Consider the following 144179-nt stretch of genomic DNA (forward strand, 5'->3'; position numbering starts at 1 on the left):
CTTGGTGACCTCAGAATTAGAACACAAGCAAGGACAGCACGCAACTTATTCAAAGGACAAAGGCTGGTAGATTGGACTGGAACTGGCTAGGAAATTCTCATCCACTTCATCCCACTATTTCAATGTTGACAGTAAAAATGCAGGATTCTGGACTGGCTAGTCTAGAGGAAAGACAGACTAGGGGTGACATGGTAGCAGCATTCCAGTATTTGAGGGGCTGCCACAAAGAAGGAGTCAACTTATTTCCCAAAGCACCTGTATGGATGGAAATTAATCAAGGAGAGAAGCAACCTGGAATTGAGGAGAAACTTCCTAACAGTGAGGACAATTAACCAGTGGAACAGCTTGCCTCCAGAAATTGTGGGTGCTTCATCACTGGAAGTTTTTAAGAAGATACACTTGTCTTAGATAGTATAGTTTCTTCTGCTTGAACAATGGGTTGGACTAGAAGACCTCCAAGGTCCCTTCTAGTTCTATTCTGATTCTGATTGATATTTCAAGTTTATTTTTGAGGGAGAAATAGAATGGCAGAGATGAAAGGTCCCTTGTGCATCGAGGTAGAAGGCATGGAATATTAATTCCTAATCTATTTCTCAAGGCCCCAAAACTATTCCAATAGACCCAGGTGCCTGTTCATAACAATAGGTTTATTTTCTAAATTGAACTATTTTTAATAGATTTTCAAATGATGTTATGAGTTGCCAAGTTCTACTTATTTCTGTACTTCAATAACTAACTTATTACAAAAAGTAATATTGTAAGTTTAATTGTTATGGTGGTACCTATACATTGTGATCTATTTAATTAATACCTCTCTACTCCTATGTCAATTAAGTTTGGGAAATGTTCTCTTTTTTTGTGTGGTAAATCTAATTGCCATCAGGGTTGTTCCAAGATAATTTAGCTGAGATATCAGAAGTCTGTAATAGAAGTTGTTCCAAGATAATTTAGCTGAGATATCAGAAGTCTGTAATTGCAGATGCTGCAATACTTTAACTTTTATTGATTCCCAACATGGCAGCTAAGCTTAGCAAAAATCCTCCATAAGTACCACATAGTAGAATGGTTCTTTGGAGATGGGAAACCTCTTTGTCCGTTTTTAAAGGCATGGTGCCCTAATTTTGTAATTTACAAATGTTACAAACACAAATATTTATTTGTATTTGATGCTCTCTATCATGTTAGGATGGCAACTGTTTTTTGATAGCCTCCCATCTAAATACTAATGTCAGGGTTCCGACGATTGCCCTAATTAAATCATGAGCCTTAAGCCAAGCTTCAAAAGAATCCAAACATTTTATTAGGAGCATGAATGAAGCCAACTCTGAGACATGTGATTTACCTCAGGATCACCTATGATCCTGTTTCCTCCCACTCCCCTGGAGTGTCATAAATCAGATTGTCCAACAAATTCACCGGGCTGAGTGTCATCAATCACACTCTCCAATGAAGGATTTTTGAGGGCAGAAGATCCAGTAGCCTAGGCTACAATCTCCACAAGATAAGTGTGGAATGTGTTTCTGGCCTTTATCTGCTGCACTGCTTCCTCAGGTCTCTCCCCCCCCGCCCTTCTTATGGCAACTCGGAAAGAGGCATAGGAATGATTTACGAGTTGACAACTAACCATTTCTAACCTTCTTAAAGCAAGGTCAATCATATTTCACCTCCTTATATATGTCAAGGTGACCAATAATTCAATAGCTGTAGGTCACTTTTCACAGATTGGGGAGGGGAGGAGGTATCCAGGTCTTCCTGAAAGACCAGCAAGATCAGAACCAATCTGACCTCAGAGGGAAAGATATCCCAAAGGTTATTACAGATCCAGATTTTACCAAGACAAAGCTGTCGTGGCAGGTGGATATTGCTCATATAACAGTGGATCTGAGCCTTAAAGCAACTCTACAAAGCTGATTAATATTACAGCCAGTACCACCATGCTAACTCTGATCCTGAGGGTATACGTAAGCCAGTCGAAAAGAATTTAAAAGCCCTACACAAATGCTCAGGGATGGCATAATCTCGCAACTTCAATTCCATGGGTAGTGGGTACAGTAAATAAAAATTGAATCAGATCTCTTTTCATTGAATCATAATTTTCACTTCCTGCTGCAAGCAGGAATTTTTACATTGCTACTTCTAATCCATTGCTGACTCCACCTGATTGAGGTTATTCTGGAAATTCCACCTCTAATTATGAATTATGTCGCTTAACTCACTTCCAAAAATAAATACAGACAAATGCCACTGTTAAAGGAGACATTCCTTTGCAGTGTACTGGTCAGGTCTAGGCACCTATTTGTGCTCTAAGTTAAATAAAAAGCACCTCTTCAGCCACATTGCTCATTCCTGGATTTATTTATTTTGCAAAAAGGATTCATTGGGGGAAATGAACAGTCCTCTGTAACCATGCAGCCGGGAGTAAACTGCACTGAATTCAAATCAACCTCTGAGAATATAATGTGGCTTTGAAACTGTAATTTAAGCTTCCAACTTTTTCAGGCCACCCAATCTTTTAGTTTTTTTAAAAAAAGAACTCTTGATTAAGAGGAAAGGCTATAGGGATTGAAAATTCAATGTTCAAATGAACATGGCGGGTGTTTTCTTTTTTTTCTTTTCTTTTGATCTTTTGCAATAACCCATCACATTCTAGATTTCCCTGAAATATAGTTTCAGAAGGCCTGGGTTTGTTTTTTTTTTGTTATACCTTAGCTATATGCTTTAGGGCAGGGGTAGGGAACAGTGGGCTTTCAACTTTCAACTCCCAGAATTCCTGAGCCAGCCTCTGCTTTAGGGAGAGGCCAAGGGAAATGGAAGTTGTACAAAAGAAGGTACATGCTCCAGCTATGCTACATGGAATAGTCTTGCTCATAGTATTTAGCAGAATATAACAGAATAACAGAATTGGGAGGGACTTTGGAGGTCTTCTAGTCCAACCCCCTGCTCAAACAGGTGACCCTTCTACCATGCCAGACAAATGGTGTCTAATCTCTTCTTAAAAATCTCCAGTGATGGTGCACCTACAACTTCTGGAGTCAAGCCATTCCACAGCTTAATTGTTCTTACTCTCAGGAAATCTCTCCTTAGTTGGATCTCTCTTTGATAAGCTTCCATCAATTGCTTCTTGCCTTACCTTGACTCCCTCTTTTTTAGTGAATCAATGCATCTTAGGGACAGCAAACAATAGAGTATAGACACTCTTTTGTTCTCTGCACCCTTTCCTAATCCTCTCTATAGATTAGGGAGCCTAATGCCTAATTTTGCAAGGAATGTGTCTACCACTGAAACAATGGCTTTACCACTAATCTTGACAATTGAGAATTGACCAAGAAGAGAAAATATTTGGTTGGTATTGTTTAGAGGGCCTCGTCTGTACAAATTCACTGAAAGTAGCAGATCATGTTTCAAAAACTTTGCTGAAATTCTGAAGAGCTGCTGTCTATATAACAATTGATCATATTTTTTTGCTAAAGAGAACCAGTGGACTCATTCAGTGTAAAGCAGTTTCCTACTTTCTTATTGATACCTAGATTTAATAATGCTTTGGTAATTTGATAATCCAAAATTGGTGATATTTAGAATAGAATCCTTAATTGCCAACTTTGTAGGACAACAAAATCTAGAGGTTATTTGGTATGTATTGATTACAGAATTTCTTTGCTAGTTGTTTTTGTTTTTAAAAGTTGCATGATAAATCATATCTGCAAGATGGTAGGCACAGCATTACTATACTTCAGATTTACACACACACACATCACTGAATCTGTTAATCTCAATATTCTTCTTTACAAATAATCTTAATGGTTTGATTCCAAAAAGTTAAAAGTATTAAAGTAACCAGTTTAAAACAGATTTCAAACTGAAGCAAAAAAAGAAAATGTCTGGTATTTGGTGTTTTGAATATGCTACATATAATACTAATAAATGTCATCTTTCTTCAGATGAAGATGAAGTAGTAAGAATTATTTCCTGTATTAATGAATCCAACACACTCATCAAGGGTTTTTTTTCTTTCTCTCTCTCTTTTTTATTTGATAAAAAATACGAAGAAAAATGAAAACAACAAAGAAACACTGCAAAAGTGAAAAATAATTAGTATGGTGAGTCTATCCATTGGATTGATAAAAGCCCAATTCAAAGTCATACATCAATCCAGTATTCTAACTCCAGGAGGACAGTATCTTCTTAAAAAAACAAATCACCTTTTTAGTTATACGCCTTGCTGAACAAACCTAAAGTTCTTTATAAATCAATACATTAGCAGTCTTTTACATAATTTAATACTATGCAAAAAAAATCTTATCTTGAATTATATATTATATTATATTATATTATATTATATTATATTATATTATATTATATTATATTATATTATATTATATCATATTATTATTGTGACAATATCATGAACATTAAACTGAAATGGAATAAGCATAATACAGACACATAGCTATTGAAATCTGTTTTAATAAAGTTCAAAATAAGAATATCCATCCTGTGGAAGTTTTGGAGAGGTCAAAGTCAAACATGAAAATGATTGGCTTGATGGGCAACCTCCTTTCATTTTCTGCCCCCGTGATGCACATTAAAAGGGGGCAAGGTTGTGATTGTTCTTTGACATCCATTGTCTTGTATTTTGACACCCACCCCTCATGTTCCAGGTCCTTACCAGGGATAGAATTTAAGATTCCTTAGATTAGGATGGATATCAAACCTATGTATTCAGGAAAAAAAAACTCACACGGTGCAGTTTTCTTATGATTTGACAGCATTCATGCAATGTGAAATGAGAGCACTGAAAAAAAAAGTGCTATTCAGCCCTTTTTTCATTTTTTTTAGTTGGAACCACATTGGTCAACAGTACTAGAATCATGTTATTACTGCTGGGAATATTTAAAAGAAAGAGAAGAAGAAGAAGAAAACCACTGAGATTTCTTAGAGTTTACATAGTGGTTAGCTGGATTGAATGGGAAGAAAAATCAGATCTTCCATTTCCCATAATAGAAACCTTCAATAGCAACTTCTACAAACAGTTGACCCCAAAGGCTAAAAAAGGGTACAAAAGATGCTATTTTGGGATTGTGATGTGGTCCATAGAATAGGCCTTTTTTTTTAAAGGATGCATCAAGAATGCAGAGTCCAGCTTTTTCTCTAACAACGTGAGATGCAAACTTATGTGTCCATAAAAAAAGAAAATTTCTGAGTTCAAAATATCTGACTCTGTCTTTCAGATACAATTCAGGATGACTCAAACTGCACTAGGTGTCAACTCTCAGGAGCTTGACCTGCTCCCGTGTTGCCATAGGCAGGGGGATGGGAAATAGGCACTTCACTGCTGCACCAAGGAATTTACTCCTCAGTCATAACAAGATGTAGACTGGCTGAGCAAATCAAGGCCATCTCCATGGATACCAGCAATGGCTGGACGGAGGGACTACAACCCATGAAATTACCTTGTTGTCAGTGTTCTACCACATTCTAGTTCAAGGCTCTTCAAACTTGGCAAGTTTAAGACTTGTGGACTTCAACTCCGAGAAGTCCTGAACTAACATGACCGGGGGAGGAATTAAAGGAATTAAAGCTGTCAAGTTTGAAGACCCCTGTTCTAGTGTCTCATTAGGAAATGTGATGGATGACATACTTTGGGGGGAGGAGGAAACAGGGTCAGAGCCAAGGGTGGGATTCTACCAGTTCGCACCTATTCGCTAGAACCAGTTGTTAACATTCTAAGCAGTTCGGAGAACCGGCTGTTAGAAGAAATTACTGGCCTAATCCTGTAAGGAAGGCAGGAAGGAAACATTCTGGTGTTGCTTACAGAAACTGCCTCTCCGTTAACCCTTATTATATTCTTGGCAGGCCTAGACTTCCTGTCTCAGGAACTTCTCTGAGGTTTTTTCCCCTCCTTTGCTGGTACTTTGCTTGTGTGGAGTGACCATTCAAAGTTACAATGGCACTGAAAAAAGTGACTTATGACCATTTTTCACACTTACGACTGTTGCAGCATCCCCACAGTGATGAGAGGCCAGGTGAGGAGATGCATGCCTTGATGTGAGTGATATTGAGTTGGCCACGCCCAGTCAGCCACATGATCACCAAGCCATGTCCACCCAGTCACATGACCATCAAGCCATGCCTACCACCTAAGCCACGCCCACAGAACCGGTTGTTAAAAAAAATGAATCCCACCCCTGGTCAGAGGCAAGGTGCAAAGCCGGTGAAGTCACAGTTGGCTTCACCTAGGTAATGCTGACTCCTAATAAAAGACTAGATTTTTATTGCCAGATGGTTTGAGACTCTTAATTGCGTTAGGGCACTGGTTGGAACCCTGACACTAGGATTGTTTGAAAAGAGAGGTAATAGTTTTGATCAGAAAAATAAAATCAAATGCCAGTCAGATATGCTGCTTCCTCGGTCACATAGACAAAACATAGTCCTCGCAAGCCAAAAATATGACGTGGCGTCCATTCATTATTTTGCTAGATTGCTCCAATTCTCTGATCAACCTTAATCACTTTACTCCCTGAGGACAGGGATGGTGAAATCTAGTTGACTTGAACAAAACTGGCATTAGTTTATTTTAAGGATAAATTCATATCTTTTTGATTTATTAAAGCAATTTATACAGCTGTCCATCTCACAAACAAGCAATTCTGGGAAGCTGCAGCAAATTTTAAAATGTTGCTGCCTTTTCCCTCACAGGTAGTCCTCAGGTTATGATGCAACTGGGTTCACTAAGTGATGCAGTTATAAACTTGGCATCCGGTGATGGGATTCTATTTTTTTTTTATTATCGATTCTGTGGGTGTGGCTTGGTGGGTGTGGCAGGGGAAGGATACTGTAAAATCTCCAGTTAGAGGTGGTATTTGCTGGTTCTTTGAACTACTCAAAATTTCCACTTCTGGTACTCCAGAACTGGTCAGAACCTGCTGAATACCACCTCTGATGACATCACATGGCCATGTCCCTTAGCAACAGCAATTCTAACAGTCCCTGTTACTGTTATTAAGCAAGGACCATGGGGGTCGTTAAGCAGGGAAATCACATGATTATGATTTCTGACTTCCTGCCAGCTTCCCCATTGACTTTGCTTGTGGGAAATAAGTTGGAAACATCAAAAATCACAATCACATTACTTCAGCCTGCAACAATGTCATAATGGCAAGCTTGGTGCCAAACACCCAGATCACCATGGACAGAACTCCAAGGACTGGTCAGAAGTACCACTCATTCAGCACTGTCATAACTTTGAATGGCCGTTGACTGAATAGTCATAACCTATTGTGTTGACTCCTTTTCTATCACAAAGTATCTCAACTATGTTGGAGAAGAATGATCTTCTGCATTTCATTTACTTGAAATTATAAACAACTAGGAAGCTATTTTAGCATTAGCAGATATTGTAAGATATAAATTTAAAATGCAGAAACAAAACTACAGAATGATTGTTTACTTTCTGAAAAGGTTACATTTAAAGTAAAATTTTCATGTGCTTTATGCTAATGACTTCTCACTAACTTCATAAGAAGCAGGCTGGAAATGTTTTAACAAATGTGTAATTCACTGTTATAAGATAGTGTCCATTAATTGACATATGGGAACCTTAAGTTTCAGCTCTGATTGTATGGATATGCCCAGGAATGCGAAACTTCATTTTCTCATAAAGAAAATGGGGCATAAATGTTTACTTAGCCTAAAGCTTAGTGCGCTTCTCAGCTGTGCTGATCTCTACTTTAAAATTGTACTCATCCTTAAAGTACAATGAGAAAGAAGAGAAAAATGTTGTAAGGTTTAAATTGCTGTGTTTTAACAAGCCCATGTAATTTTAGAAAAGATCAGAAACAGAATTCTCTGTAGTATACAATGATCAACCCTCCATAAGCTTCTCTGAAATAAAACCTCTATTCATAACTCAGAAGACAGAGGCAAAATATATCAAGTGAGCCATGCATGATCAATCCAAAGATCTGTCTAGTCTAGCATTTTGTATTCTTAGTTGCCAACCAACACAAATTAGACCCTTCCATTCATGCAGAAGTACTGTATGCAGTATGATCCTATGGGGATCTCCCTGAGAGAATTCCTCCCCTCTTCATTTATTTGTTCAGGAAAGGCTCTAGTGCTGGAAAAGGTGGGAGCAAGAGGAAGAGGAAGAAGATGGTGACAAGAAGCAAGGTGGGTGGACTCAGGTACAGAAGTGATGGATACTCCATTGGAGGGTTGGAAGATCAGGTTAAGGACATATCAATATGGAAAAAAATCTATCTATGTGGTTGCGTCTACACTGACTTGGTGGCAGATAAACAACTCCTCCTCCTCCTCCTCCTCCTCCTCCTCCTCCTCCTCCTCCTCCTCCTTCTGTCATTTCAGCAACAGAGTGGTCAATGCCTGGAATGCACTACCTGACTCTGTCGTTACATCCTCAAACTCCCACTTCTTTAACCTTAAACGATCTACTATTGAGCTCACCCCACTCCTAAGAGGTCTGTAAGGGGCGTGCAGAAGTGCACAATCGTGCCTACTGTCCCTGTCCTAATGTCCCCATTTATTTGTACCTATTTCCTGTATTCATACTCGTGTTTATTCTTATACCTATTATCTTGTAAGTGATTGACAAATCAAATAATTAAATTAAATATCCATCATCAAACATTGGCAATCATGTTAGTGATTCTATTGGCAATCAATTAATAGAATCTTCAAATTAATATGCACAAATTATTAGAAAGGGATATTTTGCCTCAAGCATATGTCTTGTTTACAAGAATGTTCCTGAACTCCACAGACATCTTAAAAAATGAAAATGGAAGGCATCTATACTCAATGCTTTGTTTGGAAGTAGATCCATCTCCTCAGAAAAACAGGCGAAAAAATATAAGCTTAGCAGTAGCAATGAAGGTATTGGTCATAGAAAACACTTTAAAACTGGGACGGGAACAACCTCTCTGTTTTGGATGGTTTGTATTCTAGCAACCTCAGAAGATTGCCTGACTTAATTGACAAGGATTAATAGCCTTTGCTTAGCCCTCCCAACCATTAGTTGCTTAATGATGACTTGCTTCTCATACTACTAAGTAGCTGATAAATGTTTTAATAATTATGGAACATAAATCTGCAAGATTTCTTAAAATGAAAGGGAATATCCTCTTTTGCATTTGCAGATTTCCTAAGGCTAAAGATTAGCACACGAACTGGCAAGTTAAAAGTAATATTTCCACTGAAGTAGCTTATTTCCCAGAAGTGAAAATAAAAGTGGGAATAGATCCCAGAATTGTCCTTGAAATTGTTACATTTACACAATACTAGATAATTCATTGGGTCATTGCTTCAAAGACCTTTCCTCCACAAACAGAGAACAGAATGACCAAGGATAGACAAAAAGCAACGGGAGTGGGAGCAACTTTCAAATTCCTGCTGGTTTCTGCAATTCATTGTCCTTGTGGGCAGCTGGCAGGAGCATCAGAAATCTTCCTTGCCACCCTATGATGCACAGTTTCACTCAATAAAATGTCACGACAATGAGAATTTTAGTAGTACAGCATATAGATTTACTTGGCACTTTGATTTTAAATATAAGAAAACATTAAGCATTCCAGTGGAATAAATTTTTGGGAAGCTAAATTAAGCACAGTTTAAGAAGAAAGGCTCATGTAACAATAACATTCAAGCCAGATAAAGATGCTATTACATTTACATGATGTACATTTACCTGCATCCAGTTTTGCTCACCACATTATAAAAAAAGATACTGAGACTCTAGAAAAAGTGCAGAGAAGAGCAACCAGGATGATTAGGGGACTGGAGGCTAAAACATGAAGAACAGTTGCAGGAACTGGGCTTGGCTAGTCTAGTGAAGAAAAGGACCAGGGGAGACATGATAGCAGTCTTCCAATATTTGATGGGTTGCCACAGAGAGGAGGAAGGGGTCAAGCTATTTCCTAAGGCACGTGAAGGCCAGGCAAGGAATAATGGATGGAAACTGACCAAGGAGAGATTCAACCTAGAAATAAGGAGAAATTTTCTGACCGTGAAAATTATCAATCAATAGAACAGCTTGCCTTCGGAAGTTATGGGAGCTTCATCATTGGAGGCTTTCAGGAAAAGATTGGACTGCAATTTATCAGAAATGGTATAGGGTCTTCTGCTTGGGTGGGTGGTTGGACTAGATGACATACAAAGTCCCTTCCAACTCTGTTAATCTAATGTAATCTAAACATGTAGACCAATATTGCTTAAAGCTAATACTAAAATTTTAATATCAACTTTAGATAGGTGATTACAAAAATATTTTCATCCATAATTTTCACTACTGTCTGAATTCTCTAAAAAATAGAATGTGACAATATTCACTTGGTGATTTATATCTGAATCTAGTGGCAAACACAGTATGTTAGCTGTTTTAATCTTGTTAGAAGCTGAAAAGGCCTTTAATTTGATTCATATTTTTTGAGATATGCTTTACAAAGAAGTGATTTTCACACCATCTTTTGTCGATTGGATTACATTTGTTGTCTCTACCCTGTTGCCAGGATTATTACAAATAAATGTAATTTATTTACATTCTGTATCTTTTTTGTACCTATTGATCTATATTTTGACCCCCTGCAGTGCCCCAGTATTGATGCTGCCACAGAAAAGAGGGTATCAATTTATTCTCCATGAGGATAGAAAAAAAGCACAGTGGGTAGAAGCTTGTCACAGGGAGTGATGCCTGGAAATAAGAAGGGATTTCCTGACAGTGAGAACAATTAATCAGGTTGCTTTGGGAACAGCTTGCTTCCCAAAATTATAGATGCCCCATCGCTTGGGATTTTCACAAAAAGATTGGACAACTATTTGCCTGAAATGGTACGAGGACTCCTCCCTTGTATAGCGTTGGAAGTTAAAACCCACCCCTCTCCTAGAAAAATGAAATATTTTAGGATATACTAAAAAAGGCAGAACATATCCCCTAAAAGAGAAGTAGAAACTCAGAGAGGCAGAAACTCAACCCCCTTCCACCATCTTTGTTAATGGGCCATTAAGGCCTGGGCCAGTCTATTCTACATTACAAAGATCTACCTCCTTCAGGCAGAGCCGTTTAGTTGCCCTTCATTGCACCACCCACCAAGTTTCAACCAAACTTAGCACACAGACAACCTACAAAGCTAGCTATGACCTCTGACAGCAACCAATCAGGATACTCTTCCTGTGCCCCAGGAAGTTCAAAGCCAGTGAGGGTATAAAACCCAGGGACTCTCAGCATCTCTTCCCTTTTCTTCTCCCAAGAGCTCCAAGGCATGTGATCCTGTCCACCATTAAACCATCTTTCCAAACAGCCTCCGTGTTTCCAGTGTCTTTCTCCCCACTTGGAACTGAACCCAGAAGGATATTTCTTCCAACAATAGGGGGGGTTGGACTAGAAGACCTCCAAAGACAGAATGGACAATGGACCTGGAGAGTAATGAAGATATTTTTCAATGGACTAGGAGAGTAATGAAGATGTTGAGAAGGCACAGTTAGTAAACTGTCACTTCCTTTCCAAATCTCAAAAATTATTTGCAGAATTCTTTTATTTTATTCCCTGTGAAAGATATCAAGATGCTAGAACTAAAAATTGTTTGCAAAGCCAGAATTCTAACAATGTTCTGAACATTACTGTAGAGCTGAGGAGCAATCTATCTGAAAATTTGCTTTGTACAGAAACTTCTAATGCATAGGGAGAGATACAAGACATCATGAAAAGGAGAAGACAGGTATTATACATCACACACATGCTCCCCTAGTGATGATTCCCATGATACCATGAACATAAACTCTGTCCCTTTATAGTGTATTTCAATATCAAACACGAATGTATTAACCACAGAGGTGTTGTAGTTTTGTAGAATGCAATATTTGCAGGCTAACTCTGCCGATTGTTGGCAGTTCAATTCTCACCAGCTCAAGGTTGACTCAGACTTCTATCCTTTCAAGATCGGCAAAATGGGGACCCAAATTGTTGAGGGCAATATGCTGACTCTGTAAACTACTTAGAGAGGGCTGCAAAGCACTGTGAAGCCATATATAGTTAAGTGCTTTTTTTAAATACCAGTACCAGAGAGCATCAAAACAAAAAAAGGATCCTTGATCAGAGAGGGTATTCCACCATGGATGCATCTCTGTCAGAGATATCCCGTTCTAAACTGCCATCTGGAAGATCTGTAGTTAATGTGACATTGTCTTTTCATTTAAAAGTTCCCGGATAGCTTTAGATATGCATAAAAAGACACATCAATTCCCACAAGGAGGGAAGTTGGAGTTGGCAGAGATGGCAAAATGGACCGTCTTCATTAAAGACATAAAGTAAGTGCACCAACGTGCCTACCGTCCCTGTCCTATTGTTTCTTTTATTTTTCTTTTATTTTTCTTATATGTACCCATTTTATGTATTCATAACTATGTATACACTTATACTTATTATCTTGTAAACAATTGACAAATCAAAGAAAGAAAGAAAGAAAGAAAGAAAGAAAGAAAGAAAGAAAGAAAGAAAGAAAGAAAGAAAGAAAGAAAGAAAGAAAGAAAGTTAAATAGTTTTGTTTCCACCCAAAAACAGCTTCTGGGCTTTTAATTCTTTAAATGTTTTATGAACTTTGAAATGGGGGTGGGGGGATGAAATTTTGATTTTAGATTATGACGATTAGATTAACATTGCTGTTATAGAAAGGGTTTGAATGAACTAGAAGCAAAAGGTTTGAATTTGTAACTTTCTTTGTATTCGTCTGAACTGATTAAGTTGGAAGTGGCTACTTTTTACTTTTTCTTTCTTTACCTCTGCACTTTTTCCTCCTTGCTCTTTCCTGATTTTTGTTTCCACTTGTATTTTATCTTATAATAAACTTTAATATTTTTTTTTAATAGAATAAGGTGATAATGCTACCTTAATACTGATAAGAATAACCTGACCCCACCTCACTTATAGGCTTAATGTGGTCTACATGAAGGTAACACCATGGCAAATAGTAGAAAAATATGTGTCCTGGGCATGTTTGTGCCATAGTTTAGTGCAAGACACATACACACACACTTACACAAACATCCAAAAAACTGAAAGAATCTCCTTTTTCCAAGAATGAAACTTCTGAAGCAGCATTGGATCCCAGAGCCTGTTCTTAAAATAATTAAAGGCTGCCACCTGCTGTTAATTATTGTAGTTGTACTTGCGTTTGTTCTCCCATCTCCTTCTTCCTTAAAAAGACTTCTTAAAACTACATTTTATAACAAAACCAATTATTTTTTTATTAAAGAAAAAAATTACATTAAAAGATAAAAAGAAAAAAAATATAAAAGAAAAGGAAGAAAGGAAGAAAGATAAAGGAAAAATGAAAATAACAAAAAGCAAGTTGGGGAGGAAAGAAAAGGAAAAGTATTTAAAGAAGCAACTTTCAACCTTACTTATAGCTGTTACAGACATACTTATTAGCATTTTCCCCCTTCAAAACTATATAGCATAGTTCCGTTCTCTCCATTTACAGCCCTTTTAAATCAGTAACTTCAGAAACGACTAGTTCATTTTTTATCTATCTTCAGCAAAAAGTCCATAAAGGATTTCCAGTGTTTTATAAAAGTGATTGTTATTCCCTTTCAAACCAAACAAGTCAGTTTAGCCTTATCTACAAGCTCTACCATCTTCACAGGCCAGTTGTGTGTGTTTCTACATTTTTCCGTCTTTGTGCCTTTGTGCCTTGCTGCTTTTATTTATACAATATATAAAAACAATTGTCTGCAAGGTGTTTCTATCCATAAATCCTAGTAAGAAAAATTCTGGTTTCATCTGAATGTTGATTTGCAAAATTCTTTGCATCATAATACACATTTGTAACCAAGTATTTATTTATCGTTTGAGGCTTAGGTTTCTTTGGGCTACTTCTCAGCCCAACTTATGCTGTGGTATTCCTCTTTTGAGAAAGAACCAGAGGTGGTATTCAACAGGTTCTGACCAGTTCTGGAGAACCAGTAGTGGAAATTTTGAGTAGTTCGGAGAACTGGCAAATACCACCTCTGACTGGCCCTGCCCCCATCTATTCTCTGCCTCCCGACTCCCAGCTGATCGGCTGGGTCTTCTTTTGTTGCCCTGCACAGGAGAACAGAGCTGGAAAGCAGGTTAGTGGGGTGGGGAGGGAATGGAGGTATTACAGTATCCTTCTCCTCCCATGCATACCAACCATGTCTACAGAACCAGTAGTAAAAGAATTTGAATCCCACCACTGGAAAGAACTAAAGGATATGTACACTGCCATAAACTCCTGAAAGAATAGCATGATCCAACTCTAAATCTAATGAAAGATTAGATTTATTCTAAAGATTAGATTTGTATAAAATGAATCAAATCAGCTCACCATTACAGCTGGAGTTTTTAAATTGATTGACCAGCCAAGGTGGAGAGCAAAATGCCTTTGGTTATCTGCCCATTACAGGGGTGAAGATCTCAGCTGACTCAATGTAAGATGGAAAAACATGGCAGGTTATGTATGTGGAGGCATGAGAATGTCCAAAAAAATAATGTCATAGGAAACCACAACTGCTTGGATGGAGGGTATTGGCATCACCATTACTCCCTATATAGGAACTTGGACTCACTGGGTGAAATATTTGGCATAGTACTGCAATCGTAGGGGCCTATCTAGTGGGATAGCAAAAGAGTTCAGACAGTAGGACCATTGTGTTCCCGAAATGCCTGCCCCACCCACCACTCCTGCATTCTCACAATGTGTTCCTGTTTCAGTTCTGGTTGGTGACACAGTATCCTTGACTCTTTGTGGAGCTCCCACATGAAGAAATAACTGTTCTCAGCTTGAACATTCTTTCAAAACTAGCCCCCATCCCAAATACTTTAGAGGTTTCTTTCACGATGATCACTTCGGGCAAAATTTTCATTGTGAAGGGCAGTCTTATCATGAGCCTGAGAGAGGTGTCCTTCTCACAAGCAAATTAGAGGGGATGAGGTTTTGTTTGAGACTGTTTGACCTGGGAATTAGCATTATTCAAGGATAAGGAACATAATATCTTTGGATACAAAAATGACCTGTCCAACTATCCTGGGCCGTCTGACTTTTATTTAAAAAAATAAAAATTAATAATAATGTTAAAATTCTTCTTTTTCTTTTTCTTCTTCTTTGTCTTCCTCCTCTTCCTCCTTCTCATACAAATTGTTATCATATGTCTATGGAGATGGTGTGATAGTCATAATTCTGAGGATAGGCTGTTAATCATTGTTTCCAAGGCCATTGTAACTTTGAATTAACATTAAATGAACAGTCACAAGCTGAGAGCTACCTGTACTTTCTAGTAAACTGAACAAAGCCTCCTGCCACTTCAAAACCATTTGTTCCTTCACTAAATTCTAGTATGAGCTTATCTACGCACAATTTAAGTTTTCATATCCAGAATCTTAAAATTTGAGTTCTGCTTTAATTGTTCATAATTCACAGTCAACAGTGATTCAGCAATAATCTGCACTGTTAGCAGTCTTCCTTCATTTCCGCTATCCAGGAATATTAATACCATCTGTCAAAAGTAACAGTCCCAAAACTCTTACAGCTATGCCAATAATTCAAAATTAAACATCACAATTCATCTTGAGGGCAAATCCCTTTGTTCCTAGATATCTTCAAGCTGAGGATTTTGTTCTTTAATCCTCCCTAAATAACATCTAATCTTAATCGGGCTTATAAAGTATTGTTCAAGAGGGAAAGGAAATGGGTGAGTTTTTGCAGATCTCAAGCTGTAATAATCCAGATGATCACAAGGTGGCAGAAAATTGTTAATAATTTTGATATCTTTTTGCTCCCATTTTGTAGTGGTTAGGGGTTTTGCAGCTCAGAAACAATAAGCCTATAGCAAATCAGAGAGAAAGAAAGAGGGAGAGAGGGAGAGAAGAGACAGAGCACAACAAAGAATATATTGAACACAAACACACACAGTTCTGTTTCCTGAATCGTTTGCCTAGAAAGCAGCATTTCATAATGAGTGGAAGTTCTTTTTTGTTCTTCAACTCCCAGTATTCAATGAGTTCTCTCTTTTACGTGCTGATGTTATCTTCAAGCAGGCAGAAATTAAGGAAGTATTTATAACTAAAATGTGGAAAATAGGCCAAGATCAAGGCACATCAGGTGACACAATGAAGCTATGGTAGCGCCAAACTCTAGAGGCAGTATAGCACAATAATCCTCTACACAAAGCAAATAAAGAGAATACTGTGTAGAACAAATACCCCAGGGCAGAGCCTGTCTGAAAACATCCTGATAATTGATGATAAATCAAAGATTAGTCCCTCTAAGGATCCAGTTAATTAGCATTAGTGCAGAGAATGCATTAGTTCTGACCGTAAAGCTAGGATCGTGGCACATTTAAATCTCTCTGCAGCAACATTGTGATCTATTTACAACAGTTTGATGGAAACAATACACCAGCTCTTTCTCTGCCCTTAAAATACACAATTACAGAGTTGGAAGGGACTTCGGTGTGGGGGTTCTAATCCAATTCCCTGCCCAATCAGGAAATCCTTTATTATTCCGAACAAATGCCTGGAATGCACTACCTGACTCTGTTGTTACACCCTCTAACCCCCACTCCTTTAACCTCAAACTATCCACTATTGACCTCACCCCATTCCTAAGAGGTCTGTAAGGAGCGTGCATAAGTGCACAATCGTGCCTCCCATCCCTGTCCTATTGTCCCCATTTATTTGTACTTATTTCCTGTATTCTTACTCATGTTTATACTTATATCTATTTTCTTGTAAGCGATCGACAAATCAAATAAATAAATAAATAAAATGGCTTTCCAATCTCTTCTTCAAAACCTCCAGTGTTGGAGCACCCACAACTTCACCCAGTCCATGCTACATAAAAGGAGCCTTGAAGATAAACACTATTCTTTAAAGGTCTCAAGGTGGAGAGAGAAATGGGAGGCATATGTTGTGCCATCCTTAATTTCCTCTGTTTGGCCTCCCTACTCTGTCATTTTTTTTCAGTCAGTGGCAAAATCTGAAAGAAAGAAAGAAAAACCTTGCCTGGGATGATGCTGATTGCAGAAACCAGGAAAAGCATTCTGATGTCACAAGACTTCTAACTATGCTCATGTTGTGAGTGTTATAAAAACAACTGTGTTGGAACCTGAGATGGTAGAATGGGTAAAGATAAGAGAGGAAGGAGATGGAGCTCGAATTCCTACTATTCCCTTTTCCTTATTTTGATTATTCATGCGTTCTTGCTAGGTTGCAGTATGAACCTATCAGGAAATCACAAAATTGGAGCTCCCTGGAAGAAGGCAATGGGAAACTATTTCAACATTGTCAAGAAAACTACATGGATAGGACCATGAAATTAGCAGAAGTAAAACTCAAAACTGCTTTTCACAGTTCACAGAAGTCATAGTTCAACATTTGCAGAATAAATAAAAGAATACATTAATAGCTCACTGATTGGATGAATTAAAGCAACTATCACTTGGCATGCATGAACAATGAAATACATTACAGCACAGAATGTACAATTTATATCCTGAAGTTTTTCTGTTCTGTATAGTATCTTTGATCAAGTGAAATGTGCAGAGACCATAAATAGAAGTAATATTAAATGTTGCCATTGTTTTTAACTGTTTAGTTGTGTCCAACTCTTGGTGACTTTATAGGCAAGTGCTCTTCATGTTACCCTGTCAAGCACAGCTTCTTTTAATTGTTGTATGTTCAGCTTTGCATCAGATTTGATGTTATCAAACCAGCATGTTCTTTGCCTCTTCTTCTTTGTCCACTAACCATTCCTAATATCACTGCCTTCTCCAATGAATTTGTATGCATAATATGACCAAAATAAGTCAGACATAATCTTATGATTTTAGCTTCCAGTGATGGGTCTGGATTTTTATGATTTAACACCTATCTGTTATTTATTCTCAGTGTCCATGGTATATGCAGTAATTTATGCCAATACCACAATTCAAAAGTGTAAATTCTTTGATCAGCCATTCTTAGTGGCTCAAATATTAAAATAGTACAATGGAAAAAGAAGGGGGGGAAAGGGGGAATATCCAGAAGATTTAAACTGACAGAAATTCTTTGGATGAAAAATACTGCATGGCTTTGTTACATTAATTAAATTGGATTAATACTGAATTATCCCTGGAAGAAGCTTTGAACAACAAAGTGTCAGCAATTATTCCAATTATAATATAATGTTAATGTACTTCACCTCTCTTTAGCATCTGATGCTTGTGAGAATATACTTAGAATTGTCAAGGTGATCATTTCTTTATTACTGATTTATAGGATAATTAGTTCAATACCTGTGCTTCACTATGAAATTCTGTGGCTGGGCTTAGTTTTTGAGGAGGAGAATAAGGAGGAAAAAAATTCTGCCTCTGCCTACCAGCATCCTTCAGTATTCATCTGGATAGCGTCCTGTCAGTGTGTGAGAGAGTTGAGGGCTGTTTGGAAACTGAAGTAGTATTTGCTGTGTGAACAAGAAGGAGACAGCAAGGAGCCTGGGCATGACTTAGTTCAACTGTTCTGTACTAAAGCTGTTTGGTGCTGTGAAACTAAAACTAAAACTCCTCTCCTCTGCTTGTATTTTGCATTTGGAACAGATTTCTTTTCAGGTGAGGAGGGGGAGTAGAACTCCTTAGCATCAAAGCGTGTTAATAATAATATAAAAAATAATAATGCTCTGATGGTCATTTCAAAAAATCCTTTATCGGTGAGCACCTAGAAGCCAAGAGGAACGTACATGCCAAATTTCAAGTTTGTAAGCTTTAAAGTTCTGGAGATTTTGTGATGATGCGTGAGTGGTATTTTGTATATATATATATATGTTTTCCTAAGTTTTCGTGGGTACTTACATGTATGGTATTCAGCTTTGTTCGGGTATTTTCCCACATCATTCTGCTGAAACGTTGCTACAACTTTAAGAGCACAACTAATATATATATATTAGTTGGTGATGGCAGATGAGATTCTGCCGAAATGTTGCTACAACTTTAAAAGCACAACTACAATGACGTGGGAAAATACCCAAACAAAGCTGAATGCCATACATGTAAGTACCCGCGAAAACTTAAGAATATACATACATACATACATATATAATATATATATATATATATATATATATATATATATATATATATATATATATATTTGTTTTCTGAGGTTCCTGGTATTTGTATGGATCTTTGTTGTTTTTTCGCGTAAGATTGGTAGAGGTGACTGCGATGAGTCTCATCTCATCATCAGGTCTGTCTTTGGCTCTTGCTTTCAGAGTGATGTGATCACTCTGAAAAGCAGACCAAAGACAGAGGCCTGATGATGATGAATGACTAGCTTCAGTTACTGAGAACCACAACAAAGATCCACATATATATATATATATATATATATATATATATATATATATATATATATATATATATATATATATATATATATATAATCTAGCTTGTTTTCATTATGATCTATCACCCCAGCATTGGGCAGATAATATCATCGAGCATTATAAATCACTATTGTTAGAAAGAGCTTGTGAAAGCAGTCAGATCATGCCAGGATATTTCTAGTTCTTCAGTCATGGAGATCATTCTGTGATTCCTCTGTGGCAGGAAAAGTCAATCTTTAATGATGAAGGCTTGGATTCAACATTTTGTAGGAGGCCAATATGGATGGTGCTGCATTTCACATGTGTATGTAGCTAATGTAAGGAGGTGTTTGGGAGGTTAATTTGTTTTTTACTGTGATGTGCTAGGGTAGAACGCATACTCAAATCTTATCTGTTCCCATTAAAAGATAGCAGGAAGCTGCTGTTTATAACAATCAAATCAATTAAGAGTTGGATTCCAGACTTGAACATTGAGCTCTATCTAACAAAATGAAATTCAATGGTGAAAAAAGTAAGGTTCTACCTTTAGGCAAGAAAATGCACAGGTACAGTATATGTGATGCCTTGCTCAATAGTAGGGATCTCAGAGTCCTTGTGGACAACCATTTAAATATGAGCCAGCAGTGTACAGCAGCTGCCAAAAAAGCCAACACAGTCCTAGGCTGCATAAACAGAGGGATCAAGATCACGTGAAGTGTTAATACCACTTTATGATGCCTTAGTAAGGCCACACTTGGAACAAATGCATTCATGTCACCACAATGTAAAAAAGATGTTGAGACTCTAGAAAGAATGCAGATTGGGGGACTGGAAGCTAAAACATATGAAGAATGGTTGCAGGAACTGGGTACGTCTAGAGTATTGAAAAGAAAGACTAGGGGTGACATGATGGGAGTCTACTAATATCTCAGGAGCTGCCACAAAGAGAGAGTCAAGCTATTATCCAAAGCACCTGAGGGTAGGACAAGAAGCAATGGGTGGAAACTAATCAAGGAGAAAAGCAACTTAGAACTAAGGAGAAATTTCCTGACAGAACAATTAATCGTTGGAAAAATTTGCCTCCAGAAGTTGTGAATGCTCCAACACTGGAAGTTTTTAAAGATGTTGGATAACCATTTGCTTGAAGTGGTGTAGGGTTTCCTGCCTAGGCAGGGGGTTGGACTAGAAGACCACCAAGGTACCTTCCAACTCTGTTACTCTATTCTATTCTATTCTATTCTATTCTATTCTATTCTATTCTATTCTATTCTATTCTATTCTATTCTATACTCTACTCTACTCTACTCTACTCTACTCTACTCTACTCTACTCTACTCTACTCTACTCTACTCTACTCTACTCTATTCTATTCTATTCTATTCTATTCTATTCTATTCCATTCCACTCCAATCTAATCTAATCTAATCTAATCTATTTAGTCTAGATGACAAAGATTGTCTAGTCTTCTCTGGAATTGTGATTTCTATCCAATGGAGAGAACAAATGTCAAAATTCCTTTTTACCATACAGGTCCTGTATGAAGAGGAAAGGATTAAAATATATTTTAAGAATATGGGCATGGAGCAATCTTGCTTACCATGTAATTTGTGTAAATTGGTTTAACAATCCATGACTTTGCAGGTACTTCTGACTCACTTTCAAGTCATAGATTTTCATAATAAAAACAAAACCAGGAATTTCATGTGATGGATTCTTTGATAAATAAACAAGAGAACTACATATGGAAGGTCAACTACCTTTTATTTATTTATCATGGATCCCTTGAGTAACATGTTTTTTTTAAAATATGCTGCGAGCATCATACATTCTTTTAGCCTGATTTTTCCATTAAATATACATGAACATATCATTATTTAAGTTGTCCTATTATAAATTGAATGGGTGGTACTGACTCAAATAGAAAATCTGTGATTTGGATTAAAGGTATTTGGTTTTGGAAAATTCAGTGTCTGAGTGAAAAACGTTACACCGTACTGGTAGTAACACCGGTTAAATCCCACCCCTGTCCAAAACCACTCATGTCCAAAGTAAGAGGGCAGTTTGGGACATGTAAATTTATTTATTTAATTATGCACTTCTTAGGCTTTTGTAATGTTGCTGACAATATTTTTGAAAGAATATAGGAACCGATCTATATAAAAATGCATAAATTAGTTAAAAGAATGCTCACATTAGAGGAAATTGTTTGCAAAATATATTAGTATAAAGTAAGGGAGAACAAAATGCATATTAAGGGAAATAGGCATAGGTTTATGGACAATTGTTTTCTATGAATATTTTAAAATCTCAAAGAAATTTGGAAGTGGAATGGATCAACCTTAAGGTCAAAGGCTTCCCTTAGCAGAATAATAGAATAACAACAGAATAATAGAACAACAAGACAACAGAAGGTTGGAAGGGACCTTGGAGGTCTTCCAGTCCACCCTGCTCAAGCAAGAGACCGTATACCATTTCAGACAAATGGCTGCCCAATCTCTTCTTTTAAAACTTAACTTAAAAACTTAAGCATAGTTGGCAGTAGATGTCCTCTGTTGGGAACTGAGGCATTTTCCACAGTCTGTTTGGTTTAAATACTTTAAACAGCACTTCCATCCTTCTGAACATTTTTCATCTTGTTTTCTCTGATTCACTGATCTCTGATGAAATGATCTCTGATTATTTCCTTGATGATGCCACTATTAAATTTCAACATATAAGGATGTCAGTTGTTCCTTGACTTAGATAAGGAGGAGCAGTAGTGGTGAATGTCATCATTCCACTCCAAAATCTGATTTATTTCTTGCTGTAATTTCATATAGATGGTGACCCATGCAAGATAATTTAGTACCCTGTCAGACAAGAGAGCTGAAATGTAGTTATGTAGTTTCCTCATCACCTAATCAAGGAGAGATGAGCAACCTGAAATTAATTAGAAGCTTCCTAACAGTGAGGACCACGGGTGGGATTCTACAGGTACACACCTATTCTCTAGAACCGGTTGTTAACATTCTAAGCAGTTCAGAGAACCAGCTGTTAGAAGAAATTACTGGCCTAATCCTGCAAAGAAGGCAGGTAGGAAACATTCTGGTGTTGCTCCCAGAAACTGTTTCTCCATTAACTATTATTACATTCTTGGCAGGATTAGACTTCCTGTCTCAGGAACGTCTCTGGAGTTTTTTTTCCCTCCTTTGCTGGTACTTTGCTTGTGTGGAGTGACCATTCAAAGTTACAATGGCACTGAAAAAAGTGACTTATGACCATTTTTCACACTTACGACTGTTGTAGCATCCCCACAGTGATGAGAAGCCAGGTGAGGAGATGCATGCCTCAATGTGAGTGATATTGAGTTGGGCACGCCCAGCCACATTCACCCGGTCACATGACCACCAAACCACACCCACCAATTAAGCCACACCCACAGAACCGGTTGTTAAAATTTTTTGAATCCCACCCCTGGTGAGGACAATTAACCAATGGAACAGCTTGCCTTCAGAAGTTGTGGGTCCTTCATCACTGGAGCTATTTAAGAAAAGACTGGACAGCGACCTATCTGAAATGGTATAGGGTCTCCTGTTTGAGCAGGGGGTTAGACTGGAAGACCTCCAAGGTCCCTTCCAGTTTTCCTCTGATTGATTGATTGTGTTAACTGGACAGTGGACATGGCCTTAAAGGAAGGGCCCGAACTATTGCTAAAAGATGGCTTTATTTGCCAATGTCAGGGTCAATGAAAAATATCTAGCTGGGTTGTACTATTTCCTAGCCAGTCTCTAGATTGGATATAAATCAGGAGTGTCAAACTTGCAGCCCACGGGCCAGATGCATCTTGCACTGGCCATGCCCACCCCCATTTTAGCAAAGGGGGGAAGTTGCAATACATCACATGACAACATGACGATGCGCATTTGACACCCCTGATATAAATCAACGTGCTACTAAAATAGTTATTATACTGTATCTTAGCTGAAACCTGAACTGAAATGGATTCAGATATTCAAAATCATCCAGATATCTCTCAAATTGCAAGATTACTGTTTTACTAACCACTTTTTCCAGAAACAAAATGTAATCTGCCTACAAAACAGATTTCCTAGATCAAGGGATGCTGCATATAGGATGGAATGCATCTTACCTACAAAGAGACATTCTTCACTTCCCTTAAGTGCTATTCCAGCTGATCCAATCATCTATGAAGGGTGAGGATCCAATAAGCAGTCAATAGTCTCCATACTATCCCACAATTTTATAAAGTGAAAATAATTCAAAACAACAGAACAAGCCCTCGTTGAGATTATAGAATCCAAATTAAAGCAGGCTTTTTCTTCAAAAAGCTGTGCAATTTGCTCATAGCAAGCCATCAGCTGCTCCAGTTCCTGTTCATGTGGATATGCCACATTCTTGCAATCCTATATTCCCTAGGTAACTCCCATTAAATGTCTTGAGCATTCTTTCTGCATAAACACACTGGATTGTTTGGGGTTTTTTTGGTCCAAGGAACCAAAGATATACAACTGTCTGTAAGCTTCACGGTCTTCTGTTGTTTGTATGTTGTTGTTGTTGTTGCTTTAAAAAAAAGGTCCTACAAATCCGGCAGGCACTATTAATGGTGGAAAGCATGCTTGTAACAGAGCAGACTAGAATTGCCCCGGAGGCCAGGAAGAAAAATAAATAGCTGACTAAAGCTACTGAGTGTCCAAAGCTCCACCCAATCCATGTAGCTGTACCTAATGTTTACCCACTCTGAATATTGCTCAAGGCAAAGCAAGGTACCTGTTGGAAGAGACTTTTAAACACTGCAGCACCTGTGGCTGAACAGCTCCAGAAGGGATCAACAGCACAACAGAGCCAGACTTCATTCTGCAAACACAGGCAAGGTACAATTTGTTTGTATGTTATGTATGTATATTATTTAATGTTAAAATATCTACCAGTGTTTAAATAGCATTTATTAGCGTCCTGGCCAGTTTATCAAAGAAGTATGTTTTAACGTTACTTTTAAGCTCACTACCAAAACATAAAAACTACACACTGCAAATCAGTTGATTGGTTGGTTGGTTGGCTTGTTTTCCTTCTTTCTTCTCCTTTCCTTTTTTCTTCTGCCTTGTGCAATGGAGGAAGAGTGTTTCTCAGAGATTTTGGCAGCTTTTTACACTGCAGGGTCTTCAAGACTTGGCCATAGGGCTAGCATAACTACTAGTCCTTATCACCCAAAGTTTACAACATGGAGCCAATTCATGGAGGCTGAAGAAATGAGACTGCGTAGTACACTGAGCTGGGGAAAAAAATCAGGGTTCCTCTAGCCAGCTTCCTGTTTACAATCCTCTCTGGGAAGCAGCAGATGAAATTCAGAACTGGGGAGAACCCAATTCCCATCCCTGCTTTCCAAGAAGAAGACCATTCTGGCAAACAAAGTAATGAGACGTTTTATGAGAACAAAATGAACTGTTAGACTAGGCTGCTTTGGAGCCCATAGGAAGTGGATGGATAATATTTAAAAGTAATTTGTTTACTTATTTTTAGTTAGTTTAGTTTGTCAAGCATGAAACAAGTATAAGTATGAGCATAACATACAAACATGTAAGTGTAAACTGGTATAAGTATATACATAATAAATGAGTAGGAATAAATGGGAACAGTAGGGCAGGGATGGTAGGCATGCTGGTGTGCTTATGCACACCCCCTTATAGACCTCTTAGGAATTGAGTGAGGTCCACAGTAAACAGTTTAAGGTTAAAGATTTGGGGGTTTGAGGATGTAACAACAGAGTCAGGCAGTGAGTTCCAGGCATTGACCACTTTGTTGCTGAAGTCCTATTTTCTGCAATCGAGTTTGGAATGGTTTACTTTGAGTTTCTATCTATTGTTTGTTGTAGGGTGGGTTTTTTTTTAGAGTTTTGTTTTCTTACAGGTGAACTGAACAACAGGCGATAACCAGTATGTTTTGCCATTTTTTGAAAGCCAGTTTGATGTAGCGGTTAAGACACTGGGCTAGAAACCAGGGAACTGTGAGTTCTAGTTCCGCCTTAAGCATGAAGACAGCTAAGGTGACCATGGGCCAGTCCCTCTCTCTCAGGCCTAAGAACAAAGGAAGGGGGAAAGTGTGAGAAAATATTGTCAGGAAAAGTGTAGGAACTAATCCAGGCAGTCAGCAAGAGTCAACACTGACTGGAAGGTGCACACACATACATATAAGCCCTTGTCATTTCAAGCTTTAAAGAACAGCAGAAAAACTCAGATCAGAAGAAGCCTGTTCCTTTCTCCTTACTTCTGAAGGTGTTGCCCTAGTGACAGAGAGGCCTCTTGGTCACTATCTCCATTTTCCTTTAAAGCTGCTCACAAATAACAGGTTATGTTTATCTTTGAGTTATACTTCAAAACTCAAATTTCTCATCTTTTAATAAGCCAGCCTATAATGCATGAGTTTTCTACCTAGTTACAACTTATTATTTTTACTACTAATAAAAATATTTGATCCTTGCTAAATTTGGGTGTGTTAAAAAGCTCTGAGTAAAAGTGACATGACTTATAATAATATGGTAGTAGAGGGGATAAGGGGTAGCTGTGCTGTTTCCATGTAATTTCTAGCAACACTTTAGCTCAGGGGTGTTCAACCTTGACAACTTTAAGACGTATGGACTTTTACAGAATTCCCTAACCAGCATGGCTGGCTGAGGTATTCTGGGAATTGAAGTCCACAACTGTTAAAATAGCCAAAATTGGATATCCTACTTTTGCTAATATAAAGTGCTATCTTCCTTCTTTTTGTTGTTGTAGAGGTGTTAGTTGTTAGCTTGTGTAAACAGTGATGGTTCCTTTAAGACATGCTGAACTCCTGGATATGTTAATGCTGTTTTGGGGGGCAGCAATATAGAGCTTGATTACACACACACACACACACACACACACACACACACACACACGAGTTTTGGTTGTATTGATTTCTCAGTCCAGCCTACAACTTGGAGATTTTCTGATGAAGTGCCATCCATACCAAAGATTTCTGACTCCAGAAAAGAGAAGTCAGAAGACATCCTGGAAGAACCAATGATAAATCTGTTCTATCTGCAACCAAAAAAAATACATTGATGTGTCTGTGAAATCACCTGAAGTTGACTTTAACATGAGAGAAACCTGTCTTTTTTTATAGAAAACATAAAAGGGAAAATGGTTATGGAGGAATTCAATGCTCAGAAGTACAAACCACAAACCATTTCAGAAAGAAAGGGAGACAAAAATGTTTGGTTTTTGCAGCCTTCAGGATTCAATAATTTTGCAAGAGTCCACTAATAATGTCTGTTAGGTCTGGTGGAGGGGTGGGATTCTACCAGTTCGGACCAGTTCAAGAGAATGGTAATTCTGGTGATCATTTGGCCCTGCCCTTTTCCTGTGCTTTATTTCCTTGAGTACAGCTGATTTGTGTGGCAGAGCAGTTTGCTGCACCTCAGTTGTTTTACTCACTGGGGCTGCAGCAGAAGGCAAGTATTATAGCTAAAAATTGTCTTTTCTAAATGTTGGGTGCACATGAGAGGTGAACCGGTTGTTAAACTGGTTGAATCACACCACTGGTCTGGTGAGATATGCCAACAAGCAAGCGGTGGCTTTAATTTTCCACACTGCTCTGGGGCAATGTTTTTGGATGACTCCTTTCATGTGTGTGTTTGTGTGTGTGTGTACATATACACATACATACATACATACATACATACATACATACATACATACATACTCAATTATTTAGGAGGGATCACTTTTATCTGAGGAGTAGACAGATGGAGAAGGGGTGTTTTATTCCAACCATTTGCTATGCCAGCTTTCTGCAAATCCAGATTTCTCGTCCTGAAGTCTCAGGTATCTGTAGGGCAGTCATTTGTGCATTAATCTTGTGAGGTGCATAAAAAGTTGGAGGCTTGTCCCTGAGGCTAAGAGAGAGAGGTTATAAGGTCTTGAAATGCAGAGTATGCTATGCTGTAAACTTGTTTGAATTGTTCTTGGGTGGTTCTTATTTACTCTCCAAATGACTAATACCCAGCCCTTCCTTTTGCTGCCTATTTTGACAAAGCAGACTAATGACTTCATGTGAATGGGGATAGATTCAAAGACATTGCCTTCTCAATAGCTGGTCTCCACTGTCACTCTCATGCTTTCCCTTAGATTGCCAAGGTTAGAGCATATGACATTAAAAGCTGTTGCCAGTCTTCTTGCTTGTTCTGTGAGTATGCCAATGGCATCCGCTTAGAAACTATTTAGTTGGCTGTATAACCGGATATTTACTTAGCAGGCAATCACACCCAACATATTTTTCCCCTTCTTGCTCTTTGTCATAGCTAAACTTGGACAGGCATCAATGATTTCTAGTTCCAGACTTATGTTCCGGCCCTTATGGCTCGAATTTAGTGACATCTTACTCCTTAAAATACAAAGAATAAAGAGATACCATAAGGACTAACAGATTTATTGTGGCATAAATTAATGAAGCTGCTGTAGCCTGAAGAAACCAAAGCCATCACAAATATGTTAGGTTTCATAGTACCAAATTTCCTTTGAGATTTCTGTGGTAATACTTCCCAGTCTGAGTTATTATGTCTATGGAGTCCCTTTCAATGTTTTTTTTTTTATTGTTATGGTTTTTTAATCCAGTTCACTACATATTGTTTCACGTTCTTAAGTGTTTTAACTATATATTTCGACATTGCAAGCCAGCCAGCATTTTTGGAATGGGCAGTCATGTTAAATTTAAATAGATTGCATTAGTTTGCCAGATTGCCACATTTCTACAACCCAACTCCCCGTGTGTAGAAGCCATCCTGAAGTTCTCTTTGCTTCATTTGACATTAACGTATTGCAGGAAAGCACAAAGAATAAAGTGTATCACAAAGAAATAAGGGGTGCCAAAGAGGATTGTCAAAACAGTTAAGATGATTGTGATTGTACAATGAAAACTCCCATCTTGACTTTTTAAACATTTACTGATTGATTGATTGATTGATTGATTTGCTCATTTCATTCTGAAATGGGACTCTGGGTGATTTCTTATTCCATAGCCACACCTGCAAAGAAATGTGATTCTATCAAACCTGCCTCAAACTAGTCCAGAACTCAAAAATCCCAAATCCCTTCACTCCCATGTCTTATAAAACAGGCAAGAAATAAATAGCCATTTTCTTTCTTAATATTGAGATATCCAGGCAGTAAAATTAAGATGCCTTCCCCCAGTCTGTAGAGCAAATTTACAGCATCATAATTTTCCCCATAGCTGACCTCTCTTTTGGTACAGTGATGAGTGGGGTTGTCCTAACAATTTACTGAAAGTTAAGTGAAAGTACTGTGATAGATATCTTTCCTTGCATTCATGAGCCATTGTCCTCATCTTGGAGTGGACATAAGGGAGAAACTGGAAAGGAGGTGAATCTGGAAAGATGGACAGCTTGGTGGCTTTCATCCTCTGTCAAGATCTGATTGCAAATTAAGTGAATCCAACTTCCTACATTGACTTTTGCATGTCAACAAGTGCCTGGGAAGGTTGCAAATTGCAATAGCACTTAGATTCACAGTGCTTTATAGCCCTCTAAGCTTCACAGTGCTTTACAGCTCTCTCTTAGCAATTTACAGTGTCAGCATATTGCCCCCAATAATCTGGATTCTCATTTTACCGACCTCAGATGGTCAACCGTGGACCACTGAGACTTGAATTGCCAAATTGCTGGCGGACAACAGTCAGCAGAAGTAGCCTGTAAAACTGCATTCTAACCACTGTTGTCAAGGTCATGACTGACAGATCCAATCAAGCAAGCAGACTTGAAATCTATCTCTTTTCACTAAGCTTTACTGAGTACATGAGGGGTGTCAAACTCAATTTCATTGAGGGCTGCATCAGGGCTGTGGTTGACCTTGGGGGAGGGATGTGAGTGTGGCTGACTGGGTGGGCATGGTTAAGTAAGTGGGTGTGGCCAACTGGGTGGGCATGGCCAGCTTGATGCCATTCCCAAACTGCTGGCATGTTTCCTCTTCGGATTGGGTAGACCGGACCAAAGCAACACTGGCCCTATGTTTCCTCTTGTATTGGGTAGACCAGGCTAAAGTGATGCAGGTAGACCAGGCTGAAACAATGTGAGCCAGCCCGCTACATTTTCCAGGATGGTCCAGATCCAACCACATCACAGGCCAGATCCAGCCTGTGGGCCTTGTTTTTGACACCCCTGGAGTATATCATATCGGTATAGATTGAAGCAAAAAATCAACTCTAGATATTTCCTGCCATTTTCATATACTTAAAGAATCAAATTGCCCTCCCTCCAATTAGTGCAGGTCACATTGTCCAATCAGAAGTTCCAATATTGTTTTAGCAACGGTCTGGGTCTTGCTAACCCATCTGGTCAAATGATTTTGGTTCTCAGGGGAGAACATCTTGTTATCTGGAACTGGCATCCCATAGGTGGTTCTCCCTGCCCCCCACCCCCAATGTCTCTGTGACAACTGAAAAGCAGCAACAGTTGCAATCAGCAAATTTTCACTTTGAAGTTGATAACTGTGCCACCATGGCAAATGGTGGTCATATGACCCCAGGATGCTTCAACCATCAGAAATACATGCCAGTTGCCAAGCACCTGGATTGTGATAATGTGACTGTGGAGTTGTTTTTATAGTCTTAAGTGCAACGACTATTGATAAGTCTTTTTTTTAAAGTATCATTGTAACTTCAAACAATTGCTAAATGACTCGTTCTAAGTGGAGGACTATCTGTATGGCAAGATTTTGTTGGGTGTAGATGGAAAATACCACTTTCACACTAGAACAGAAAACCTCTAAGCCAGGCAACCTTGATTAAGGGCTGAGGGCGAGAGGAAAATTGTGTTATGTAAATAGGACCTTAAACAACAATTGGAATAGCACCTTCAAGTGGAAATTGAAGAATTGTGTCAGTGTACCCTTAAAAAAATCTTATGAAAAAACATGAATGATTATTTTGAAGGACAGCTGCTTAGATGTTAACCCATTTTTTTCCTTTAAAAATCCATGAATATTCCAAAATATTCTAAAGGAATCATACATCTGGAGAAATGCGGTCAAAGACCAAACTGCCCCCAAGTCCTTCAGAAGTAAAATATTGGAAATGCCAATTTTCCTGTGGAGTGCAGTACTGCAGGCTACTTCTGCTGACTGCCGGCTTACAATTTGGCAGTTCAAATCTCATCAGTCTCAAGGTTGACTCAGCCTTCCATCCTTCTGAGGTCGATAAAATGAGGACCCAGATTGTTGGGGGCAATAGGCTGATACTATAAACCACTTAGAGAGGACTGCAAAGCACTGTGAAGCAGTATATAAGTCTAGATGCTATTGCTGTTATACCTGGCAGCATTCTTTGCTACTGGCTATGCTGATTGGTGCTCCTACAAGCTGAGGTTTATCAACCTTATTGTCCATCTGCGATTTTTGACTGAAATATATTCATTCATCTGTACTTAATTGTTTAATTTGTCTCCCACTACAGCCACTGTTATGGGAAATACACAGTTCATTCCAAAAGATCCTGAAGATCAAGATCCTGCTACTAAAGGAACATATTCACAGGTAAATTTTAGAGTAAACATTTGTGTATATTAGCCTTACCCAATGTGCTTTTCTCTAGAGTGTTGTGGATTTCAGCTCCCAAAATTCCCAGACTTAGCCTTTGATTTCCAATATTTCTCAAAAGTACTTGGATAAGTTTGGCTGATACAATATTTAAATAGTATTAAAATATGCACAGTACTCTACATATCTTGACATACAAATAAAATGGATCTAACTCTTCCACTTCATAGCATGTATCTTTGGTGCTTTTATTGGCAGTTATTTGACCTTCATATAACCAGACATTGTCCATTATGTTGATACCTTTGACTCTTTCACACATTTCCCTGCATCTTGTAAGTCTTGGTTTTGGGGAAAACTGAAGGCTTTATATGTTTCCTAGCTTAACAACTGGTTTGGAAACTACAGGTTCATCCAAATTCTTTTTTTTTAACTTGAAAATTCAAAATGGTGACCTTCACTGCCATTCTTTTCAAGATACCATGGCAGATTATAGTGTATTTTTTCCTAGAAAAAAAGTTTCAGATTGATAAGTGGACTGCCTTTCTAGAGTTCACTCTATGTGAAATAGACAATATTCAAAAAGAGAGAGTAAAAGCTGGAACATGTAGATTAGAGTGGATTCATTCATTTTTCCTGAAATAGTCCCACAGAGACTCCATTATATGTAAACATGGCCCAATTTTGTTTCATCAAAACTTTTTGAAGGTTTGCTTCAAAGTTTCAAACACTCCTGAAGAGTATCTATCTATCTGTCTATTGGTCTATCTATGTATGCATAATCGATTGATCAATCGATCATCAGATCAATCATGCGTCATCTACCTATTGTCTGTCTGTTGTCTGTCTGTCTATCATTCCACACAGTCTTATTTTAACACAAAATCATTTTTATATTGCTGACTAGCTGATAACCCAGCATTGTCCGGGTATTTATTTATCCCAATCCTGTATTAGACATGAAAATCCTGAAGTCGAGATTCATGTTGTTGTACTGTCTCTTGCACAGTGTTGCAAGTGTTCTATTCCTCTCCTTGGGAGTTTCTTGTCTACGCTGGTGTTTCATTTTTTTTATTGTACTTGGCCAATCACCTGACATTTCCTTGGAGGGCTGAGAGGGAGCCCCCTTGTGCAATATTGTGAAGCCGTTACCATGGCAAGTCCACTGTACTGTACAGTAGAAGCCATTTTAAGGAAAAAGGGATACACAGTTTTCAAAGAATAAATCATTTACCAGTATAAATGGGGGGGGGGGGGTATTTAATTTATGTGATGATATTTATATCACACATACACCCAAAAAAAAAAATTTTTTTTTTTTTTTTTTTTTTTTTTTTTTTTTTTAAAAAAAATTTAAAAATAGAGGAGAGTCACAGTGTATTCCTATACAAATCTGATCTGAAATCAATCAAGCTGAATTTACTTCCAAAGCAAGAATGCTAAAAACACATTGTTTTGGAAAGATGAATCTAGAGAAGTGATCATTTCATAAATCTATAGTATTTTGCCTCCAATCAAACAAATCTGTTTCACTCAATTTTTTATCACAATTTTTTTTCAGACTTGGTTCAAACTGAACTTCTGTTGATTGCTATAGTGCAGGAATGTCAAACTCAAATTCATCGAGGGCCACATCAGAACCCTTGGGGGAGTGGGTGTTGTCAGGGTGCCTGTGGCTAACTCATTGAGGCTCTGTTTTCAGCTCTGCACGGGCTCCCTGGGCTGTTTTCACTGGCAGAGGATTGCAGGAGGCCATCGTGGCTGAAAACAGAGCCTGGAAGCTCCATTTTCACTGGCAGAGGCACCGTTGGCCAGTCCTTCATGGTTTCCAGGGTGAGCCCACAGGCACTCAACGGCTGGATCAGCCTGTGGGTCTTGAGTTTGACACCTCTGCTGTAGTCCATAAAACACTACAAACATTCAGGACAAATTAGTACCTCTGATGACCAAACTTTAATCTTATGCTGCAGATTTCCTCTGAACCTCCTGAAAGCCCTAGGAATGGATCTGTTATTATCCAACCAGTACAGACAGAGATTTCTGCAAACAGTGACACAGGTATGTCCTGGGTAGCATATCCATGGCTTATATAATTAGGACCAGACTATGGGAACTGAAAAGACAGTCAAATGGCATTTCTTCATTGGGTGAGTAGGAAATAGAGAAAGGCAGAGTGCATCATATAATCAAGGATAAGCTTTCCAATAAACCATAGCACCCATAGAATAACAATAGAGTTTTTCAGAATAGGCAGGGATTAATTTTCAGACCTTTCTTTTACATGTTAGGGTATTCTAAGCAACAAAATGGATGTCTTGGTCTTGAAGTAATTATGCCCCTTAAAATTGTGCCCCTTAAAAACTACCAGTTGTCCTCCAGTTATCAGGGTTCTGATGATTGCCCTAATTAAACATGAACTTTGAGCCAAGCTTCAAAAGAATCCAAAAGATTTATTAGGAGCAACATGTCGGCATTGACCCATATGAAGTCAACTCTGCCACACGTAATTTATGGTCACCTGTGACCTGTTTCCCCCCTCCTTCCTGGGTGTGTCATAAATCAGATTCTCCAATGAAGTATGTTCACAGGCTGTGTGTCATCAATCACATTCTCCAATGAAGGATTTTCCTGGGCAGAAGATCCAGTAGCCTAGACTACAATCTTTGTAAGATAAGCGTGGAATATACTTCTGGTTTTAATTGCTGTACTGCTCCTTCAGGTTTTTCCCTCCTCCTGCTTATGGCAGTTTGAAAATAGGCACAGGAATGCTTTACAAGTTGACACCAATACCAATTCTTTTATCTCTTTGGGTGGAGTTGTATAGAAATAAAACAGGTAATCTAGCTCTTGACCACATTTAAGATATTCCTTATGCCCTGAGAACTTCCAAGGACCTCAAAACACAAAAATATTCTAGGGTGGAATTATTTACCCCTCTCTTCCTTGTGGTGTCCTAATGTCACAAACCATAACCTATATAATCTCTAGGACAGTCCTTGTCTTACAGTCATTCATTTATTGACCATTCAAAGTTACAACAGCACTGAAAAAGTGACTTATGACTATTTTTCACACTTATGACTGTTGCAATATCTCCATTGGTCACATGATCAAAACTTCAGCTGTTGTTAACTGGCATGTATTTGTGATGGTTGCAGTGTCCTGGGATCACACGATCCCCTTTGGTGACTTTCTGACAAGCAAAGTCAATCTAGATTCATTTAATAACCGTGTTATTAACAACTGCAGTGATTCACTTAACTGTGACAAAAAAGGTTGTAAACTGGGGCAAAATTCACTTAACAATTGTCTTGCTGAACAACAGAAATTTTGAGCTCAATTGTGGTCGCAGGGTGAGAACTATTTGTATTACAAATTCAACTCTATGGGCCAAAAAAGAAGAAGCTTGCCCTCTATTTCAAGAAAATAGATTCATCAGGTTGGTACCTCTGAAGCGGGACTACAGCTCTAATCTTCCCTTACCAATATTGCCAACAGATCTGGAAAGCACCAGACAGAGAGCTACTTATGCAGACAAAGAAGTCTGAGTCAGCATTTATTTCTGAAGTATAGAAAGCTTGCAGGTTTGACCCGTAAAATATTATAGGTGATGGTTGTTTTGCCAGGTTGTAAAAATCCATCAGCATGATAAATAATATATATTTTTATAGCTGACCCTTGTTAATGTAGGTGGGGTGAGCTTTTTACAGAATGTGAAGCTTAGGGGAAATCATGGAATCTTTGGAGGGTGTGATGGCTCAGCAGTTAAAAATGCTGAGCCTGTCAGCTGGAAAGCTGACAGTCTGGGTTCAAGACCCAAGGGCCACATGATGAGATGAGCTCCTGTTATTTACTCCAGCTCTTGTCCACCTAGCAGTTCGAAAGCATGCAAATGCAAGCAGATAAATAGGTAGCATTTTGGTGGAAGGGTAACAATGCTCCTTGTGCCTCAGTGTATGTTGGTCACATGACCATGGAAATGTCTTTGAACAATGGTGGCTCCTTTGGCTAAGAAACAGAGATGTACACTGCCCCCTAGTGTCAGAATCGAATGGATAGAGCAGGAGTGTCAAACTCAGGTCATCACAATACCATCATGTGACATATTGTGACTTTTTCCCCCTTCACTAAACCGGGTGTGGGCATGGCCAGCACGTGATGCATCCAGCCCATGGGCCAGCACTTTGACAGTCCTGGGATAGAGGAAACCCTCACCTTTAGCATCTAGATAGCAAAGTGGGGGGAAATTGTGATACATCACATGATGACAATGTGTCATCGCAACTTTGACACCCCTGCCTTAGAGCAATAGGCTGCTCAGAGGGATTTGAGTACACTTCACATGAATGAGCTTCTTCTCTGTAAATTCTGAGCAATGTCTCACATTTGGCTAAGACATAGGGCTGATGAGCTTGGCAGCTGCCAGATCTCTGGTTTCTCAACAAGCTGTATTTTGATCTGTGCTCCCAAGTTGCATATGTCCAATGATCTCCAGGATGACATGGATCTCTTGGGAAATTCCCCATAATGTCCTCAATCTAATATTGTTCCAAATCGCTAAGCATTGTGAATTATTTAAAGAGCAGATGGCATCCTTTGATGTTGTGAAGAATGGAAGGCCAAGAAATCTTTTTCAGGTTGCAAATAAAGTAGTTATGGCCATCTTCACTAGACTCAGGGAAATGATTCTACTCACCAACACAAATTATTGCCACAAATAGCTCTTTCTGGAGTTATTTTACGAAGCCTACCACTGTTATATTGAAAGTGCCCTGTAAGTCTTATAAATTCTTGCTCTTTTGTGTGTGTGTCCTGCATTATCACTTGTCTATTTTCTGTGTACAATAAAGGTGCAGTTTTGAGTACAAAAGGCTGATCAGTCAATAGCAAATTTACATTGTGGGTGTTAGCTTGAATTAATCAATAGTGTTTGACTCATATGGAGTTGGCTCACCTCTTTTCCACATGACATTGCAAGAAAGAGAAAAGATATATACCGTTGCAAAAATAGTTCTCATTCCCATCACCCCAGGGCAAGGTGAATCCTACAAACAAAGAATCATGGCTACTTTACGCCATAGTTTGTTTTAAAAAAAAAAAAAACTTAGACTTTGTGACATTGTATTTTAACTGCTGGAGATGAAAAGAAAGGCTTGTGGGATAACTTACAACATGAGCCAGAACTAAGTTGATTGTCCTTGGTGATGATGATCCCTCACTTGGCTGGAGGTCTCATTTGTTGCTTACCACACATCAAGAGGGAAAACTGAACTGCCCTTCTAATCTTTAATGTTGACTCCCATCTTGATAGATAATGAGCTTTATGCTGGTCTGCTCAACTCTGAATACATCAAGCTGAACCAGGCCTATCATATCTAGGAGATCCCTAATTTGCTGGCTCTTTCTTATCTGTTGGAGCTGTGAGAAAATGGTGAAACATGTCAAGTAATTGACAGACTCTGATAGGTGGCACGGCCTGAAGTTGCTTAACCTGCGTGCAACTGAACAGGCCATCACATGTCCAACAGTTTGCAGCTTCTCCAAAACTGTTAGCATGTTTACTGAACTGACTCCTGATTAAAAAGATAAACAGGAATTATTTTTCACTTCCCAGTGCATATTAAATCCTCAGCATTTTTTTCAGATCTAGACTCTACTAAACAGCTTTTTTTTTTTTTTTAAGGAAAAGGGAAATAGATGGCTAAAAACTTAGACCCAAGAAGAAATTTCCCGACAGGTAGAACAATTAGTCAGTGAAACAACTAGCCTCCTGAAGTTGTGGATGCTCCAACACTGGAAGTTTTTAAGAAGAGGTTGGACAACCATTTGTCTGAAATGGTTTCCTGCCTGAGCAGGGGATTGGACTAGAAGACCTTCAAGGTTCCTTCTAACTCTGTTACTTTATATTCTGTATCATAAATAAAAACTTCAAATTTAGGAGTAAAATCATTTGAACATTTTCCTTCTTGCCCTTCTCTCTAAGTTGCACTAATTTGTTGACAAATTAAACAATCTGCCACAATTATTAATTAGTTTGTTTATCTTTAGTTTTTGATGCTTTAATAAATTGCTAAAATTGGCCCTCAGCCATAGAAAAGAAAGAAGTGTTTGACAGATACTGTAGAACAGGGGTGTCAAACTCACATCATTATGGTGGTATTGGGACTTTTTTCCCCTTCGCTAAATCAGGTGTGGGCATCACTAGTGTGTGACGCATCCAGCTGGTGGGCTAGGAGTTTGATAGCCCTGTTGTAGAAGATAGTCAAAGTCATGAAAGGAGGACTGGGAGTAACATGATAGCAGTATTCCAATATATATGGGGCTGCCACGAAGAAGAGTGGGGTCAACCTGTTCACCAAAGTGCCTGAAGGCAGGACAAGAAACAATGGATGGAAACTAATCAAAGAAAGAACCAATCTAGAACTAAGGAGAAATTTTCTAACAGAATAATTAATCAGTGGAACAACTTTCCTCCAGAATTTGTGAATGCTCCAACCCTAGAGGTTTTTAAGAAAAGATTGGACAATCATTTGTCTGGATTAGTATAGGATTTCCTGCTTGTGCAGGTTGAGAAGACCTCCAACATCTCTTCCAACTCTGTTATTATTGTATTATTCTGTTATTCTGCCCTGTTAATAATTTTATAACTTTCAGACCAAAATATAGCAATCTGATAAGGTCAGACTATATGAATTAGTGTTCCAACTCATCTTCAACCACACAAATCATTAGAAAGGGAGAGTTATTAATAGGTTTTTCAAAAGTTTCACCTGTCCTGGATAGGAATTTTTCACCTTTTATGGTGTGTTCAAGTTAGTCACTTTCTCCTCAAGCCTTTTTCCTGTTACAAGGACATATGTTTAAACCTCCAACAGGTGTACTCTGACATCTCTTCAAGCAGAACAAGCATTGTGCATAATTTGCAGATTACCATAAAGATTCCTTTACTGGCTGTGCTGTGTGGAATCAATTACAATCTCCCTGCCAAACTCCTCCGCACGGAGTTTTGCTCCCCTGTTTATTTGCTTTGAAAATGGAGACATTTTTATTCATCTGTGAAATCAGAAGCTGCTTTTGATCACTTTTGCCTTTGTTCTACGACATAACACATTGCTCGTGCACGCCCAGTGGTATTACAGTCCATGCTCTTTCTCCTGAACATTTCCACTAATGACTTTCAGAGGAGAGAGTTCTTACAGCAACTTGGCACTTCAAATAATTTCATGTTTGTAAAAACTGCCAAAGAAGACAAAGCTGGTTGTTATCAAGAATCTTGTTACTTTGCGAAAGATTTTTTCTCTGGTGGAAATGGTTTGCAGAAACATCTGCTTGAATCATAAAGTGAAAAATGGATTGTAAGGCAAAGGTTAAATTAAAAGTGATAGCAATAGATGTGTGTATCTTAGCCCTGGTTTGTATCAATCCTACAGGTTTTTAGTGAAAGGAACATACAAGCGGTGTGTTTATGTGTTACGTTTCACTCCATAATTACTTCTTTTAGCTGTGTTTTTCTTCGTCCTGTGTTGTGTTCCAATATCAGGCAGCAGTCTAGCTTGGAAAATAAAAGGAATTGTGGAATTGATAATTTGATCTTTAAATCAGACTGACCATTCTACCCCTCCCCCCATCTTGTTTTTTATAGAAGGAATCAGATCCAGATTTTCAATATGTTTAGCTTGGTGAGAATCACATTTTAGCTTGACTTTCATTTTTGTGACACATAAGGTGGCATAGATTTTGCTTTGGGTATCCATACTTTTGGAAGTGGAGTTTTTGATTACATGCCAACAAGTTGTTACCAGCTCTTAGTGACCACATAGTCATGGATGTCAAACTCGATCATGTCATATGATGTATCATGAAGTTTTTTGCCTTTGTGGCCTGCATGTGAGGCATCTGGCCCACAGGCTGTCAGTTTGACAGGCAATAGATGTTCTCCATGATGATCAGGGTCTAACCTGGTTCTTCAAGTCTTCTGATTGTGCATTTGTTGCTACTGTAGCAGTGGTGGTATGCTACCGGTTCGGACTGGTTCAGCCAAACCAGTAGTAAAAAAAAGCCCCCACAATCAGCTAAGACAAGAAAGAAGAGAAAAGCGCAGGATCTGCCCTCCCACCTGCCTCTGTGCTTCTCTTTTCTTTATCCTCTCAGCTGATTGGCGCTACAGACCTCAGCTGGTGTGGGGAAAGCTGTGTGCGCATGTTAGGTGTGTGTGCACGTGTGATCACCAAGCCGGTAGTGGTAGGATCCCACTGCTGTATTGTAACAGAATGTAAGTAGATTATGAACCAACTCTATGTTTTCTTTGGAAGCCTCTTAAGATGCTGTCATGGCTGAATCCACAGGTATGTTTGAAGCCTAATTTGAGATATGACTCTAAAAAGCCAAGGTGAGCAACACTTTCAAATGCTTTCAAACATTCTGCCACTGAGAGGCTGAGTGGTAGATTCTACACTAGCGTTCATATAATATTGTAAGAAAGCTCACATGATTGCAAGCTCGTCTAAAATATCCTGCATCTTGAATTTCAGGAAACACCACATTATGCTATAAAGTTAATTGCATAGTTATAAAGCAAAAATTTGCAACTCTGTGCAGGGGAATGCAGGTGAGAAAGTAAAGTGTCTCTTTGTGGGAAGGTACAGGTAGCCCTCGACATACAACAGTTCCTTTAGTGACCATTCAAAGTTACAACGGCACTGAAAAAAGTGACTTATAACTATTTTTCACACTTATGACCGTTGTAGCCTCCCCATGATCACATGATCAAAATTCAGACATTTGGCAACTGTTTCATACTTAGGACAATTGCAATGTCCCGGGGTCATGTAATCACCTTTTCCAACCTTCTGATGAGCAAAGTCGATGGGGAAGTCCGATTCACTTAACAACTGTGTAACTAATGCAAAAACTGCAGTGATTCACTTAATAACTGTGGCAAGAAAAGTCACAAAATGGGGCAAAACTCACTTAAGTACTACCTCGCTTAGCAACAGAAATGTTGGGCTCAGTTGTGGTCATAATTTGAGGACTACCTGTATAACTAAATCCGTGGACATCGACTTTGGCCTAACCTAGGCTTGCCAACCTGCCTAAAACTTAAAATTTCAAAGATTATTTTTTCTTAATGGAAATACTGCAAAGCACCAGTCTTGGAATTATACATATTTTCAAAACTGTTGCTGCACCCCCCATATTACCAGGATAAGAAAACAAATAAGGTGGATTATTATTGTAGTCTAAAACTTTATTTGGATATATGACCAATTCTCCAGAAAAAAAGACAAAACTAACTCAGAAAAAGTCAGAGCTGGCCCCGGACCTTAAGAAGAAGCAGTTTTACTTTCTGGTTAAATGGTTATTTTTTAACAGGCCACACAAGTTGTTCCCCATTCCCATCCATTTTGTGTCAGGAACTACAACTTGCTGTCAAGCTTCCAATTATGTTGCTCAACTGCAAAAGTTGCTTTTCTGGCTTTTTTTTTTTTTCTCTTTCAGTTCAGTATCAGAATATTTTTCTCTGATTTTCCATTCTGATTGGAAACAGGGAAGCTTATGTGTATTAGCAAGCATATGTCAAGGATGTGGAAATGACAATCTGTTAAAATAACAGCTAATCAAATAGACTTTAAACTCTTGGTTGACCCAGTAAAGTTTCAACCTGCAGAATTGTCATCTTCGTTTGCTTTTTATTACTGGAGTTACACTGATGCCCCTGGCATTCTGCACCGTTACATGTCCTATTTTGTAGCTAAAAGGTTCAATTAATTGCAGAAACCCATGCAGAATTTAAAATCTTTCTTGATTCTTCCAAGCCTTTGGGGCATGCATATGTAGTTTGCAAAACTGTAGTTTCCACTGTAGTTTCAACTTCTGATGTAGCTTGGAATGACTCTTCATCCAAGAACTCATTGAAGTTCATTAAAAAAAAAACCTTTCAGAAACTGTCAAGCACTTTTGGTTTTTTCATCATCTCTCGTAGACTCTAGGATGTCACAATAATCCAAAAGGCTTTTGGGGAATGAATATAATGGGCATAGATATTAGAACTTCATTTCATAGCACGTGTGACTTTGGTTCAAAGATACTTTTTTAAATTAAATTTTTATTTTTAATATTTACAATAATTCCCTCTTTCATTCATACAGTGTGTCGACTGGGTACATATGTCTTGTGCTAACAATTGTAATTAACATTTTTCTTACCAATATAACAATAATCACATTTTCAAGGCTATCCTCAAAGAAAAGTCAAGTGGATAGCCACAACTGTGCAATTTAAACCCAAGCAAGCTCTGATTCAACCCAAGCAAGACTAAGAACCTGTGTGTTTTGAGTTTCTCCAGCTATTGGGGTTCTTCACCTTTGGTTCTAGTCAGGGAATACAATCCAGGGCAGCAGTGGTGGGATTCAAAGGTTTTTGCCATTGGTTCAGTGGCTGTGGCTTGGTGGGCACGCTTTGCGCATGTGCACACTTTGCATGCACATGTGCGCCAAACACACACTTGGCGCAGAGGAATTTGCACAGGTGCAGAGGCATTCTAACTCACCTCCTGCAAGCCTGCACAATCCCAGTCACTTCAGCAGCTGTCGCACAGCAATCTTCTGTGCTGCGCAAAGCAGTTGCGCTTCAAATTCAGCAGATAAAGGTGAGTATGGGAGCCCAGGCGGGTGGGTGGGTCCAATAGCAGTGCGGCGGAGAGAACAGGTTCAGTCTCTGCTACTCATCACTGCTACTGGCTCATCAGAACTGGGCCAAACTGGTAGAATACCACCACTTCAGGGCAGGGGTCTCCAACCTTGGCAACTTTAAGAGTGGGGACGGAATGGGGATTTTGCAGTATCCTTCCTCTGTCACACCCACCAAGCCATGCCCACAGAACCGGTAGTAAAAAAAATTGAATCCCACCACTGACACAAAGTAGTAGAGTCAGTTTGATCTAATCATTAAAGCAGGGGTATCAAACTCAATTTCTTTGAGGGAAGCATCAGGGTTGTGTTTGATCTCAGGGAGGTGGGGTGGGTGTGGCCAGATTGACGTTACTCATGTCAGGGGCACCTGTGGTGGCCCAAGTACTCTGCCAGTGAAAATGGCCTCTGTGAGCTCTGTTTTCCTCTAACCTGCGGCTTTGAGCTTGACATCCCTGCGTTAAGGCATCAGGCTAGAAAGTGGGAGACCATGAGTTCAAATTCTGCCTTAGCTATGTAAACTGGTTGGGAGATTGGTAACTCTTTCAGCCCAATCAACTTCATAGGCTTGTGGTTGTGGGGAAAATAGGAAGAGGAAGGTGTGCGTTCTCTGCCTTGAGATATTTGTAAAAATAATAAAGGTAGGATATAAACAAAGAAATAAAGAAAGAGGAAAGTCATAGTAATTGCCAATTATTTGAGCCAGTTGAAAAATGTATTCTAATGGGTAGACAAGATCAATGAATTAGGGCAGTTTTATATATTTGCTGTAGAACCAGAAATAGAAATAGACTCCAATATGAAGTAAATATGTTCATAACACTCATTGTTTTTCCTGCCCTTTCTTATCCACTGTAAGTTTTGAATACTCACAGATACACATAATTCATTTGTTCTGGGTTTCCACCTATTACTGTACATTCAGTATATCTTTTCATTCCCTTGTTTCACTATGCATGTTTGGCTAATGTTTCTGTACAGTAGATGAGGAACAAGCCTAAAAACATTTTTTAAATTCTTCCTGCAAGTTGTGCAAGTTCTGAAATCAAAGGTTTCTTGCTTCTGATGCAACACACATTTATCTTTGTTTTTGCTTCGCTTAACTGAGTGAACAGATATGACTTGCAAGGCAGAATCTGCTTTGTTATATTGTACTGATTAATGAGTTATCATGGTAAATCTTCTGAAAGCATTGATAAGGTAATTTTTCTACTAACAGTGATAAGATTTTGGGTGCCACTAAGGCCAACAAACTGATATTAAGTGCAACGGTGACAGATGGATTGACTGAGAGTTGTCTGGAATAATTCTTGTTTATTTTGCTAATGCAGTAGAATTCCTAAGGGTTATAGAATAGAATAACAGAGTTGGAAGGGACCTTGGAGGTCTTCTAGTCCAACCCCCTGCTCAGGCAGGAAACCCTATACCATTTCAGATAAATGGTTGTCCAATCTCTTCTTAAAAACTTCCAGTGTTGGAGCACCCACGACTTCTGGAGGCCAGTTGTTCCACTGATTAATTGTTCTAACTGTCAAGAAATTTCTTCTAAGTTCTCAGTTGCTTCTCTCCTTGATTAGTTTCCATCCATTGCTCTTTGTCTTGCCCTCAGGTGCTTTGGAGACTCCCTCTTCTTTGTGACAATCCCTGAGATACTGGAACACTGCTATCATGTCACCCTAGTCCTTGGAAGGTTACCAATGGCAATCCCATGATTCCACTATGCTTCAACCATCGTAAATACATGCTAGTTGCCAAGCACCTGAACTTTGATCATGTGACTGTAGAAATGCTACAATAGTTATAAACGTGAGGACCGGTTATAAGTCCATTTTTTTCTGTACTGTCGTAACTTCGAATGGTCATAAAATGACTGTCCATAAGTTGAGAACTCTGTATACAAGAAACCCTACCAGTTGTCAAACAGAATATTTGTGTTCTCAAATATTAAATAGCATTTGGCATTCAAACCAAGTTCTGCCTTTTTGTGGAGTTTTCCAGATTCCTATTTCTCACGCAATGACAACTTCTAAACCTTCAACAAACGCCTGTAATCACACATCACACATTTACCATTTTGATATATATATATACATACATACATATATATATATACATATATATATATATACATATATATACATATATATATATATATATATATATATATATATATATATATATATATATATATATATATATATATATATATATCTCCTTAAAAAATAGTAACAGCAACCTTACTTTTACAGGACCCAGACAGTTCTGAAATAGAGAAGGCTGCCAATTATTTGCTAATTTAATTTTCATTTTATCCTACAGCTCTATGTCATCAAAAGGGCAGGCCTTATAAATGGACCAGTGACCATATGGTTGATTTGGGTAATTCAAATTCTTTGCTTAGGCCAAACTTAATACTTGGTAAGAGAATTGAAACATGGACACTGTTTGTTTAGACCTTTCAGTTTACAGTCAGTCCATTAAAGATGCAGGCAGCTACAATTAATAGTGCATCTTTCCTGTTGTGATGGAGAATTGCTGTTTTCTTGTTTGCTCTTGTAGTGGATGCAAGAGTGAATGTTGGCCTGGACAATGCAGCTGTTTCTTCCCAGGAAACAATGGAGATAAGCTCCAACTCCGAGGCCAGTGGAAATAATCTCAGGAAAGAAGCCAAACCTATTCCATCAGCTGCCAAATCTCGTTTTGCCTTTGCATTTTCACGGTCTGTACCAGGACGTACTGAAGCGCAGGCGACAAATTCATCCCTTGGATCAGCTCAACTTGATGTCAGCTCAGAAGCAGCTCAAGCAAACAAAGCATCAAGTGAAACCAGGGAGCTTTCAGTCGCAGCTGCCACAGAGAAAGCTTCTGATAAAAACCTAAGTGAAGCATCACATACTGAAATTAAACTCTCTGCACCAGCTAAAGAGGAGGATGTCCCTTTACCGAAGTCCAAAGAGTTAACTTTTTTGGACAGGCTCTTCAAATTGGAAAAAGGGAGTCGTAAGAGCAGACAACAGGAGCAAAATCAACAGGAGGTGACCGTCAGCTGTCCAGGTGTAGGCATCTCCTCGGAGGAACCTGCAGGATTAAACAGCACCTCAGATGATGAATCGCAGAGAAAGGCAAGTATAGAAATTGGAACTGGGTGGGATAATTAATGCTGCGGAAATCAGAAATATCCTAAGAGTTTACATAATTGATCTTAAAATAGCAAAAGAAAAAAGAAAAGTAGAGACCAATGCAAAAATAATATTCAGGTAATAGAAAAATATCTGCCCAAGCCCAAGATGGATCTGGGAGAAAAAGGGTTCCTGGCTTGGTTAAAAAGATGTGAAAAAGATCTTGGGATTGTAATTGATTGCAAACTGAATAGTAATATAGATGCAGTAAAAACAAGGGCAGTTTTAAACTACATCAAATGAAGGGTAATTTGCAAATCCCAGAAAGTAATACTTCAAAATTCTTTTTTTGAGTAGGGAGCCTAGTTCTGTGCATTGCAGTTTAGGGATTCAGAAAAAAAAAAAAAAATTAAGGTTCAAAGAAGAGCAATAAGAATGATCAGGTAATGAGCAATTAAGCCTTAGGAGGAGAGATTGAGAAACCTGGGATTATTCAGCCTTGAGAAAAGAAGGCCAAGAGAGTCACGATCGCATCTTTCAAATACTTGAAAGGATATCTACCTACAGAAGGTCAAAATCTGTTCTGTATTGTCAAATAATGGATTTCTGTTTTGAGAAATTAATTTTCAATTATAATTATAATTATTTTTTAAATCTTCCTGTCAGTAATGCAACAGTTAGAAGCACACACTAAAAAAATGTTTCATTTCTGACTACAATTGTGAAAAGTTCTTAGAGAAAACCCCAAACCCCAAAAACTTTAACCTTAGACTGTCTACTACTGACCTCACCCCTTTCCTAAGAGGTCTATAGGGGGTGTGCATAAGCGCACCAACGTGCCTATTGTCCCTGTCCTATTGTTTCTTTTATTTTTTAATTTTTCTAATATGTATCCATGTATTCATAACTATGTTTTTACTTATACCTATTATCTTGTAAGCAATTGACAAAAATAAATAAGTAAATAAGTAAGTAAATAAGCAAATACATAAATAAATAAAAACAAAGTAGTTTCAGATTAGTGAGAAGGAACAATACTTGAGGCAGAAAAATAAATGCGACCAGCCCTGTCAATAGGCAGAGTCAGTGGTGGGATTCAAATAATTTAACAACCAAATCTCTGCCCTAATGATTTCTTCCAACAACCAGTTCACCAAACTGCTCAGAAAGTTAACAACCAGTTCTCCCAAAGCGGTGTGAACTGGCTTAATCCCACCACTGTGCAGAGTGATTGGTTCAGTAACTTTTAAAAAAATAATATATGGAATCCTAGCTGCTTCAGTAAGATTTAGTGGGTTACAAAGAGGGTTTTTAAAAGAAATATCCTAATTACTCTCCACTTCAGCATAAACAATGTTGTAGAAGAAATGATTATCCTGTGAATTAAATATTCCTCATCTTACATGACTGCATTCATACATCATGGTAAGAAAAAATGTTCAAGCTAATGGTTTATTGCTTTACATCATCCGTTAGACAAAAAAAAAGTGAGCCCAGCCAATTGTGGTTTGTTCAGCAAATTATACTTAGTCCGATGTAGGAACCTAGTTTATGCTCTAGTAGCTTAGTCCATTTTGTTGATTTCAATGGTATGTTCCTAGGATGAGGTGGAGATCCTGGGCTGATCCTGGACATTGCAGGATATTCAGTTCCCTGTCCTTTGTCACTGAGACTATAACTCTCCAGACCTTATTCTCATAATGCTCAATTGTAGTTTTAACATCACTGAATTGTTTCCAAAATAGCTTAGCAAAATCCTAGCAATGTCATCATCAGCTTTATGCTCCTTGACTCTTCTTTTCTCATAACCAGTTCTTCTGACTCTTGCAACTTCATCCTTTTCCTTTCTCTCAATCTGGCTAAATTAATCTGTGACAAAAAAATGTCATTTGTATTCTTAAGGAACTCTCACAGAGAACAAATAAGCCTTCCTTGAAGTTAAGTTTTCATTAGGAGAGGATGGCATCTTAAGATGCAGTGTTTCTCAACCTTGCCAACTGGAAGATGGCAGGCTTCAATTCCCAGAGCAGAGCTGGTTAGGGAATTCTGGGAGTTGAAGTCTGCCCAACTTCAAGTTGGCAAGGTTGAGATACACTATACTGAACATTCTGAAGCACTGAGAATCTTTGTTTGTGCCAAGCTTGGAAAAATATTGTAAACTTTCATGCCTGGAAAGATTGCTATGCAAGCCACAATAACAGGAATGGGATATCAAGCTACTATGCTGCTCTTATTTCAAAGCAGCAGGTTGTAGCATACACATGTTCAGATAGCTGAAGTTGATCTTTGAGGAGGAGGAGGAGGAGGAGGAGGAGGAGGAGGAGGAGGAGGAGGAGGAGGAGGAGGAGGAGGAGGAGGAGAAGAAGAAGAAGAAGAAGAAGAAGAAGAAGAAGAAGAAGAAGAAGAAGAAGAAGAAGAAGAAGAAGAAGAAGAAGAAGAAGAAGAAGAAGAAGAAGAAGAAGAAGAAGAAGAAGAAGAAGAAGAAGAAGAAGAAGAAGAAGAAGAAGAAGAAGAAGAAGAAGAAGAAGAAGCTCTTAGTGTCTTCTCATCTGTGTTTTGTTGGGCTTTATATTTAGATGTAGAAGCCTGATGGAAAAGCCAAACCTCATATAATAAGGACTCCTTTGGCTGGGCTAATGGCAAGAAGCCCAATTTTATAGACTGCATATTTGTACAGAAAGTCAAAATATTAGATAGAATGATAATTGTCTGAATTTTGCTTTGGGTACCAATCACTCTTTAAATAAGTCAAGGTTTCTGAGGAGAAAATTAATTATATTAATCACATCAAAGCTTTTTTTTTCACATACCAACAAACAAGCAGTGCCACTGGAAAGAGGAAAGGAGGGAGGCGTTCCCATTTTAGGGCAGAGTCCCGAAGATAGACAGACATTCTGTGTTTGGTTGAAACACGGCTTTCTTTTCGAGCATCACAAAACTACATTCAGGAAGCTGCACAATTCAAACAAGGGCAGGATTCACAGCCTGGATAGAGCAGTTACTATTCAGGCCAAGGTAAATGGATTGCTTGGACTATTAGCCACAGCCATGAGAATGTGAATGTGGTCTTGGCAGAAGGGATCATTTTTATAAATCCCCTTGTCTATACCTTACGAGGCTAGGATTTGTACCAAGGTGACTGCAGGTGAGAGGAGAGGATAAAACAGTCGGAATGGCAGCTGAAAGTGCATGATCAAAACCTTGTCTTTTTTTTTTTTGCATGCATGCATGCATGCATCAGTGTTCATCAAAACAAAACAAAAAAGGCTGGGTTTAAATTGCAAAGTTGTGGCTATCCACTTGACTTTTCTTTGAGGATAGCCTTGATTTATGCTAACTTTATGATTGTAAAATGAGAGGGGGGGAGAGAGAGAGAGAGAGAGAAGGACATAGACTGACTGAAACACCGACTGACTAACTCTTATAGAAGCATTTAACTCCTTGCATACTAACCTAAAAATAAATCCCCTATCTATCATTTTTTCATGAAATTAAAGGACTTTTGTTACACCATAATTCCATGCATGTAACATTTTATCTATAACAAGAATCTCTGTCCACAGCCCACTTCCATCCCACTGAATTGCATGTTCCCCTTGTAATGGTATGTGACCCATTATTTATGTTAAAGGGAAGTCATGGAGAAAAGGATCTCCATGGAGTAGAATAAGCTACACAATGTAGTTCTGAATAGCTTTTTAAATAAATTCTTATTGCTTTGGTTTTATGAGGTCTCTCCCACCCAGCCAAGTATTGCATAAAGAATTGTATTATATGAGTGAAAAATCCAAATATCGAATAATCCATAGATAATAAGATTTTTAAAAGCCATCATTTAAAAAAAAACAAGTGCTATTGGAAAAGAAAGTTGCACTCTACTACCAAAAAATAGTCACCACATATGACAATGCATTTGCAAAGTGACTCCTAAAGATAAAGGTTCCCTTTACACATACATGCTAGTTGTTACCGGCTCTATAGGATGGTACTCATCTCTGTTACAAAGCTGAAGAGCCAGCACTTTCCGAAGACATCTCCGTCAGAGGTGGTATTCAGCAGGTTCTGACCAGTTCTGGAGAACCAGTAGAGGAAATTTTGAGTAGTTCAGAGAGCTGGTAAATACTTCTGGTTGGCCCCGCCCCCATTTATTCACTGCCTCCCAAGTCCCAGCTGATCAGAGTCCCAGCTGATCGGCTGGGTCTTGTTTTGTTGTCCTGCACAGGAGAACAGAGCTGGAAAGCAGGTTAGTGGGGTGGGGAGGGAATGGAGATTTTGCAGTATCCTTCCCCTGCCATGCCCACCAAGCACCCAGCAAGCCATGCCATGCCCACCAACCATGTCCACAGAACTGGTAGTAAAAAAAATTGAATCCCACCACTAGTCTCTGTGATCATGTGGCCTGCATGACTAAATGCTGAAGGCATACAGATCATTGTTACCTTCCCACCAGAGTGGTCCCTATTTTTCTACTTGCATTTTTACATGCTTTCGAATGGCTAAGTTGGAAGAAGCTGGAACAAGTAACAAGAACTCACTCCGTTATGCAGTGCTAGGGATTCAAATCACCAAACTGCCGACCTTTTTGATTGACAAGCTCAGCATCTTAGCCACTGAACCACAGTGTCCTTCCTAAAATGTGACTCCTAGTGGATTCTAAATAATCCTGCTAAAAAACTTACAAAGGCAAACCCTAATACTATACTGTGCATACTTCAACAAGCACTAACATGAATTATGGCGGGTTTGAAAGTTATATGCTTTATAAGGAAGATCCTACATTTTTTTTCTAGTTTGAAGATATTGCTTCCTAATTGCTTCCAAATTTCCAAAATATAATCCAGGAATTCTAAGTAAGGTTTGCCATTATGAAGCCTTAATGGAGCAGTGGTTAGAATGCAGTATTGTAAGCTAACTCAGCCCACAGCCTGGAGTTCAATCTTGATGTGGGCTCAAGGTTGAGTCAAGCTTCCATCCTTCAAAGGTTGATAAAATAGATCGTTAGGGTCAATATGATGATATTGTAAACCATCCAGAGAGTGCCATAAAGCACCATGGGGCAGTACATACCAGTAAGTCTCAACGTTATTGCTTTGCACTATAACCCGTGAAGTTGTTTGACATGACTTGATTCCCAGATCTTTTTTTTTTTAAATCATTGTTCTCTGCCCTCAAAAAAGAGGCCAATAGCAGTTGGCCTGCTCATAGTCAGTAAATGAAAATTGACTGCAGTAATAAAACCAGCTTCACTGACTGGCCTGTTTTTTGACAGCAAGCAAAATCTGCTTTCAGCAGGCAGAGTGATGTCACTGTGCAAGCATCACTCTGCAGTCAAGTCATGATGCAGGACATGCAAAAGAAAAGGGAGTGGGGCTTATCAAGCCTTTCTGGGAACATTCCTGCCCACAGCCACAGTATGTGGTATAGGCCCTTGGCATGTTTGCCTTTGTGGTCCCCTCCTCTATAAATACATAGCAATAGCACTGAGACTTATGTGCCGCTTCACAGTGCTTTACAGACCTCTCTAAGCTAGATGAGGTGCCTTTTTATCTATTAACCATAGGCAATCCTAATTAGAACTCTTGTTGCAATTGCAATCCCAATCACACCTAGTCTTATATACTGCGTCATAGTGCTTTACTGTGCTCTCTAATCAGTTTACAGCATATTGCCCCCAATAATCTGGGTCCTCATTTTACCCACCTCAGAAGGTTGTAAGGCTGAGTCAATCTTGAGCCTGGTGAGATTCGAACTGCCAAATTGCAGGCAGCTGGCAGGCAGCACAAGTAATCTGCAGTACTGCACTCTAACCACTGCACCACCGCAGCTCTAGAATTAAAAATATAGACGCTATATGATTGTCAATATTTTGTTGATATGTTCACTGTGAAATAAGGAATAATACATAATTCGTGTATCATTTTGTAACACAAGGTTGTTGACAATTACAATGTCTAGCATCTATCACCAAAGTGACTAAATATTGGCCTTTACACTATGCCCATAGATTACAAATAAGATCATCCATTTGATGTTCAAATGGTGCATTTTCTTGCCTAAGTTTTAATTAAAAGGTATGAAGAGAAATAAACATATGTTATAAGGCATGAAATGAAATAATTTCTTCATTTTTGTCTGTTCCAAATTTTTTAAAACAAAATGAAACGTTTTGGTGAACTCTGGACCACTCAATTCCCTAGCTTGACCTGAGGATATTTCCATTTACTCCTTTCACCATCTGTCTACCTTAGGCACGTCAAGCCATGGTTTGACCACATTCTACCTTCCTGTGAAATTAGCTTGAAAGTTTACCAGGGGAATTTTATAGCTCTTTTATAGTACTGTGGCTTTTTTTTAAGAAGGATTTTTGATTGTTAGGAAATGTGAACTTGGGCTGATTAAGTGACTGCCTTTAATTTGTTTTGTTTTGTTTAATTCTCATGGGTGCATCTTTTTAACTTCTATTTTTCCTTCACTTAATGAACATTATTTTAGCAATTAGTTGCACTCTTATGGTGAGAGCCATTTTGGTGTAGTGGCCAAGGCATCAGGCTAGAAACAGGTCAGCTGGGTGATCTTGAGCCAGTCATTCTTCCTCGGTCCTAAGAAGGAGCAATGGTGAACCACTTCTGAAAAAATACAGGTAGTCCTTGACTTATGGCCCCAAATATATGTTGCTATGTAGAATTTTGTTAAGTGAATTTTGCCCCCTTTTATGGTGCTTCTTGCCACAGTTGTTGAGTGAATCACTGCAGTTGTTCAGTTAGTAACACAGTTGTTCGGTCCGTTTGGCCTCCCCCTTACCTTTGCTTGTCAGAGGGTTACAAAAGATCATCACATGACCCTGGGACACTGCAGCCATCATAAACAATGCCAGATGCCTAGCGTCTGAATTTTGATCACGTGACTGTGAGGTACTGCAGCCACCATAAGCGTGAAAAATGGCCCTAAGTCACCTTTTTCAGTGCCATTGTAACTTTGAATGGTCACTAAACAAATAATTGTAGGTTGAAAACTATTTGTACTTCAGGGATACCTCAGGGCAATCTCTGAGAATTGGACATGATTGAATGGAAGAGAAAAAAAAATACCTATAGCTGATTACAAAGCTCCAGATCATCGGAGGCCTTCAGGAAAGCCTTGCAGCTGCAGAAGAAAAAGTTCCTGAAGGCCTTTGACAGTGAAAAGGAGGCCGGAGGCATGCAAGTGAGGTTAGTCAGTGGATGACATCCCCCCAAAATAAGACCTGGTGCCTTTTTTGGTGGCAAAAAATATATAAGACAGGGTTGTATTTTCGGAGACACACGGTACATTCATTGTATTTTTAAACATTATCTCTGCATGTTGTAATTCTTCTTGATTATTTTTAACCCCCCAAAAGTGGGATATGCATTTGTTAAAACTTAAGCATCCTAGGGCCCATCCATCTAAAGAATGTGCTCTGAACTGATCCAGTTTTTTAAACTTTTAGAAACTTTTCTACAAGTAAATTAGTACAGCAGACAAGCAATCTGGGTAATCCTGTGTTTTTCTCTCTTTCTCTGCTTATGTGTATGCACGTGAACACAGAAAGTGTTATAACTAGACAATGGTTCTGCTTTCATCTTATGTAAAATCTGGGCAAGTATGAAATTAATTAGGAATTGTTGAGTTTGTATGCAACAAAAAAGAAGAGAGTAGGTGGGCAGAGAACAGTTGTAAAAATTGAACTTTTGTGAGTGTCCGTTTCTGAGTGTATTTTATTTTGTTTATCTGTGCAAAGAAGAAAAGAAGAAAACATGTTTATTTTCTTCCAACATCAGTATCTCTGGCATTGTTGAAAAGCAAGGTGGAATAAATAAGAAAGATGAGGTAGGCATACACACACAAGTATTCAAATGCACATACTTGCTAACATATAGTTATTGTGCTACATTCAGTTTCCTGAGAGACGAAGATTACCATACAATACAGGAAAATACACTGAGCAATTAGAAACTCATACTCTAATTTTCTTTCTGTAAACCTCTACCGAAGTTGGGGTCTTGACAGAGCTAGAATAGAGTTGAGCACTTTTGCTATATGAAGCTATGCTTTCATTGATATTGCCTAAAATGGCACTTGCTGTAGGAGAAGGAATAGCAGAATTCGGGGATGGAGTTAAAAGGAGGAATGGCCTAGAATCCTTATGACCTTGAATGCTGACCCTTTTCTAACCAGGTGTTGAAAAGATTCCTGTGCATTGGTTTGTAGCAAGAAATCTGCTTAATTGTACTTTACATGTAGATCTGGTCTTTCATGCCTGACACTTATCTTGTTCTCAGCCATGTCATATAACTGACTCATATTCAGCTTGGGTAAAACTGCAATTCCAAGATCTTCAATTCCATGTCCGATTTCAAGCCCAGTATCCTCTCTGCTGAGTCAGTCTGGTGTAGTGGTTAAAGGCAACAGGCTAGAAATTGGGAGACCATGAGTTCTGATTCCACCTTAGACACAAAATCAGCTGGACCAGCCACTCTCCCTCAGCCCTAGGAAAGAGGTAAGGGAAAAGCAATTCTACAAGGATTAGTCCAGGCAGTTGCCTGGAGTCAACGCTGACTTGAAGACATGAAAAGAAAAAGGAAAACCTCTCTTCTATATTCTATTTATGTTATTTTCTCTATTCTGGTATTATTTCAGACCATTTTTGACTTATCAAGATTGTTTGGAATTTAGTTTTGCTCCTTAGGTTCTTAGTTATCCCAGAAACTATCATTGGTCTTCACCATATAAGGCATTTTTGTGGTTTTTACTATTTAATTCAAACTCAAAGATTTGAACAATTTTTTTTTCAAAAATCCTTACAGTTGCAGAAATTATTTAAATGTAAACAATCATCAAGAGAACATTTCCATGCTTCATCAGTGTTAAAGTTCTAGCTAGGTTTAAGCAATGCTAAGCAAATCAAATTTTATAAACTGAGCTTTCCAAAAACCTCTGGGTGCTAGTATACAATCCTCAGAATTCAGAGTTCAAAACTGCAATCATATGGAGATTATTATTTAATATTCAGTTGCTTGGAATGAGGATCCGTATTTGGTCATATGCAACCCTGTTTCTTGCATTTGTTGTTCTCTGTGATTCTGAACAATGTCCCTCCAACCAACAGCAAACGTGCATATTTTCGACACTGACTACATAAATGACCAATTGTTCTGGATATGTAGGCTGAAGAAATATGGATGGAACTCTCTTTTGTAGAACAACATGATACAAGTGGCAAACAGATTACTTTTACAAATCTGTTTGGCATTCAATAAGTCAGGATCTGAAAGAAACATGTTTTCTTTTGATGCAGGATTTAGTAGATGAATGCAACCAAACCACTCTGCAACAGGATATAGCAGTTTCCAATTGCTTGGTCTCTGAGGATCTTACCGAAGAAGAGAAAAAAACAGACAATACTAATACAGCAACTAAGACAGATAATAACATCATGAGCTTCTTCAAAACACTGGTAAGATGTCATTGGATTTTCCCTATTTAACTGAGATGATTTGTTACAGAAATTTGATATCAATCTTTTCCTTCCTTCCTTCCTTCCTTCCTTCCTTCCTTCCTTCCTTCCTTCCTTCCTTCCTTCCTTCCTTCCTTCCTTCCTTCCTGGAAAATTTAAATGACAGCAGCAGAAAAGTGACTGTCACAAAGATTGAATGTGAAAGCATGTATGGAAGATGAGAAGAGAATGTGGCCGGCTGTACTTGCTAGAAAATGTGAAAAGCAAGACTTCTGTTTTAGAAGAAGTAATGAATTTGTAGAATAACTTTTCCCAGACTGGCACCCAACAGTTATATGGGACTGGGATCCCCTAGTTTTCAGGAAGAGTAATCTTAACCAGAAATATTTCGACTTAGGTTGTAAAATTGAAGAAGGCTGTTCTAGAAGAACATAAGTTAACTGAGTGTGAAAGGTTGTGTTTTTTATTCATTAATTAGGAAGATCAAGTCAAAATTATCAGATATATTCTGATGAGGGTTTAAGGGTTTTTACATTGTGGAACGTTTATGCTGTAAGCCACCCAGAGTGTGTAAGTTGGGCAGCCATTTAAATGTGTCAAATAAATAAATAAATTTACTTTCTCAAGAGCAGGGTTTTTAATTAGGCACAATGAAAAATTGCTGTATCTATGAAAGAGTAAAAAAATCTGCACTTTTATTCAAAAATAATGCTGATGAAGTTCAATCTGTACAGAACTTCTAAACAGCATAAAGGCTGACACTTAAGATTAATGTTAAAAATCAAATGAATTCAGACAAGCTTCTTTTTGGGAGGAGTATTTCCTTTTGCATATGTATTAAGTAGTTTGAAGGAGAGAATATAAGGAAATAAAATAACTGCGGGAAGAAATCTAAATTTGATCAAGACTGGTAATGTTTTTTTCCAATAGTGGTTAGCCAAAAGATAATAGCTAGAATTACGTATCCTGCTAAGCAAGGCTGTTAAGTATTAATGTGGATTCTTTGTTTTCTCTCTCTTTCACTGAAAGCAGGACAATAGTTAACAAAATATGTATAACTGCACTGATGTGGTGGAATGTAGTCTGGAATCCCAGGAGGGAGGGGTTGTTTCCCAGAGGTCAAAGAGGCAGCACAGCTTGGAGAGTTTTGTAGGCAGAAAGAGAGTTAAGATGGCCACTCCAGCGCAGGTCACAGGGTATATCCATTTTGTACATACAGTTGCTTTAGGTGGTAAAGATGACTACCAATAAAGAAACTACTCAGAAGTAACTCCATATGTCATTCTTGGTTCTTGGGCCTTACAAATGACGTGTGAAACCAAAAACATGAATGAGTTTATTGCTCACAAGCAGCAGTTGTTCTTTCATCTAGTGTTGATGAATTTTTTGTGGAAAAAACCCCCCAATTTATTTTCTGATAGATGTCTGTACAACTTGATTATTTGAGGGGAAAATGTAGCTTTACCAGATCATTACTTTGCTTCACATATAGTTGGAAACTTCTTTATTTTAGTCTATATCTCTGTATTTTAAATCTATGTCCTCCTAATTCCCTTTATTTTTAAAAGCAAAGACAATGACAAGGTTTAAAACAGATCTTAAAAACTGCACATTTCAAGGATGATTTTTTTCTTAAAAGGTTTCACCAAGCAAAGCTGATTCCAAGTGTGACACTGAGGATAAGGTGAGTGTCTTTCTCTTTGCAAATTCAACATTTGTGGGTTTTCTTGGAGGGGTGGAGGGGTTACCTACATGGATATTTCAAGATTGATTCATACACATATCTCATTCTAAGTGGGAAAACGTGGCATCTGATAGGAAGCTGGGTGATTTTAAAGTTTATGTGTGATATAATTTGCATTGTTTTACTTATTTCATTTCACTTATTGGATTTACTCTTATGATGTTCAGAACTGCATATATGATTCTCATTTATTTTATCATCAGAATTGCCTTATTATTCTTGGAGGCCATACTGGACAAGTAGAGGCTGCTAACTTGAGGAAAGCTATTGTAAATTATGTCAGTCAAGAAGCTGAGTTCAATTCTCATTAAGTATGATGCTCATTATGATTAGCGACACTCATCTGTTTCATTTTGGGTTTCCATTGTCATAAGAACTGAGTCTCTTGTGGTTTATTTCTATGCCCAAAGAGGATTTTGGTAAGGCTACTGCCTCATCTACTAAAACTCTTGTGTCTTTCTGATTGTCTGTAATCTCCAATATGACAAAACTCATAGGATAATAATTTTTAATCAATTTAGCTCCAAGGGACTAATTAACGGTATATGTCCAAAATCCAAAACCCACGAGCCTTATGGGACTGAAACTTGGCAAAGTTGTGGCCACTTCAGTGTTATCATGGTCACATGATTGTCATTTCCAGCACTTCTTGCCAGCTTCCTACAAGGAAAGTCAATGGGGAAGATAGCAGGAATCACTCCCACTGTTTTTTGGGCAATTCTTTTTTTTTTTATTTAAATAAGGAAATATCTCTGAAACAGGTCACAAGTTGTCTAGTTCAATACCAGATGTGCATGAAGATGGTAGTTCTACAGATACATCTGGCATCAACCATCAGAACTTTGAGGCTAAGGGTACAGTAGGATGGGGCAATCAGTTTGAAAGTCAGATATGCCCCCAAATTGGAGGCCTTCTTTCCCCATCCATTATCTCAGCCTTTCCTATATCTCAATGTTGTAATAAAAATAAAATGGAAGAACAGGGTAGCGTGTAGGTTGTGAGCTTCTGGGGGAAACATTATTTCATTTAACAACATATTGAACTGATATGCCACCCAAATCTCAACAACTCTGGGCATCTCGCAACAATCAAACAAAGAAATCATAGTCAAATCAATAAAACATAAATAATAAAAAAGATGGTAAGGCTATGAAATGAGGTAGCTCCCTTTCCCTCATAAAAGTCTAATAGATGATAGATAGATAGATAGATAGATAGATAGATAGATAGATAGATAGATAGATAGATAGATAGATAGATAGATAGGAGAGAGGGGGAGAGGGAGAGAGAAATTTCTAGGAACTTGGTTTCTATCCTGTTGGAAATTTGCAGCTGATCATTTTCAGAATATTTTCTTCTGACAAAGCTATGTACTTACAAGAGTAAAGGCAAAAAGTATACAACATATATTTAGCGGTGTTATAAATTTGGGGTGAATACAGTCTCATTGAAAAGCCCCAATGAAGAAAATCTTCAAACCTTATTTCAAGGTTTACAATAGGCCAAACTCAAGTCAAATATTTAGAGCCATAAGCCTGTCTTTTTATTAAGAAATTATCAAAGGTGATCTTATGCTCTATAAGCAGGATTGTATGCATTGAGACAATTTTTCAAATAAGCGTCTCTCTATTTCATTGTTAGGACTACTGTGAATGGTTTGTTAGACCTCCACAGTTAAGTGGAATTGTCCTTGCCTGGGGTTTTGTTGATTTTTGTTGCAATACAGAGTCATTAGAGAATGCCAGGTATCCATATAAGGTTATAATGAGAGTATGGTGCCCCATTAGTTTATATATAATCTACAAATGACAGCATCTAAGGTGTGCCCTGAAGATCAGTGGTAGATATGTGTGGATTCCTTGCTAAATAAATGTATGCTCAAATAATATATTGTTGCAAATACAGGTAGTCAACTTTCAACAATTCCTTCAATGACCATTCAAAGTTACAAAGGCACTGAAAAAAATGACTTATGACTTATTATCATTGATCATATGATCAAAAATTCAGATTCTTGGAAACTGATTCATACTTATGACCACTGCTGTGTCCCAAAGTCATGTTTTCAAACTTTTTGACAAGCAAAATCAATGGGGAAGCCAGATTCACTTAATTACTGTGTTGCTAACTTATCAACTGTGGTGATTCACTTAGCAACTGTGGCAAGAAAAGTCCTAAAATGAGGCAAAACTCACCTAACAAAGTTCTCACTTAACAACAGAAATTTTGGACTCGATTGTGGATGTAAGTCAAGGGCCACCTGTAATTGAAAAAAACTAGGACTGTTTCCTAGTATGATTTGATTGTTTATTGTACCCTATGACTTATCATTAAGTGCTGTACTTTATGATTCTTGCCTCTTGACGACTGTATCTTTTCTTTTATGTATACTGAGAGCATTTGCACCAAGACAAATTCCTTGTGTGTTCAATCACACTTGGCCAATAAAAAAATTATTCTATTCTATTCTATTCTATTCTATTCTATTCTATTCTATTCTATTCTATTCTATTCTATTCTATTCTATTCTATGCAATGCTATATAGTACTTTACAAAATATAAAATTCTCTTTGGGAAAGTGAGATTGGTGGATATGAGTATTGAGCTTTATAAAGACATTGTATGATTGTTGATGCCTGTAATGGGCAAAAGGAAAATAGAGCATGCAATGAAAATTCAACTTTGATTGATGTCACACAAAGGGATCTCAAACAGGCCATGGTGGAACTGAGAAGACGGTGACTGATTCTCTTGTCAAAAGCACCAAGAAAAAGAAGCTAGACAGCCCCCGATTAGGACATAGTACATTTAGCAAACTGTTTAGACATAAGGTTGGTATGGTAACCCGAAAATCTAGAACCCTGAATAACAACAGATAACTTTTAAATCTGCTTATCCTGAATGCAAGCATGCAGCAGCTAGACTTACTGAAAAGCAAAGCTTGAGTTGGACATTGTTTAGAATTGTTGCTGACTTTGACAAAGATATAATTTGGCAGCAGGGAAGTATCATGATAATCCTGAACATTTACCTCTCCATTAATATCTGTGAATTCAGGGTTCAGTGGAAGGAAGTTCCCCCTGACTGCATATTAGTTGCTATTTTTTGTGTCTTGTTATCAAGTCTTTCTCACTAACAAAACCTGTGTCACCCTAACCAGAACTTAGTGCAATTCCATACTGCCATCAGTTTCACTCCACAAAGCAATTTGAAGCTGAACTGTGTGACTATCTTTCCTTCTCTTTGAAATGTTGAAAACAAAGCATGAAATTCAGTGCCCTGCTCCCAATCTACTGTCAATCATGCAATAACTGCCCCCCCTTTTCACCCATCATTACAGAGGAGGGAGGGAGGAAGATAGGAAAAAAGGAAGGAAGGAAGGAATGCTCAAGTACCTTTGTTTTTCAATCTTCTTATTCCTTGGATTGAAGAAAAGGAAACTGAATAAATTCCTTCAATATGAAAAATTTATTACGTCCAGTTAATTCAAGCTCCATATAAAAGGAGCTATGCTAATCATAGAACAAGAGCTGATTTTAGGAAATTTGCCCTATTTAATGTGTTGTAAGCACAATTCCTTCAATTCCAGCATCATAATGGCACCAGGCTATTTATAAGATGAAAACATGATGGATTGTCTTGGCACAGATTCTTATTTCCTGGGAAATAAGTTTTCCATGCTCAGCAATGCTGAGTTTCTCTGGACTCAAAAGCAAGCCCAGTTGGGGCTGTTTGGTCCTTGGATGGGACACCATCACAAAAACCAGGATAACAAAACCCTGCGCATGTAAAACATGTTCTTGGGAGGAAAAAGTTTTCTATGGTTGCCAAGAGGAGTTGCAAAACCAACAAATTCCTATTAGCTTCACAAGACAATATAAAGTAGTTACCATGAGGCTATCTCTACTCAATGGTGTCCTCAACTAATCTTTACAAAGTACCTGAATTGATGCATTCTCTTAATCAAAAGACATTGCATAATCCCAAAATAATGCATACAGATTTGCTTCAGATACTCTCACCTCTTCCTAAGATTTTTTTTCCAGGATTACATCATAAAACTAAATTGAACCCGAAAGCAGTGACATTGCCTAATATCAAATACTAATATTGATATAAGTGTTTCCTTTCAATTGCTGATATGGTGAAATCATTGTAAGTTCAGATCGCACAGATTCAGAAGAACATCAAAACAAAGGCTTAACTGGCTGAGCATAATATCCCATTCAAGATCTCTAGCTGGTCATGAGAATCATACTGACTCTGGAATTGGAGATATTTAACCATCAGGAGGACAAGACACGGATTGCCGTATTGTTCACAGATTCCTCCCTTTTGAAGCTTTCCTATTTGACATTTATCACTCCTCTTTGTGATATCAAATTGCAAAGCTTAACTGTGCTATCCTATATCCCAATTAAACCCATCTGGATATCAGCTACCAAAATTCTCAGCAGTAACCTGTCTAAGCTGGAATTCTGGAGTTGAATTCAATCAGGACTGAAGAAGCTTCTTGGATGAGAAGTGAAACGTCTTCAAAGAAAAACAAGAAAGTCCAGTTGCCTCTTGGGAAAAAAAAACACCTTTGGGACACCCATGACCTGGATGACTGAGGATGTCCATAAATGGTTCTGGAGAGATTGAAGGACATTCATATTTGCAGGCCGCCCATATTGGGAAAAGGTTCATTATATGAAGTCCTTTCAGTTTTCTGACTTGACTTTCCAATCCTTCAGCTTAACGGCTGCATAAGATTACAGAAGAAAAACTCCTTAGGAACTTTCTCCACCCATCATTCTGAGATGATTTTAGTTTAGCTACATCATGTTTTCAGTTTTATGCTCCAGTTCGTCCCCTGTGACATTTCAGGATACACAGAATGTCAGAAAAATGCTGAAAATATACCCAGCAAAATCTTCTTTATAATGGCTTCACCATGTCAAACCCTGTGCAGTGCCTGGATCCCTCCATCCTTAAATAACATTACAGCCACTTCGATTCTTAGAGAATGAAAATGCCCACATGATTTCTCTCTGTGTTTGTGTATTTTACATTCTTTTAGGCAAAAAAAGATGTTCAACAGACAGCAAATACCAAGGTCAGTAATAATACAGACAATTCCGAATTTTCCACTTGTGTACAGTATTTCTACAGTTTTCGATCAGCCATATTGATGTCTACATTATTTTCATAACCTATCTCATGTAATCCTCTAATTGATAAAGATGAATGTGTGGGGGTGCTGGAATGAAAGATGCCAGTATACCATGTTTTTCTGAGCTTCTTTTGTCTTCTCCTGTAGCCAAATGTGTTTTTCCGTTGATGGTCTTTGAAGTTCATCTTCTCTGGAACAATTTTTTAATTTACTTTGTTTCTAGCCAACTGAAGAGCCTGTCCCTGTTGTCCCTGTTACAAAACCGGAAACAAGTGTGCCTCCAACTCAGGAAAGTCCAGCAGTGAAGCCAATTGTGAAACCTCCAGAAGTTCCAGTACCACCACCAGCCCCAACAGTTGTGGTTGTTACCAATGAAGCTCCCAAGGAGATAACCAAGGAAAGATCTTCTTCTACTCCCACACCCCTAAGTAAATTCTTTTGGAAAAAGGTATGTTTGGATTCTAGAGTCACTCACTTGGAAGTTTCAATTATTATTGGTAGTGCATTTATTTGCAACCATAGGTTTTTGGAAAAACCTGTATAAAATTACAACAATCTATATCAATTCAATTCAATCAACCCCACCCCCACCCCTAAAATTAACAGTACTGTCAACATCTACATCTGTATCTTTTTTGTAGCCGCTACAAACACAACTCATTTTGGTGTAGGTTCATCTACCTCAGTCAGCAGAAAATAGCTTTTCTCTTCTACAATATGCTGAACTGATTTAGTTGAGTTAACAAAGGCAGAATAAATGTAACTTTGGATTTCTGATATAATCTACAATGTAATAAGTAATGGATTGGAGATCTTCCACCTATAAATGATCACAAATATATAAACTGTGTGCAATTGGTAATCCCTTATACAGAATATGTCAACCAAATAGGCTGTTGGCATTATCTGAAAACAAAGTTCTGTGATAGAGTTTGTAAATAAGATGATATAAGAAAAATTAAATTGATTAGTAGTAGTAGTAGTAGTAGTAGTAGTAGTAGTTGTATTCCTATTTAATTTCTCAACTGATGTTTGGTTAGTTTCCATGACTTGCTGGGAATATTTTTTTTCCCACTACAGTTTTCTTAAACGAAGATGCATTTTCAAGAAAGATAATACATGTTTTTTATGCAATTCCAGCCAGGTAGCCATCATGTTTCCAGGAGTTACCTAAGCAGGTTGCTCATGTATTATTCCCACTGTGGTTCAGTGTGATGGCAGATTGGATAATGGGGAAACACTGGGTTTGACATAAATTCAGTGTAGCTTGGAGGAGTTGTATCACAAATGCAACACACCCCATTTGCTATTGTTCTCTTAGAGCAGAGGTTCCCAACCGGGGATGCAAGATGATATTCCGGGGGGTGCAAAAACTTGATTTTAGAAATTTCAGAATTATAGTGTATATGTATAATTATATGCTTATAATTATTTATTTTTAGGGGGTGCAAAATTATATCAGAAACGCTCTAGGTTTGCGAGTATAGAAAAGGTTGGGAACCCCTGTCTTAATCCTTATCAACTAATCAATCAGAATAGAGCTGGAAGGGACCTTGTAGTCTTCTACTCCAGTCCCCTGCTCAAGCAGGAGATCCTATCAGAAATGAAGTCACAGAGATCTCTGAGAACAGTCCTGGTCATCTCCTTGCATGATTGATGGAAAAATGAGAACATCTAACGAAGATGCAATCAGCAGCCACATCTAAGAATAAAGTCTAGCAATCATGCTTTTGCTAGTCTAGACATGCCTATAACATGGATACATCATGACTGCCTAGGTGATATCTGGAAATGTGAGGGCTATTTGGCTGGAATCTGCATAAAAAATGGAGCCAAATATCTGGACCTAGAGGCTGAAGTTCAGCAATTGCACTCTAATGTCACAAACCTGCAGCATCTATTCAAGATGCAACTTCTAAGCAGAGGTGGTATTCAGCTGGTTCGGCCCATTTCTGACATACCGGTAGAGGAAAATTTGAGTAGTTTGGAGAACTGGCAAATACCACCTCTGGCTGGCCCCACCCCCTGCCCTTTCCTGTCCTATATTCCCTTGTTTTTTTGCTCAGCTGATTTGTGCAGCAGAGTGGATTGCTGCACCTCAGCTGAGTTAAAAAACAACAACAACACAGCTCACCAGTGCTGACACAGAGGGTGGTTTTTGAGTGTGAAGCATGCTCTCATAGAACCAGTAGGAAAAAAAATGTGGAATTCCACCATTGCTTCTAAGCCATGGACATCATAACACCAATATTTGTGCCCCATCCTGCCAGTGCTACATCTCACCTTGAATGGATTTCAAGTCAAGCATGAACTCAAAGCAAATGATTTCCTGAATATCTCTCGTTTTCTTTTATCAACAAAGGTCCCTCCCAGGATATAGCTGTATCACTGGTAACATTAAACCCGCTGAGTGAACATTACAAGACAGGAAAAAATAAATGCAATATTCTCAAGAGAATCCCATATACTATTTTATTTTTTTAAAATAAATCATGACTGCTGTTCTGACCCAGACTTCGTCAAATATAATTAAACACAAACTTCTGTTAAAAGCAAAACCTATTTTAATGCAGTGCTGGGAATTACTTCCATTCACAGCCAGAACTAGATTGAAACAGTTCCCCCAAGATAAGCACATGCTTATCAGTGCTGTGGAATGCTCCCCAAAACAGAAGTATTCAAATTAATTATAACAGTATCAGAAAAAACCAACCGGAATACACAGGGCTTCAAAAAGGACTTGGAATCTATTGAACTGCTTTGCTTCCTGCAAAGCTTTTGTCATTGAGGTCTGACTTTTATCCCTTATGGGAGGGGCACTCACCTCCAAGCCTTACTCCCGAGTTGCCCCTTCTGCTTCAGCTGCTCTTGCCTTCTAGCAGCTCTGCACACATGCACACTTGGAACAGGCTCCCCTGGGTCCTCTGCTTCGCTGCTGCCAGACGCCGAAGGCTCCGAAGGTGGTCCTGGCCCCATCCCTGCATCAGATGCAGGACCCTTATCCAAGTTCTCTCCAGACTCTCTGACTGGTTCCCTTTCTTCCTCACTGTCCGATACCACTGCCGTCTGCACTGGCTGTCGGCGAACCACAACAGAAGCCTTCTGCTTTACAGAGCATGTGTTCAGTTTTGGGGAAAAAACTTAAAAATTTCTAAATGGTGTACGGATGGAGTTACTGTTGGAAATATTAGAATTATAGCTGCTGAAGTAAAAGTGTGAGAGAGAAGCTGGTTATTTTTTAAAAAAATTAAATGTTTGTTTTTAGTGGGATCATATTTTAATATGATAATATGTTTTTATTATCACCCATGTATAAGCATTTGATATAATCTTGGATTGTAATTGACATTGTGGTTTCTTCTGTCATCAGATGGTATTACAGGATTATTACAGTGCACTGCATATAAAAGAATAAAAACAGACTTTAGCAACAGACACAATAATAACATAATGAGAATTATCATGAGTTAATTATAATGAGCGATAAGTGTTCCAGTTTTCTTTAAAATCACTAATTTAATAAATTATAATTTTAATTAAATTAATTCTGCTTCTATTAACTGCCACTTTTCTCAACCAGTTTAATTAGGACTATTTCTAATGTTTTAATTAACAAAATTACCACCTAAATTTCTGTTGATAACTCTTAAATGAAAAGGTGGAAGAACATCATAGAATCTAGCACTGATGACGTTACTTAGTTTGGGTAATGAAATGTCTGCAAGAAAACAGCCAAGTTCAGAAAACATCAAGGACCCCACATTTCAATTCTGGGCTATAAATATTCTCCTTTATTGGTAACACCATTACCTCATACACACTCACAGGTACTTAAATTAATCCCTAATCTGGAGTGCACAATATAGTATAGCCTCTAGGGTATAACATTGTCAAATTCATGGTAACATTTATAAAACTAATGAAAGCGAAAAGAGAAATCTGATATCAGAGCACTAATTTTGGCAGTAGCCAGCATTTTTCACGATGTTTCCTTTTTCTCCTCCTTCTCTTCTCATCTCCTCCTTCTCTCACTATGGAGTTTTAGTCTACCTTTATACTATTTAATCTTTATTCTTATTAAACATTCTACCTTGCTTCTCAAATTCATTTATCCTTCTCCAGGTGTCTTAAAAATTTTAACATCATATAAAAGTAATGCTAATCAATAAAGCAGAACTTTATTGTAAAGCATAATTTAAAACAGTTTCTGAATCAGAATCTTATTTGCAATAACATTTAATTAATTTATTTTATTTTATTTTTTATTTATTTGATTTGTCAGTTGCTTACAAGATAATAAGTATAAGTATAAACATGAATACAGGAAATAGCTATGAATAAATGGGGACAACAGGACAGGGACGGTAGGCACAATTGTGCACTTATGCACGCCCCTTACAGACCTCTTAGGAATGGGGTAAGGTTAATAGTGGATAGTTTGAGGTTAAAGGAGTGGGGGTTAGAGGGTGTAACAACAGAGTCAGGTAGTGCATTCCAGGCATTGACCATTCTGTTGCTGAAGTTGTACTTTCTGCAATCAAGTTTGGAGCAGTTTACATTGAGTTTGTATCTGTTATGTTATGTTACACTAAATTTCAGTCTGAAGGGGTGTGTATGTGAAGCATGGGGTCCAGTTTTTTTTTTAATGGAAAAAAATCAGTAACTCCTTGAATATAAAAAAATATCCAGAGAAAATAACTTGCTGAATCTTATGATATAATCATAAGGACAAGTGGCTGCCTGCAAAACCCTCTGATTCCATTCTAAGAGTTTTCTCCTAATTAAATTTAAAATATGACTTCTGGATTGCAGACAAAAGAATGTGCTTAATGCTATGCAGTCCTTAGTGCCAAAGAAATGTTTCTGACCACTGTTAATTAGCATAAAGACATTATTATTGGTATATCTATTTTACTTTCTTCACTAAGTCCTAAGTGCCTGATTGGATCAGGGATTCTGAAATTAGTAGCTTTGATTTTTGAGAGGTGTGTGAGCCTTGGGATAAATTAATTTGCTTCCTCTTGAAGCAAATCACCAAGTTTGCTTCTTCAGCCTTTCTTCAGTCTCACTGAGAGAAGTTCTTCTGAATCTCATCTTGACTGATCTAAATGTCTTGGATGAATTCACCCATCCTTGATAGTGCTTCTTTTGAATCATTGCAGACTCCCACAGATGACATAGAGGTGATAAACACTGAGAGAATTGAAGCATCTCCAGAAGTCCCAGTGAAAGATGAAAGAAGGAGCCAGGAAGTTGCAGAAACCAAGTCCAAAGGAGAAGAGAGACCTACCAAAACAAATTTGAGAAAATTCTTTAAACTGGTAAGACTGATGTTCCCGATTTTGTATGTCAGCTGTATTACAATCATTGAGCAGTCAGACAGTTTAAAGTTTAATTAATAGTAAATATGATGGGACAGCTAATTAAAACATTTTTGTAACAGCCCTATGTTGAGTTGAGTTCATCAGGATGGATGGGTGGATGGATGATCATTTTTACCAGACCAACAGTGAACCCATATTTGGGCCTCCATTCCACAAAATATGTGGCTAGTAAGGAATATAAAAGGAATGTTAAAAGTTGCCCATAAGTCCACCTCACATTATATTTATATAGTTCATCTATAACATTTTATGATAGGCAGGATTTTAATGACTCTCCAGCAGCTAAAGATATGCTCCTGAGTAAAGGGCTTTTTCCTATTGAATTCCAACTCTCTTGAGTTCCACCTTCATACTACGAAAGGGTTCAGAGTAGAAAGTGGGAATCAACAGCTCCTCTACTAGCAATGGCTATTATCTAAATATACCACAGCTACTTGAGTAGAAGTCCATCAAGCATCAGACCAAGCAACCATTTATTCAAAAGGAGGAAAGAACACCTCAAATGTAAACCTTTGAGAATATATAAAAGTCCCAGGCATTTTTTTTCACTACATGGATAACCATTTACCACATGAATTCTTTCATATACAGTAAAGATTCTAATCTAACCATGTCACCCCTGAGACTTTCCTACCGTTCAAGTTGAGAAGTCAACTAAGAGTGAAGAGTCTCTAGTTCTGTGATCTACTAACAAGTCCTAGTCTAAACCCTGACACACTGAAACAAATCATTTCTGGAGGAGCAATTGATAGATTGTATAAAAAAGGCATTAAAAGGTATGACAAATGATGTGGTAGACCATATATTTATTCTAAATGGATATTGAGGGGACACTCCCAAGTTTGGCTAGAGGTTCCTTAGAGGACATTCCTATGAGAAAAGAAATCACATGCTTTTTTATTTGCCATTGTGTTCCTAAGTCCTGAAACAGGAAGACTCAGCTAAACCCTTGTGTACAATCATTTATAATCATAGTAGGAAGAAATTCATGACACCCTTTGTTATTTTAGTCAGTCAGGAGTGACACGGGGGTAACTCCTCCTGAAATAAATGGGCCAGCATCTGATCACCAAGTAAGTGGATGGATCATTTAGTTTTCCTTCGGTGATGGTTCAACTGAACTCTTCTCGGGTTTAATGAGAACATACATGATTCTTTTATATATTTGATACACAACTTTATGTATTTCCTCCTGTCTTTGTTTCCCGATACTTTTGGCACTGAAAGTGGCACTGTTGGTTTAAATTCTTTTATAAACCATTCAACTCAGTTCAAAACTGAAGCTAAAATGAAGAAAAATGCCGTTGTTATAATATAGTTCTCAAAGGCTGGATCAACTGGTCAGAATATTTTTGTGTAATACAAAAGTTTAACAGTTTAGGACAGTGTTTTTCTGGTGAAACTGGTCTATCAGGGCAACCTGGTCTACCCAAGCATACAGCAGATGGAGCATACTGCTTCCACTTTCGCCTTTCAGCCCCAATCCAGGAGCCTTTGCAGGCAGTTGCTTTCATGACAAACATTTTTTTTGTATTTAATTTATATTTCACCGACAAAGAAATAAAGGGAGACTAGCATAGATCTATTTCAAGCCAGTCTGGATAGCTGATAAGAGCTAAATAGCTTGAAATAGATGTATACCAATCTCCCTTTATTTCTTTGTCAGTGAAATATAAATTCAACAGTTTAGGGTGGTGTTTCACAATCTTGGCAACTTTGTGTGGATTTCAATTACCAGAATTCCCCAGCCAACATGCATAATGCTGGTTGAGCAATAGCCTTGTCATTATTATGGAAAAGATGAAGCATTTCCATCCTCCTCTACCTCATATTCCTCAGAAGTGTTGGGTTGTGACTCCTAGTATTTTCAGCCCAGTTAAGGAAGGTTAAATTAAGCCTGGTTGTTCAGGCTAGAGAACATGTTTCAGCCTTATAAAATTTAAGAATATTCATTGATATGCCTATGAACTATTTATATAAACTTCAGAGACCACTTTGGTGAAACAGCTGACTGTCAGTAGAATACGTGGTTGCAGCATTTAAAGACACAGACATGGGAAAACTGGCTTTTCAGATAAAACATACAATAGGATAATTTTAGGCCAATTTATTTCAGATTGATTTAATACTTCTTTTATCTTCAGAAACTGCAACTGTTTTGAAAGTAAAGACTACAGACCAGAGCATGGAACCTAAGTTAATTAAATGTAGAATCTTTAAAAACAACGCTGTCATTTGATGCCTTTGCATCATTTTTGTTTTGCAGTCTTTAGCACATGTTTGGTTACTACTTTACTTTCACTCAATGAGCCAGTTTAAAAGAATGTGTTGTTTTGTGTGTTTAGTTAGTTCCTTATTCCAGACTTCCAACTACAAAAGGCGATGGATGAATATTAAATTCTTTGTACTTTGTAATTTGAAACTGCAGCCATATCAACAGTGCCATTTTGTACATTACTCTTTATCTGTACTGTATCCTGCTCTTTTTTCCTTCCTTTGTCTGAAACACACTCTCTTGTACTTGTGATGTCTTTGCAAAAACAATAAAGTAAATGAAACATCAATTTTTCTCAATTTGTGGTTCCATGCAGAATTTTACAGGCTCATTTGACTAAAATTAGGAAAGTTCCATCTAACTCCCTATACAATTTAGGTATAATGTTTCTAGCTTTACCTCTTAAGTTCTCCCAGAGGGGCAGTTCTTAGCTCTTCCAATCAAAAATTTTTATTTATTTATTTATTTATCAAATTTAGGTACCACTCTCAGAGTGACTCTGTGCAGTGTGTAAACAGTAATTTTTTCCCTGCCTGAATATTGTGAATCCCTTCCCCCAACAAAGAAAATAATAAATTCTGGGGTGGGAAAATACAGGAATATATATTTCTTCTTACATAATAATAATAATTATAAAATCAAGGCAGGATTATTTTGACTTTTTTCTTTTTCACATTTCTTTCCATCTTTGGACTGTGTGGTCTCTTTTCCAGATCCCACCTAAATGGCTAACTCTTCCTTCCTTCCTTCTGTGTCTCTTTCCAAAGATCAGCTCTGAATTCCTTTATGTCTAATGATCTTGATGGATTATATTCTATCAAACCTTGTGTTGAGTTTTGAAATCACAGAGACAAATACCAACCCTACCATATTAGAGATAATATGCTTTGATTACTCTGGATACCTTCCTTGCCACTGGCTTTATTGGTTGGAGCATGTGTATGTTAAAATCCTATCATCTGGAGGCCATGAAATTGCCTGCCTACCCTTGTTGTAAAGGGTGATACAAGTTGGCAAGGAGGAATGCTGACATTGCATATGCCAGTGCCAGGAGTGTCATCTGCTCCTAGCTCTTTGCAAAACAAATGTCCACTTTTTCATCCTTAAATATATATAAATCTAGAAATAGGGAAAGGGAGAGATATTATAGAAACCCTGTGATGACATTTTATTCACATAAACACAGGATGAAGAAAATCAGATTATGTGGCAGATTATGCTTGCTGTACAGTTTTTGCCCTGTGCCATGGATCTCATCAGGGTATGGTTTAAAAAAAATGTCAAGAAACTTATTCTGATAGCATAGTTGTTTTTTATGATATGAAAAATCGTATAAATATTTGGAGCTGCTGCCAAAATCACCACTACCTTTAGGAAAGGAGGAAAGAAGAAAAGGAGGGAGGGAGCAAGCGAGCGAGCGAGCAAGGGACGGAGGACCAAAATAATATAAATAGGTATTTGGTTTCTGATTTCTCCATTCTTTATGTTCCAACTGATTTATAGTTTTTATTAATATATACTTGCTTAAATTGTCTGATACCTTGACTTTTTTTAATGTACTGTATGGACAACCATGAATCAACCCTACAACTGGCATTTAGTCCTGCATGTTGGGTGTAAGATTGCATCCAAAGGTCTCCTGAGCAAACAAATCATTCCCCATTTGACTTTTCATTTTGCAAAGCAAGCTGCCCCCCCCCCCCACTTTTTTTTTTCTTTTAAACTCACCGACCAAGTAACCCTGTTTGAAACTGCTCTAGACCCTGGACTTCACGGACAGACCTTTGACCCAGGCTGAGAATCGAGACTCTGCAAGCAAAGGGAGCCGCAAGAATTCAACAGACAACCTGAACAAGTCACAAGAGATCCCCCAGAAAACCAAGGATCCACAAGAGTCAAGACAAGAAGAAGCAGCTGAGATAGACTCCCTTCAGAATGGAGAGGATGCAGCACAACAAAGTCCTCTCAAGCGAATGGAGAAGCGACAAACCTTTGGAGGGTTTTTCAAAGGCCTTGTAGGTTATCTTCATCTTCCCTTAGCAATCCCTGCTTAGGCAGCACTTCTGGAAGAAAACTTTCTTGGGGAGAGAATAGCTCCTGCACCTTCATTCTTTTCCCAAGCATGAACGGGAGACTAATAATCTGAAGGGAAGGAGCACCAGGCTGGAGGGAGATCTGGCCCTTCCAAGATTACCAAAAGCAGAGCTATAAGAGCAAATTCTTTATTCTGGATTGCTTTGGCATTCAGATGAAGTGGAATCCTTGGCCAGCCTGGTGCCCTCTAGTTCTATTGGGACCAGCTCCCAAAATTCCCTACTAGCATATCTGAAAACTGACAGGGATTCTGGGAGTTGAGGTCTAAGTACATCTAGAAAATGCTAGATTGTGAAATAGTTATTCTGCAATTGAAAAATGGATCGATGTGGATTTTTATTCAGTAAGTGATTTTCCATCTGGGCTATGGTTAAGCTATCAGATAAATCAACTTAATTGCCTAATTTTTCTTTTTTAGGCCCAGAAATCTCTTTCCAAAGTCATGCCTTGAATTAAAGAACTATATATCTTTCTTCACAGAGCACATTGGGGTTTAAATTGAAGGCTAAGTTTAGTGCTTTGTATTGAATTAATATATTATTCATCATCATTTCTTTCCTCATTGGATATCTTTGCATTTGAATCTAAATAGCAGGGGAATGTTTTTTAACTTTAACTTTTGTAGGATTCTTATGGTCAGCTACAAAATAGAGAATCTGATAATCAAGATGGACAATACTATAGTGTGGAAATAGACTATCATGATCAACTTCCAGAGTGGTTTTATTTATATATCCCTATGTATGAGGTAACTCCCAAAAAACAGATTGTTAGTAATCAGTTAAATGTGTTGTGTTGTACACATCGACTGAGTCCATTTCTATCACCAGAAGATTTTTTTTTTAATTCCTGGAATTTCTGCTGCAGCAAACAACATTCCTTGAATTGTGACTCAACTGCATATTGTAGAATTTGGGTTCAACACTTTCATCCTATTTTTATCTGCTCCTCTTTTCTTACATATGTCTTTCAGACTGAGTCCTCGAGCCAAGCTCTGTGCATTTATATATTTATTTCAAATAGCAGGCCCAAGAGGACATTAAAAGGAGAATTACACTAAAATCATTCTCAATGAATTTTGTCCAATTTCCTGACAGATGGGAAACTTGCAAATAACATGTAAAGCATCCCAGAACCCTTTGGAAGCTATTAGTAATCCATGTTTTATTTCATTTTTCCTTACAAAAGTTAAGTGAAAATTTATTATTATTTTTAAGTAAGATCAAAATAGTAATGAGTTAGAACCACAGAAGCTCCTCCAAGCCAACCTCTTCCTGTATCTCTGCATACGCAAAGCTATATAGCACATAGGAAAGAGAGAAAAAATAAGGCAGGATAAATTTGTTTTGATGAGTAATGTAATATGATTGAGCAAAGATTCTGAGTTGCTTCCATAATCAAGAAATGTATTACATGTTAGTGTTTTAAATATGATAGAAGAAATTATATACACAAATGCAGAAACAGTGCAGGAAATGTAATTAGTGACAGAATATTCTCTTTTAAAAAGTTCCCAATCCTTATGCATGCTTAATTAAAGCCAACCCTTAAAAATCCAAAGATTTAAAATATTTGGGGGGGGGGGTTATGTTGTGATGCACATTAAAAAAAAACTGCTGGATCTTTGATTGTATTATAATGGCTGCCATCTTGATTTGTTCTGTCTATCACAGAAACCTCAAAAAGGTTCACTGGTCTGAGTGACAAGCTTCATAAATTTTGTTTCTTCTCACTCAGAACAAAATAAATTACAGTAAAATATAATGCAAATGTGTGAATCATGACGGCAATATAGATATGTCATAGGTTGCATCTTTTCCTCACATGGAATTGGCCTCATATTGGCAGTAAGTTTGTTTGTACAGTAAAATGTGCACACAATTCTAGATGCAGACTCCTCCATCATATGGATTAAGAAAACAGCCCACTAAAGAGAGAAATAAATAAAAAACATAATTTCTTGAGCATCTTCAGCAATGTTTACACTTTTCTCTCCCTTTTCTCCAGAGTCCCAAACGGATGTCAGATGCTGGGGTACAAACAGATCCGGTGTCTATTGTGTCTATCGTGAAACCTAAATAATTAACAACTGGAAGTCTCTGAAGAATCACTGAATCACCTTTACTTTTCTTCCTTTCAGGACAAAAAGAAAAAAAGAAATGATTGGTATTGTTTATTTCCCCCATCCCTCCTTCCCTTCTTTTCATGGCAGACTAAGCAAACTAATTTGCTGATATACAAATCCAAGGTTATTCCAAGTAAGATGTTTTGTGGACTGTCTGTTTCCACTATCATTCACCCACATTTTCTCCCGCTGCCTTGCCCACTCTCACTGCAGTTCAGTCTGTTGAATCACCACGTATATCTTCTCTCCTGCTGCCATGATGCCTTCTATGGGATGACCATAAGGTAGATTTATCTACTCCATTGGTCATTGGCTCCATTGGTGTTCTCATTGGTCATGCACTCAAAAAGCCTGCCATCTGATTGGTTTAGCTGCCTGGCATTCCTTTTTCTAACACATAGCAGTAAAATGGACTGTTAGGAGCTGCAGCTAAGATCCAAATTAAACACTATCAAACTTTCTTGTTGCCCTGAATGCACCCACTGGGCTAATATATGCTTTGAGAGACTACCAATTGCAGAACATATTCTCTTAAAAGTTTAAAAATAATAATAAAAAAAGCTTACAGAGGCACTAAGATTTAAAGGGAATTCAGCATCCAGGATATCTGATATAGATTCATCAAAACCCAAAAGCAGATAGACATTACCAGTATAAGGGAATGGATTAAGATTTGTTTCCTTCTTTTTTCTGAATCTGCCCCCCTCCCCAAAAAAAACCCAAATTAAAAAAAGAACTGGAGAAAGCCTGCCTACAAATTTATATGCATTACGCATTTCTAATATATGTGCATTTGTGTACTAAGTTCATAATGGGCTCCATTTAGACACTGATATTTCCTAGACTTTGCTGCATTTTATGCAATTATCTAGGCATCTTTTTAAGCTACAAATCATGTCACAGAACTGTGCAAAGTGTGTGGTGTGATGTAAAAGAAACATCTTTAAATCCACAAAAAATGCATACAGTACGTTTGTATTTTTAAAATTGAAGAAAACGTATTTCCCCTCCATGTGTAACCCAAACTCCATGAAATCTAATTTCTATCCCAATTTTCTTCAAATGTCCTTATTTTAAGAGAGGATCATCTCAAGACATCTGATCGCAGGTCCATTGAGCACTTCAGAGCCAGATAACAGATAAACAGAGCCCTGTTAGATGAGAACAGCAGACAAAGTCTGACTGAACTTTTTGAAAGTAACAGAATTTTATTAAAATACGTAAACTTTCAGGAGTGCAAATGTAGCTTGTGAAAGCTTATATCTTTCCACAAAACTGGTTATTCAGAAAAGATGCTATTAGAAACCTCTGGATTGGGGTTTTTTGTTTTTGTTTTTTTGTTACCAGAGACTAGCCCAGCTCTCTTTCTATAATTAGAGTAGCATATAAGCCCCAGTAAATAAATAAATGTAGTTTCATGATCTCAGGTTATCAAAAATTATTTGCAATTACTCTTGGCTGCAACTGAGTCAATCATTTCAGAACTGATTTGGAGTATGAATGAATTCTGACAATGTCCTCTTACTCAAATTAGAATATCAATCTTGGATCATTTGTCTTAGTTTGCCCAGTTATGCAAAGGACACCATTTGTATTAATATGTTTGCAATTCGTTTCTTTTGCAGTAATTTACAAAACATAAATTCAGTTTCCCTGCTTTGTGAGAACATGGATAACCTGGGGTTAATTTTAATCTTAGATAGGAATATTGTTGGTTATTGTAAAACAGTGGTGCTAATGCGGAGATAAATATTCTTATGAGCCTCTCTCAAAGTGTAGAAAGTGCGAATGTACTTTCTCAGCGATAGCTTTGGAGAAACTATATACAAAGATGGCTACAACATGTCAACATACATGTTTTAAACCCCAAAAAAGTGGAATATAGTAGAAAGAATCTTAGTTTGGCTTCTTAATTCACTAAAGTCTAACAAAGAGAGAGGAGAAAACTCAGTCAGGCATACAAAATTCTCTGGCTTTGCCCTAGGTCAGTAAATAAAGTTTCAGTAAACCTTGTGGAGTTGGCTTCCTCTTCTAACCTGTCTTCAAAGAGCTGACAGTAAACCAACTTCAATCAAACCATGTTAAAGGGAATTAACTGGGTAACATGTACCAGCATTAAAACCTAAAGATACTTAAAGAGAACAAAATGAGATGTTAATTGGCAAGCTAAGAATAGCTTTCATGGTTGAGTTAATACAGACAAAAGAGTGTTGTTTACATTGGTCTGACAGCAGCATGGATCACACCACAGACTTAAGGCAAATGATGGCTTGAAAGCATATTTCAAGCCACACTTTCATATCTCCTTTTCTAGGCCACCCTTATTGGTAGTTTTATCAGATAACAATCCACACTCAGGATAGTCGATAATGAGACGAGCCATTGTTCAGTGTTATGTGGTGTTTGCAAATGCAAGTATGGAGAGCAATTGATCAGAGTATGAAAGCTTTCTAAGGCTGCAGTTATAAAGATAATATAATGTAAGATTCAGTGGACAGTGGGGGTTTATATCTGAGTAGGCTTGTTTAGGGTTGCAGTAGACAATAAGAAAAGGATGAGATTAAAATGCTTATGGTTAGATGTACATTATAGGTAGTCCTCGACTTTCAACCACAACTGAGACCTACATTTCCATTGTTAAGTGAGACATTTGTTAAGTGAGTTTTGCCCCATTTTACAACCTTTCTTGCCATCGTTGTTAAGTGAATCACTGTAGTAGATAAGTTACTAAACTGGTTGTTAAGCAAATCTGGCTTCCCCATTGACTTTGCTTGTCAGAAGGTTGCAAAAGGTGACCACATGACCTTGGGACAATGGTTATAAGTATGAACCAGTTGTCAGGCATCTGAATTTTGATCGTGTGACCATGAGGATGCTGCAAAGGCCGTAACTGTGAAAAACGGTCATACAGTAAGTCCAGTGGTGGTATGCTACCGGTTAGGCCCGGTTCAGCTGATCCAGTAACAAAAATTCCTACTGGTTCAGCTGAACCGGTAGTAAAAAAAAGCCTCTGATGATCAACTGGGAAGAGAAAAAAGCCGCCACCAATCAGCTGAGAAGAGAAAAAAAGCCGCCAATGATCAGCTGAGACGATAAAGAAGAGAAAAGCACAGGATCAGCCCTCCGAACCACCCCTGAGCTTTTCTCTTCTTTATCCTCTCAGCTGATCGACGCTAGTCAGGCCTCAGCTGGTGTGGGGAAAGCTGGGTGCACATGCGCGATCACCAAACTGGTAGTAGAACAGGTAGGATCCCACTGCTGAGTGACATATTTTTTCAATGCCATTGTAACTTTGAACAGTCACTAAATGAACTGTTGTAAGTCTAGGACTACCTGTATAGAATCAGGGGGAATCCTCTTTAAATGGTACCATTTTCCAGAGAAAAGGATAAAACAAAAAAAACCCAAAACCTCCATTGCAAGTTGTAAACTAAACTATTTTCAAAACACACCAACGTACAACAGTGGGTTAAAACCAATGGCCCACTGTTGATCCTGAATACCAGGGCTGCATTCATTATTTTTTAAAGGCATTTTTGAAATTGGCTTTCAAGTGATTTCAGGTAGTTCTCAAGTTACAACTACAACTGAGACAGAATTCCCATCATTAAGTGATCTGCTTGTTAAGTGAGTTTCATGCCCGATTTTATGAACTTTTCTGCCATAGTTGTTAAGCCAATCTGGCTTTCCCCATTTGATTTTGCCGGAAGGTTGCAAATGGTGATCATGTGACACTGAGACACTGCAGCCATTGTGATTATATACCAGTTGCTAAGTGTCTGGATTTTGATCATGTGACTGCATTGTCACATGATGGTCATAAGTGCAAGAACTGCTTAAAAGTCGCTTTTTTCAGCATCATTGTAACTGCAAATGGTTGTCAAACAATGGTTGTGAGTCTACCTGTAATTCCATTGAAAAAGCTGAACTTTACAGAATTTCTCACTAATTCTCATCTATTTCTATCTTCGTGTAATGAAATGCAAGAAGTTTGCTTCTCAAAAGTACGTAATTAAAGTATTAACCAGAATCCAACACAAGAGGGCAATATGGAGGCCCTTTTATTACTAACCTAAAGGACATATTTACTTCTGTGTTATTAATATAATTTGTGTATTGTTATTCAGGGGAAGATGAGATTGTTAGGTTTACAATGACATGATTTTTAAAAAAAAATAGATTAAAAGAACAAATGCAAATTATAACTGATTTACAAACATTCTGTGGTAGGAACTTTTTATAGCACATCTGTGCTACACATACAAATACATTCTATTCATTATTGTAAAAGTAAGGAACAGTAAGACTAATGTTATAATTTAAACTAGCACCTGAATTTTAAATACTTGTATATTTTGATTTCCTTCTGATTCAATAAACATTATTTAAGAAAACCTATTTGCTCTTAATTGCTTAATTAAAGATTTTAATTAATTCTCTATGACTGGTGATCCCAATTTTGCAAAACTTGGGTACTATATATTGGCACTTTTTTACTGTTTTCTGAAATGTATTTAAGACCACACATGATGTTTGACACCCAAGGACTCTTTGACATTCACTGGATTTTTGATGACAAAATGACAAACATGAACACAGAAAAGTGAAACCTACATTTCTCCAGCCAAATGATCGGTGTATGTGTATGTGTGTGTGCGCGCACATGCATCTTTCTTTTTCTCCCTCTTGGGTGGCCACCCGACTGGGGCAGATTGCTGTAAATCCATTTCATGAATACATAGCACATATTAGGTTTAAATTAGTACAGTAAATCATATTTTATATATTTGAACATCATTGGAAATTGAATATTCAGCAATATACTGAAGCTCATGTTACGACTATCAATTTTGACTAGTTCAGATTTCTGAACCTTGCATTAAAGAGAAGGGAAGTTTTTGGTTGCCAACATTCAGAGGAAAAGGTAAAAGCTCCCCTTGGATATACATGCTAGACATTTCTGGCTCTAGGGGGCAGTGCTCATCTCCGTTACAAAGCCAAAGACCCAGCGCTGTCCAAAGACGTCTCTGTGGTCATGTGGCCAACATGACTAAACGCCGAAGGCACCTGGAACGCTGAAGATATACTATTTTATTGTACCCTAGCTCTCCGGCTACAGGTTTATGTAGTTTTTGAAACTATTCTAGATTGCTTCAGTTTATGTCTTTTAGTAAGCTGCTTCAGTCTACATTGTGGCTGGGTCATTTCTAGGGACTTCTACAATCAAATCCTTTGAGTATATGGGCACATTTGTGTGCTTGAATATATAATTAGGAAAGAAAAAGAAAAGCAGGTTAAGTGAAGGCCTGACTTGGAAATCTCTCTCTTCACACTTTTCACTAAAATGAGAAGTGCTTGTTTTACCTTATCATGTAGCATGAACCTAACTCCTCTGGTTTTTAAATCATGGCTTAGAAGTACATGACCTTGGCTATCCCTAACACACCCCTCCACACCCACTTTTTTTTTAGAAAATGCATTGCATATAGTTTATTTTCTCATCTATACATTTGCAAAGAAAACATTTAAACAGAGGATTTGGGAAAACTACAACTCCTCCCTTTCCATGGTATCTCCTTTAGTGACTACTTGCTCTTTACAGACTACTCAATTTCAGTGCAAAAACAGGAAATCCTGCACCATCTCTTTGGAAGGTGTGTTTTCCCCCTGTAATGAGTACTTGAAATAAGTGCCAGATCTGAGAGACAAAATCCACAAATTAGCAACAAAGAGAATCAGAAAAGTCTTGTATAGATCTAAGCACCCTGCAGCCCTGATCCAGCCCGTGGGCCTTGACACTCCTGGTATACAGAGTCAGCAAATTGCCCCCAACAATCTGAGTCATTTTACTGAAGGATGAAAGGATGGAAGACTGAGTCAACCTTGAGTCAGTCAGGATCAAGCTCCTGGCAGTGGGCAGAGTTAGCCTGTAATACTGCATTCTAACCACTGCGCCATCACAGCTTTTATGACACTCTCCAGATAAGGGGTGTCTAATGTTGGAAATTTTAAGACATGACTGGCAGGGGAATTCTGAGAGTTAAAGTCTTAAAGTTGCCAAGGCTGAGTCTAGATATATGGTGATCACCACATCCAAAATTTTGGAAATTATGGTCCCATACATTTGAAGTATACCATGTTGAGGAACTAGAAACCAAAAGAACAAGCATGCTGAAATTACTAAATTAGATAAACCTATTTCTCCAAAACTGATTTTCCAGTGAATCATTAAAATATATATTTCTGGCTCACCCACGTTTTGATTCACAAGGAAGTGGTGCTCCAGTTACATGCAGCTTAGTCAAAACAGCTGTTCATCCCTATCTTTCTTCATTGCATTTGAAAGATCTCCAAGTCTTCTTCCTTAAAACAAATCTGAAGATATTGTCAGTTTGGTGCCAAGCACTACCAAACATTTACACTAAAAGTGACATATGCAGAAACTCCATGTATTGTCATGTGATTTTCCCAGATATTTATTATTTCATCAATACCCAGTGTTTAAAAGTAAGCACTCTTTTTTAACAGAAAAAAATATTTTAAAAAAACCAGCTTCCAATGTATTTGGATAACTCATTAGGATAATGCCTCAAATTCATTTATTGTCAGATGAAGAATTTTCACCCAGTTCTCTAATATAGCTCTATGTAAATTATGTACCCGTATACCCAAACTATTCATTTACGTTAACATCCATAAATCCTATGGATTTTTCCCCTTCATTCTTTAGGATAAAAGTTTGAATAATCGCTCTTATTACTTGATAATAAACAAATGTTAAACTCCAAGTACATTTTGGGAGTCTATGACATACACTGCTGTTTAAGCAATATCTAATATCATGTATATGCTAGAATAAGCTTGCCCCAAGCATAGGTGGAGTTGCCTTCTTCTGCAAAAACTCAGAATATCTGGTTTGGTTTTTGTTTCTTCTACTGGTATATTCTTTTTACCGCTTAAGCAATTATGCATTGATGTTTTTTTCCCCCCAGTGTTGACAGATCAAAAATGTAGGTATTTTCAGGATCTTCCTGTTTTTGTCACTAATTCTATTTTGCCACTAGTTCTATTCTTCATACATATGTGTGGTGTCACACTTGTAAAGAAATGGCTCGGCTGCCATCACAACACTGGTTTTGGGGTGGAAACTTTACAGGATTGTTAAGTCTTGTGATTTGGTCTTGTGGTTTATTGGCATCTTTAGATAACTAACGAGATTTATAGGGAATATTTTAAGGTTTTTTTCATGTTTTATTTATTTTAGAAATATTTTAATGTTAAAGATGTTAGTATTATGTTAAATTACATTCCAAAATTTTAGATTATGACCATTTTTGAGGAAGAACAGTTTTAGGACCTTGGATATGGCTAAGGTAATTATTTTGAAAAATTGGAAAAGTAGTACTATTCCTGATGTTAAGGATTTAATTCCAGAGATAAGTAACATCCATTTTTGAAAAGGCCATTCTATCCACTAATCAAATCACTCAGTATAATTTTGTGCCACTTTTTATAATATTTTGTAATGTTAGAGAATCATTCACTTTAAAAAATTTTCCTTAAAATAAATTTAAAAAATTCTTTGCAATTTCATTAATCTGCGAGATATATAGCTTTCCCCTTTTCTGATAATTGTGTGTTTGTGTGAGTGTGGAAGTTCTTTTGTTAAGTTGAATGTTTTTTTTCCCTTTCCCTTTTCTTTTTCTTTTTCTTTCTTTCTAGTTTTATAGAAAGAAAACAAAAAAAAACACAGATTAAAATAGGGAAAGGAACAATTATATTAAAAAATACAGCCACTCAACCTAACAAAAGCACCACTCTCACATACCTACAAAATAAAGTTTTATTTTAAAAAAATAAAACACCACACTGCATTTGGTAGACATAACTCTACCTACTCATTCTCTCTCACACATACACACAGGAAACGGCTGGATTAGTCTGTTCAGGCACATCTTTTGTCAATCTTCAGTTGAGAAAGCATTGCAGATGCACTAACTTTAATGAGTCAACTGTTTGTAGCTGGCATAGAAGCTTGGAAAAAGATGATGTACTTTAATCAGTAGGTTGTGCAAACTCCAAATTCTTCCTTTCCGATCATTTTAAAAGTGTGCTCAGCACAACCCTAACAATTATGCCTTTGCATCCCCTTATTATCGAAGCTTTCGAAGCAGCTGAGCCATGATCAGCCAAAAATATAAGTGGGCAGCACGGTCCATGGTGTCCTCTTCTCAAATACTTCTTTCTGTCCCTCTGTCTTTCTCCCCCCCTCTCTGTGAATTTCAGAATGTTCAGTATCAAAATAATAAAACTTTTGGGACATGGTACATTTCCCTTTCTTCTCTTTAGTTGTCATGAAACATAGAGAGGGACGGCCTATGCAAATCTACTACAAACCCCTTTTTTTCCTTGTGGTGAGGAAATCAAACAACTTGGAAAAGTCTCAGTTCCTGGTTCCCCTCCCCCGCCCTCCCGACAGCTTTTGTTTCATCATCTTGAACTAGTTACACGTACAGGCTGACAGTTAGTGCAAGGTCTGCTAAGAATGAGATAGTCCTCCCTGGTATGCAATTGCAATTTTCAAGCCTTGCCCAGTTTTATTGACAAAGTTCCTTGACTGTTGCTTAATTTCACTTCCTTGCTCTGTTTTCTGCTTTGTACGCTCTCAACCCCTCCGCTGCTAAACTCCCTGGCTGAGGTTATAATCTCCTATAACCAGCAGAGGGCACCATAATGTACTTTCTGAAGTCGTTCCATTCATTCAAGAATAGCTTCTTCCTTTTTCACCTGGACGTGCAAAAAGTAACATTAGTTCCATAAAGATCTTGGAGGGGGGGTTCTATGCACAGCTGGGACTTCAATTAGGGGAATGGCTTTGAAGAATAACCAGGAACAAGTAGACACAAGAACAGTTTTTCCCCGAATGCCATCACTCTGCTAAACAAATAATTCCCTCAACATTGTCAAACTATTTACTAAGTCTACATTACTATTACTCTTAATCCTCCCATCCTTCCTTTCACCCATCTCTTCCCACTTGTGACTATATGACTGTAACCTTGTTGCTTGTATCCTTACGATTTATATTGACTGTTTCCTAGTATGATTTGATTGCTTATTGTACCCTATGACTATTATTAAGTGCTGTACTTTATGATTCTTGACTCTTGACAAATATATATTTTCTTTTCTGTACACTGAAAGCATTTGCACCAAGACAAATTCCTTATGTGTCCAATCACACTTGGCCAATAAAGTATTCTATTCTATTCTATTCTATTCTATTCTATTCTGTTCTGTTCTGTTCTGTTCTGTTCTGTTCTATTCTATTCTATTCTGTTCTGTTCTGTTCTATTCTGTTCCATTCCATTCCGTTCTATTCTACAAAGCAAAGATATCTCCTTGTCAGAACAGCTTCACAATCGCCTTTGTGGCAGGGGAAATAGGTGATCTGTTTTGGCTGTTCAAGGCAGATCAGCTCTCCCTCCAGGTATCATCAAGGCAACCTGCTTTGTTAGAGAGAATTGCGATAATTAGATTGCTCTGAAAGGGAAAGAGGGGTTGACTTTACGAGATGGTTCCTTTCCAAAATCAAACTCAATAAACACTGTCCATTTCTTATAAGCTCCAGTTAAAGATACTCTTACGTCTTAGATTTAGCACTGCCATTCTTGTAATCAAATGTTTCATTTACAATGTATTTATACAATATTTAAGCCTTGTCTCAGTCCTAATAAATTTTGGGTGAAGAATAAAACTATCCGTGATAGATCTTCTGTTTCATCCTAGTATTATGGAAAGTATTATGGAGATTTATATAGGTATTTGTTTTCTGCCTTGTGGTCAGAGGGAGCAGAGGTGAACATGGGGACTGAGTGAAAATAATCAGGATGGTAGCTGTTTACAGGTATTGGATGTGTAACACATGTAAGCAAGGTACAGGATCAGATTGTAGGTTTGTGACTACCAGCTGACTTATTTTAAGTTCCTGGGAATGAGCACCAAAGGTTACAAAGCAGAGATACTTCATCCCCTGGATTTAATTAAGTAAATATGATGTCTTTTATCCAGAGACAAACAATTTGAGTAAACCATGGTAAAGCCTGCTGAATAAACTACAGTTAGATTTTTTTTGTCTTTATTTATTTGTTTTTAAAAGCAGTTGGCCATGGGGAGCTTAGTCTTCAGAGTGAAAAAAATACCCAGAACATGGGAAGAAAAATCCAATTATTGACTAACAATTTGCTTACTGCCCTATCTAGAAATGACCAAGACCTTTTACACCAGGAATGGGCAATTAATTTTGCCAAGGGGTTACTTGAAAAACTGGGACTGTTGTGGAGGGCTGGGGAATTCTGGGAGTTGAAGTCCACCTATTTTAAAGCCACCAAGATTGAGAAAGACTGATGTAGAGACATAGAAAAAGTCACTTTGGTCAGTTAAGGTGCTAGATCAGAGCAGAAACATTCTTAGCAGAAGGAAATCAGCTAGCCACTCTGGACCAATCTCTCTCTGCCAGTGGCAAACTACTTCCAAACATTTGCCAAGCAAACTGAAAGGGCTTGTCAATAGCCTCACCCATTGGCAACCTGAATCTTATCCCCAGGAGCATCTCAAAGTTTAAGTACCTGAAGTATTGGAATAAGCCACTGTTACTCACTGTTACTCACTGTTACTCATTGTTACTGAATAGTCAAGACCTTGTTGATGATCCAAACTCTGTCAAGGACCCTGGAGTACTCATCTCTAATGATCTAAGTGCTAGAGCCCACTGTAACTACATAGCCAAAAAGGCATTAAGAGTTGTTAACCTAAGCTTCTTCTCTGGTTATATCACACTACTAACTAGAGCATACAAAACATTTGCTAGACCAATATTTGAATACAGCTCATCAGTCTGGAACCCACATTACGTATCTGATATTAACACAGTTGAGAAAGTCCAGAAATATTTCACAAGAAGAGTTCTCCACTCCTCTACTTGATGCAGAATACCTTATGCCACCAGACTTGAAATTCTAGACCTAGAAAACCTAGAACTACACCTCCTTCAATCCGATCTAAGTATAGTACATAAAATTATATATTGCAATGTCCTACCTGTCAATGAATACTTCAGCTTCAACCATAACAATACAAGAACACACAATAGATACAAACTCAAGGTAAACCACACCAAACTTGATTGCAGGAAATACAACTTCAGCAACAGAGTGGTCAATGTCTGAAATACTCTACCAGTCTACCTGACTCTGTCGTTTCTTCCCCAAACCTCTAAAACTTTAACCTTAGACTGTCTACTATTGACCTCACCCCTTTCCTAAGAGATCTGTAGGGGGTGTGCATAAGCGCACCAATGTGCCTACCATCCCTGTCCTATTGTTTTTTTTTGTTTTTCTTATATGTATCCATTTCATGTATTCATAACTATGTTTATACTTATACCTGTTATCTTATAATCGCTTGACAAAATAAAATAAATAAAATAAAAATAAAATGTTGCAATTTGGGGGAATATATCTCAATCCCAGAAGTGCTAGAATTCTGACTCATTTCCATTTATCTTGACAGACACATGAAAGTCTCCATCATCATAAATAATGGAGGGAATGGGACAAGTAGCATCACATATCATTGCACCAATGATGTCATGCCACCAGTGATGTCACAGTTACTCTGTGGTAAGATGGACAGCTAATAAATTTTATAAATTATAAATAAATTATGGCTTCTATTGCATCCTAAACCTCTTCAGTTGTTTGCCATTCTCTCCATTTCCATCCTTAATGCAAAGAATTAACCCAGTCTTCCTCAATATCTTTTTTACATTGTGGTGACCAAAACTGGCTGTAGTATTCCAAGTGTGGCCTTACCAAGGCATTATAAAGTGATATTAACACTTCATGTGATCTTGATTCTACCCCCTCTGTTTATGCAGCCTAGAAATGTGTTGGCTTTTTTGGCAGCTGCAGCACACTGCTGCTTCATATTTAAATGATTGTCCACTAGGACTCCAAGATCCTTTTCACAGTTACTACTATTGAGCAAGGTACCACCTATACTGTATCTGTGCATTTTGTTTTTCTTGCCTCAGTGTAAAACCTTACTTTTTTCACCATTGAATTTCATTTTGTTAGATAGCGCCCAATGTTCAAGTCTGTCAAGATCCTCCTGTATTTTAAGCCTATCTTTTGGAGTGTTGGCTATTCCTACTAACTTGGTGTCATCTGAAAATCTGATGAGTTCCTCATCTATCCCCTCATCCAAATCATTGATGGAGATATTGAAGAGTACGGGGCCTAAAATAGAGCCTTCGGGTACCCCACTACATACTTCCCTCCATGTAGATGCAGTTCCATTGAGGACTACACATTGAGTGCAGTTGGTCAGCCAGTTACAAATCCATCTGGTGGTGATGCTGTCTAACCCACATTTTTCTATTTTATCAAGTAGTAAGCTATGGTCTACTTTATTATATGCCTTACTGAAGTCCAAGTAAGTTATATTGACAGCATTCCTCTAGTCCACTAATTTTGTCACTTTGTCAAAGAATGCAATAAGATTAGTCTGACTTGATCTGTTTTTGACAAAGCTGAAAAATGAGCAAGCAGTAAGCAATTTAATTCCCATTTTAAATCTCTGTAAATTAGTGGTTCTTACTGAATGCTGCTGTTGTTAGGAAGTAAAAACCTGTAGGCTGGAAAATTACATCAGATGTACAAGAGGGTGCCAAGAGAAGGAATGGGAAAGAGAAGCAATTGCAATTAATCTGAAGCATTTATATGCACAGTATTTATTTGGGAATTAAAAACAGTACACTTACCTCCAAGACGTGTCATAAAGTAACAGCTGAGGAATTGTTTTGGGAACAGAAACAATGACAATATCGTCTGTAGAAGTCTGAAGGATGGGAAACAAATGAGTTGGTAATGAGGCTTTCAGGATTGGGAGAAATTAGAAAACTAGGAAGACCGAGAAAGAAGGGAACAATGAGATAGACCTGGAAAGTAGAGACTTGTTTCCTTTTCTTTGAAGGTGTTCCAACTTCTTCTAGCAATTTGAATGGAGTCTATAATTTGAAAACTTGTCTGGAGATCTAATGCAAATGAGTTAGGTTAGGGATAGAACCGGGGTGGACTTCAAAAAATTTAGCAACTGGTTCTGTGCCCAGTTGCTGGGTGGGCATGGCCATGGTGGGCATAGCCTAGTCAACCTCCTGCAACACAGCAGGGTGGGTCGGGGCATTTTCAGCCTCCCCAGGCTTTGGAGGCTTTCCTCGAGCCTCTACAAGGGTGAAAATGGCCTCCTGGGCCCTGGAAGCCCTCTGGAGGCCAGAAATGGGCCTGTTTCTGGCCTCCTGGAACTTCCAGGAGGCCTATTTTTCACCCTCCTCAAGCCTCCACATGTGCCCTGCACATACCTGGGCTCCAAAACAAGCTGCGTGGAGACTCCTGGGAGGGGAGGAGCCAGGTGGGTGGGGCCAGCCAGTCATTGCAACTACCAGTTTGGCCAACCAGATGTAAAATCAGCATCTGGTTTTCCCGAACCAATCCGAACCGGTAGCAGCACACCTCTGGATTGAACAATACAGAAGAAAATTTGTTACATGGTAGCTAGGAGTCAAAACTTGATGACTTGACTTGATGGCAGATAATCAATCCATCTCCAAATAAAATACTGGTAATAATTATTTCATCAGTTTAGTAATGTTCAGGAACTCTTCATTTAAGTAGGTATGGCACTGTCCCTTTTAGAGCTATCAGGCTGTCTGTCCTTGCATCTTGTTATATATTGAAAAATAAAAATAAAAAGGCTGACACATGGCCAAATAAAACATTCCCTTCCAGGTTTTTATTCCCAAGTATACATACAGGTTACAAAAACTCCTTCAGTATAAAAACAATGGTCAGTTGCAACTCAGGGCTTCTCCAAAAATGTGTCCATCTGCTCCAAAAAAGGACAGAGACAATAACTTTAGGAGGTGTCCTACGGGAGGGATCTGCTTGTCAGTTTAGTGTAGTAATTAAGGTGCTGGCTAGAAACCAGGAGACTGTGAGTTCCCAGTTCTGCCTTAGCATGAAAGCTGGGCCCAATCCACCTCACAGGGTTGTTGTGAGGAAAATAGGAGGAAGGGTTATTAAGTATTTTTGCCACCTTGTGTTATTTTTAAAGCGAAAAAGGCAGGATGAAAATCCAATCCATCAGTTGGTCAATAAATAATAGAGAGGACTGCATTCTGGGAGATGGGTGGTTTATAACTGATTATGAACCACCATTTTGTGAGCGGGCAAGACTGCTGAACTGAAAAATTGAGAAATAGATACCAATAACTTAAGTGCTGCCTTGTCAAGCAGGCAGGAGGAGGCCAGCAAAAATAGAGGCAACCTTATGTAAATATATTCCTTAAAATCCTTCAGAAGCTTATGTTGAATTGCAATGTTTGGAAAGCTGATTTGCAAAGCAAGCAAGTCCTTTGAATCTGGAGAACAGAAAAAGGGGAAAGAAGCAAAAGAGAAGGGGAAAGAGAAAGAAACTTCCTTTTGAACCTGTAGAGGCAGGAAATACCTCCATTTCCTTACTTGTGGCTCTACCACATTGTTCTTATTTTTTAAAAAATGTGCAACAGAAAAACATTAAGATTATACTGAAAAAGCTGTTTGTACCTTCATAGAATCTTAGAATTAGAAGGAATATAAGAGGCCATCGAGTCCAACACCGTGCACATGGCAGGGTTTGCTATACCACCCCAATAGATAAGTAGCTGCTGTAAAATTGCACAGGTACATATTAGGAGAAAATTTTCAATGAATGTTATCTAATCAATATTAAATTAATTGAATTAAATTATTTAATTATTTAAATTAAAATAATTAAATAAATTAAAGTTAGCTAATTAATGAATGGTTAAAGAATAAAAAGAAATTTAAATGGCAATTAGGTAAAGAATAAGAGACTATGTAAATACTTCTACCTATATTCATATCTATATTTATTTATATATTAAGTTGAAATTGTATAATGGAACAAATGTGTATATAGAAAGATGATAAGGAAATGTAAAAGATGTCTTGACGTTGATATAATGATGTGTAAAGTTTTATTTTATGTTTTTAACTTTTGAAAACTAAATAAAATTTACTAAATTAAAAAAAGAAAGTTATCTAATTAATAATATTGCTGCCTTTTGGTACTTTCTCTAACTATTTAAAATTTTAGCAGATTAATTGCAAAAAATGTACATGGCTATGTGTCTGGAATCCAAAGTGTTTATCACCTTGGTTGTCTATAGCAAGGGCTTCCAAATTTAGCAACTTTATGACTTGTGGACTTCAATTTCCAGAATTCCCCAACCCGCCATACTGGCTGGGGAATTCTGGGAATTGAAGTCCACAAGTCTTAAAGTTGCCAGGTTTGGAGATCCTGGCCTATGGTATACAAGTGTTTGTCCTCCAGTTTTCACAAAGTAAGGAAAAGGAAGGGCTGAATTCCAGAGGGGTTGAGAGCAGTCAAAGAAGTTATTTGATCATGGGAATACCCAGACACTCAGAATCTAAAACGATCAATCTAAGAAAACAGTGGTGATGGGTACACAATTGGGAGTCTTGACAAAACAGATTAGGGATAGATAGTTTCGAAAAAAATCTATGTGTGTGGTCACTAAGAGTGGAAAACAACCTTATGATACATAATCAATTTCAAGCCATCAGTAAAATATATCACTTTTGCAAGGCTTTTGATTATAACAGAATTTCATAAAAGCACCAGCACAATCTTCAGATACACAGTGACACACACAAACAAGAGCTGAAGCTTGCCTTCAAGCATATCATTTAAAATTAAAATGATTCCAGAAAAATAATTGATATGCACTTTTTAAAAAAAGACATGTATTCATTTAAAATTGACTTAACTTTTGGATAAATGGAAGCTACATTTGGAACAGACTTCATGAGAAAAAGTAGATTCAACAATTCCACCAACATTATATGTCAGAAACAAAGTTGTGACTTGTGTGCCCTTGTGCTACACTAATTGATGAAATATAAAATAAAGTTCCATTTGTGCCTCTAAAATTCAGGGAGAAACACATAGAAGAAGAAAGACTGCACCATTTGTATGATATCTCTATCAGTAGTCCCAGTAGATGTCAGAGGAGCTTATCTAGTTCATATATAAGTATATCCTTAAGCAGTTAACAGTAATAATTGCGCCATGATTTCCTGCCCCTCGTAGCAACTTCAGAAAGCCGGTATGCAAGAAGTGGAAATGGTAATATTGCCTTTCAGAGTGGTTGAGCCAAAATGCCACAGGATCTGTTAAGTTTGGGAAAAGAGAGGCTGAACCAGAGCATGAGTGCAACAATACTTTATTATAACAATAAAGGGCTGACCGTGCTTGCCACGCCTGGAACTGGCTCGCAGCGATCAGCAACTGGTTGGACCCCGCAGCCTGCTTTTATAGCTGGCTGCTGGGAGCACCAACCAATGAGTGAAGGGGAGAACGCCCCGCAAAGTGAATGGACCTGAGTGAGAACTCCTAGAGTCCTCAGGACATAACACCCTTCCCCCAGATGCGAACACGCATAGTCTTTGAGGTAGGCAGGAGGTTTATGTTGGCGCCCGGAACGGCGCGGCTCTGGAACGCTGACTGTCTGTTCAGAGTCTGTCCGGGAAGGCAGAGCCGGGTAAGCGCCACCAACGTGCCCTCGGTTCGGGCAGGCCCGGGACTCGTAGGGTTGGTCACTGGGGACGTGCTCCGTGAGACTGGATCGGGCTGGTCCGCCGTCAGGGCGCCGCTGTCCGTGTTCGGGCTTTCTGGAACGACTGTTGGTGTGCACTGGTCGCGGGAAGGATGTGGATGTGGGGTTGATGCTGAGACCTCCGTTGCTTTGTGATTCTGGGTCCCTGCTAGAGTGGGTGTTGAGACGCCTACGCAGCTGGTCCAGGTGCCTCTTCCAGACCCGGCCATCCTCCAGTCTGACCCGGTACGACCTTGGTCCGGTGATGGCCACGATCTTGCCCGGGATCCACAGGGGGTCTCCAGCGAAGTTCCTCGCGAATACTGGCTCCTGTAAGATAAAATGTCTAACCCCCGATGTGGAAGCGAGGGAGAGTCAGGGCAGTATTGTGGGTGAAGTCTGTCCAATACAGTCCTCAGACGCCTGCCCATCAGGAGCTCAGCTGGGGACTTGTTGGTGACTGAACATGGAGTTGAATGCTGGCTCATCAGGAAGCGAGAGTTTGTGGTGCCAGTCATCCTTGCTGAACCTAGCCAGGGCTTTTTTAGTAGTCCTGACGGCCCTTTCAGCCAATCCGTTACTGGCAGGATGAAATGGGGCTGTGAAAATGTGGCGGATACCCAGGTTGGCAGCGAAACGGCTGAACTCGGTTGATGCGAACTGTGGGCCATTGTCGGAGACAATGGAGTCAGGTAGCCCGTGTGTAACAAACAGGCGTGTTAATACGTTGGTGATTGCTTGTGTGGTGGTTGTGGATAGCTGTGCTACGTCAATCCATTTAGAATAGGCGTCCACGACCACTAGGAACATCTTCCCATGCAAAGGGCCAGCCAGGTCGATGTGAATTCTGGACCACGGAGCGCTGGCGCTCTCCCATTTAGTAGGGGTGGCAATAGGAGGAGCAGGACGGGATTCCTGGCAAATGTTGCAGGAACTTACCCATCTGACGACGTCCTCGTCGAGGCCCGGCCACCATACGTAGCTGTGTGCTAATGCCTTCATTCTCACGATGCCAGGGTGTCCCTCATGCAACGCCTCCAGAACTCGGGTGCGCAGTAAGGTCGGGATGACCACTCAGTGCCCCACAGTAGACAGCCCTGCAAACTGGACAATTCCTGCATGCGGGTCTTGAAAGGTGAGAATTTGTTTTCAACATTGCCACCCGGCCACCTCGTCCTCACCCAGTCGAGCACCTGGGCGGCGTTTTGTCTGCCTTGGTTTTAGCAGCAATGTCAAGGGCAGTGATGGGGAGGTCCAATTGGGTGACCTCGAAAATAGCGTGGACAGGAGCAGGGTCTTCAGCCGGAGTCGGCAAGGGACAGCGGCTGAGAGCGTCAGCGTGGGACAATGTTTTACCTGGGCGGTGTATGAGTCTGTAGGAGTAGGCTGCTAGGAAGAGGGTCCATCTCGTCATCCTAGGAGAAAGGACTTGAGGGGTCTGTTTGTCCCAGCTAGTAGACCCAGGAGGGGCTTGTGGTCTGTGACCAGCTCGAAAAATGGCCAAAAAGAAATTCGTGAAATTTTTCACTGCTGCAACAGCTGCTAGAGCTTCCTTATCGATCTGGCTGTAATTACGCTCTGTTGCAGAGAGCATCCTGGAGAAAAGGCAATGGGAGCCTCGGTGCCATTGGGAAGCCTGTGGCTTAATACTGCCCCAATTCCAAAGGGGATGCGTCTGCTGCCAGCACTAAAGGAAGGTTGGGGTCGAATTGAATAAGTACTGCCTCTGACGTGAGTAGTGATTTGACGGCGTGAAAAGCATGGTCTTCTTTGTGCCCCCAGTGCCAAGGTGACTTTTTATCCAGTAATCTGTGTAGGGGTTCAGCTACTGATGCTTTATGGGGCAAGAAGGACGCGTAAAAGTTCAACAGCCCCAAGAAAGCCTGTAGTTCAGTTTTGGAGGTTGGAGTGGGTGCCTCGTGAATTGCCTTAACCTTGGACTCCAGGGGGTGAATGCCTGAGGCGTCAATTTTATAACCCAGAAAGTCCACCTGTCTAGTGGCAATGGCGCATTTTTCTTTTTTAACTTGAGGCCATGCTGTCTGAACCTCTCTAACACTGCTCGAACTCTCTGGAAGAGTTGGGGTCTGTCCCTGGCCAAGACTAAGATGTCGTCAGTAGGGTACTACTCCAGGAGGCCCTGTAAAATCCGCTCCATGAGGGATTGAAAAATACCAGGGCAACACTTATGCCAAATTGGAGACGCCTGCATCGGAAAGCACCCTGTGAGTGACAATGGTCTGGAGTTCCGCTGTTTGATTGTCAAAAGGGAACTGTTGATACGCTTGAGACATGTCCAATTTGGCAAAAATACTGCCAGGTTCAAAAGTGTGTAATAAATGCTGAATGACGGGCACCGGGTAAGCGCTAACTTGTAGAAAATTATTGATTGTGGTCTTGTAGTCCGAGCAAATTCTCAGGCTACTGTCTTTTTTGAGGGTGTGACAATGGGCGTCTCCCATTTGGCGAAATCTGTTGGCTCAATGACCCCTTGTTTTAATAGTTTATCCAATTCAGCATCTAGTTTTGGCGAATAGCGAATGGAACCCTACTGCGGTTTTAGCCTGATTGGAACTGCCTGGGGGTCGACTGAGAATGATATAGGGTACCGTTATAACACCCCAGCTCATCGCTGAATACATCTGAGTAATCAGCGAATAGGGAGTCAGTGTCAGAGGTTGAGACAGCATGGACTCCTGTTAGCCCTAGGCCGAGATGGGGAAACCAATCGAGCCCCAATAAGGTAGGGAGATTGCCGTTAACTACCACTAGAGGTAGGTGACCTTTAAAAGCTCTAAAATTGACAAGGAACTTGCCTCTGCCGATTACAGGAATCGTCTTCCCCTGGTAGTCCTTCAGGCTAAACTGGCACTTCTGGAGCCGGCTAGTGGACAGGCTGGGCTGGAGCCTCTTGAGGGTGTTCCACGAGATAATTGAGAGCGCTGACCCAGTGTCAACCTCCATGCGGCACGGTTTACCTTCTAAGGAAACGGAGAGAGAGATTTTACTAACAGTGTGGCAAGTCTGCTTGGCATGGTGGTGCGTGCGACAGTTCAATACTTGCCTCTGCGGCCCGCGTGAGAGAAGGGGGTGCCTTTGCGTTGAGCTTTGAGGGGCTTGGCAGACTCTCGCGATGTGCCCCTTTATGGCAGTTATTGCAGGTGGCTCCTTTGAACTTGCAGGTGGCCCTCAGATGAGATCCCCACAGGCTAGGCACAGGGTGATGTGCTTGGGTGGACCGATGTTTTCTTGTTTGGCTCCTACCTGCGGCCGTCTGTTGTTGGAGAGGCGGTGGACGTCGTTTTCATCACTAAGGGATTCCCCTGCTACCACCTCCTCGGAGTGGATTGGAATTGTCGTCAGCTTGGCAGTCGGGCCATGGATTTCAGTGGCTGAGTGCGCTGCCAGTTCTGCTGCCAAGGCCTCCTCGACTGCTTGTGCGAGATTGAGGTCTTTTTTCACGAGAAGGCGCCTTGAAGGTGTAGGTCCTTGACCCCGCAGACTAGTTGATCGAGGAGCATGTCCTCTAGGTAGGTTCCAAACCCACAATGCAGTGCTGCTGTTCTGAGGGCGCCATATACTGATTGATGGTCTCCTTGTCCGCTTGCTTCCTCATACGGAAGGTGAATCTCCTGGCAATCTGTGAGGGCCTGGGAGAATAGTGGTTAGTGAGGATTTCAAGTAACTCTGACCAAGAACGTTTTTCAACTCACGTGGAGCCACGAGGGCTGTGGCCGTATCAAAGACGATGGCTCCACAATAGATCAGGAAATACGATTTTTTCCGATGCTCTCCAGCATCAGCCAGCCCAATTGCATCGATATAATGGTTAAAGCGGTTCTTGTATGATTCCCACTTCTCCTCATCCGGTTTGAACGCTGGGAAGACTGGATTGGAATTCATGGCGATGGGGCCGGTAGAACAACCTGTGGACAAAATCTCTCTGGGGCAGCAGAAAAATGTTCTAGTGCCTGTGGCAGGCAAGTGATTTCAGCTCTGGAGAGGCTTTTCGCAATCCTCTCTCTCTCTCTGGGTTAGCCACGTTTGGCCGTCAGCCATTGGTGGCGTTGAATTCAGCGCCTGTGTGGCGTCAGTGACTTGACTACAGCACCGTGCTGTACCTTTTAGGTTTGAAATTCAAATGACAGCCATTTGAATTTCGCGCTAAAACAATGAGCGCTGCGGCTCGCAGCGCTTCACTTTCCTGTAGCTGGGCTAACAAGCGGCTACAGACGCTTCTAACTTTCGCTCTGACCGCTCTCTCTGGCTGCGGATCAGTGTTCGCTTCTATTGCTTGCTGGCCGCTTTCTCTGTCAGCGGACCAGCGTTTGCTCTTTTGTTTGCTCTTTTTGCTTGCTGACCGCTCTATCTGGCTGCGGATCAGCGTTGCTCTTTATCGCCGGCCGATCGCTCTCTCTGGCTGCGGATCGGCGGCTAGTGACTCAGCGGTTGCATGGTGCTTCTGGTAGCCATCCTGTTATGTCCTGAGGACTCTAGGAGTTCTCACTCAGGTCCACTCACTTGTGTGGGCGTTCTTCCCCCTTTCCTCATTGGTTGGTTCTCTCCAGCAGCCAGCTATAAAAGCAGGCTGCGGGGTCCAACCAGTTGCTGATTGCTGCGAGCCAGTTCCAGGCGTGGCAAGCACGGTCAGCCCTTTATTGTTATAATAAAGTATTGTTGCACTCATGCTCTGGTTCAGCCTCTCATTGCTCAAACTTAACACTGGCGACGAGGATGGGATGGCTACCAGAAGCACCATGCAACCGCTGAGTCACTAGCCACCGATCCGCAGCCCAGAGAGAGCGATCGGCGGCTATAAGAGAAACACTGATCCGCAGCCAGAGAGAGCGGTCAGCCAACAAAACGGCGAACAAAAGAGCGAACGCTGATCCGCAGCCAGAGAAAGCGGTCTGGTTCGAAAGTTAGAAGCGCCTGTAGCCGCTTGTTAGCCCAGCTACAGGGAAAGTGAAGCACTGCAGCCGCAGCCGCTCAGTATTAGGCGCGAAATTCAAACGGGTGTCATTTGAATTTCAAACCAAAGAGAGACACAGCACAGCGCTGTAGTAAGTCACTAACGCCCACGCTGGCGCGAATCTAGACACCTCCAACGGCTAACAGCCAACGTGGTTAACCCAGAGAGAAGAGAGGATAGCAAAAAACCTCTCCAAAGCTGATATCATTAGCAACCCACGAGCGCCCGTTGTCCCAGAGAGATTTTTCCGCAGGTAGCCCAGCCGTTTCCAGCACCATGAGTTCCAACCCAGTATTCCCGGCGTTCAAACCAGACGAAGAGAAGTGGGAATCGATAAGAACCGCTTCAATCATTACATCGATGCGGTCGGCCTGGCGGATGCGGGAGAGCATCGGAAAAATCCTATTTCCTAATCTACTGCGGAGCCACCGTTACTGATACTGCCGCAGCACTTGTAGCTCCAAGAGAGTTGAAAAACGTTCCGTGGTCCGAGTTGCTTGAGATCCTCACTAACCACTACGCTCCCAGGCCTTCACAGATCGCCAGGAGGTTCACTTTCCGTATGAGGAAGCAATCGAGTAAGGAGACCATCAATCAATATATGGCCGCCCTCAGAACAGCAGCTCTGCACTGCGGGTTTGGAACATACCTGGAGGACATGCTCCTCGATCAATTAGTTTGTGGGGTCACAAGGACCTCAACCTACAGAGGCGCCTTCTAGCAAAAAGACCTCAACCTCGCACAAGCGGTCGAGGAGGCCCTGGCAGCCGAGCTGGCAACGAACTCAGCCACCGAAATACAGGGCCCAAGCGCCAAGCTGGCATCGTTCCCAGTCCACTCCGAGGAGGTGGTAGCAGAGGAAACCCTCAACGCATAAACGACGTCCACCGCCGCCTACGACAGACGGCCGCAGGTAGGGGTCAAACAAGAAAACACCGGTCCACCCAAGCACATCACACTGTGCCTAGCCTGTGGGGATCGCATCAAAGGGCCACCTGCAAGTTTAAAGGAGCCACCTGCAACAACTGCCATAAAAGGGGGCACATCGCGAGAGTCTGCCAAACCCCCAAAGCGCTGCACACAGACTCCCTCCCTCGCACTCGGGACCACAGAGGCAAGTATTAAACTGTCACACGCACCGCCTTGCCAAGCGTACTTGCCACACTGTTAGTAAAATTTCTCTCTCCGTTTCCCTAGAAGGTAAACCGTGCCACATGGAGGTTGACACAGGGTCAGCGCTCTCAATAATTTCGTGGAACACCCTCAAGAGACTCCACCCCAGCCTATCTACTACCCGGCTTCAAAGATGCCAGTTCGGCCTGAAGGACTACCAGGGGAAGACCATTCCTGTGATCGGCAGAGGCAAGTTCTTTGTCAGTTTTAGAACTTTTAAAGGTCACCTACCTCTAGTGGTAGTTAACGGCAATCTACCCACCTTATTGGGGCTCGATTGGTTTCCCCACCTCGGCCTAGGGCTAACAGGAGTCCATGCTGTCTCAACCTTAGACACTGACTCCTTATTCGCTGATTACGCAGATGTATTCAGCTAGGAGCTGGGGTGTTATAATGGAACCCCCATCTCATTCGCAGTTGACCCCCAGGCAGTCCCAATCAGACTAAACCGCGTAGAGTCCCATTTGCTATTCGGCCAAAACTAGACGCTGAATTGGATAAACTATTAAAACAAGGGGTCATTGAGCCAACAGATTTCGCCAAGTGGGAGACGCCCATTGTCACACCTCAAAAAGATGGTAGCCTGAGAATTTGCTCGGACTACAAGACAACAATCAATAAATATTTACAAGTTAGCGCCTACCCTGTGCCCGTCATTCAGCACTTATTACACACATTCGAGCCGGGCAATATTTTTGCTAAATTGGACATGTCTCAAGCATATCAGCAGTTCCCTGTTGATAACCAAACAGCGGAACTTCAGACCATCGTCACTCATAGGGGTGCCTTCCGATGCAGGCGTCTCCAATTTGGCGTAAGTGTTGCCCCAGGTATTTTTCAATCCCTCATGGAGCGGATTTTACAGGCGTCCCTGGTGTAGTACCCTACTTGACGACATCTTGGTCTCGGCCAGGGACAGACCCCAACTCTTCCAGAGAGTGCGACAGTGTTAGAGAGGTTCAGACAGCATGGCCTCAAGTTAAAAAAAGAAAAATGCGCCATTGCCACTAGACAGGTGGACTTTCTGGGTTATAAAATTGACGCTCTGGCATTCACCCCTGGAGTCCAAGGTTAGGGCAATCCACGAGGCTCCCACTCCAACCTCCAAAACGGAGCTACAAGCCTTCTTGGGGCTGCTGAACTTTACGCATCCTTCTTGCCCCATAAAGCCTCAGTAGCCGAACCCCTACACAGATTACTGGACAAAAAGTCACCGTGGCACTGGGGGCACAAAGAAGACCAGGCGTTTAACGCCGCCAAATCACTACTCACGTCAGAGGCGGTGCTTATCCAATTCGACCCTAACCTTCCTTTAGTACTGGCAGCAGACGCATCCCCTTTTGGAATTGGGGCGGTCCTTAGTCACAGACTTCCCAATGGCGCCGAGGCTCCCATCGCCTTTTTCTCAAGGACGCTCTCGGCCACGGAGCGCAATTACAGCCAGATCGACAAGGAAGCCCTAGCAGCTGTTGCGGCCGTGAAAAAGTTTCACGAATTCCTTTTGGCCATTTTTCGAACTGGTTACGGACCATAAGCCCTCCTGGGCCTACTGGCCGGGACAAACAGACCCCTCAGGTCCTTTCCCCTAGAATGACAAGGTGGACACTCTTCCTAGCGGCTTACTCCTACAAACTTATTCACCGCCCGGGCAAAACACTGTCCCACGCCGACGCTCTCAGTCGCTGCCCTTACCCGCTCCGGCTGAAGACCCCGCTCCTGTCAACGCCATTTTCGAAATCACCCAGTTGGACCTGCCCATCACCGCCCTTGACATTGCTGCTAAAACCAAGGCAGACAAAACGCCGCCCAGGTGCTCGACTGGGTGAGGAGGGGTGGCCGGTGGCAACGTTGATAACAAATTCACACCCTTTAAGACTCGCATGCAGGAGCTGTCCAGTTTGCAGGGTTGTCTACTATGGGGCACTCGAGTGGTCATTCCGACCTCGCTGCGCACCCGAGTCCTGGAGGCGTTGCACAAGGGACACCCTGGCATCGTGAGAATGAAGGCATTAGCACACAGCTACGTGTGGTGGCCGGGTCTCAGACGAGGACATTGTCAATTGGGTAAGTTCCTGCAACATCTGTCAGGAATCCCGTCCTGCTCCCCCCATTGCCACCCCTACCAGATGGGAGAGCGCCAGCGCCCCTTGGTCTAGAATCCATATCGATCTGGCGGCCCTTGCATGGGAAGATGTTCCTAGTGGTCGTGGACGCTTATTCCAAATGGATTGATGTAGCACAGCTATCCACGACCACCACACTAGCAATCACCAACATGTTAACGCGCCTGTTCAAGATACGCACGGACTACCCGACTCCATTGTCTCCGATAATGGCCCACAGTTCGCATCAATAGAGTTCAGCCGTTTTGCTGCCAACCTGGGCATCCGCCACATTTTCACAGCCCAATTTCACCCTGCCAGTAATGGGTTGGCGGAAAGAGCCGTCAGGACCACCAAAGAAGCCCTCGCCAGGTTCAGCAGGGATGACTGGCACCACAAACTCTCACGGTTCCTGATGAGCCAGCACTCAACCCCTGTTCAGTCACCAATAAGTCCCCAGCGGAGCTCCTGATGGGCCGGCGCCTGAGGACTGTATTGGACAGACTTCACCCACAATACTGCCCTGACTCTCCCCTCGCTTCCACTTCGGGGTTAGACATTTTATGTTACAGGAGCCTGTATTCGCGAGGAATTTCGCTGGGGACCCACTATGGATTCCAGGCGAGGTCATCGCCATCACCGGGCCGAGATCGTATAGGGTCAGGCTGGAAGATGGTCGCGTCTGGAGGAGGCACATAGACCAACTGCGGAGGCGCCTCAGCACCCTTGCCAGCAGGAATCCAGAGTCACCAGACGAAGGGGAACCGCCTCATCCGCCTCTCAGCCTCATCGCACCCAACGACCAGTCCGCACCAACAGTCGTTCTGGTCAGCCCGAACTCGGACAACAGTGCCCCGAGAGTTGACCAGCCTGATCCAGCCCACGGGAACTCGCCCCAGTAACCAACCCTTTTGAGTTCCGAGGATGCCCAATCCGGGAGCGCGTTGGCGACACTCTGCCGGCTCAACCGTCACAGACTGATTCTGAACGGACAGACAATGTTCCCGAGCTGCGCCGCCCGGCGCCAACACAAACCCCGTCTACCTCTTGGACTATGCATGTTCGCATCTGGGGGAAGGGGTGTATGTCTGAGGACTCTAGGAGTTCTCACTCAGGTCCACTCACTTGTGTGGGCGTTCTTCCCCCTTTCTCATTGGTTGGTTCTCTCCAGCAGCCAGCTATAAAAGCAGGCTGCGGGTCCAACCAGTTGCTGATTGCTGCGAGCCAGTTCCAGGCGTGGCAAGCACGGTCAGCCCTTTATTGTTATAATAAAGTATTGTTGCACTCATGCTCTGGTTCAGCCTCTCATTGCTCAAACTTAACACATCCCATCCTCGTCGCCAGTGTTAAGTTTGGGAAAAGAGAGGCTGAACCAGAGCATGAGTGCAACAATACTTTATTATAACAATAAAGGGCTGACCGTGCTTGCCACGCCTGGAACTGGCTCGCAGCGATCAGCAACTGGTTGGACCCCGCAGCCTGCTTTTATAGCTGGCTGCTGGGGAGCACCAACCAATGAGTGAAGGGGAGAACGCCCGCAAAGTGAATGGACCTGAGTGAGAACTCCTAGAGTCCTCAGGACATAACAGGATCCCAAACCAGTTGAGACTTCTGGATTAGAATCTGCCTTGAAATTTCTCAAATGTTTTCTGGTCCAGAAAAATATGCTACTGTTTTTCTATATTATTCTCAGGATGCCTGAGAATTTATTTCGTATTTCTTTCTGGTGATACCTTGGAACTATGGCTGGGAGCAGAAAAAAGTGCCACATGGTGGAGTTCTTATCAGGTATTTCCTCGTGACATGAAATTGAAAACACTAGTTTATTTGAGAGAAGGTTTTTCCATAAAAGATACACATTTATATCTACACTTCTTGTCCATCATGTTGCTAAGGAAGCACTAGGATTCCTTTTAGTGAAAATTTCACTTATTATTTTGATCTCCTTTTGGGGGGGAAAAGCAATTTCTTGTTCATCAAATTAAATTAAAATAGTTTAATTCTGTAATGGCCTGAGAAATCTTATACAATTCAGATTTTTCTACTTCTTTTTATCAAACACAGCACAGACCAAATCAGTTTATCTTCTGGTTGATTTCTTCTCATTGTGCATTAAAGGCAATCCTCGACATACAACCATTCATTTAGTCACTGTTCAAAGTTATGACAGCACTGAAAATGTGGCGTTCGGAAAAGACTGAGCTGAAGTCTTCACTCCGGTCCATGTTTCCAGCGGGAACACGGACCGTTCCTATTGGCTGATGCCGTTTGACAGCCAGCTATAAAAGGGAGCTGTCAAACGGCATTAGCTGTTGTCCGCCAGCTGGCTGCCTTGTTAGCATGGCAGCTGCGGCAACCCTTTATTATTACAATAAAGTAAAAGCTGAAGTTCACTCTGTGTTCGCCTCAGGTTATTCCGCCGCTCCACAACAGAAAAAGTGACCGTTTTTCACACTTACGACCTCTGCAGCATTCCCCGGGGTCATGTGATCAAAAATTGAGAGGCTTGGCAACTGGTTCGTATGGACAAGACAGATTGTAAAATGGAGCAAAATTCACTTAAAAACTGAAAATTTCTTTAACAAAAGAAATTTTGGGCTCAACTGTGCTCTTAAATCAAGAACTGCTTGTACTCTCCCCCATCTTGCATATGAACATTCTTAAACTTATAGGCAGTCCTTATATACTTGTTTAGTTATTATATCTCTGCTTTATCTTACAGCTCTAATTTGTACTCGGCTTTCAGAGGAAATCTCTCTAGCCATATAGCTATCACTCTTTCGGGGCATTTGAAATAACTCAAGTAGGTGTATCACAGCAGCCTTTGGACGCTTAAATGCATAGTTATTCCATTTATTTTGCTGAAGGCGAGAAATTTGATGGATCTGAAAGGGAAATAGGAAGCATTGCAGTGTTGAAGTGGATGCATGCATGTCCAGCAAAGGGCAAATTCTGTTTTATCCCTTAGTTCCCAGTATTTATTATTTTGTTTCATAGAATTTTACTGCAATGAGCATATAGTTGAAACCATATTTCCTGATTGAAAGGGGAAGTAAATAAATTTTGAAGAGTGGCTTCAGAGCAAAGATCAGGAACTAACCCAGTAGCAACCAGGTCACCTCCCTTTCCCCCCCCCCCAAAAAAAACCCCTCCTATTCTTTTAAAAAGTAGCCCCAACATATGAGGATTTGGGTGTTGCCAAGCAAGATCTAAAGCAAAAGCATAGGAGTTTAGTTCAGGTTTCAGTTCTCAAACTTTTTATGAAAAGGAAGCCATTGAAAAAGAAACTATTATTCTTATTAGTTACTTGGGCCTTTATACAAGAGCTCACAATGCCATTCTAAACCAGACCAAAATCACTTCTCATTTAGAGCAAAATACAAAGGTCTTTTCTTTGGTGTAAGCCAAAGGTGGTATTCAGCAGGTTCTGACCAGTTCTGGAGAACCGGTAGTGGAAATTTTGAGCAGTCTGGACAACCAGCAAATATCACCTCTAACTGAAGATTTTACAGTATCCTTCCCTTGCCACACCTACCAAGCCATGCCCACAGAACCTGTAGTAAAAATATTTGAATCCCACTACTGGTGTAAGTATATTAAAGAGAGCTTATTGTAGTTGTTTCACAATCATTAAGGTGTTTCTTAAAGCAGGTCATGTCCAGCAAAGGGCAGAGGGAGCCAGCAGCAGAGAGAAACATGCAGGCTGGCAAGGCCAACTTAGAACTTAATGCAGAAAATCCATTAGTAGAATGACTGAACAGATGAATTGAATGAATGACTAGATGAATGACTAGATTCAGAGCACTGATTTTCCAGCAAGGGACTTAACTCCTCCCCAGCTCCTCTACGGGTAGTCCTAATTTAATGGCTCCAATGTAGAACCAGTGATTTCATCACTAAGCGATACGATTGTTAAGTAACCGTGCTGGACATCAGTTCTGCTGTGGTGATGAAGAAAAAAATTGCCCATGGTGACCATGACTTGTAATTTTACTGCTGGCTTCTTCGTTGGCTTTGCTTGTCAGTAGCTGACTGTGAAACTCACAAACAACAATCCTGTTATCGTGAGATGCAGTGATCGTTGTAAAGGTGTACTGGTTGCAGAGCACCTGAATGCCAGTGCTGGGATTTGGGAGATGGTTGCAAAATTACTTTTTCAGCGCTATCATAATTTTGAATGGTCATTAAACAGAACAGTAATAAACAAAGGTCTACTTGTAATTGGTTCTATTGTTCATCATCATCATTGAACGACCCCATAATCCTTTGTGGGGTAGAGTCTGGGCAACTGAATGAAGCTAGCAGAGTGTTTAATGGCCGGATGCCCTTCCTGTCACCAATGCGGACCTTTGTTCAGCAGATATGTTCCCATTGTGCCCAGAAATATACCTAGGATTGAACTCACAGCCTCCTGATTGTGAGGTGAGGGCTTCACCTCTAGGCCTGCCCCAATTACCAAAATTCTGCTGTGGTTCAACCAAAATCTATTCTAATCACATTTGATCTAATCCTGCCCTCAGCCCTTCTAGCTGTCTTCCATTTTCTGGTCTCCACCATTTATTCTTTTCTCCAGGCTAAATATATCCAATTTTTTAACCTGCCCTATAAGGGCTCGTTTTCCTTTTTCTCTCTGTATACAGGTAATCCTTGACTTACGACCACAAAGGAGCCCAAAATTTCTGTTGCTAAGCAAGACAATTGTTAAGTGAGTTTTGCCCCATTTTATGACCTTTCTCACCATTGTTGTCAGGATTCCGGCAGTTACTCCAATTAAATCATGAGCCTCAAGCCACATTCCCAAAACTAAAGAGGGCTTATTTGAAGTTAACATTCTACGCCCGACACTAACCTGAGATATGTAATTCACTATCACCCTTGATCCTGCTTTCCCCCCGCACTCCTCTGGGTGTATCATCCAACGAAAAAAATGTCCATAGCCAAGAGTCATCAATCATGCTCTCCAATTAGATTTTTTCGCAGCAGAAGCTTCAGCCATCTAATCAGTCTTTAAAGAAAATATGAATGGAATGTACTTTCGATTCCACACTGTTTCCTGCTCTTTAAGACTCCCCTCCTCCCCCATTCTTTCTGTTGTCAACTATAAAACATGTATACAAAATGTTTTATGAGTTGACAGTTGTTAAATGAAACACTACACTCTTAAGTTAGTAACACAGTTGTTAGGTGAATCTGGCTGCTCCAGATTCTCCTGCTCCTTGGCTTGTCAGAAGGCTGCAAAAGGGGATCACAAGTGTCCAAATTTTGATCATACGACCGTGGGGATGTTGATTTCTGGATTATTGATTTTACTCTGTCCTTTAGGTATTGCTTGTAAGAACCATTTTGGGGATTGAATGGCATATAAATTACAGCCATAAAGAAAATAAATACCTTTCTTGCCATCCTTGATATCCTTCTTAGATTATGATATTAAGGTTTACAAATGCAATCTGACTTATGCAGAATAAATATTCATCAGTAACAACAACAAAAAAAGAGTACCAAAGAGGATGGGTTAGTGCGTTTTCACAAAATAACACCCTTTAAGTCACAGTTGCACTGAACAACTCTACCAAATAGGACAGACAGCCACTATAATTAACAATTTAGTCTTTCATCATGCCATTCAGCATGATAAAAAAAGCTTCCTCTAGTCCACAATATTTCTTCTTCATCCTCTTGAAATTTAGAGCCATGACATTGTTTTGTATTTGCTTCCAAATAGGAGGTTGCATATTGTTACATTTGGGAATCATTTTTGACAGTACTTCTCCAGGGTGATTGGCTTGAGACCGAGCTACCATCAAGAGGTGGGACTGTCTGATAAAATAAATGGTTGCTCAAGCAAAGTGTGGTTAAAGCAGATTTTTTTTTTTCCCCTCTGCTTCCTGGATGTTGATATTCCAACCTGCCCCTGAAGATCATACATGATTCATACTGTAGTGTTGGAAGAAATATCCTTCTGGGTTCAGTTCCAAGCGGGGAAGAAAGACACTGGAAACATGGTGACTGCTTGGAAAGATGGTTTAATGGTGGTCAGGATCACATGCCTTGGGTGAAGAAAAAAGGGCAAAGATGCTGAGAGTCCCTGGGTTTTATGTTGGGATTTGAATTTGACCTTGTATTCTGATTGGTTGTCAGACTCCCATGGGGCCATGCAGGGACAACTCTGTAGGCTGTCCTGAGTCCCAGGCTCGGTTGAGCCTTGCTGGATGATGATGTAATAAAAGGGCTTTGGGAAATTCCTATTAGGACTCTACCTGGAGTAGATCTTTGTTATGTAAAATAGGCTGGCCTAGGCCAGAGTAATGGCCCATTAGAAAAAAATATGGGGCTGAGTTTCTACTTTTCTTTTTAGGGGAAATATTCTGCCTTTTTAATATATCCTAAAATATTTCATTTTCCTAGGACAGGGGTGGGTTTTAACTTCCAACAATAGATGCATTGCATGATTATTTCCATTTTCTGGAATTAGTGTTTACCTGTTCTGGATAAAAGTAGTCATTTGTATCTTACTAGCACACCATAACTAAATATTTCACCACTTCTGTCAACCACCAATGTAAGAAAGTCTGAAGAAGTTCTCCTGGGTATGTGTTTATAAATGACTGATTTACTCTCTCACGGCTTAGTAAAAATAGTTGTGCTTTGTGGAAAGAGCCCTTATGGTCTCAAACAGTCTGTTATCTACTCGACTGACAGGAAGTTTGTCTTTGGCTTGGAGCTGCCATTTGGAGAAGAATTTGGGAGATTAAAGAGGGGGGGGGAAAGAGATCTGTCACCAACTACAGTTCTGAAAATCAGCACTGGAGAAGTTCCTCTTTCTTTCTTCCACCTTACACCTCAGGTCTTGTCTTTTCAATTAATTATCATTCTTGCCAGCTGAAAATGCATTTTAAGTTTCACAGCGGTCAATGGTATTTCGCCTTCAGCCATAGTTCAGCAATTAAAGTTTAATATATGGGCTGTACTTTTTGGACCCACACATGCAATCAAGGGGGTGGAGAGAATAGGAAAGGCCAAGATGGAAGCCCCATTTCCTTTTCTCATACATCAAGACACAAGCAGGAAACAGTCAGTTTTCAGTAACACAGTTGGAACCACCACTTTGATTGTTCTATTTTATTTTATGTTTTGCACCCACATCCCACCCTTGTAGACTGGATTTGCTTAATGACTACCTATATGTTTGCTTGTTTTTTGCGTAAATGTGTACACAGAAGAAAATACTGAAATTTAAATAGAATAGAAATAGAATATATGGATGGATATGAACTAACCAAGGAGAGAAGCAACCTAGAATTAAGGAGAAACTTCATAACAGCAAGGACAATTAATCAGTGGAACAGATTGCCTTCAGAAGTTGTGCATGCTTCATCACTGGAGGTTTTTACAAAGAGACTGGACAGTCACTTGTCTGCCTGAAATAGTATAGGGTCTCCTGCTTGAGTAGGTGGCTGGACTAGATGACCTCCAACATCCCTTCCAGCTCTGTTCTCTGATTGATATCTGAGCATAGCCTAAGGTGCTGCCCTGGACGATCTCTTGGAAGAGAAAAGCATCCTGTGCAAACTAGAGGAACAAGCCACTCTTAAAATCATGTGGACATCCACAAGGAAGAATAATAAATCAATGATTTCTGGCAAGTGTTATGTCTTCCCACAAACAAGTGTTTCTTGAGGAAAAACTGCCAATTAGCACAACAAGGATGAGGAACCCACCAACCAATCAGGGTGGGTCATAGTCTACATTCTCTGAGCCTAAAGATAGCCACGCTGTCTATTCACTGTCTCTCATTTTATTCACACACACAAATGCACAAACACATGCACTGCCCCCCACCCCAAGGGAATAGTTTTTCAAATGGGGAAAGGGAGAGGAGGGATGAGCTTTGGTTGCAACCCTGGTTGCAACCCTCCATGGAATAATGTGATGCTGTAAATGGCTTCCATTGATGCCAAAGGAAGCTTTTTTTTAAAAAAAAAAAGTTTAGTTTGTCAAGCATGTATGAGAAAACAAGTATAAGTATGAACGTAACATATAAATATATAAGTATAAACAGGTATAAGTGGTGGTGGGATTCAATTTTTTTTTACTACTGGTTCTGTAGGCATGGCTTGGTGGGCGTGGCAGGGGAAGGTTACTGCAAGATCCCCACCCCACTAACCTGCTTTCCAGCTCCTTTCTCCTGTGCAGGGCAACAAAAGAAGACCCAGCCGATCACTGGGACTCAATGGGAGGCAGAGAATATATGTGGGTGGGGCCAGTCAGAGGTGGTTTTGGTTGGTTCTCCAAACTACTCAAAATTTCCTCCACTGGTTCTTCAGAACTGAATACCACCTCAGCTCCCCACCCGACTAACTTACTTTCCAGCTCCATTCTCCTGTGCAGAGCAACAAAAGAAGATCCAGACTCAGGAAGCAGAGAATAGATGGGGGCGGGGCCAGTCAGAGGTGGGATTTGCTGGGTCTCCAAAGTACTTACAATTTCCACTACCAGTTCTCCAGAACTGATCCGAACCTGCTGTATACCACCCCTGGGTCTAAGTATATATATAATAAATGAGTACAAATAAATGGGAACAGTGGGACAGAGATGGTACACACGCTGGTGCGTTTATGCACACCCCCTTGAAGTAAGGAAAAATTCCAGGCACTTTCATGCTTGTTCAAATATAGAAAGAGAAATTATGTTTTTTAGGATATGGGATACTCGATGGAGAAGAGGTATCCTTCCAAACTTGTAATATTAGGGTTTTTGTGATCATAGAATGTGCAGTATTTACTTGCATTAAATTTCAGTGATTTGATTTGTGATTTAGAAGAACTTAACCACCCACAAATATCAAGTGATAGTTCACGGCTAACAGAACTCATCAATTCCTTCCTTGAAATTATATTTCATCCAACAGAAAAATTTTCTGTTCAATTAATAAGTTTAGTTGAGATTCATGTACTGAGCATTCAGATTCCTTATTCCATATGTCTCTACACACCTGAACATCTATTTTAGTATATTGTTTATAAATATTTATCATTATCACCAGAGGTTCTCTGGTTCTGGTTCTCCAGAACTGGTCAGAATACCACCTCTGCATCCCTTCCACTTGTGACTGTATGACTGTAACTTTGTCACTTGTATACTTACAATTTTTATTGACTGTTTCCTAGTATGGTTTGATTGCTTATTGTACCCAATGACTATCACGAAGTGTCGTACCTTATGATTCTTGATTCTTAACGAATGTATCTTTTCTTTATGTATACTGAGAGTATTTACATCAAGACAAATTCCTTGTGTGACCAATCACACTTGGCCAATAAAGTATTCTATTCTATTAATCCTGTAATATTGAAAAATATTCTGAAGTATTTACAACAGGAGGGTTGGTCCATAGCTGGATGTCCAAATATTACCATTTTGCAATCTTTTGGCCATTTTTTTTTAATGTTACAATTTTCTACTCAAGATTCTTCACCTAATCCAATGTATATTTCCTCAACATTTTGTTCCTGCATGAGAGAAGCTAGAAGGAAAGAGGCATGCTGTTTCTATTATGTTCATGTTTAATCATTTCTGTTTGATTCAACTCCAGCTTGTTTTCCTTTCAAGACTCTGTGATTACTTTTACAAAGTAAATAAAATGCATCTTTCCAGCTTAAGTGACGGTGGGGGAGGGGGGTGAATTAAAAGCTTTGCTGGCAATCCCATTATCTGTGCTAGAATAAATATCAGGTTACTTCCTTACACCTACCCAGTAATTTTTTAAATATCTTTCAAATCTGCAATTTCTTAAGTAATGAACCATAACCTCTTGTGGGGTTACATCAACAAGGAACTGAAGAATTGGGGAAATATATCCATTGCCAAGGAATAAATAATAACTCTTTACTAAAAGCTGAAGATAACCAGCCTATGTATATTATTGTATATCATGAGCCTATGAACCAAAGAACAGAACGGAGCAGAGCTGGTCCGGATTAATTCAATAAGTATCAACCAAACCAATCTTACAGATCTCAAGCTTAAATTGATCATGTGCATTTAATCTTCAAGAAAACATGGAACTGATACTTAATAATAATACTGTACTGGCATTTCTAAAAATAAACCTGTAAGGAATCATTCTTCTCTGAGTGAAATCCAATAATAACGGTAATAGCCAATTGTTACAGGGATTGGATTGGAGAGACAATTAGTAAACTGCTAATTAACAGTGATGTGTTAAAAGATCTATTGAACCCCCTGTGGTGACAAAAAATAGTACAAATCTTCCTGTAATAAGGAGAAGAAAGAGGCAGGCAGGCAGGCAGGCAAGAAGGAAGGAAGGAAGGAAGGAAAGAAAGAAGGGAGGAATTTCTGATTCCTCGGCAAGGGAACCCATTATTTGTTTTGCTGAAAGTTTTATAGAACTGAAAGCCTTGTGACATTGGCTTTTATGAATTTAATTCCATATATTGCCAGATGCAGAATATCTTGTACTTCTGACATTTCATTGCTGCAGCCAGTTAATTTCATTTGTAATTATTTCTTCACCTCTTGAACTCATACCTGCGGTTTGAGTTTTAATTCGGAAGTACTGAAGTTAGTACATTTTTCCTTACAGTCTGTAAGAAGGAGTCCAATTTAGAAAGGTATATAGTGGTAATGTGCAAGAGGAAGGAAGCTAGCACCCACCCTTTTCCTAGAAAAATGAAATATTTTAGGATATATTAAAAAGTCAGAATATTTTCCCTAAAAGAGAAGTAGAAACTCAGAGAGCCTCCCCTCCACCCCCTGCCACCCTTTGCTAATGGGCCATTAAGGCCTGGGCCAGAGTATTCTACATAACAAAAAGATCTACTCCATGTAGAGCCATAATAGCAATTGCCCAAAGCCCTTTTATTACATCATCATCCAGCAAGGCTCAACCACGCCCGGGACCCAGGACATCCTACAGAGTTGCCTCTGCATGGCCCCATGGGAGTCTGACAATTAATCAGAATACAAGCTCAAATTCAAATCCCAACAGAGCACATAAAACCCAGGGATTCTCAGCATCTCTGCCCTTTTTTGGCCTTGTGGTCCTCCTGTCCACCATTAAACCTTCTTTCTAAATAGCTTCCATGATTCCAGTGTCTTTTTCCCTGCTCTTCTGTTGGTCTTTAAATCTCTGTACATTTTATTTGTTCAGGTTCAAGGGAAATCACAAAGGTGGTTTCTTACCCAGTTGCTCAATATAAAAGGAAATATTAATCCTTCAGGATTCTGGCTAATGAATGCACATATAATGTGAGCAACAGAGAAGGACTTGACTTTTTTTTTTCAGCTGCTGTGGCAATCAGCCAAACCAACACATTGATAGATACAAAAGCCTTTATTTGGAAGGAAAACAAATAATTCCCTCCCAGCCATGGTCTCTCCCAATTAGTCATTGAATTTTATTTTTCAAACTCTCTTAAATAAATTCTCTTTGAAGAAGACAGTTAAGAAATGAAAAAAAAAATAAATTAATGCAATAAAACAACACTTAGATCTGACTTGTCAACATCATCAAATAATTCATGTAAATAACCTGCAAATCTCTATCTTTGAATTTAAATAATGGCAGAGAAGAAAATATTTCACTAAATAAGGTAATGCATCACTTAAAATACTTAGATATTTAAATGTTCAGTGGAGAAGATCTTTGGAGTGGGTAAAATAAATAAACTTAATTTTGATTCCATTATTGTTTCTGTGTGATTCTCATCTCCAAACAATCAAATGCCATGTAATCAATTTCAGGCAGTTCCAATGCTGAAATTCAGTGGCCTGATTCAATAAGTTGCTGGGAATGGCAAAAATAATTTGCCATTCCCAGCAACTGGGGATGCATATGCTCTTAAATTTGGAGAAAGCCCACTTGTGATGTAGAATTTAACATGTGCATCTTGTATTAAAGACCCTCTCCTTTATCCTTCTCCAAAGTAAGAGCTATTTAAAGAAGTGCACTGTTCTTTTATTGTTCACGCTTCTAAATTAGGGATCTTTTAAAGATGGTCTAGCTATATAAACAAGCATATGTTGCGAGAACTGTCAACAAGTTTCTATTTATGTGTGTAGGTGAACATCTTAAGTACTACATGTGAAATCCCTTCTTCACCCGGTGTGGTTTTGTTCTACATGGAGACCATGGAAACCAGTTAAATGATATGACTATAGATAAAGATATTTATACACATCAAAATACAGATTGATGGTCTTAAAGTTCTAGCATCTTTAAACTTAAGGCCATCCTGGCCCCTTTTGCCAGTAGAAAATGCAATTCGAATGCTTCACTTTATCATCCTCAAGCTTGCTAATTTCTTTTCATTAGTTCTATTTTGACTCCCATGTTATTTAGCGTCAACATGAAAGGAAAGGATCATTTATAAGTTTGTGGGTTACTGTCATCAATTTGCTGGTGGGATTTATGTTTCCCCTGACTAACTTTTAAGGTTCAAATTCTTAAGGACAGGCTGAGTTTCCCAATGTGGGTCACTTTAAGACATATGGACTTCAACATGGCTGGCTGGGGAAATCTGGGAGTTCCACTCATCTTAAAGTTGCTCAGGTTGAGAAACCCTGCTCCAGGGTAAAAATAATTCAATGTGAGAAAGTACAGTAGGCCAAAGCTAAAATTAGTTAGAACTGAGCTGTTATCAGTTTCAGGGGTTGGTTTCAATATTTGAAAATATATTCTGTTCTGGATGGGACTGTACTCTCACTTAAAGAAGTGATTTGAAATGTAGAAAACTAGTCTAGATCCAGGACCTACACACATAATGTTTGTAACAAAACCAGCCTGTCATTTTCAGCTGATAAACAATTTTGTCCTATCGGGAAAAGAAAACCTTTGGCTTGATCATTTATGCAATGGTCCTCTTAGAGTTGGAATAGCATAAGGTATTTTTAATGATGTACAGTACTGTAATCCTCAAAGACATTGCCAAAAAATGCAGTTGTGGCAGCATAGGATGAGTGAAACCTCTTCAAAGCTCTACATTATTCTACTTGTGAAATAATTTCAGACTTGGCCACGTTGACTTCTGAATCTAATCTGTGATGCTCATGATAAAGCATTAAGTATTACATGGCTTAGCCCAGGCTATTTCTGTATAATCTAATTCTTATATCTTATATCATGAATCAGGCAGTTTTTGTGGATCTCAGCATGAACACGTTTGACAAGAATTACTGATTTTTCTTTCTCTAGAACAGGACCCAGGTTATGGAACAAATTGCCATACAAACTCAGGAGGGAGTTTACTTTCTCAGACCTTTTAATATTCAACTATTTACAGTTCTAGTTTTAGAATTTTCTTGTTCTAATCATATTTCTATCATTTTATGGTTCCATAGCATTTTTATTAGCTGCAAAGAGCCCATCTTAGACAGCCCATTTGAGCTGATCTCAAAAGAACGACCTAGTTTGCACTTGAATGGGAAAGCTGTAAGAAATGCAGAAGTGTAGGGCAGATGGAGAGGTTGAAAAATCATTCCAGAAGAAGACAATGGCAAACCATGTCTGAACCTTGGTTGAACCCTTGTATATCACAGATGTGTCCATGAAGTTACCAGGGTTTGAGTTCTTCTTGAAGAAGACTTCTTTCTCTATCCATCCAAAATGTTGAAGGAATGGGCATTGTTTAATTTGGGACCTAACAATTGTAAATAAAACAATGCAAACCCAACAGGGTTGTGTTAAGCCAAATGAATAACAGTATAACAGCATTGGAAAAGACCTTGGAGTTTTTCTAGTCCAGGGGTGTCAAACTCACATCCTCATGTGACGTATCACAACTATTTTCCCCTTCATTAAACTGGGCATGGTATGGCCAGTGCATGATGGATCCGGCCCACAGGCCACAAATTTGACAGCCTTGTTCTAATCCAACACCCTGCACAAGCAGGATATTCTATACCATTTCAGATAAATGGTTGTCCAATCTCTTCTTAAAAACCTCCAGTGTTGGAGCATCCACAACTTCTGGAGGCAAGTTGTTCCACCGGTTAATTGTTCTAATTGTCAAGAGATGTCTACTTAGTTCTAGGTTGCTTCTTCCCTTGATTAGTTTCCATCCATTGCTTCTTGTTCTGCCTTCAGGTGCTTTGGAGAATAACTTGACCCCTTCTTTGTGGCAGCCCACTTAAAAGCCTGACTTGGGGTGGAGGTGGGGGGTGGGAATAACATACATTCATTAAAACAAATTCCAAATTTTACAGAAGTATAAAAAGATCCATTGTTGCTATTTTTAAAAAAAGCTGCAGTGTTTCTTTGAAGGTAGAAGAAAAAGCAGGGCAAAGAATAGAAGGAGATATTCCAAAAGAGGATTTAACTGACAGATTGAATTGGAGCAGCCCATGATACAACTATCCTACTTAGTCTTCAAGGAAAGTTGGGCTGCTAACAGCTCTCTGTGATCCCATGTCATTTTGCCTCAGTGCGGACGTCTTCTTAGTTCAGGAAGTGGGCTGCCATGTACTTTCTTTTAAGTGTATATAAATATACCTATACAGATGCAAAAAGGAAGTTGAGTCAAAAGGCTCAAAATTTCCTCTGCATATTAAGATTAAGAATAAAATATAGATCAATGTAATAGTAGTAGTGTTCAAACTCTGAGGGAAGACATTTTAATTGCATTCCTTTAATTACTTTGGGAGGTTTCTAATTTCCCCCATCTTTTATTAAAGCAAGAAGCTATGTGAGCTTTTTTTTTTTTTTTTTTTTGTGATGCTGGAATTTCTCAAGAATTCAGCTTTGTTCTGGATTATCCCCTCTATGCCATTCTCACCAGCTGCTCCTCAATAGGAAAACAAACCTTCCCTCAACAAGCCAATTTCGCAGCACATTTTAAAATGCAAAAGCTGGACTCCCTAACGACTCATCTGCATGCATTAGGAAGAGTTGGAGGGAAGAAAAAAAAACATAATTGAAGGTGTAGAACTTAAGAAATGTACCAGACAGACTGGAGACAGTTTATCTCTTTGATCAGCAGATACTGGTATTAAATCATAGGTTATTCAGCTTCTCCAATACATAAAGATATTTGAACTGCATGAAAACACAAAATATTTTCTTTCATTTATCTCTAGAGAACCAGGGAAAGAAAAGGGAACCTGTTGATGAGGAGAACATTTATTTTGTCCTTTAAAGGTTAATGTCAGATTATGCAGTATATGTATATCAATGCCTCTGGAGCTTTTATTTTTATCACTCTCTTATTTGGATACTTGTCAGGAAAGAGAGTGAAATAAGGCATCCGTCTTTCTTGGGCGTTTCTATAAAATACACATCAGCAATTTTGATTGCTGTTAGCTTAGGACATCCAGTTTTTCAAGTTTGCTTAAACATTTCATTGTACTAGATGTTTGTAAAGGATGACCTTTCCTTTAAAACTGCTTTTCTTAATCTCCTGTCCTCCAGATGTTTTGTGGCTGTAATTGCTTAAATTCTCCAACATGTCTCTACATATGGAAAGCATGCCAAGTTAAGAAAAGCTGATGTGGAAAATTGACAATGTATTCTCAGTGGCTCTGGCACAAATGTATTAAGGACCGCATTGAGGTTATTTAACAAATTGCAATGCTAAAATGAAGAATATGTCTCTGATTTTGGAAGTATCCCACTTTATGCCATACTTCCGAAAAATTGATCAAACAATTTGTAAGAGAAATTCAACTACTTACCCTTCTTGGCTGTCTGACTAAAATCTATTTGTACAGGTAGTCCTAAACTTATGACCATGATTGAGCCCAACATTTCAGTTGCTAAGCAAGACATTTATTGAGTTTTGCCCAATTTTACCATCTTTCTCACCACAGTTGTTAAGTGAAACACTGTAGTTATTAAGAGAATCTGGCATACCCATTATCACAAGACCCTGGGACACTGCAACCATCATAAATATGAGTCAGTTGTCAAGCATCTTAATTTTGATCACATGACCATAGGGATGCTGCATTTGTTGTTATAGAAATGGCTAGTTTATATTATTTTGAAAAAGTAAAAAGTTGAGATTCGATGTTAATGCTTTATTCTACTGCAACAGCGAGAGTCAGAAATCAGGATTTTCTTTGCTTTGCTTCCTCTCCTCTTCACTTTTTTTTCCCCTCTTCCTCCCCACTGTGTCCTATTATTGCTTTCATGTTTTTGTATTTTATTCTATAATCTAATTAAAAAAAATGTTTTTAAAAAGGATGCTGCAACGGTCGTAAGTGTGAAAAAACAACTCACTTTTTTCAGAGCCTTTGCAACTTTGAATGGTCACTAAATGAACTATTATAAGTCGAGGACTAGCTGTAAAAATATAGGTACTTCTTGATTTACAACCATTCGTTTAATGACAGTCTGAAGTTACCACGACACAGAAAACACAGGCTTATGATTGGTCCTCACACTTCTGACCATTGCACCATCCCTACCAGGGGTCTCAAACACAACGCCTGTATGCTGGATCCAGCCCACAATGTAATTGGATCTGGCCCATGGGGCTGTCCCAGAAAATGTAAGGGGCCAGCCCGCATCGCTTCGGTCCAATCTACCCAATGCGAAGAGGAACCATCGGGCCAGTGTGGCTTCAGCCCGGTCTACAAAGAAGAAACATGCCAGCAGTTTGGGGAGTGGTGTCAAGCTGGCCACATCCATCCAGCTCCTTGGGGTCAACCACAGGCCTGATTCAGCCCTCAATGAAATTGAGTTTGACACCCCTGATCCAGGGGTGAGATGCAAATATTTTTACTACTGGTTCTGCGGGTGTGGCTAGGTGGGAGTAGCTAAATGGGAATGGCCATGTGACTGGGTGGACATGGCTTTTATTTTATTGCAGCACCCCCAATGCTCCATTTTTATTTTATTTTTTTGCCTCCTGGGCCTCAGGGAAGCCTCCTGGAAAGCCGTTTTCGCTCCCAGGAGGATTCTCTGAGGCCCAGGAGGCAAAAACCAGAGCATGGAGTTCAAACCAGTCCGAACTGGTAAAATCCCACCCCTGCCCTGATCCCTACATTCACATGATCAAAATTCAGGCCCTTGGCAACCAGCTATGTTTATGATGGTTGCAGCATCCCGGGGTCCTGGGATTGTCCTTGGAACCTTCCTAGGGAGCTTCTGACAAGCAAAGTCAATGGGGGAAGCCAAATTCGCTTAACAACCACACGATTCACTTAACAACTGCAGTGATTTGTTCAACAGCCTTGGCAAAAAGGTCATGAAATGGGGCATGACTCACTTAACAACTGCCTAGCAATGGAAATTTTGGGTTCAATTGTAGTCCTAAGTCGAAGACTACCTATACTATTCCTAGTAAGTACAAATGGAATTCTGCTTTCTATGTTATATGAAGGGTTTTTCTCAATTATGCATGAGAAAAAAAACTTTCATACTTGTAAATAATACGTAGTGGTGCAGTTTTAGACTGTGGATTCAATATTGTATAAGGGCTCGTGGTCTTCTTTAAATGGTAAATGTTAAGGGTGAAACAATTTTAGTGACATTTTCACAATATTTCGGGGCCACATGATTCCAAAAGTTTGCAAAGATTGATAAGGATGCAAGTCTTCTTGGAATTAGGCCTTATTGTTATACTAAATAGATATAATACTCTTATCCACTCATAAAGAAATATAGTTTTATATACCTGAATGATTATACCCTAAAACCATGATGATAGAACCTATGATTTGACTTTTCCCTAAATTGCTTAGTAGAAGATATGGATGTTGTTGAATGGATTAGAGATTGAGTGCCGGTGCCATCAGCTACAATTTGTATTTAACTGAAAGCTTGCAAAGGCATCAAAATATAATTACACTGAACTTTAAAACTTCTAAAAATTAGTGGATCAATGTACCAAAAGTTGAAAGAGAAAGTTAAACAGGTTGCATCTCTCCAAAACTAAAAGTGTTGGCTGCGTTATATTTAGAATTCTGATGTTTTCCCTTTCATCACACAGGCACTTCTGAAATATCTGGCCTTATAACTAATAAACAAACAAACAAAACAATAGAAGCTCATCTAGAGTCAATCCAAGAGTTCACCCACATGGGGGAGCAGTATTCAAACTAGATGCTGTATGGGGGAAGAGAAGGCTTCTTTCAAAACTGGAAATCTTGCCAAACCAAAAACCAGAACAGAATACAGCACTGCACAAAGTAAATGTAAAATGTTGAAGGGCATGTCATCGATCATGTTAAGATGAATTTAAAAGGCCATAGAAATAGGAAGCTGGCAAGGAAAGTGGTTAGACCATTAGAGATCATGGGAAGTAAAGGAATATTAAAAGATGAGGGGACTTTGAGGAAGCTGGGAAACTTCTCCACTGTAGATATAGAATAGCCATCTCCAATCTTATGAAGACAGAGTCTAAGAAACAGAGGCAAATAGTGGTAAAATTCTAGAGACCTTTCAAATATTAAGAGTTCTTTGAAGCATACAGACAAGGGTATTCGAGAAGATGCAGTTTGCTTGAACTTTCAAAATGTTTGCAACAAATTTCCTCATCTAAGGCTTCTGAGCAAATATAACATTCATGAGATTAGTGATGTCCTTTGGGGAGAATAGCCCAGATAAAGATAAGAAAGCAGGAATATATGTGTAGTTTCCCCAAAGATGTAAACTTCAGGGTCTTCCATTAATATTTATATTGTATTCTACTGTATTGTATTGTATTCTACTGTATTGTATTGTATTGTATTGTATTGTATTGTATTGTATTGCATTACATCGCATTACATTGTACTGCATGGCATTGCATTGCACTGTACTGCATTGCATTACACTGTACTGCACTGCATTGCATTGCACTGTGCTATAGTGTGGTGTGGTGTGGTGTGGCATCACATAGCTTAGCACAGCACAGCATTGAATTATTATATTGTATTGTGTTGTGCTGTGCTGTATTGTATTATTAAAAGGATTTAGTTACAGGTACGCGGTGTTGTTTGCTGAAAATATTTACAATTTTTTCAGACTTAGAGGAGTTTTTAGTTTGCAGACAACTAAGCAGGAAAGGAGGTGTCAAGTTGTGGATAACTCAGTGAAAACAAGCTAGAGATTAAAAAATATGCAAATTCCACGTGGTCCATTCTGTGGATTCAATTCAAGCTCTGAAAATATTCAGGCAAGAGTTTCTCTGAAGCAAGTTTCTCTAACCAAATTAATTGCCTGGAATAAGAGAAGAAATTGATTAACAAAGCTTGGTTTTCCTACTATTTTGTCGGTGATTTCCAATAAATATAGTAGCAATGTTTTTTACAATAGTAAGCATGTTGTACTTTGAGTCACTTCAGCCAAGAATTGCTTAAGCAAGAATGAAGTTAAAATTTTATTGAAATTGGCACAGGGCCTTTCCAACTATCTTTACGGTTGGATTTTTTTTAAAAAAAATTATGTGCCTCTACTTTTCAGGCTGGATATGAGGACTTTTGTAGTCAGTGAACCAATTCTTTGAGGAACACATATGCCAAATTTCAGAAAGCTGGGTTGATGGGCTGGGTTCATAAATAAGGACAAGATGTTCTGATGGAATGATAGTATAATTTCTTAAGAGTAGAATAGATTTTAATGGGGTAAAAGTAGAAATACAAAGAATTTTCTAGTTTGATGATCTATCACTCAATGGATCCTAGAGCTTCCTTCCCTGAATTCACTTCATGGTATCTTACTTCCTTGTCTTCTTTTGTCTCTTTCTCTCTCTCTCTTTCCTTTCCTCCCTCTCTTTCTCTCACACTTACCTAGGCCATTTGGCAATGCCATCTGTGTATTTGTAATTGAGACTCATCCAATAACTGCTGATGAAAAAAAAAGCAGAACTACCAGTTTTACCCTCGCTTTGTTTCTGTTCCAGTTATTTCACATCTTCTTGTTTAGCTCTTTCCTATAATTTCTAAGTAATATTAAGCAAGTTTGGCCAGGGTTAAAGAAAGTCATTCACAGTGATATTGGGCAAACCACATTGGGGAAAAGATATCATTAAGATCAACTTAGCAAGAGATCTATTGAAAATGGATGAATTGATCAATAGCAAAATATATTGTATCTCATAGCACAGAATAAAATAACACAATAACAGAGTTTGAAGGAACCATAGAGGTTGTCTAGTCCAACCCCCTGCTCAGACAGGAAATCCTATACCATTTCAGACAAATAGTTGTCCAATCTCTTCTTAAAAACCTCCAGAGTTGAAGCATTTACAACTTCTGGAGGCAAGTTGTTTCACTGATTGATTGTTCTAACGATCAGGAAATTTCTCCTTAGTTCTAGGTTGTTTCTCTCCTTGATTAGTTCTCACCCCTTGCTTCTTATCCTACCCTCAGGTGCTTTGGAAAATAGGTTAACCCCCTCTTCTTTGTGGCAGCCTCTTAGATATTGGAACACTGCTACCATGTCATTTCTAGTCTTTCTTTTAATTAAACTAGACATACCTAATTCCAGAAACCGTTTTTAATATGTTTTAGCCTCTGCATCCTTCTGTACTTTTCAATTTCAGGCACATACATAGGATTAAACTGTGAACAAATGTACAAATATTGAGAATCCTGGTCTAGATCTCTTGGTTTGTTTTTCACATGCTTAAAGGTATGGTCTGCTATGGAGTGCTGACAGTAGGCAGAGAAATTTAGGAGAGAAGAATGACTTAAATTAGAATGGCAGGATTTTGAAATGCTGACAGACATGAGTAATACTCTGCATGACATGAATAAAACTCAAATGCCCTTGTTCCGCCTTCAAGATTCGTCTTGGTTGTTCTTTTCCTCTAGAGCCACACCTTGTTCAAGAGCTGGGTAAATAATGATGATGGGTTTGATACCTGTGTAACTTTTACCTGCTTGTTTTATGTTGTTGTTCTTTGTGATATCTATATTTTTTTATTTAAAAACTCCATAGCTATTAATCTGAAAACTCTAGCCCTGTTCACACAATGAATTTCATGGGAACATATGAGCTTACATATTTCAGTTAGTTGTATTTTCAATTCTCCTTCCCCTTCCCATTTCCTGTCTTTTAAAGTTGTTTTTCATCTTGCTGTGTGGAGGGAGAAAAATAGTGTAAAATCCACAGTTTTGCCACCAGAATGTGGTTACAAGCAAATTTTTGGAGAAGAAAGGCTGGGAAGCTAAAAATCTCATCCTGGTTTAGAAAGTCATATCTCATCATGGAACAACTAGATATTGGTAGGAAGCATAAAAGCCAGCAGCACAAATTTGACAGAAGGACTAGACTGGGGTGGGGAACAATGGCCCTTTTATTCCCGGCTCAGGAATTCTGGGAGTTGATTGTGGACCATCGTACCACAGCTTTGGACTAGATTAGAGGATCAGCTATATCTTCAGTTGGTACTAAACATCTAAAGATGTGCCAACAACTATAACTGAAAAAAAACAAGAAAAAAGGATTCAACAATCAAGCATTTATCCTGAGACTGCTTTTTCTGAGATCACAGGACCAGCAGTCCTTGGTAATGTGGTCAGAGTATTCTTGCTAACTTAATACTCAGGCAGATTTATATGAGATACTTATTCTAAATCAACTAGTATTGGAATTAGAAGCATAACAGAAGTACTGAAATTTTTTTTTAAAAGGAGAAATGTATGGAGCATTAAATACAAAATTGCAGAATAAGGAAGAGCATTGTCAAAAGTCTATCAGATATAGGCTGCTAATAACCTAGTTATCACTAGATGGCAGCAAAGGATACAGGAAAATCCTTTGATTCTTTGCTGCCATCCACTGGTAACTCAGGATTAGTAGACATGATGTTGCATTGTAGGCTAATTCTAGAATACTGTCACAAATACTTACATCAAAGAAGCTGCACTTTCTTTGCCCACTTATAACAAGCAGGAATTAGACCCTCATGGGTCCTTTTGGTTGTAGTCCATGGCCATATGAGCACAATTTGGAATCACAATTCAAACACTTTCGCTGTTGACTTCCAATAAGCAAAGTCATTGGGGAAGCCAGCAGGAGATCACAAATGGCCATCATGGGACCCTAGAATGCTGCAACTAAAACAGGATTTGCCAAAATTATGACAACTGTGACACTTCAACTACTCTTGTTAGTTGGATGGATATCACACCTTATGATCATGTGGCTTAGTGAGAGAGTTCCCGGTTCCAATTATTGTCAGTAAGTGTGGAGTACTCGTATAACCACACCTTACAAATTATGAAAAGCAATCATACAATATAGGTAGTCCTTGAGACTTATAACAGTTCATTTTAGTTACAATTTGAAGTTACAACTGCACTGAAAAAAGGATTTATGACCATTTATGACCAAAAGAGGGCTGTGAAAATATTTACAGACCCCACACATCCCGGATATAAACTGTTTCAACTCCTACCCTCAAAACGACGCTATAGAGCACTGCACACCAGAACAACCAGACACAAGGACAGTTTTTTCCCAAACACCATCACTCTGCTAAACAAATAATTCCCTCAACACTGTTCAACTATTTACAAAGTCTGCACTACTATTACTGTTAATCTTCTCATCACTCCTTATCGCCCATCCCCTCCCACTTGTGACTGTATGACTGTAACTTTGTTGCTTGTATCCTTACAATCTATATTGACTGTTTCCTAGTATGATTTGATTGTTGGTTGTACCCTATGACAATAATTAAGTGTTGTACATTATGATTCTTGACTCTTGATGAATGTATCTTTTCTTTTATGTATACTGAGAGCATTTGCACCAAGACAAATTCCTTGTATGTCCAATCACAATTGGGCAATAAAGAATTCTATTCTGTTCTGTTCTGTTCTATTCTATTCTATTCTATTCTATTCCATTCCATTCCATTCCATTCCATTCCATTCCATTCCATTCCATTCATTTTTCATGCTTATGACCATTGCAGCATCCCCATAGTCATGTGATTTATGTTCAGATGCTTGACAACTGGTTCATATTTATGATGGTGGGTGTCCTGAGCTGTGAACCCCTCATGTGATCTTCTGACAAGCAAAGTCAATGGGGAAGCCAGATTCACTTAACAACCGTGTTACTAACTTTACCACTGCTACAGTTCACTTAATAAATGTAGCAAGAAAAATCGTAAAATGGGGCAATGCTCACTTAATGAATTTGTCACTTAGCAATGATTGCGGGCATACAACTCCATGGCTTCTCATCTTTGGGGATATAGAAATCTGCTTATGCAGCATGTACTGTCTGTCTCTCACGCAGGATAATTTTTACCTAGAGAGAAAGCCTTATCTTCTCTTAAGATTCTTGTCTGCTCTTCCTTCGCCCCAAGTTTATCCGAAAAGCGTTGCTTACAATTGTCATGGTTTCCTTCTGGCAACTAGAAAACAGCTTTCATTCTGATGCCCCAATTCTTTGAAATGCGTTCCCTACTGAGTTGAAGCCCCATGCTTCTTCCTTTGCTTTTCAAATACTCTTTTTTTTGGGGAGATGGGGGGGGGACAGGGGACACAGACTTTTAACATCGACCATTTGATTATATCTTTTGTAATATTGTTGCTTTTAAGGTGGTTTTCCTCCTTTATCTTTAATATTGTAAAGTAGAGAGAGACTTAGGTAGTTGCCATCCTATAAAATCTGATAAGTAAACAAATAAATATGCAATATACTTAACAAGGTTAGGATTTTTTTAAAAGAGCAACTAGGATAAGGATGACAGGCATTACACTATTATCTGTTTGGGGTGAGCAAACTTCTGCAAAGCACAGAAACAGCAACCCAAAGTAAATAAATTCATTAGATAAGAAAAAGAAATGTAGCTTTTATTAGCTTACATCGACACCATTCTCAAGAACTTTACATTGTTAGAAGTCATTCTTTATTTCATCCTGTGTATGTATATGTGGCTTCATAAATTGTTTTTGGTTTTTTTTTTTTTTTGGCCATTTAGGCAGCATAGCAAAAAGGCCAATATAGATGAATATCCATTGTTCTGCGTAATGTTCAAGATATTTACACTGCTATAACAGGCTAGAAGGCAAATAGAATTGCTGAGTCATTACATGTTCAGATTCATTTGGAGTCCAGTATTCAGGAAATAGCTACAGAGCATGTCCTTCCCTAAGCCTTTAACTGTTAAATTGTTTTAACGATGCAGTTTTATTTTCAGCGTATTGATTTTGCTGTCGTATTCTATATATTGCATTGTGCTTTAATTGTTGTCAATCTCCTAGAGTGCTTATAGAAGCAGAAAAATGGGGTGTGATTTCTGTGAAAAAAATTAGACTTTATTGAATTTAAAAAATGGATAAAATATTTTTTAAAATATAGATTAAGAATAATTTCCAACTTCCTTCAGTTCAGATACAAACATATAATAAAATAACTTTATTCATACTCCAAGTTTAAACAACAATAAAGGCATACTTAGCAAAACATACATAGCAAACAAAAGACAGTATTTCTATAGTAAAAACGGATTTAGTCATCAAAAAAATCAAAATCTCATTTCTATCTTTTTCAAGCAAGCAGTCCAAAAGTGGTTTCTAAACAGAAACAAAGCTAGGCAAATTTTTATTTTTCATTAGAAAGATTGGCTATAAATTTTAATAATAACACAGTTTGGGGAAAAAAATAAGACATTTTAAAGCAGTTCCCAAAAGTTTATTTTAAGAACAAGATACTGTCCTGTGTTTGTATTTCTTCCTCCCCCACGTCCATAAAAATTTGCTGACTGACAGTTTTACATTTACCAGATAGAATTAATAATCTTACATGCTGCCAGACAAAAATGTAGCATTTTTTTCAGGAAAACACTGGCATTCACACTTCCATGGCCTGTTTGAAAAGTCAATAATTACACCAAGGAAAAAGACTGTAAGAAAAAAGTCGTCTTAATCTATAGTGGCAAAAAATGGGAATCTGATGACACCTTTTATGACTCAAACATTTTATTAAAAGACATAAGCTTTTGCGAGCAGAAGCTCCCAAAAGTTTACGCCTTTTAATAAAATGTGTAAGTTGGAAAACATGGCAAAGAGTAAAGCAATTGTTAAAATACAGGTAATCCTCGACTTACGACCAAAATTCAGCCCAACATTTCTGTTGCTGAGACATTTGTTAAGTGAGTTTTGTCCTGTTTTATGACTTTTCTTGGCACAGTTGTTAAGTGAAGCATTATGGTTCTCAATACGGTTGTTAAGTGAATCAGGCAGTAGAACGGGAGACCCCTTATCTAGTACAAACACAACCTCCGGTTTTATGCTATAGAAATGCACTTGTTGAAGAGTTTTGGTTTTGGTGTAAAGACATTGTATTGCATTGTATTTATTCTTTCTTTATTTTTTTTAATGAGGGCCAAAAAATTAATGGCAACCTGTGGTCAACACAAAGGAATATTGCCCACAAACTCTGCAGCTTTAGATTTAATTACTATGCATGGAAGTAACTGTAAGATTGAAAGAATTTTAAAACTTCCTGCTTCTCATGATGGCAAAATTCTCCGACTCAGTTGTGGTCATAATCCATGGACTACTTGTATTTTATTTCTAAGTTGTTTTATTACATTATGACATATTAACAAGGGTGAGATTCAAATTTTTAACAACTGGTTATGTGGGTGTGGCTTAGGTGGTGGGCATGGCTTGCTGGTCATGTGACTGGGTGGATATGGCCATGTTATTGGCTGGGTGTGGCCAACTCAATATCATTCACATCGAGGCATGCATCTCCTCGCCTGGCCTCTCATGACTGTGGGGATGCTTCAACAGTCATAAGTGTAAAAAATGGTCATAAGTCACTTTTTTTCAGTGCCATTGTAACTTTGAATGGTCACTCCACACAAGCAAAGTACCAGCAAAGGAGTGGGGAAAAGCTCCAGAGAAGTTCCTGAGACAGGAAGTCTAGTCTTGCCAAAAATGTAATAAGGGTTAACAGAAGGGCAGTTTCTGTAAGCAACACCAGAATGTTTCCCTCCTGCCTTCCTTACAGGAATAGGCCAGTAATTTCTTCTAACGACCGGTTCTCCAAACTGCTTAGAATGTTAACAACCAGTTCTAGCGAATAGGTGCGAACTGGTAGAATCCCACCCCTGCATATTAATCATATACTATAGAACATAGATAATAACTGATTACAGTGGTACTTATACAATGTAAACTGGAAACTGTTAACACTGTTAACACAGTAATGAATAGAGTAAATTAAAGCTTTAAATATAAGAAAAAACATATCAGTGTTAAATAGAATTTTTAAGAGGTTAATGAACATAAGCTCTTCACAAGAGTGCCAGAAATCAACTCTATTGTCATAGCTTCAGATCTCTCTGGAAGAAACTTTAAGAGAAGACATTATCCTTTAATGCAGGAAGGAGCAACAGGTAGCTATCCAGATGTTACTGGACTGCAACTCCTTAGATGTTTCATATTGGCCATGCTGGTAAAGCATGGTATGAACTGTAGTTCTATAATCTGTGACCCTAATGCAGTTAACACCAGAAGATTTTGTTTATCTCCTGTTGTTTAAGGATCAGAGGGAGATATTTCAAAGGTGGGAACTACTAATGTAATGAGGGAAGTCACCCCTCCTAGAAAAATGAAATATTTTGAGAAATATTTAAAAAGGCAGAATATTATATTTCCAAAAGAGAAACGGAAATATTAAGGGAGACAGAAGCTTCAGCTCTCTTCCCCCAACAGTTATTTGGTGCCTATTAAGAAAGATTGGGACAGCCTATCTATAAAACAAAAGACTTTCCGCTCCACGATGATGGGATTATCCTTCAGGGAAAAGCCATTCAGCCACAATAGGAACTACACAACAAGCCCCTTCATTGCATCAGCCCAAGCTTCAAACAAGCTTGACTCAGAAAACCTACAAAGTTAGCTAATAAAGTTAACCAATAGCTTGCACAGGAACAAGAAGCTCAAGGGCAAGGTGCAAGAGACAGTATATATAACCCTCACTCTCCACTCCATGTGGTCAGCTACCCAGAATCACATGTGCTTGGTGGTTCTGCTTTACCATTAAACCATCTTTCCAATCAGCCTCCATGTTTCCAATGTCTTTCTCCCCACTTGAAACTGAACAAGATGGAGATTTCTTCCAACAGTAATAAAATATTATGAGCGTGCAGGGTTGTGATCACAAATGGAGCACTAAGCTCATTATTTTTCCATCAGCCCCATGGAAGAAACCTATAGTAGATACCTATAGAAGCCAATTGTCTACATGGGCTATTGCAGAGAAGAAAAGGTAAGCTTAGCTACCTCTTTAAAGGGATCCATCCTTCAGTGAATGTAGATCTGTTTTGGAGGAACAAATCAGATGTTTAATTACCCAACTGGATAACATCATCCATGCTCAGGGTTGTTCTGCAACAGGAAAGAGTTCTACTTCTGGAATAAGATCAAGACAGATCCCCATTTAAGCTCTCTGATGATCCCAGAGAAAGAAGAGATATAAATTAACAAATTTATACAAATAAAAGCCAGATCACTAAATATGGAATTATGCCGATGACTCTGCAGAAGATACTAGAATGTGAGAATATTAAATTATGTCTCACATGTCCAAAGTAAAATAGTCAGCAATTTACTCCTAGCAAAATGTTAGCCAGGTGGGACATATTGTATGCTAAGAATGAAGAGATTTTAAACAGCTGTTGCCATTTAAAATTCATATTTATTTGTTCAATTCAGCATTCATAATCCATATTACCGAATCAGATGTAAGGCAGCTGACAAATAACAATAGGCTGACTAATCTTGGTTTCTGATATGACACAACTGTTCTTCCTGATGCATTTGTAAATTGACCCCATGCTGAATAGATGGAATTCATCTTTTGTTTGCCCTCTCCCCCCAAAAAGCTTCTCCTGTATAATCTTTCTTATACAATAGCACAACTGGAAAAAACTAGTTTGTGCCTTTATTGTTCTCCCAGAAATCATTAAGAAGGTGGATTTGGCTAATAAATAATTTCTGGTTTGCTAACCAGATCCAGAACATCAGAGACAGAAAATTGAGGAGGGCTTTGGAAAACAAGAGTTTCTCCAAGGATGCTAGAGCTAAAAAAAAAAACAAACCCAACCTAAACAAACCCTAAGGGTAGGAATGGACAAAACCAAACATGCCTGCCTAACAACAGCTCCAAAAGAGATCCAGATGAGATCTCTTGACTATCCTCTCTAGAATGCTAGGGGAACAAAATCTTGAGATAGCCAATAAGTAACAGGTAAACCAAGTGTTCAAATTCTGCCTCCAGACGTATTGCTTTCTTTTATTTTTCCTATATTTCCTTTTCCCCCCCAATAAACTATTTTGTGGGTCATAATTTAGAAGTTCATAGAATTATAGGGCTGGAAGAAACCCTGGACATCTTCTAATCCAATCCCTCATCCAAGGCTGGAGACCTTATACCATCCAGATCAGTTTATTCTCAAAAACCTCCATTGGGAAAGGCAGTAAAGGCCAGCTGGGGAGGAGGGATGCAGCTCTCCTCAACCCTGCAGGCAGTCTCCCCCTTCTTCACCACCTCTACGGGGTGGCTTAGCCCCGAAACCAGCCAGCTCAGGGCGCTTCAGCGGTGAGCACGGATCGAAACTGCGCAGAGACGCAGTTTCGGACTGTCGCCAAAGAAGCTCAAACCAGAAGTCCCAAGTTTCTGTGACAGCACCTTCATCTTTGTTAGGCAACACATACCAGTTTCCTTAGCCATTCATCATATGGTTTTGCCTCCAGACTTCTTGTCATCTTTGTTGTTCTTCTAGAACAACACTCTTTCCAGTGCCTTAGCATCTTTTTGCACCATGGGGACCAGAACTGGACTCAGTATTCACCAAATATGGAAATGAAATATAGAGTAGTACTATTACTTCTTATGATCATGATGCTATCCCTCTGTTGAGGAAGGCTAGGACTATGTTGGCTCTTTTAACTGCTGCAGCACACAGCTGGCTCATATTTAAGTGACGATCCATTAGGACTCAAAAATCTTTCTAAATTACTACTGCTGAGCCAGGTACCACCTATTCTACAACTGTGCATTTGCTTGTTTTCTTGGCTAAATGCAGGGCCTTATTTTTCTTACCAGCAGACTGCTTCTTGTTGGGTAGGGCCCAATGCTCCAATCTGAGACTATGAAGATTCTCAGTCGTCCAGGTCATGGTTCTCCCAAAGGTGCTTTTTCAGGAGGGAACTGGACTTTCTTGCTTTTTCTTTGAAGACATTTTACTTCTCATCCAAGAAACTTCTGGATGGGAAGCAAAATGTCTTCTAGATAGAAGTTTCTTGGATGAGAAGCTAAACTTCTTGGATGAGAAGGAAAACATCTTCAAAGAAGAAGCAAATTCTAGCTGCCTCCTTTGGGATATCTGTGAAGAACCTTCTGAATCTTCAGTCTATCTTTAAGTCTAGTTTCATTTTGTTTAGCAACTTTTATCATTAAAAATTACCATGTGGAAGGTTATATAGTCCCCTACTTTTTAGGATTGGTATCAGGTTTATTGAATTCTGCCTTTGTGGTTTTGGGCAGGAAGTTTGCAAACATTTTCTGTTTTTCCTGGAAACAAGGACAGAAGTCCTAAGAAGGAGACAACAAACTTCCCATTTGGTAAAACTAAAGATGTCAAAAAAATTCAGTTTAAACAGTAGCCTATTATAAAGGTCTGCTAGTGAGGTATTAAATTACATCTTCCCCAATTTGTAAATTAACATAAGGTACATAAGAAATTAAATACATCCCTATTTATGAAACCATACCAAACAGCTAAAATAATAACATGAAATAAAGAGAAATCAAAAGGAATAAAAACATCTAGCATCTGATTAAGATTACCCACAAAAGTTCATATAAAAAAAATAAATGTGCTGCTTTTTAAGTTGCAACAAGGCTATTTAATAAACGTAACACTTTAAATTAAAAGGACATCTTTCAAAAATTATTTCAAAGAGTTCTTTAAAATTGGGGAAAATAGATTGTATAATACCTTATCAAAAAGTATCATAACAAGAACAGCCAGAAAGGTCTCTGGTCTGAGCCATTCTCTCTTCAGATAATCAATAAAATATTGGGAAGGCTGATTCCCCTACGTATAGACACTGGATCCAGCAATGATAAATCCGTCACCACGATCCTATTCATCAAGTTTCTGGTTGTGGCTCGAGTAAACCCAGTTTCTCTCCAATAGGGATTATATGAATAACAACAGAAAGTGGAAGGGGTATATTTTGTGCTCCCTCATTTTCAGGATACCAGGAAAGAGGATGGGGAGATAACTTGCTTTCTTTTGACTGCAGGATTAAGTGCATAAAGTGTGTGTGTGTGTGTGTGTGTGTGTGTGTGTGTAGGGGGGAGGGAGGGAGGGAGAACACACACACATATATGATCTAATACATTCTCAATTTTAATTTTCATTCTATTAACAGCAACATTTTATTAAGTTATTAAATATTATAAAATCCAAAAGTAAATAAAAGCAGTGAGGAGAGAAGGGAAAGGGGAAGGAGAAGTGAAGAAAGTGAGGAAAAGAAAAGAAATAGAAGCCATTGACTTCCAACTCTCTCTGTTGCAGCAGACAATCAACAACAATCATTGTAGTTTGCATAAATTTTGGGAGAAATTGTAGATCCAGTTTTTTTTCTACTGTTAAAAAAAAATGCAGATGCAAATGTTGTCTTCCTTTCTTAACCCCTGGAGAGCAAGTGCTATTGATATGCTAATATTGGTGGGGGCAGGAATGCTTTGTAAATTTTTTCAGACCAAGGCTTGTAGTTTCTATATTGTAGAATTTTCAAGTGGGGAGATAATTCTGTGATGGAATTGAATGTTTTCTATGATAGAGCACATATAGACTAAAAATAAAATAAAGATGGGGAGGACTTGTTTTAATAAAGCAATGCAATATTAAAATATGCAAATAAATAAATAAATAATACAAAAATGTGTAATTTAATATTTAAGAATTGACATTGTTAACTCCTGGAAAAGTACAGTAAAGCTATATATTATCACATGAAGACAAATTAGGTCAAGCTGCAATATTTGTAACAATCAATTCAGATTATAGCATTGCCGCTTAGAAATTAAGATGCAGCAATGAAATAAAATATCGACAGAACAATGAGGAAAAAAAACTATTAAGTCTAATTCTTTTTTATTTACGATAATAATCAATAATCTCATTTTTATGTTATCATTCATATAAGTCAAATCCAATCTATTAGCTCTCTTGGTAATTTGTAATCACTTTAATTTTATTGAACAGTTTAAAAGTATAACCCGGGCATAATATTTCATTTAAAAAGTGGCAATATTAGCAACAAATTCATCAAAACACAGTCTTATCTATAGCCAGAGTAAAAGAATGCACACTAGCAAGTATATACAGAACTGTATGTTTAAATTACATGGACGAAAATAGTCCTTTGTGTTAAAGAGCTTGCAATCTAAAACAAGCTATTGAAAGAAAAAGAAAGGAAGAGAAAACAAGAATTTGGAAGAACAAATCAATATGGACAACTGCATTTAAAGATGGATGAACATAGTGGATGAGGATTTAAGCAGTAATATAAAAAGTTTTGAAGGGAAGGAAAGACACACAGAGGAGGGGGAGGGAGGGAGGGGGAGAGAGAGAGAGAGAGAGAGAGAATGAATTATATTTCAGTTCAAGAAAGCAAAGGAAAATGTTCCAACCAAATTCACTGCTTGCCTTTCTGATGCCAACAATTTATTTATTTTATTTATTTATGTTTCGTACTTCTTAACTGCCTATCTCCCTCTGAGAAGGGATCTGGGCAATATACAATATAATCAATAAAATCAACAATAAAATCAGAATAATTTAAGATTAAAAAGTTTAAAATTATAAAAATAACGTTAGAAAATTTTAAAATTTTCCAAGGCCGGGGGAAGGAGTTATTAGCAATTGCTAATACAGGCCAGGGTGAGGTTCTTATGGGGTCAGCCAGCCTATCATAAATAAAGAATGGATTATACCTAGGTTGGAGTTCCATGAACAAAATAGTTTGTTGGAGACAACCAGGTTTTGCAAGCAAGTAAAAGGTCCCTCTTCCCCATGCAATTCTCCACCCCTAATCACTTTCTCACAGGGCTCTTTCAAAGTTAAAAACACCTGATAGAATATAAATCAAGGAGAGAAGAAAAATCGCCTTTCCTTTCAGCCCTTGAAATCCCTCCACTTTATTCCATGGGATTCTGTATTCCACCTTCAGTAATCAAGGCAAATAGTTCTGTGAGCATGTTGAAGCAAGCACAGCTAAAGAGGAGCACCTTCTTCCTCCGTCATCAAATATTTTATTCAGATTGGTTTCTCGGGTACATTTTTAAAGGCACTAACCGAAAGGACTTTGCTGTGGTTGGACTCTATTTTGACATATTTTCTTTCATCTCAGATGTCATTTAGATCTAAGGGGTGGGGGGATTCATTTGCACCCTACCTGATGAATTGCAGGAGGAAAGAATCGCCTCTCAATTCAAAGGAAGCAGTAATTTCTATTGCATTTCTTTATAAACATGATTAGGGAGCAAAATTTAGCTATGTAAATTTCTTTCTCAGATATTATGGCCATGATCTTGACCTGACAGCCCACCAGAGAAAATGAAGGTGACATTTTTACTAAGACTAATCTGAGATTGTTATGAAGGAAGAAAAGAAATGAGAGTAGAGGTGGTATTCAGCAGGTTCTGACCAGTTCTGGAGAACCAGCAGTGGAAATTTTGAGCAATTCGGAGAACCAGCAAATACCACCTCTGACTGGCTGCGCCCCCATCTATTCTCTGCCTGCTGAGTCCCAGCTGATTGGCTGGGTTTTCTTTTGTTGCCCTGCACAGGAGAATGGAGCTGGAGAGCAGGTTAGTGGGCTGGGGAGGGATTGGGGATTTTGCAGTATCCTTCCCCCAGGAGTGGGGAGGGAATGGGGATTTTACAGTATCCTTCCTCTGCTACACCCACCAAGCAACGCTCACCAAGCCATGCCATGCCCACCAAGCCACTCTCACAGAACCGGTAGTAAAATTTTTTGAATCCTACCACTGACTGAGAGCCCTTTCAGATGGGCAGAAAAGGTAACAGGGATTTGTATTTCTTTGCAAGACTAGCTAGAAAGTCTTAATGCAGGTCAGCAAGCCATACAGCTTGAGATATGGCTCCCTTCTTTCTGAGAGCTATTTTTGAACTCAAGATCTCAAATTCTACATTTTTTCCAAGTTCAATTTTTGTTCTTATATTTATCATATCGTATGTATCATAGGGCTATTTGTTTGTTTCTTTTATAGGCCAACGGACTCCCATACGATTCTGAGTGACTAAAAACTAAGAACCAATATAAAAGCATATAAAAGATACAACTGGAAGAGCCAAGTATTCAAAACAAAAAAGGAAAGAGGAAAGGAAAGGAAAGGAAAAGAAAGGAAAGGAAAGGAAAGGAAAGGAAGGGGCTCCACAGTTTGTCCCCAAAGTTTGGAAGAACAATGACATCTTTGTTAATTTCCTGAATGACATAAATGTGGGAGCCATAGCAGGGTGGTATGTGTAAGTATTCTGTCTTCTGCTCTATAATATTCTCCTTAGAGATCTGTTGCCTCACTAGTTCCATCCAATTCCTCCCCCCCCCCCAAAAAAAGATCACAAGATCTTCAGAACAAAGAAGTGTAGACAACTAGGGAGGCTAGAGAGTGATGAAGAAGAAAAATAAAAACCCACCTGGTATATCTAAATTACTTTCTCTGATAATAAAAACCCAAAGAACCCCATAAGAAATCTGACACAATTAGGTTAGAAAACAGACAGGTCTTTTCACAAAGGAAAAAAAAAACTTCCAGGAAAATTTGTTACAATACTGTATCTTGTCCTTCCTCTGCTCTGAGGGTCTGAGTGTGTCGTAAAAGTATTATTTTTAAGATGACTTATTGCAAGGATGAATGACTTCAGCCCCAGGTCTGCACATGATCTCTAATCTTTTTCTGCAGCCCACATAATTCTTTCTGCAATTGTCAAAACTCACCAGTGTTATTTCTGACTGTTTTGAAACAGGAAATCCATGAACATGGCAATGTAAAAAATATTTGTACAAACCTATTTCCCCAAATATAAGGAAGGCCACATCAAAATGATGCCAGCCTTGCCTTTGATCATGATATGAGCCACCTACCTGCTATTACTGCTATTATTGTTGTTTGTATTCTAAAAAAAAATATTAACCTAGTATGATTTGATTGTTTATTGTACCCTATGACTATTATTAAGTGTTGTACCTTATGATTCTTGACTAATGTATTTTTTTCTTTTATGTACACTGAGAGCATATGCATCAAGACAAATTCCTTATGTATCCAATCACACTTGGCCAATACAGAATTCTATTCTATTACTATGCAATTCTCTCTTCCCAAGAAGTGGCTTATGGCAGAGGTGGTATTCAGCAGGTTCTGAGCAGAACTTGGAGAACTGGTAGCAGAAATTTTGAGTAGTTCAGAGAACTAGCAAATACCACCTCTGACTGGCCCTGCCCCCATCTATTCTCTGTCTCTCGAGTCCCAGCTGATCAGCTGAGTCTTCTTTTGATGCCCTGTACAGGAGAACGGACCAGGAAAGCAGGTTAGTGGGGTGGGGAGGGAATGGGATTTGCAGTAACCTTCCCCCAGGAGTGGGGAGGGAATGGAGATTTTACAGTATCCTTCCCCTGCCATGGCCACCAAGCCACGGCCACAGAACCTGTTGCATTTTCTTTTTTTCCAAGGCAAAGAGACACTGGTATAATGTGTTTTCCTGTACTGTGGGAGAGCTATAGTGCTCTTGAGTTAATTTAGCTATTATCAATCAAACCTAGAAATGAATAAATAGAATGATGTATGGCAGAGACATCCAGGAACTGAACCACCTTCTCTGTCCTTCTAATTTAATGGTCCTGCTCGCTTCATCCTTTGACAGTGGCTGTTCTCTCTCCTCCCTAGGAAGATTCCAAGATATCAGGTTTCTTTGTTCTGGCCTAACAGTTGGAAGCAGTGAAACCTCCCCCATGGAAGGATGTGAATGCAATTTAGTGAGAAGTTGTAAAACCAGCCAGGCGGGTTTCAGCCTAAGCCCAGAGAATGTAAAGCTTTATTTGGCTGATTTGTTCTACTGCTAGATATGCAGCTAGAACAACTTCATTAAGAGGAAAAGCACGGGTCCCCAAACTCTGTATGCCATGTTGAGCTTCCTGTCCTGTCCTTTATTTCAAAGATTGGAAATGTTAATGTTCTACCCTGCTGCCCTTTCTTACACACGGAGGCTGTGGTGCCCATCATTTTAAAGGAACACTAATGCTTTTGGGGAGTTCGGGTTAAAGAAGGTTGATGCACACAGCCTTAGAAAAGACCAGTTTAGCAAAGGATGCAGTTTGGGGTATGCCTGTATTAGCCTATATCTTGGATAAGAAGAACTAAGAACCAAGATTAAAGGGGGGGATATTTCTTTGGCTTACTTTGAGTTAATTAACATTTAATTTTAATTTAACTTAACCAATATAGCCCTATATTATTCATATTTTTTTTCCTTTTGCCCTTTCAAAAATATAAGAGGGATTTGCTGAGAGAGATTGTTTGGAAATGTGAAATAGATAATAGAAAGATAGATAGATAGATAGATAGATAGATAGATAGATAGATAGATAGATAGATAGATAGATGATAGATAGAAATTTTTAGCTCCTTATAGTCACACTCTAAAATTCTTAGTGTCTTACCTTGCATATCTCCACATGAAGTTATATGATGGTTTGTTTAATTATAGTTTGATTATGCTTCAGGGTCCTTCTGCCAAAAATGCTGATTAAGCAAACCACGACTGATTGTGTTCTCTTTTTGGCAAATTACTCCCTCTTAGCTTAATTTCCTTGCAGAGTTACTATGACACCAAAATCACAAGAAGCCTACAGTAGCCAATGGAATAAATCCATAAACATTCATGCTTTTCTTTTCTCCAAGAAAAAGCTGATTAAATACCATTTTTTTAAAAAAATAAACCTGATGGATTCCTCTGTTGCTTTTATGGTACGTGGTTAATAGCTACTGTTTACATCTTGCGAAGTATTCCTGCACTTTCAGAAAAGATAGTTAGTGGAATTCCAGCATTGCTGGAAACTGGAGGATGGAACCAACCAACCCTGGGTTGCCCCGGCACATTTTGTTTAGTCTCAATCTCTCTTAATTTTACTCAAAGCACACGGATAAGAATGTTTGGTTTGCAAAGAGAAATGCAAGGACAGCATTTCTGGATTGACCAGTTAACTCAGAAAAGGAATAGAGCATCTCCCTGGGAACAGATGGAATTGTCTTTTGTTCAGGTGTCAGAATCCACAACTGTCCCTCTAATTTGTTTGCAGACATGAAAGATGATGAAGGAACATTGCAAGGGCTTTTAAACACATCTTGCAATAAGCAGTCTTTTTTTTCTGGGTTAAAACAAACATTAATAATCTGGGCTTTCAACAAAATTTCAAACCGCAGGAAGCTGGAAATTTAGATGCAACATTTTTTTAATGTGCTTTCTGGGATTTTTTGGGGAGGGGGAGAGATTAAAATAGATTTAAGTGTAGCCCATTACATGGAAGAACAGGCATCACACTGATTCTCACACTTCTCAATCTAAAAATATATGATCCCTAGCTACTTGCTGTAAACATGTTTATCTCGGAACTCATCCCACAGAACTTAGTGAGACTAATAGCGAGTAATTAATTACTAGCAGTGAATATTTAGTGAACAATCTTGTCCTACTGAAGAGATACTAGTGACAAATACATTGTTGGCAAATATATGTAGTAGTAATGCCGCTGCAATCTTATATAGACCAGCTGTTTATAATATCTGACTGGAATGCTAGTCATCAAGTGTGTGAACACTACAGCTATTGTATCTTAAGAGAGTTGATTGAATCTGGGATAATTGGCATGTAACCTTCTCTATTAATAGTGCAGAGAGATATGTGAATTAAATGAATGCCATGGACATATGCCATGCATTAACTAAAAAAGCTTTACAATCCTCATAACAACTTGGCGAACAATTCCACCAGTAATTATCCTTTAGAACTGGATAAGATCAGAAGAGTGGGGGGGAAAGAAGAAAAGCAATACCTAATTTGTTGGATCAATGAATAATCAATCACGTAACACAATGCTGCAAAGACTAAATCACAAGCAATGTCTGGCCACTAAAATGCAGATTTTGATTTTAAACAGCTGTTGGCATAAATATCTTTTTCTGTATTTGAAGTTGGAACATTCATACTGCTTAAAATATAACTTGGGCTATAAAGTAAAAGTGATATGCAAATGAATATATTTTTGTCTTTGTGCGTGATAACATTTTGCTAACTCTTGTCTAGAATTTCAGATGAATTTGTAATGCTTAATAGCAATAGCACTTAAACTTATATACTGCTTCACAGTGCTTTACAGCCCTCTCTAAGCGGTTTACAGTGTCAGTATACAGCTCCCAACAACCTGGGTCATTTTACCAACCTCGGAAAGATGGCAATGCTGGTAGAGATTAAATTGTGGCTCCCACATACTGTAGCTGGGTAACGAAATGTCTGCCAACAAACACCCAAGCTCAAAGAGCACCAAGGACTCCACAGATCAACCCTGATCATACATATATTTTCTTCTATTAGAATTAAATTAACATTAACTACATCGGTGATATGTGAAACTTTATTCTGATTTATATGGAATATCTTAAAATAAAACTCAATAGAGTATTAGGAGTTTTTCACTAGAGCCGTTCTCACCTATAAAGTCTTTCTGATATAAGAGTTAGGACATATACGAAGTTCAGTTGTGGTTTTTGTCACATGCAGGCAATTGGATGGGGCTGAAGCAAGTGTTGAATTGATGTTGTAGGCAGTCCTCAGTTAATGACCATAATTGGGACCAACAACTCTGTCACTAAGCGACACAATTGTGCAGCAAAAAACAAAAATATGTGGCCATGCCAGTTTACAATGTTAATTCTGGATATAGTCATTAACTGAATTATACACGGTTGTTAAGTGTGACATCACATGATTGGGACTTACAATTTCAGAAGCCAGCAGTGAAGGTCACAAATAGCAATCCCATGACTCTGGGAACGTTGTGACAACCAAACTTCAACAACCCCCTTTAAATTCTCCTTTGTCAACACCGGAATAACTTTGAACAATTGTTGAATGAGTGATTGCTAAATGAGGAATATTTGTATCTCTTTATAGAATTTTTATTTTGTCTAACCCAGGGCTGTCAAACTCACAGCCCATGGGCCAGATGCATCACACACTGGCCATGCCCGCTTTAGCGAAGGGAGAAAAAGTCCTGGTACATCACGTGATGTCATGACAGTGCGAGTTTGACACCACACCCCTGGTCTAACCCAACCTAACATTGAGAAGGGGGTCAGGATTCTGTGCGTCCATCAGCAATAATTCTCTAAATTCTGGGAATAGGGTTTAAAAAATCCAGAAAAAAAAAATTCCTAGTGTATCTCTGTGGGAAAGGCAGCTGCTGGGCAGGGCCTTGGAATGTTTGTGGCTGCTTCAATCTAAGCTTCCCTCCTTCCTCTTTTCTAGTTATGTGACCCAGAGCAGTGCAAATGCTGCCTGCTTTTGATTTTCTACTGCATATAATTTAAGTTCTATAAGCCAGCAGTCTTAGAGAAGGTTCCGTGTGAGTGGCGAGCCAGTGTGTGAGTGCATGCAGCTGCATTTGTGCAAGCGGTGGGTGCTTGAATGGCCTGGTTCGAAATGGGCTGTGGCCCCAGTGGTTGGGGAGCCCTGTTATAAGCTGCTTAGAGCTGAATAGGTTTTAAGTAGTGGATAAATTGAACGAATGAGTGAATGAATGAATGAATGAATGAATGAATGCACAAAAACATATACAGATGCATCATGAGGGAGAAGAGAAACCCAGAAGTATACATGTATATGCACAGATGCAACATATTATTTCATTACACAGAAGAAAATGTAGATTCCTTCAAGTCTGGTGCTATTGAAGGGGTTGGAAAGAATTCCAGAAAGTATGCTCTGCTCTGCATACTTTCTCTCTCTCTTTTCCTTTGTCTAAGATCTCCTTCCCTTTCCTCCTCCTTTATTTTTCCCTTTCTAACAGCAGGTCTATGCCTGTTACACCCAAACAAGGCAGATGAATGATAAGATGACTGCCCCACATCGCTTCAAATTGGTCCTAAAACTTAGATCTCAATTCTGTTATGCCTATCCCTGAATCTATTTCACAAAAGGATTAAGGTAGCCCTCGTTGTCTAGGCAGTTAGCCAAACAGCCTCATGTACATGCTACACAATCCTTACTTGGGCAGTTGAGGAAATCAGATGCATATTTATTTACCCAACAGAAGGAAATATACTGTAAATTTTGGATCACGTTTAATCACACATATGCCCAACTCTCTGCTCCTGGTACAAAAGCATTGCTCATATCATACAATGACTCAATGCTAAAAGGTGGGAGGGGGCAGAGAGAAAGAAATATCAGCTGCAAATAACTGGAACCTTAGAAGAGGAACAAAGGTTGAGACTGAAAAAGCAGTCTAACCTGCCCAGGACTGTGAGGTGGGCAAACTGTCTGGAGCAAACAGAACAAGCTGTCTCCAATTCCAAAGAAGGAAGGCAGGAAAATCAATAAAAGTTGCCTTTCTGGGAAAACAACTCAGCAAAACAGCAAGTTAAAAAGCACAAGTATTAAAAATTTCCGAATGGCGTCTATATCTCTATTGTATAATAATAATTTTAAAAAACCACTTCTCCTCCAAAAACATTATAGAACAGGGTGTGCCCTGTGCTGTTGTGTAATACTTTAGGGTTCTTCTTAATGTTAAAACATAAGGTGTGCAATTACATCTGTTGCAAGGTGAACCATTCCTGCTTAGCATTTCAATGAGATGCTTGGAAGTTCCTGATTCTTATTCCATCCCATTTAATCCCAACAAAAGCTTACTCTTTCCTGGCTCTTTGGAAAACTTCTTGCCAAAGGATTTTTCAAAAAATACTTTTTTCCCCCCATTATGGAAGGGTAGCAAGGGAGTTACGTGTTTTCCTGGGGAAGATTAGAAGCCCTTATCAGTCCTTGGGACTAGAGAGAGAAAGATTCACTGGCAGAAACATATGTTTAAATACACACTATTCTTAAACAACCCCTGCCCCAATTTCAAAGGGAAAACCATTGGGGAGGGAAACCATCACAGCTCAGTTCTGGCCAATTCACCTAGGTCTCTCCTCCTCTCTCAAGTGTTTTCTTTTCATAGAATCATAGAACTGAAGGGATTTAAGAGGTCTTCAACATCCTGCTCAAGGCAGAAGACCTTCTACCAGGCAGTGTCAAACTCACGGCCCACAGACTGGATGCATCACATGCTGGCCACGCCCATCCCTAGTTTAGGGAAGGTGGGAAAGTCACGATACATCATGTGATGACAACGTGATGCCACGAGTTTGACACCCATGCCAGTCAAATGGTTGTTCAGTCTGTTGGAAGAAATGTCCATCGGGTTCAATTCCAAGTGGGAAGAAAGACACTGGAAACATGGAGGCTATTTGGAAAGATGGTTTAATGCTGGACAGGACCACATGGATCCTGGGCAAAAAAAGCACATGGGTGAGAGAGGGAGAGAGATTTATAACCTCTGTTGGCCTTTGAACTTGCTTCCTGTTCCTGTGGCAAGAAATGTATCCTGATTGGTTGTCAGACTCCCATGGGGCCATGCAGGGGTAACTTTGTAGGTTGTTTGTGTGCTAAGTTGCGTGCATAAGCGCACCAACGTGCCTACCGTCCCTATCCTATTGTTTCTTTTATTTTTCTTATATGTATCCATGTATTCATAACTATGTTTTTATTTATACCTATCATCTTGTAAGCAATTGACAAACTAAATAAAAAAATAAAAAATAAAAAGTTTGGTTGAAACTTGGTGGGTGGTGCAATGAAGGGCAATCAAATGGCTCTGCCTGAAGGAGGGAGATCTTTGTCATATAGAATAGACTGGTCCAGGCCTTAATGGCCTGTTAACAAAGGGGTGGTGGTGGTTCTGCGTCTCTGAGTTTCTATTCTCTTTGAGGGGAAATATTCTGTCTTTTTAATATATCCTAAAATATTTCATTTTTGTAGGAGAGGGGTGGGTTTTAACTTCCAATAAGTCTATTTTTAAAATAGTGATGGAGCAGCCACAACCTCAGGAGGGGTTAACTCAGGGGTGTCAAACTCTTGTTGTCGTGGCAACATCACGTAACATATCAGGAGTCCCCCCCCCCTTCGCTAAACCGGGTATGGGTATGACCAGCAGCACGTGACGCATTCGGCCTGCGGGCCAGGAGTTTGACAGCCCTGGGTTAACTCTTCTCCTTGTCAGAAAATTTCTTCTAGGTTGGATTTCTCATTAACAAGCTTCCACACATTACTTCTTGTCATGCCCTCTGGTTCCTTAGGATAGAACCATTATTTCTTCTTGGTTTCAAGTATGGGAGCACTACGATGGGTGACCTTCAGGCCCAGAGCACCTTGCTGTCCCAAGCCCTCTCCTAGTAGCCCTCAGAACTGTTTCTGAACATCGCTATGAGGTCATTTTAAGGTGGGAGGCCATTCAACTAGCTTAACCCATGAAAGTTGAACCTACTTAAAGAGCGGACCCGGTTGGAGCCCCAACCGGTTCCCAAGACATAACACCAAGTTCTATATATCATAATTTAAAAAAGAAACTTTCAAATACTCTGCAAAATCAAGTTTTGACCAGTCTATGGGATAAGTCCCCAAAGGCAAGTGGACTTTCTGGTTTTTCTTTGAAGACGTTTCACTTCTCATCCAAGAAGCTTCTTCAGCTCTGACTGTCAGAGCTGAAGAAGCTTCTTGGAAGACAGTCAGAGCTGAAGAACCTTCTTGGAGGAAAAGCGAAATGTCTTCAAAGAAAAACCAGAAAGTACAGTTGCCTCTTGAAAAAGCACCTTTGGGACAACCATGACCTGGATGACAGAGAATCTCCATAGATATCTATGGGATAAGCCTCTATCCATAATGTAGGAATTGGCCAGAAGTTCCAAAAGACAAGATGGTGCTCACTCAATGGGAGCTTTGCCATTTTCTTAGATACGGCACACATTAAAAGGGGGTGGGATTTCATAATCACAGCCACTATCTTGCTTTTTTTTTTTTTTAACCACAACCCACCTCCATGGACACCTCTATTCAGCCTCTCAAAAAATGTTCACTGTGGCCCTTGGTCAAAACAGTCTCCAGTTCTGTTTTGCAGTTGGTCCTCGATTTACAACCATAATTGGGACCACAACTTCTGTCACTAAAGAATGAAGTCATTAAGTGAATCTGGCCTCCCCCATTAACTTTGCTTATCAGAAGCCTCTTGGAAAGATTGCAAATGATGATCACATGTCCCAGGGATGCTGCAACTATCACAAATATATGCTGGTTGTCATTCACTCAAGTTCTTATCACATTATAGCAGTGATAGCTAACCTTTCTGTCCTCATGTGCCAAAAGTCCATGCGCGCCAACACCTGTAAGGCAATGCACACAGGGGGCCCCACACCCCCTGCACATGTGCATATGACTCTCATGTGCACAATGCATGTCTCTGCACATTCACCCCCACGTGTGCTGCATGTTTCTGCGCATGCACACGTGACGCTTTTGCATGCCCTGCACCTTTCTGCACATGTGTGTGTCTCCTGCACACCCCCTGCCCCCCACACGTGCAGCAGCTACCTGAGGATCAGCTAGTGGGCGGGCAGAGGGCGTGCATGCGCAGTGGACTTGCTCTGGGGTGACAGCTCATGTGCCGGTGAAGATGGCTCTGTGTGCCACTTCTGGCATGGGTGCCATAGGTTCACCATCACGGCATTATAGGGACACTGTTAGAGACATACCGTAAGTATAAGCATTGGTGTAAATCATTTTTTCAGCATCATTGTAACTTCAATTGTTAAACAAATGCTCATAAGTTGAAGAAGATGCTTATAGTAGAAAACAGCATCATTTCCTCAAATACTGCATACTAAAAATGTTACTAATAGAGCAAAGTGTCCTCTCTACCTCATGAAAAAAGAGCACTGACTCCTTTGATGATATCACCTATGAATATGAAGTTGTCGGTGTTTTAACACATGCTGCAAAGACCTGTATGATCTTGGGAACAGTTTCCAGTTATCTCTTTTAGCTATATATTTGCATGTCATATATTCATAAATTGTTTTAAAACTCAACATTAAGAAAACTAAGATCATGGCATTCGGCCTTCTCGATTCCTGGAAAATAGATGGAGAAGAAATGGAGGTAGTGACAGATTTTATTTTCTTGGGCTCCAAGATCATCGCAGATGGGGACTGCAGACAAGAAATTAAAAGACTTCTTTTAGGAGCTTTGCTCCTGGGGAGGAAAGCTATGGCAAATCTAGACAGCATACTAAAATGCAGAGACATCACCCTGCCAACCAAAGTGTGTATAATCAAGGCTATGTTTTCCCAGTTGCAATGTATGGCTGTGAAAGTTGGACCATAAGGAATGCTGAGCACCGAAGAATTGAGGCCTTTGAGCTGTGGTGCTGGAGAAGACTCCTACAAGTCCCTTGGACTGCAAATTCATCAAATTAGTCAGTCTTAGAGGAGATCAACCCTGACTGCTCTTCAGAAGGTCAGATCCTGAAGATGAAACTCTAAATACTTTGGCCACCTAATGAGAAGGAAGGACTCATTGGAGAAGAGCTTAATGCTCGGAACAATTGAGGGCAAAAGAAGAAGGGGACAGCAGAGAATGAGGTGGCTGGATGGAGTCGCTGAAGCAGCAGGTGTGAGCTTAAATGGACTCCAGGAGATGGTAGAGGATCGGAAGGCCTGGAGGAAAATTGTTGCAATGGGTCGGACACGACTTCATAACTAATAACAAATATTCATATAGTATGTGAATTGACAACGACAACCTTATTCTGATCACAAGCTATGTATCAGACTTACACAATTTCCAGCTCTGTGGGCTTCAGCTCCCAGAATTATCCAGCCAGGATGCCTATTGCCAAAAAGTCTAGCAATTTCAAGGAAAGTTTTCTGAAACCTGGTACATTCCAGAAGCATTTTGTTCCCATTAATCCAAGTCAACATACTGGGGCGTAGGAATGGCCCATGTGGAGGTAATCAGGCTGGAAAAGAATAATTTAAGTCATTCTTAGTAAGTTAAGAGATGTGGACTTCAACTCTCAGAATTCCACAGGTTTTAATATTGCCAAGGTTGAGAAACACTGATTTAAGTGATTCTTAGCAAGCCAGGGCCATATTGGCTTAGGAATTCTGGGAGTCAGAGTCTACCATGTTTTTATGGATAGTTTCAGGTGATTTCACTTTTGTTGTTGGAGGAGGAAATGTCTTGCTCAATAGCTCATTTGTTTGTTTGAGTAACTACTGGCAGGTTCACTCACCTGAGCCATCTGAAAATGCTTCTGTATGTGTAATCAGTTCTATATTTTCTACAGCATATTTTAAATACCTATTGGCTTTGAAACAGCTTCCAAAATGAAACACAACTGCAAAAGACATTGGTTAGTCAGATTCAAATCAAATGACATTTTCCCAGTCTAAACAAAGAAAAATATCCCCTAGCCTAGATAGAAGTTTTCTCTCCTCGAAGTTTCTAACAGGCTATAGAGGTGAATCACTATGGAAGAGACTGTTTTGTGTTCCTATGTGTCATTCTATAATGTTTTGCTTTCAGTGAAGACCCCAATGTACTCTTCCCGTATTAATAAACCCATGCAGATGTAGTGATGCAAAGCAGAATGTAGTCCAAATGTTTAATCTAAAACAGTTTTTGGCGTAAAATAGCAAATAACATGCATCCTGTTCAGCTGTCTAGAAAAACAATATCGTTTTATTAAGAATTAGGTACTCTGTCTAGGATTTTAACTTTACTGTCTACAATTAAATTAAAAGCAGTACTAGACAGTATTGGAGGAAGGAATAATGGATGCATGCTTATTAAAGACGAACAGGGAATTGTTGTGATGAGAATGTTGTGGAGATCTGATTTTACTGATTTTATGAAGTGGAGATTTAAAGTCATGCTGAATTCTCACACTGGATTTAATAGGCTTTCCACATGTCACCTTGACAGCTGAATCAATGCCCTCTTTGTTTCTTAACACAGATTTATAACTTTCAAATAGCGGGCACAACTCTTATCCCAGTTGATTATATCATGTGTGACAACTATCACTTACATTCATAGTGTCTGGGTGTAGAATTACACATTCAATTTAGATTAGGGAAACAATAGTTTCAGAAAACAAGAAGCACTAAGAAGAATTAAGTTGAACAGGAAGTAGCTTTCAGCTGAGTATCAGGAAAAAGGTGTGTTATCATTTATGGAGCAATGCATGAACTCAATTAAGTTGCAATCAATAAACTATGGTTAAACAAATAATGCTTTAAGTATGAAGTGTGGAAATCCATCCATTGTATGGCTGTGATGGACATCTTCCTTTGAAATCTTATGACGATCTAGATTGTTATTGGACATCCAAGCACACCTTCCTTAGAGATGGGCTCGAGGAAAGTGCAATACCAAAAAGTTTGGCTTGCTATAAGATTAAGCATGAAAAACTGGTTATTTTCCAAACCAGGAAGAGGAACATTGAGTTGCCAGAGGGTTGTGCTGCCAAGGTAAACCACAGAAAGAAATGTATAGCATAAATTAGAGAAAAGAACCTTCATTATACCAAGCTGTCTTAATTTTTCAACCAAGTTGAGAAGGAGAAAATATCGTTTTTGCTTTCCTTGTTAAATTACTGCTGTATAGATATATTGCAAGTCATTCATTTATCCACATCTACTTTCAAATAGTTGTGTGTGCATACACACTTGTGTATATGCATGTTTAATGACACAGGAATTTGAGAAATGTTTAATATGGTGGAATCACAGCACATAAATCATAGTAAATGATGTGCTATTTATTGACATCAGAGCTTTTGTACAGTTCTTAATTGGTCTATCTAACATTTACCTTCTTTAAAAAAAAGTCTGACTATTAAGAAGAAAAGGAACCAAAATCTCAGAGAAGATTGACAGCACCCATCACTTTAAAAAAAAAAATTCTGAGGGATAAAACAAACTCTCTGGATCTCAAAAAGACATTCTGAGAAAATGGACATCCAGTGCTTCATCTGGCAGTGTGTTTATTTGTTTAGGAAAAAGAAAAATGGAGCCCTAATAAGGAACAT

At 39.1% G+C, this 144179-nt stretch overlaps 1 protein-coding gene across 8 annotated transcripts; it reads left to right on the plus strand.

The window, feature by feature from the left end:
* Positions 1-24111: 24111 nt before the first annotated feature.
* On the plus strand, positions 24112-73696 carry BCAS1 (brain enriched myelin associated protein 1). 8 transcript variants are annotated; one of them, XM_087928981.1, is made up of 13 exons: positions 24124-24230; positions 30849-30928; positions 32902-32989; positions 44179-44741; positions 54055-54213; positions 55853-55897; positions 58661-58789; positions 61021-61056; positions 61337-61561; positions 66276-66434; positions 67508-67570; positions 70533-70787; positions 72874-73696. In XM_087928981.1, the coding sequence occupies exons 2-13, from the start codon at positions 30857-30859 to the stop codon at positions 72946-72948; spliced, it is 1869 nt and encodes a 622-aa protein (XP_087785107.1). In that variant the 5' UTR covers positions 24124-24230; positions 30849-30856; the 3' UTR covers positions 72949-73696. The 8 variants fall into 8 exon arrangements, with proteins under 8 accessions (XP_026553261.1, XP_087785110.1, XP_087785108.1 ...); XM_087928986.1 differs by having other exon boundaries at positions 24143-24235; XM_087928982.1 differs by lacking the exon at positions 67508-67570 and having other exon boundaries at positions 24118-24235.
* Positions 73697-144179: the final 70483 nt, after the last annotated feature.

This window comes from Pseudonaja textilis, chromosome 3 (assembly GCF_049901715.1).
Source record: "Pseudonaja textilis isolate UNSWEBS1 chromosome 3, rPseTex1.2, whole genome shotgun sequence".
Lineage (NCBI taxonomy): Eukaryota > Metazoa > Chordata > Lepidosauria > Squamata > Elapidae > Pseudonaja > Pseudonaja textilis.

What these genes read in the sequence shown, in the direction of transcription:
- BCAS1 (XM_087928981.1), top strand. Translation starts at nt 30,857, where the DNA reads ATGGGAAATACACAGTTCATTCCAAAAGATCCTGAAGATCAAGATCCT. An exon ending in TTCTGCAAACAGTGACACAG is followed by an intron (nt 32,990 to 44,178) that starts GTATGTCCTGGG and finishes TTGCTCTTGTAG; the next exon opens with TGGATGCAAGAGTGAATGTT. An exon ending in GCAAACTGTTTAGACATAAG is followed by an intron (nt 58,790 to 61,020) that starts GTTGGTATGGTA and finishes ACATTCTTTTAG; the next exon opens with GCAAAAAAAGATGTTCAACA.